The 144,179-nt window shown below is 43.3% G+C and overlaps 2 protein-coding genes and 1 long non-coding RNA gene across 3 annotated transcripts; all 3 read right to left on the minus strand.

Annotated features, from left to right (window-relative positions):
- Positions 1 to 21,465: 21,465 nt before the first annotated feature.
- EPGN (epithelial mitogen) lies at positions 21,466 to 25,371 on the minus strand. The gene is made up of 3 exons (XM_048847074.2): positions 24,903 to 25,371; positions 24,032 to 24,184; positions 21,466 to 23,605 (listed from the first exon to the last, which is right to left on the minus strand). Exons 1-3 carry the CDS (start codon positions 25,133 to 25,135, stop codon positions 23,572 to 23,574), a joined length of 420 nt encoding a protein of 139 aa, XP_048703031.1. The 5' UTR covers positions 25,136 to 25,371; the 3' UTR covers positions 21,466 to 23,571.
- Positions 25,372 to 36,286: 10,915 nt separating this feature from the next.
- MTHFD2L (methylenetetrahydrofolate dehydrogenase (NADP+ dependent) 2 like) lies at positions 36,287 to 97,004 on the minus strand. Its single transcript, XM_048847572.2, has 8 exons — positions 96,813 to 97,004; positions 80,662 to 80,846; positions 77,778 to 77,900; positions 66,069 to 66,221; positions 64,212 to 64,319; positions 50,550 to 50,642; positions 45,806 to 45,931; positions 36,287 to 37,924 (listed from the first exon to the last, which is right to left on the minus strand). The coding sequence occupies exons 1-8, from the start codon at positions 96,923 to 96,925 to the stop codon at positions 37,812 to 37,814; spliced, it is 1,014 nt and encodes a 337-aa protein (XP_048703529.1). The 5' UTR covers positions 96,926 to 97,004; the 3' UTR covers positions 36,287 to 37,811.
- A 20,597-nt stretch (positions 97,005 to 117,601) lies between these two features.
- LOC142071735 (uncharacterized) lies at positions 117,602 to 118,781 on the minus strand. The gene is made up of 3 exons (XR_012667925.1): positions 118,704 to 118,781; positions 117,816 to 117,932; positions 117,602 to 117,705 (listed from the first exon to the last, which is right to left on the minus strand). It is a non-coding gene; the product is annotated as an uncharacterized LOC142071735 (long non-coding RNA).
- Positions 118,782 to 144,179: the final 25,398 nt, after the last annotated feature.

Genomic DNA, 144,179 nt, shown 5'->3' on the forward strand with positions numbered 1-144,179 from the left:
GCCCTAGGCCCTCATAATCCTGTGGTGATGATGGGGCCATGTAAGTGCCTAGATAGACATAGGCTTCTCCCTGGACACTGGTTGTTCTGGGCCCTATGGCACATGCCTCTGATCCTAGATAAGATGGGAATGGCGAACTGATCCTGCCTGACACCTGTTTCTGCACCCAAGAAGGATGGCTTTCCTTGGAACTAGCAACTTAGGGTATGTCTACACTGCATTGTAAACCCAGGTTTACGGGACACTTGTTTCCAAGCCCACGTTTAAGCGTCTGCACTGCATTGTAAAACCAGGTTTAGACTTCCTGGACCTGCTAATGCATCCTTACTGCTACTACTAATGCATCCTTACTGACTTGGGTCTGTGGCTTGAGCTGTGTCCACACTGCAAAAAGACAGGGCTTGGACCAGAGTCACAGCAGGACTCGGACTCAAGCCCCTCCCCCAGTGGGGGTTCTAGAACCCGGGTCCTAAGGTCCTAACCTGAATCAGACTAATTTGTGTGTGGATGGAAGGGGGCTTAGAGTGCAGTGCAGCCCTACCTGTAAGGCCTTTGGAGGCGTCCGCCACCCACCTACTCCTCTACTGGCTTGGATCATCGACCTCTACATCTCTGCCCCGGAATGAAGTATGCTCTTTCAGGGGATTCAGCAGTGACCCTGGCCATTCTCTGCGTGCAAGGAAATGCCTGGTAGTGCTCCATAAGGTAAAGCCCTCCAGACACACAGCCAGCCATAGGCAAAGGTGGGAATTTTAGGAACAGCCCTTTTCTTTGGTGATATTTTTGCTCCAGAGCTGCTAACATGCAGCAGCAGACCCCAAGCATGTTGAGCTGCGTTGGATACCAGAGCTGGGTGAAAAACGAAAGGATCGGTTTGGCAAAATATTGGAGCTTTCAAAATCGGGTGCATTTTGAAGTGTTCAAAATAGACCTGTTTCTGGCTTTTTGCCACATTTTTAGGGTTTGCTTTTTTTTTTTAAGATTGAAAATATTATCGAAACGGTTACGGACCTTTTTGTTTGCTGAAAGTTTTCACGCGCTAACTTTTTCCCTGATGGTTTCGCTCAAAACATCAAAAGGCACATTTTGTGAAAAGATGGTTGTTGACAGCCTTTCCCCCAAAAGAATCCCTACAAAAGAAGGCCATTTTTTGAAGAAAATAAAACCAGTTTGAAACATTTCAGACAGTTCTAGTCTAGACCAGCACAGTGATATCAACTTTGAGTGGCTGGAGAGCCCAGCCAATAGACCTGTCCATAAGAGCCAGGAAGTCATCAGGACATTTTTCTGCATTCTGCTGTGAAACATCAGTGGTGACATTGCATCACCAAGGTACCTCATCACCAGAGCTCCTTCGAGTCTCCATCATTCCTTTCAGTGCCAGCTCTGTCTTGCTTTCCTTTCAACTCCCCGCCGATGGGAGCAGGGCTGTTTCTCCTCTTCCTTTCCTTTCTCTTTCCCCCAGCTCTGCTTGCAGAAAGGATCGCCACGGCTCCTTTTCACTGCACCACCAGGCCAGTTTTCTGGTGCTCCCAGCACTACCGTGGATGTAGCAGACCAGTGTGGGGATTGTGCTTACGAGCAGCACTCTTCTCAGCCCGGGCAAGATCCAGACAGAGCAAGACAAATGCTGTTCAGATCCAGGGCCTGAGAAAGTGCGACCCGGAAGGCCCAGGCTTGGTGCAAGAGCTGTCGGCTGAGTACCGTTCCATCCTGAAGGAAAACAGGAATGCATACCACATTTTAAGCTTGTTTCCCAGTGCAACCCCCACAGCGGAGTTGTTACCATAACACTGGCCCCGCTGTTCCTTTTCTCCATTCTGACATCGGTCACATGGAAGGAGAGGAAAGATAGCTCCCCATATTCTCAGAGCCACTGGTGCTGAGTTTTTATTCTTCCTAGTGGGTGCTCCACCTCTGCTCTGCCTTGAGGCCCCGCCCCCATTCCACTCCTCCCCAAGGCCCTGCCCTCACTCCACCTCTTCCTGCCCCTCCCCCTCCTCGGGGGCCCCACCCTTGCTCCTCTCCTGCTCTGCCCAGCCCTCGCTGCTCTCTGCCCTCCCGCGAGCACCTCTTGCCAGCCGTCAAAGAGCTGATTGGCAGCCCCGCTGAACAGCTGTGGCTGGTGGGTGCTGAGCACCCTCTATTGTTTTCCATGGTGCTTGAGCCCTGGAGCACCACGGAGTTGGCGCCTATGCTCAGAACAACTGTGGATACGTTTGACTCCTCATGTAAGTTAGAGCAGCCTTGGGGGGACCCTAATTTACAATCTAGCTGTCTATAGGCCCTGTGGGCATCTGAGACTGTGGCCATACCCTCTCCGCACTTCCTATGCTGGAGGATGGGAATGGGGGTTGGTGTAGAGTCATGCCAGCAGTCCCGTACTGCCTGAGGGGCTACCATAGGCAGGAGATATATCCATGCTCTTGACCCTGCTGCAGCGCAACTGAAATGCACAGTCCACTGCATCCGACGGTGATTCACTTTTAAAGGGAATAATTGTATCTTTTTCTTTCTCAGAACTGTGGTGAAAACACTGGTCAGACCCAAAGCATTATGCTGGCACTAGTTTTGCTCAGGAAAACTCATTGCATATTGTCCTTCTACGCTGCACACGGCTTCACAGGGTATATTTCCAGCTTCCTTCTCAGGTGCAGCAGGAGGAAACTGTACCATCGCACCCACGATTGAGCGAGAGCCAAGGAATAACATAACCAAACACCCTCAGGGAGCTATGTGAGGTATTTAAGACATAAAGGTTGCTTGCTTTTCCCTCACAAGGCAAAGGGACAGATAAACAAAGCTCTCTGTTCAAATAATGCTCACAGGACTGACGCAAGCCCGCAAAAGAAAGGAAATCAAGGCTTAAACTGCATTCTTAATTAAGCACACTGCAGGGATGCGCAACCCGGACGAAGGAATGCGTCCCACCAACTCAAAATGCTCAGCTCTGTTTGAGACTTGCAGTAGCCCGGCCTGTCAATGGAAACATTGGGTCTGTGCATGCTGCTTGGACTTTGGCAGGAGGACTCCAGAGTTTCACCCCAGCCTTCCAGCCAAGCAGGAGTTGCTGGATTTAGCCTCTCCAGCACATGACCCGGGGGGCAGACACTGCTCACTGTACATTGTGTGCTGACGGAGAGCGGGAGCAATTTGTTTTACTGCTTACACCAAAAGCCTCTGTTAGTGAGTGTTGTGAAAGTTCCCCAGGCAAACATTAACCTAAAACCACCCAATGACATTCCTACCACTCGGAAACGCCCCCTGTTGTTTGGTGATGGTGGCGGTGGTGAGTGATGTAGTATGACCAGACAGCAAGTGTGAAAAATCGGGACGGGGTTGGGAGGCGATAGAGCCTATATAAGAAAAAGACCCCAAAATCGGGACTGTCCCTATAAAATCGGGACATCTGGTCACCCTAGAGTGATGTGAGTTGCAAAGGGAGTGAGCCAGGTACTGCCCATCTCTGCAGTTGCCTGCAACACCAAGGGAGAAGGGTAACAGCAGTATGGTTTCAAAGGGAACATTGACTGCTTACAGATCGTGTGCACTCAGCACTGAGGGAGGTGTGACAGGCAGGTCAGGGAGATTGTAGAGCCACTAACCAGGGGTTTTCAAATTGGATGTCTGCAATGCCAGGCTGTTTCACACATAAGTCTTTTACTGGCAATTTCGTGTATGTGATTGCCGTGGGGCGTAGTTAGAGGACAGCAGCCTGTCCTCGCGCTAGAAGTTACATGACGTAGGCTCTGATCCTGCAACTGGTTTTTTTCCCCACGTCGGGTTATTTTAAATGTGAAATTTCCAGGATCTCTTTTATTTGGGGTGGGGTCTAAGAAAACAGTAAGGTTCTCTGCAGGGTTTTCTCCCACACAATTGAGTTGAACCACCTTAATTCCACATTAACAAAGTTTTCCCTTAGGAATTCAGGGTAAAGTTGCAGACCTATTCTTACATTTTCCTATTTTTTGATATCTAAGTCAGAGCCCGAAGTGGACACAGTTTTGAAGTTTACCATCGCTCAGTCTCTCTCTCCTGCTACGGATGACAAAAAGGAGACAAAAGTGTACAACTGATATACAACGATATTATTCAGATTATATGAATTTCAGTAGTACATGGAGACCCCATGATCAGGGTTCTACCCTGCTAGGTGTTGTACACACACACACAAAGAAGAGATGATCCCGGTCCCACTTACAATAGCATAGTGTCCTAACTTGACTCCTTTGGACACCCGTACTGGATCCATTTTGTGTTAGCTGAGCTTTGTGTTGCGAATATGCATCCACAGCATTCTCCCCTAGAAACAAGCAGCCAATTTAGCATAGGCTGTGGAATGCACACTAAAATTAGACATTTTTATATGGCTCTGGAATGCATGTATCACATTTTATTATGTATTTGCATGCCAATAACCCATAACACTTAGAGTCATTGGGCATAGCAGAAATTATGCCTGGGTGGCAGCAGACGTTTCAATTGCCTTTTTATTATCCGTCTCGATTGTTTTCCCTTTTCTCAATTACTATAACATACGGTGTATTGCTGCAGAGCGTGGTTTGATACACGAGTATGATAGCATGGTGGTTTTTTAGGCTTACTGCAACAAGTTAATGTTTAATGGATGAACAAATCATTTTCTACTCCTATATGATAAGAAGACTTAGCAAGAGCTGATGGGTTGATGTCATTTTAAAATTATTTATTATTTATTAAATGCTAGGGATACATATGGACTTTGGTCCATATTTTATTATTGTTCCACCTTCTTCTAAATGAAAACTGCGAGCACTTTGATAGACGGGTTGAAATACAGTTTAGTTTCATGGTAGATACTGGTGTATGAGGTCACTTGTTGAGTTTCATTGGAGGGACTGACATGAAGAAAGGGTAAGGGCCACATTCTCAGCGGGTGTAAATAGGCATAGCTCCATCCAAGTCAATGGGCCAGATCCTCAGAAGGTGTCAATGGAGCTATGCCAGCTGAAGACCTGGCTATAAAATAACGGAATATGGAGAGATATCTTTACAGAGACAACAATATTCCCAGGATGACGATAACCCCTTTGCTAAATTTCAAGTCTCTGCTCCAAAGCATGAAGGGGCTAGAGCGTTTCAATGTTACAACTGTAAGAATATTTTTAACCATGGACAAAATAACGTATCTTCCCTAATCTCATTTTCAGAAACAGTTGAACTGTTTTTGCTGAACTTTCCAAAACAATTCAGCCAGAGTCAGACACCCGGCATGGAAAATTTTGGCCCAAGTGGTTCAAGTTTGGCAAAGTTATAAGAACTGACACCAGGGTGATGGAATGGAAAGCGTTAGGCAACCTTACCTATAGGCATCACTATCCGCTCTGCTTACAATGACAACTAGGTGGCATGACGAAGAGTGCACACATATCTGAAAGGTGTAAACACCAAGGAGGCATAGTCATTATTTAGGGTGGTATGTGGGGTGACAGGACAGAAGTAAGGAAGGGAGAATGTAAAGGCTGATTAGCAGTAATACCACCCTGCCCATTTCTCCCAACGGGAGGGGATGCTGAATGGACCGGCAGTGGGATAAACAGCCACGCAGAAGGGTGGGAGAGAGGGAGCACGCATGCCTGAGGATGCTGGGTCCTGGCCCTTCCTTCTACTTGTGTGGCAAGAGACCATGCGGACTTAACCAGGAGATCTTCAGTGATCTGAAACTCAAAACAGAGTTCTACAAAAAGTGGAAGCTAGGTCAAATTACAAAGGATGAATATAAACAAATAACACAAGTATGTAGGGACAAAATAAAAAAGGCCGAGGCATAAAATGAGATTAAACTAGCTAGTGACATAAAGGGTAACAAGAAAACTTTCTACAAATACATTCGAAGCAAGAGGAAGACCAAGGACAGGGTAGGCTGTAGTAGCAGGAGTGTTGTAAGCAAGACATGAGAAGTAATTCTTCCGCTCTACTCAATGAGGGGGGAAAAACCATCACAGAAAATATGGAAATAGCAGAAGGGCTAAATGACTTTTTTGTTTCAGTTTTCACCAAAAAGGTTAATAGCAACTGAATGTCTAACATAGTGAATGCCAGTGAAAATGAGGTAGGATCAGAGACTAAAATAGGGAAGGAACAAGTTAAAAATTACTTAGACAAGTTAGATATCTTCAAGCCACCAGGGCCTGATCAAATGCATGCTAGAATACTGCAGAAGCTGTCTGAGGAGATATCTAAGCCATTAGTGATTATTTTGAAAAGTTATAGAAGATGGGAAAGATTCCAGAGGACTGAAAAGGGGCAAATATAGTGCCAATATATAACAAGGGAAATAAGGACAACCTGGGGAATTACAGACCAGTCAGCTTAACTTCAATACCCGGAAAGATAATGGAGCAAATAATTAAGCAATCAATTTGAAAACACCTAGAAGATAATGAGGTGATAAGTAACAGTCTGCATAGATTTATCAAGAACAAATTGTATCAAACCAACCTAATAGCTTTCTTTGACAGGGTAACAAGCCTTGTGAATGGGGGGAAGAGGTAGATGTGGTATATCTTGACATTAGTAAAGCTTTTGATACTGTCTTGCATGACCTTCTCATAAACAAGCTAGGGAAATACAACCTAGATGGAGCTACTATAAGGTGTGTGCATAACTGGTTGAAAAAACATTTCCAGAGAGTAGTTATCAGTGATTCACAGTCAAGCTGGAAGGGCATATTAAGTGGGGTCCCACAGGGATTGGTTCTGGGTTTGGGTCTGTTCAATGTCTTCATCAATGATTTAGATAATGGTATAGAGAGTACACTTATAAAGTTTGTGGACAATATCAAGCTGGGAGGGGTTGCAAGTGCTTTGGAGGATAGGATTAAAATTCAAAATGATCTGGACAAACTGGAGAAAGGGTCTAAAGTAAATAGGATGAAATTTAATAAGGACAAATGTAAAGTACTCCACGTAGGAAGAACAATCAGCTGCACACATACAAAATGGGAAATGACTGTCTAGGAAGGAGTACTGCGGAAAGGGATCTGGGTGTTATAGTGGATCACAAGCTAAATATGAGTCAGCAGTGTAACACTGTTGCAAAAAAAGCAAACATCATTCTGGGATGTATTAGCAGGATTGTTGGAAGAATTACTTCTCGTGTCTTGCTTACACTCTTCTCTGCGCTGATTAGGCCTCAACTGGAGTATCGTGTCCCGTATCCTAAGTGCCACATTTCAGGAAAGATGTGGACAAATAGGAGAAAGTCCAGAGCAGAGCTACAAAAATGATTAATGGTCTAGAAAACATGACCTATGAGGGAAGATTGAAAAAAATTGGTTTGTTTAGTCTGCAGAAGAGAAGACTGATGGGGGCATGATAATAGTTTCAAATACATAAAAGGTTGTTACAAGGAGGAGGGAGTTTGATTGTTCTTGTTTGCCTCTGAGGATAGCACAAGAAGCAATGGGCTTAAATTGCAGCATGGGCGATTTAGGTTGGACATTAGGAAAAACTTCCTAACTTTCAGGGTGGTTAAGCACTGAAATAAATTGTCCAGGGAAGTGGTGGAATCTCTGTCATTGGAGATTTTTCAGAGCAGATTAGAAAAACACCTGTCAGGGATGGTCTAGATAATACTCAGTCCTGCCAGGAGTGCAGGGGACTGGACTAGGGGACCTCTTGATGTCCCTTCCAGTCCTACGGTTCCATGATTGTATTTACTGAAAGTCAGGCTGGGGTTTCACAAAGCATTTCATGCTGGCCCATCCCTGTTCCCATTGAAGTCAACAGGAGTTTTATTACTGCCTTCAGCAGGGCAAAGTTAGGCCAGGGTTGAGTGCTTATGAAAATCTCAGCCTCATGTACAGTTTATTTAAAAAAAAAAAATCCTCAGTAAAGATAGATTTTTAACTGGCCAAATTCCACAAATACTTGGTTTTAAAAAAAGAAAAGCTCAGAATAAAGCCTTACAGAATGCCTGATCCAGGGCCTTCCATGCTGCAGCTCACCGGGGCTGAATACAAACCCTGAAGCATTAAAGAGTGATAGCATCAGAGCAACTGCCATATCACTTAGCGCGAGGACATATGCTTCCCTCTGCTACGGTGAGCAGAGGGGTGTCACAGCCGGTGGAAAATGGCCAAGGGGCCACTGAAGGGTGAAGCAGTAACAATATGGCATGTTCTGTCCTTCCTCCCAACCCTGCAGAAGACTCTCTGCTCTTCATTCCTCAGGGGTATGGCTCTGCTTTTTAGAAGGGCATGCAGGGTTCAGGGTCAGGGCAAGGCTCCGTATCCATGGAGATTTCCTCATTAGAGACAAAGTGGACCAAGTAAATTTCCCTGTGCAGACAGACCTTTGCACTTGGGGGGGATGCTTTGGAGCAGCCATAGAAGGATGGCTCTGGAAGTAGCCGTGTTTCCACAGGGGATGGCAGCGCTGGAGCAGCTGGGGCTCTGCCCTGATTCTCACTGCCATCCTGAGAGATCCATAGGATTTCTTTGAAGATCTCAGGACAGCGCCGTATTTGGAGAGTCGCGCCCCTGACCTGTCACCTTCTGAAATGATTACAAGGAAGTTGATGGAATTTGCTGGCTCCTGCACAGGTTTTCATGCCTATGGAAGCATCTGGCCCACAGCCTCAATGGAGAACATTTTTGTAGCTCTAATCTTGATGGAAAAGCAGATAGAGATGGAGGAAAGAATTTAGGGGGTTTTATTGAAGAGCCTGAGGGAAAAGAACCGTTCGGCTTACGTACTTTCAGAAATGCCTGTGTGTGAAAGTATTGAGTGTGTGACTAGGAAAAAAATCAAGAAAGGTACTAATGAGGCAGGAGGAGGGGGCCAGGTGAGCAACAGAATTTCCCGTTTTCAGCATCTTTAGACATCCTGCTTTCATTGTGGCTGTATTTTCTGTATGCTGGTCCATTCCAGCAATCCAAGACAACTGTATGGGGCATTGTGATGAAGGCTCAGTAGACTACTCAGCTGTGACTCATGTGCAAGTGTATTCACAGTTTGTGGGGTTGTTGTAGCTGGATACTGGGGAGACAAAGTTGATAAGATCATATGTTTTATTGGACCAACTTCTGCTGGTGAAAGAGACGAGCTCTCGAGCTACACAGAGCTCTTCGTCAGTAACAGCTTTGACTGGAAGACAGGGATCGATCACATTTTAGCCTGTGTTTATCTATGATATATGCACAGTACATGGCCCACGTAATATCCTAAGTGTGAGTGGAAGAAGCAAGCGACAAGCAGTGCCTTAAAATGGGTAATTCCTGGTGTGAGTGGGAACTGGAACCAAATCCAGCTTGTCTTTCTCCAGCCAGCTCTTTGATGATGACATGAGCACACCACCAGAAACAAACCCCAAAGCGAGGGGTGCAGGCAACTGTTTCTCCTTTTATAACCCAGAAACCATAAGCACTGCTGGATCGTTTAGATACCTGCGTAGTAGAGGCTAGCTCTGCAGAGGATGGAAATCTGCCCACATCTCATTGACTTCAATGGCGCTACGTCAATTGACACCAAGTGAGGATCTGTCTCTTGAATTTTTATTCTGTCCCTAAGTACTCAGTGTTGCTCCCATTGACTTCAGTGGTACCAGATCAATCCTTGAGTATGTGGAAGACTCATTAAGAACAGCGCACTTCAGCCAGCGGGCCAGTCACAGCTAATCACAGTCAACTGGATACTTAGTATGTTCAGTGGTTAGAACATAAGAACGGCCATACTGGGTCTGACCAAAGGCCCATCTAGCCCAGTGTCCTGTCTTCCGACAGTGGCCAATGCCAGCTGCCTCAGAGGGAATGAACAGAACAGGTAATCATCAAGTGATCCATCCCCTGTCACCCATTCCCAGCTTCTGGGAAACAGAGGTTAGGGACACCATCCCTGCCCATCCTGGCTAACAGCCATCGATGGACCTATCCTCCATGAACTTATGTAGTTCCTTTTTGAACACTGTTCTACTCTTGGCCTTCACAACATCCTCTGGCAAGGAGTTCCACAGGTTGACCGTGTGTTGTGTAAAGAAATACTTATTTTTGTTTGTTTTAAAATTGCTGCCTAGTTCTTGTGTTATGAGGAGTAAATAACACTTCCTTATTTACTTTCTGCACACCTGTCGTGATTTTATAGACCAATATCATAACCCCCCTTAGTCGTCTCTTTTCCAAGCTGAAAAGTCCCAGTGTTTTTAATCTCTCCTCATATCTTTCAAATCTTTAAAATTTTGCCTTTTTGCCTAAGAACCATGACTGCAAATACGATGGTAACATTTATTAATGGAAACCAATTATAAAGATTTTAACAGCCACCCCTAAAACAGTGACAGCCATTACACATCCCAGACTTTGCTCTTATTTCTGCATAAGGATCTGACCCTGATTTCAATGGAAGGATCAAGCCCATGGTAAACAAATACCATCCTGCCTGCCAAGCAGTCAGATAAGAAGCTGGGACTTTAGACTCAGTTATTTTCCTTGTTGGGAGCGAAATGAGTGGACAGAAACCTGGATATTTGTCAGATCCTCCGCTGGTGTAAATAAGCATAGCTCTGCTGACTGTAATGGAACTACACCTACGTACAACACATCAGGGGATCTGGACCAATATGTACCCCAGTCCTGTTCACCTAGACAAAGCCAGTGAAAAGACCTCAAAACTTCACAGAGCCAATTCCCCTTTCAGAGCTCCAGTTAGAACAGCTGCATGGCTGCCTTTACCAGTAGTCTCTCTCTCTCTCTCTCCCCCTCTGCCTGGCTGTGTCTACACTAAAAGTTGTCAGTGATTCTCCCACTGGTGCAGCTAGAGTAGACAGGGCATAGATGTTTTTAACTACTGAGTCACATGAGCCTGCTCAGAGCGGGTCTAGATGTCTGGGTTGTGAAAACGCATTGTACCCTAATCCTCCATCAGCGAACACCATAAGCAGGGCCCTACCAGTGACAGACAAGAGTGGAGAATTTATGAAGGACACACAAACGCAGACAAGGCCTTGGCATCCTGCTTCCTGCACTATGTCCCTGGGTGTCCAGATAGCCGCCCTCAAACACATACGCAGACCCCAGAAATTCACAAAGCCGTCAGTAAAATGCGTATCCCGTTGTCCAGCTCTCTGGGCTCGTGATTCAGGGATAACAGTCCCTCACATCCTCCACTGAATGGTCAGCTTGCCTCAGCTCACCCAGCCCCACATGAACTTTGGCTGGTGCCAGTTCTGCCTTGCTTACAAAGTGGGGACCCATTCACGCAAGTGGATCCTCCCTGCTACATAAAGCTGCAGTAGCTTTGTGATTAGTCCTCTCTCCCATCTATTTGTTGCCTAGCTACCATTAAGCTTTGCACTATTAACCCCTGGGAGGTGCCCTGGAAGGTGTGTCATATCCAAATCTTCTGCTGCCCATATTAGGTAGCTCAAGAATTCAATAAAATGCAGCTCATTATTGTCTTGCCATAACAATAGGAGACAAATACACTTTCTTATCTCTAGGTAGTTCAGTTTAAATACTTCATCATAACGTAATTAACTTTGTCTGGGTTAGTCATAAACATCTAGGAAGCAGAGTCATTCCTCTTCTTAATTATTGCAGCTCTGGCTGCTATATTTTTCTACATTTCCTAGCTAGATTAGTCTTTCCACAGCATCCTAGCATATGAATTATTTGGACAGATTTTGGTTTCTTGTAAAAACGGTGCTAAACATTGCTTCTGCAACATGGCGCACTACAAAGGAGAAAGGTCCAGAACGCCCTATCCAGAGGCCAGCAGTAATCTGGCTCCAGTCCTGGGGAGTGGAAGGGCTGGCACCTAACACAGCCAGCAGTGATAGCTGCTCCAGAAGGGGAATTTCTAGGCAGATCTGCGGCCCTACCTGCACTGCACACTGGATGGCTGTGCTTGTGTGTTGGACACAGGTGTAGCAAGGCAGCCTTCCCTGCATTCTCCCTGCCTCTACATATACCTGTCAAAGGCATAATACTTACAGGCACTGCAGCCTCCCTATCCCCAGCATTGGTCAGCTTTGCAAGAGCCATATCTGAGCCCTTCATCTCTCGATATTGATAGTAACTGCCAGTACTAATATCTAGTGAGCTTTGCTGAGTAGTGACAAATTATTTCAGTCTTTAAGCACTAAATTCTGCCCTCTGATACTGCATCATGGCCCAATCCAACATCCATTAAACTTAATGGAAAGACTCCCATTGGTTTTAAATGGTTGTTGGGCAGGGCTGCTAACCCCCAATGCAGTGAAGCACTTAGGCACATGCTTAAGTTTAAGCACATCCTGAAATCCAACTGAATTCAATAGGATTTAAACATGTGCTTAACTCTAAGCATGTACTTAAGGGTTTCCATTAATCAGGGTTGAAATATGTACGACATTTGAACTCCAAAAGTTGAGCTATTTTTGAGTGGTATGTATCACCAAGCAAAGGTGGACATTTCTTTGTAAAAGGAAGAAGGCACTGGAAGGGGAACAGGTTTCTTAAAAGCATGTGCTTGATTTCCTTTGAACTTAAAGAAAGAAAAAGAAAAAAAGAAAAGGAAAAGAAACCCACCCGTGAGAGACAGACATTTCTGGCCAAAAGAAGGAGGTTGTGAGTGTATCAAAGTTATGGGAAGTCAAAAATCACATTTGATAATAGGTTGCAAGTTTAACTGTTCATAGATTATGAAGCCAAAGCTGATAATTGTGAACATCTAGTCTGATCTCTTGTATAATACAAGGAATAGGAGTTCCCTGAATTAATTTCTATTTGAACTAGAACATGTAGAAAAACATCCAATACAGAGATGTTTGCTCTATAATATCACTGCCTATCTTAGCATCTACCACAAAAGACTAAAGATCCATTACAAACCACTGTGACACTAAAGTAGAAATTCAGATTTGCTTTAAAAACACAGGATGAAATAATCCCCCTGTTTTGTGACCCTTTTGTGTTTGCTGCCCATGAACCTCTGAGTTTTGCTGGAATCAATGTTTGCAGAAATCAAATGTCAACATCACATGTGTCAGTATTTCTGTTATATGCTCATTTAAGCAGGGAACAGAAAATACTATTTGACTTCTCTGACCAGTCATGTCTAAGACACACGGCTTGACCTTTAAATATCAAGTATTAAATGTGCACAGTGAACTATTTGCAATTCATCCATTGAGCAAAAGAAGGGGGAAAAAAGATGAATAGATATGAATAATGAACAAATATGAGGAAATCACAATCTGTTTGAGGACATTCATCAGATAAATTTATCACAAAGTCTTCATTGCAAAAAAATTCGTGAACCTCAACTTTTAAGTATTGGCCTGAAGCAAAACCTCAGATCTGGACATCTCTGAACTTTGTGTGGGTTAGGAATTCAACTCTGAATCCACATGTGAATTCCACAGATGGCCCAATCTCTATACTGGGGCAAACGAAAACCTCAAATTGAACCTCCCCTGGAATCTGGAGCAGTAAGACATGTCTAAACCCACGCTCTAAGCCCATCTCTAATTCTTATGAAGGATGGTCATTTAAAATAGTCCTTATTCTAATTTGTGTTTGAGATTCTTATCCAACAAAAGCAATGAATGAGTCTCACAAGCTAAACCGCCAGGGCCCCAGTCTTGCAATGAGAACTATGGTGTCCACATGGAATTGACTGCAGGCTTGGGACCATAATGCTTTGGGAGAAACCAGGAAGGGGTAGAGTGAAATGAACTAGAAGGACAAGAGAGGGATAAAACACAGGTATCTTGAAGCCTTTCATACTCTAAATACCTGCCATCTGATGTCCTTTCTGTGACTTTGTTTATCAACTTGCAGTCCCAAGAAGGCAGCAACTACCACAAGAATGCTGAGAATTTTGTTTTCTCCTATTTTAAGAAAATGCCCTCACTGGATACTGCAAATTCCTGTTTGTCCTGCCAAGACCTCCACAATTCTTATGGGGGTGAGCTGCAACATTGGGGACCAGAGGGTGCTGCTCCAGATTCATTTCTCCTCTCTTTTCAAGCCCTTACACTACCCTGATCTCTCCTGCAGTGGCTAATAAAAGAGCAAAGCTTTAACGCTGCAGCATGCCCTGGACTGGGTGGCAGGAAGCCTGGATTCTGTTCCTAACTCTGCCATTGTGCAATCCAGGTCACATTACTTCCCCTCTCTGTGCGTCTGTTTCCCCTCCTATCCTTCGTCCATCTTGTCTACTGAGACTGTAAGTGCTTTGGGGCAGGACTGGTCTCTCTTTATGTGGGCATACAGCACCTAGCATGAGGGGACGTCAGTCGTGACTGGGGCGTCTAGGGGCTGCTATAATCATCATTCTGTTGTGTGTGTGTCTCTTCTGCAGAATGCACTCAGCATTCAACCACGCTGACAACCCGGAGATGGCAGCCTCCTCCCTGTGACTCAGGGAGCATTCCAGCTCCTCCAGGCTAATAAGGGTTGATTCTAATAGGCCTTGCTCCCATTGAATTCAGAGAGAGTAGAATCAGGTCCAGAAAGTAGTCATAGGACAAGATTTTATTGCTGCCATGGTAATTAAAGACTGTTTACACTGAACTCTTAATGAGCAATCCCTTTTTAAACCTGAGCTGTGAAGGAGTCCCAAATGATTTACCTAGTACAATAGGGACCTCTACAGGTGTCTTCCACTTGATATCAACAAGGACAATAACATGCTTGGAGTGGGATGTGACCAAACAGACAAACGCAACTGCCAAAAAGAGATGCTGGGAAAACAGGGGACAGATGAAATTCAGAGCTCTCAGATCTGTATCAGCCTTGCAGAGTATAGTACTGTATGTGTACTGCGTACTGGTAACGTTACTAACCTGTGCATAAACAACAAGGAGTCAGGTGGCACCTTAAAGACTAACAGATTTATTTGGGCATAAGCTTTCGTAGGTAAAAAAAACCCACTTCTTCAGATGCATGGAGTGCAAATTACAGATACAGGCATAGATATACTGGCACATGAAGAGAAGGGAGTTACCTCACAAGTGGAGAACCAGTGCTGACAGGGCCAATTCAGTCAGGGTGGATGTGGTCCACTCCCAATAATTGATGGGGAGGTGTCAATACCAAGAGAGGGAAAATTGCTTTTGTAATGAGCCAGCCACTCCCAGTCCCTATTCAAGCCCAAATTGATGGTGTTAAGTTTGCAAATGAATTGTAGCTCTGCAGTTTCTCTTTGAAGTTTGTTTTTGAAGTTTTTTTGTTGAAGGATGGTTACTTTTAAATCTGTTATTGAATGTCCAGGGAGACTGAAGTGTTCTCCTACTGGCTTTTGTATGTTACCATTTCTGATGTCTGATTTGTGTCCATTTATCCTTTTACATAGAGACTGTCTGGTTTGGCCAATGTACATGGCAGAGGGGCATTGCTGGGACATGATGGCATATATCACAGTGGTAGATGTGCAGGTGAATGAGCCCCTGATGATGTGGCTGGTGTGGTTGGGTCCTATGATGGTGTTGCTAGAGTAAATATGGGGACAGAGAAAGCAACGGGGTTTGTTACAGGGATTGGTTCCTGGGTTAGTGTTTCTGTGGTGTGGTGTGGCATGTAGTTGCTGGTGAGTATTTGCGTCAGGTTGGGGCGGCTGTCTGTAAGCAAGGATTGGCTTGCCTCCCAAGGCCTGTGAGAGTGGGGGATCGTTTTCCAGGATGGGTTGTAGATTGCTGATGATGCGCTGGAGAGGTTTTAGCTGGGGGCTGTAAGTGATGGCCAGTGGTGTTCTGTTATTTTCCTTGTTGGGCCTGTCCTGACTTCAAAGAGTAACTGCAGAGTTATAATTCATTTGCAAATTTAACACCATCAATTTGGGCTTGAATAGGGACCCTCTCTTGGTATTGACACCTCCCCATCAGTTATTGGGAGTGGACCACATCCACCCTGATTGAATTGGCCTTCAGAATTGGTTCTCCACTTGTAAGGTAACTCCCTTCTCTTCATTTGCCAATATATATTTATGCGTGCATCTGAAGAAGTGGGTTTTTTACCCACGAAAGCTTATGCCCAAATAAAACTGTTAGTCTTTAAGGTGCCACCGGACTCCTTGTTGTTTTTGTGGATACAGACTAACACGGCTAACCCTCTGATACTTCTAATCTGTGCATGTTACTTGGCCAAAACCAGGATTAGTGAAACATAACAGATTACTTCTCTGTTTTTTCCCCCCTTCACTACTTTTTCATGCTTACTTATTAGGGGCCAACCCAGCCACCCTAACTCACTTCATATAGCTCCGTTCTGTGGGAGTGGCCCTTGAAATCAATTAAACTACTTGAGGAGGAGGGTTCTAATTCAAGGGGACTAAGGGTGGCACAATCTAGCCATCAGCTTATTTAGCTAGACTCTCAAATGATAATTTTTACATATCCTTCCAGTTTGTCATGACATTTCTCTGGGAACGGATACACAGACAAATACCAAGTTTTAATGTGATGATGCAGACTTCATATGTATAGTCAAAAAAAGGGTATTTGCTCGTGGTCTTCCAACGCTGCTTGACCTTGAGAGTGATAGCTTGTTTCCTTCTTACCCCTTCTCTTCTGATTTTTGTGAACTACTGTAGTGCACAATACAAATATTTTACTGTAATTTCATTGAGAAACTCACTATCAGTGGAAAAGAAGGAGGTTCCAGTAGTTAGGGCACCAGCCAAGGACTCAGGAGATCTGGGTTCAGTTCTTGGCTCTGCTAGAGACTCCTTCCTTGTTGGACCTTGGCCAAATTTCTCTGTGCCTCTCCTCCCCATCTGTACAATACAGATAATTGCTTGAGAGGCTTTGTGGACATGGTTCAAAGGAGAAGGAGAATTATTTTTATTCTGTGCCCTTTGCCTTGCAGGACAGAGCCCTAGGTGGTGTCTAGTGGGTGGGACCAGGGAATGGAAAAGGAGGGCTCCTTTTGGTCTTGCTGGTAACTGTTTCCTCCCTTGCTGCTTGAGAGCAATGCCTAGATATAAATTGCTTTGCACTAGAGCAATAGAAACAGCTGGACATTAGAGACCAGCAGAAGCAGGGAAGGAGAGAACATAAGAATGGCCATACTGGGTCAAACCAAAGGTCCATCTAGCCCAGTATCCTGTCTGCTGACAGTGCCCAATGTCAGGTGCTTCAGAGGGAATGAACAGAACAGGTAATTATCAAGTGTCCATCCCCTGTCGCCCAATCCCAGTTTCTGGCAAAGAGAGGCTAAGGACACCATCCCTGCCCATCCTGGCTAATAGCCTTTGATGGACCTATCCTCCATGAACTTATCTAGTTCTTTTTTGATCCCTGTTACAGTCTTGGCCTTCACAACGTCCCCTGGCAAAAAGTTCCACAGGTTGACTGTGCGCTGTATGAAGAAATACTTCCCTTTGTCTTTTTTAAACTTGCTGCCTATTAATTTCATTTGGTGACCCCCTAGTTCTTGTGTTATGAGGAGTAAATAACACTTCCTTATTTACTTTATCAACACCAGTCATGATTTTATAGACCTGTATCATATCCCCCATTAGTCATCTCTTTTACAAGATGAAAAGTCCCAATCTTACTAATCTCTCCTCATACGGAAGCTGTTCCATACCCCTGATCATTTTTGTTGCTCTTTTCTGAACCTTTTCCTTTTAAATATATTATATCTTTTTTTTTTGAGACAGGGCGACCACATCTGCAAGCAGTATTCAAGATGTGGCCGTACCATGGATTTATATAGAGATAATAGGATATTTTCTGTCTTATTATTTCTTCCTTTCTTAATGGTTCTCAACATTCTGTTTGCTTTTTTGACTGCCACTGCACACTGAGTGGATGTTTTCAGAGAACTATCCATAATGATTCCAAGATCTCTCGTTTGAGTGGTAATAACTAATTTAGACCCCATCATTTTCTATGTCTAGTTGGGATTATGGTTTCCAATGTGCACTACTTTGCATTTATCAACATTGAATTTCATCTGCCATTTTGTTGCCCAGTCACCCAGTTTTGTGAGATCTCTTTGTAGCTCTTTGCAGTCTGCTTTTGGACTTAACTATCTTGAGTAGTTTTGTATCATCTGCAGATTTTGCCACCTCACTGTTTACCCCTTTTTCCAGATCATTTATGAATATGTTGAATAGGACTGGGCCCAGTACAGACCCCTGGGGGACACCACTATTTACCGCTCTCCATTCTGAAAACTGACCATTTCTTCCTACCCTTTGTTTCCTATCTTTTAACCAGTTACCCATCCATGAGAGAACCTTCCCTCTTATCCCAGGACCGCTTACTTTGCTTAAGAGCCTTTGGTGAGGGACCTTGTCAAAGGCTTTCTGAAAATCTAAGCACACCATATCCACTGGGTCCCCCTTGTCCACATGCTTGTTGACCCCCTCAAAGAATTCTAGTAGATTGGTGAGGCATGATTTCCCTTTACAAAACCCATGTTGACTCTCCCCCAACAAATTATGTTCATCTAAGTGTCTGACAATTCTGTTCTTTATTATAGTTTCAACCAGTTTGCCCGGTACTGAAGTCAGCCTTACTGGCCTGTAGTTGCTGGGATCACCTCTGGAGCCCTTTTAAAAACTTGGCATCATGTTAGCTATCCTCCAGTCATTTGGCACAGAAGCTGATTTAAATGATAGGTTACAAAGCACAGTTAGTAGTTCTGCAATTTCACATTTGAGTTCCTTCAGAACTCTTGGGAGAATACCATCTGGTCCTGGTGTTTTATTACTGTTTAGTTTATCAATTTGTTCCAAAACCTCCTCTAATGACACATCAATCTGCGACTTTCCAAGGAAACAAAGGAACGTGGAGTGACCATCGCCAACAGTGATGGCCACCCAGCAAGGGATGCAGTGTTAGAAGCCCAGTGAGCCAGACATGCCTTTCCAAGAAAGACAAACTTCCCCAGAGGGAGGCTAGAGGAACAAAGCTAATCCTCTTGATTCCTAAACTAAGCTAATTTAACTAACAAGCAAACTATCTAAAACTAAACTATCAATGAAGCGAAAAAACTTTTAGCCAAGGCATGCTCAAGGCGGACACTCTTAAGCGCCATCTCAAGCCAACGTGGTTGAGAAGGAACTGAGGGTGTTTCACTTGAGCAGCCCGACATAACCTCAGTGCTGGGCACAAGGCTGAATAGGGAGCATGAGAGGGCTGAATGGACACTGCTAATGGAAATCTGAGATCGAAGGCATCAGGGGCACATGTGCACCTAAAGTGGAGTATCCAGAGGGAGACACATCTCGGAGTAGAACCTGGGGAAGCTCTGCAGGAAGTTAGGCAAATTAGGCAGCAACATAGACCATGAGCCCCAAAGCAGCTGGCATTCCCCAAAGAACTCAAAGACTCAGCATGACTGACTCCATGAAGGAATCTCTCGCAGCGTGGACTTCCTTAGTGGGGTCACTGAGTCAGCTGCTCACCCAGTACCCAGTGTGACACATTTGTCTCCACTGCCTCAGAGGCACAGGAGGCCTGGTGCGATACCTTGGGTTAGCAGTGACAACACCCTTTCTCCCCCATTGGCTGCATCCCGGGAGCAATCTGTACACCGTCCCCTCCATCAATCACCTTTACCTGTGTCACTGACACCAGATGTGGGCCAGGTCAATGTCCCTGCCCAGTCGCTTGGTTGGCAAGGGTGCAATCTCTGGAAGCCTCAAAGTCACTCACTGAAAAGGCAGTGGAGAAATAAAGCAGGCACTGCCTTTCTCCTTCTCTGCTCTGTCCCATTTCATTTCCCTTTTCTTTCTGTCCCAGATTCACTTATACGATCAATGTCTAACCTGCAGCACTCACTTGTCTGGTGTTTCTTTTACTGAGCTTTTCCTCCATCAGCAGAAGCCTCAGATGTTCTCCCTAGGCAGCGTCTCCTGTGCTGCCCTGGCACCAGAGAGGAATCTGGAAGAGAGCCTAACAATGTAGGTGTTCTCTGATCATGCCTCCATTTCAGGCCACACAATCTGCTCAGCCATCTCCCAGACCAGTTTGCTCATACACTACGCCATACTCACAAAACACAGGAATGAGGCGTGCACATCTTTAGGCACCCTATGTGCCTTGACACCCCTTTGACAATTAATTATGCACCCTGTTAAGTACTTATGTGGCCACTTAGCCAAGTCAGCTGCTCACCCTAATGGGCTTCAAAAATTGCAGCCAGGATGTTAAAACAAACAAAACCACGTCTCTCTGTGTAAACCTTTTAAGGTTATAAGTTGCTTATGTTCATACCCACAAAATATGTGCCCTTCAAACAACTCATTAATGTATGTCTATATTCCGGCATGCAGCAATTCTGTGCACAGACAGAATCGCATGCAATCTGCATAATCTGTGTGTACATACAGATCATTGCTGGGTAAAGAGACACACAAAAACCCTGAAGTCTTCCTCCTTTGACCCACCAGTCCATTGCCAGTTTCACAGGAGAAATCAGGATTGGTGAGAAAATGTACAACCCACTGTCTCCAGGCTGTGCATAAGTTTCTAACAGGTGCCTAAGTGAAGTACCTGCCCAAATGATTTAATCATTCTGGGCCAGATTTTGCTCTCGTTACAAACGCAAGAAGCCAAAATAAATTGATTCAAGCTGATGAATTTACTCTAAGCAGAACAATCGAGAGAGCAGAAATTATAAAAGTGTAGAAGAAAGAAGTAAAGATAATGTAAGGGAACTGGGCTTATTTAGTCTGCAGAAGAGAAGAGAGGGGGGATTTGATAGCAGCCTTCAACTACCTGAAGTGGGGTTCCAAAGAAGATGGAGTTAGGCTGTTCTCAGTGGTGGCAGATGACAGAACAAAGAGCAATGGTCTCAAGTTGCAGTGGGGGAGGTCTAGATTGGATATTAGGAAAAATTATTTCACTAGGAGGGTGGTGAAGCACTGGAATGCGTTACCTAGGGAGGTGGTGGAATCTCCATCCTTAGAAGTTTTTAAGGCTTGACAAAGCCGTGGCTGGGATGATTTAGTTGGGGTTGGTCCTGCTTTGAGCAGGGGGTTGGACTAGATGACCTTCTGAGGTCTCTTCCAACCCTAATCTTCTATGATTCTATGATTAACTGGACAACTAATGAGTTTAATAAGGCTGACCTTGAGAAAAAGGGGACTGGCAAGTCAGGGATATGGAAAACCAAAACAACATACCTTAAGGAATGCTTGCTTCAGAACCTAGAGGAAATGGATGGCACTGCACCTGAGGTCAACTCCTTGCCAATACATCCTTGCTATTGTATTCATTGTACATTGGCACTTCTAATCAAGCAGGGCATGTCATACTAGAGGACTTAGGTCAACATGCACATTTCCCCTTTTAAACTGGACTCTATCTTACATATTTTGTTGTGAGCATTTCAATTCTTACTAATGACATTATGTTAAAAAAAAAAAACCCCGACATGCATCACTTGGAAAAAGTGAATACCCCACATAACAAGGGAGCCTGATTTTCAAAAGACAAATGATGTCTCCAAACTAGCCCTTACACAGTTAGGCACTGTTAGCGCCCCGGGTGTCTAAATGCAGCTGAAATCTGGATCCACAATGTGCAGCACCTGACACAAAAAACCTTCTGAGCAATGCTGAAAATGATCAGCGCCAGTATTCCAAAACTCACAGTTAGAAGCTGCAAAGTCTTTCAAGAGTCATTGTCCTCTGAATCTATTTTATTTCACTATCTCAAGAACAAATCTCCCCATCTGAAGCATCTTGTGGGTGAGAAGAAAAAGAAAGCACATAATATTAATCTGGCAGGTTGGAGCTGGGCATATTTCCTTTATCCATTTCATTCTTGTTTAAATGGTGATACACTACACGTTCCATGAGAGCGAAGTCAGCTGGGTAGAACTGTATTAGTGAGTCCTGTGACAGGGTCAGGCCAGATGGCTACAGGAGAGTGTTAGAAGGCAGATATATTAGTTCCAGATTAAGCAGGTCCATTTTCTTTGGTTAAGGTAACAGGGGCAGTTCCAGAAGAAGAAGAAGGAACTTGCTGGAACAAATTCAGCCAGGCAGGCTAATTAGGACACCTGGAGCCAATTAAGAAGCTGCTAGAATCAATTAGGGCAGGCTGGCTAATCAGGTCACCTGAGTCTAAAAAGGACCTCACTTCAGTTTGTGGCATGCGTGTGAGGAGCTGGGAGCAAGAGGCACTAAGAGCTGAGAGTGAGAATGCATACTGTTGGAGGACTGAGGAGTACAAGCATTATCAGACACCAGGAGGAAGGTCCTGTGGTGAGGATAAAGAAGGTGTTGGGAGGAGGCCATGGGGAAGTAGCCCAGGGAGTTGTAGCGGTCACACAGCTGTTCCAGGAGGCACTCTAGACAGCTGCAGTCCATAGGGCCCTAGGCTGGAACCCGGAGTAGAGGGCGGGCCCGGCTTCCCCCCAAACCTCCCAACTCCTGATCAGACACAGGAGGAGTTGACGTGGACTGTGGGTTCCACCAGAGGGGAAGGTCTCTGGGCTGTTCCCCGATGCACATGGTGGATCAGCAGAGACTGCGGGGATTGTTCTCCTTCCTTTTTCCCCAGGCTGGCCAGTGATGAGGTTAGCTGAGTGAACGGCAGGTTTGAGCCACCAGCAAAAGTGGCCAAAGTGAGGGCTGCCGTGAATCTCTGAGGCAAGCAAATCTGCAAATAAGCGCAGGAACTACCAAGGCAGAATAGGAACTTTGTCACAGTCCTTATAACAAAATTGCAACTTCCATAGCAACTAGAATCTTGTTTCTCTTGTCTAGCAGTGCACATCACTAGGCAAGAAGATGCCTGACTGACAAGTCTGGGAGTGTGGGGAGCTGCTGTGTGATGTACTGGAAGATCAAAGCTGTCCCGATGAACACTTTCATAGTCCATTTGAAAAAAGATGTCATTTGAGCTCTATTCTTCTCAAAACGTCAGGAGCCCTTTGTCCTCTAAGATCTCTGGGACTGCTCTCATTCTCCTTATTATTTTTCCAAAATCATCTGATCTTTATTCTTCTTAGTTTTAATTATATCTTTTTTCACTCACCCATTTCCCAGTGCAAAGCCTTTGCTGCCTTTGTCCATTGTGGCAATAGAAGCATATATTGCATTTAACCCACTTGAGAGATCTGCAGTATTCATGTCAGCCCAGACCCATACTATAGGCCATTGGGAAACCAGAAGTTGGCTAGATGGACTTCTTGCCTTTGGCAGTGTGTGAACTCCATTCTTTGCCTCAGAGCACTGAGAGACATATTGTTGTCTTCCTCCACACAGAATGCCCTTCCCTGTTGAACAATCAAGGCTTGAAGTTTCCAAAAGCAGCTAAAAGAAGTCAGATCTCCTCCCAAAAACAAGTGAACTGTAGTCGAACAGGGGAAGGATCCTCAGCCATTTCAATGCACCCAGATAAGTCCCCCAACAACCTTTATTAAAGCAACGAAGGCTTTCATCAAAATGAGTGAAGCCAGCCAGTTCTACAGGCGTGCCAGTTGGGTACCAGCTATTTGATTTCCATTGTCTCAGGTTATCAGTCAAGCTGTGGCACCTGCTAGTATTTTGTTGGCACTGGTAGTTTTTTCAACTCGGAACCTCCTGTAATTTACAGGCAAATTGGTAAGTGTCCTATGTCAGATCTTCACAATGCTGTCTCCCCGGTTCAGACTTTGTACGGTGATTTCAACTTCCCGCATCTAAAGTGGACAACAGATTTGTGAATTTCATCACACAATGATAGAACTGTAATGATGTAAATTGAGCCAAATCCTACTTGCCTAAGTCACGTGAGCAGTCCCCATGAAATCAGTGCTGGTTGGCAGTTTCAGAATAATTTTACACATTACTGATGCAGAAATAGAGGCACAGAGCTGTTCAGTGACTTGTCTAAGATCACATAATACGTGAGTGACAGACCCAGGAACAGAGTCCTGAGCCCTCTGTTCTATCCACTAGACAACATTCCCCAAAATCTGTCAAATTATTCAGACTAATATAATGCAAAAGGAACCATATTTAACTTAAATCCTTAGCATAGGAATACTCATACTTCCAGGTATTCTGAACCGTTTAGAAAGTCACATAACAATTTTTTGTGCCCCAGATAATACCATTTTCCATACCTCTTTCTTACATAGCAATAGATTAGAGCAATTATCCCACTCAGTAACATTCCAGCACCAATTCCCACTGCAATATAGCGTTCATAAGAATTAAGCGCGTAAGAATTTAACGTCAAGTGTTCACATCTTTCTCCACTGTAACCTGTCAGGCACCTAAAAGAAAAAGAAATCCACAAGAGTATTCAGAAAATCTTAACTTGAGACTGTAAGATGCCTATTACATTTGATTAATTTTAAACAATTTGCAATTAAAATGTGGAAGGGAACTAAACTGGGGTGGGCAGATTCTATTTTGCAGTCGGAACCCTGTATGTCAAAAAGCTGCTGGATCCCTCGCGCTGAAAATTCCCCTTGATAGAGGGTGTCGTGAGAGAACACTGTGCTCTGGTGATACCTAGCTGTTGTAATGACCATTGGGCCCACAGGCAACCAAGAATAGCTCTAGAAAGCTCCTTTGTGGCCCCTGCCCTGAGTCCAGCAGTCAAACAATGGACACAGCTGTAAATTTAACCCTTCAGCTTCCGATTTTAGCTCGATGCTGCAGTTCTGATATCAGAATGTGTCAAAAGCAGCTTCCAAGCACTTCATCTTCTGCTTTCGCTTTCTCCAGCAAGCTTTAATTCCCAAGAGTATGATGTTGTCACAGCTCTAGTGTCTTGTTAATAGAGAACCTGAATTTGCACAGTGCCTAACTTGAAGCATGTGCGTAGGTCCCACTGGCTTCAGTGGAACTACTCAGACATTAAACTTATGCCCGCATACAGATCAGAGTGCAGGTCAGGATAACAGTTATGTGTAACATACACAGGAAAACAAATATAAACTTGTTTACTTCTCCAAGAGCATTTATTTAAACAATCAATGTATTTACCTGCATATGGGTTTCTTGAGTTCATTATGAAAAGCACAGAGGCCATTAATACAATAACTGTCGTGTTCTTCAAGACAGGATTGTATAAGCTTCAGCGCAATAGGTTCCTCGGTGGAGTCTATTGGGAAAGACGTTGGGGAGGAGGGAAAGTTACATCTGAAGAAATAAAATGGTCTGAAAACAGTAATCGCGTCATTTTTAAACATACAGTCATTTACAAGAGAAAACCCCATTGCACGCAGGTTTAAGGTGATGTAAATATTGCTGACTAATATCGACACTGCCAACTAAAACAGAACAGAGATGCTGGACACCTTAGCATGGAGTTTTTCAAACACTAGTTTTAAAGAAATGATTTCCTCTTCATAAATGTGCAGAAGTTTAATGAATATGCTGGATTCATTCCAAGTTAATGTCAGCATAACACAGCCTGAAACCCAGCAGGATAGGGGCACAGGGGATCAGCAGGTTCAGGGAGCTGTAACTTACCTTGCTGTTAGCCAGTGCTTCTGAATCTGGCCGACTGTGATTAATTTTAAATCAAAAGGACAGAACACCATGGCTGTAAGGCAGCTTGCCCATAGTTTGTTCCCAACCCTAGCAGCTGTTTTTGTTATGTAAATGACACATATCAGGACCATTCTTCAGGACTGTGGATAGATCACTATTTGTTGATAGAACGAGCCAGAGGACAACAGTAACAGGTCGCAGGATGGGGGTGTGTGGTGGGGCAAAGGAACGGAAGGTCTCAAAGGCTTGCCGTCGGAGGAAGTATTTGTTTGAACAGGCCTCCTGACTGCCGGAGTTATTGATTGGGAGGAGCGGCCAATCAATGCCTCTTATTTCAGGGAATTGTTTTAAACATAGCCGAGTGAGTTCTTACCTGAATATTTCACAACACTTGCTTTCAGTTGTGACCGCAAGAAAAGCAAAACCATGCAGGATGAGAACACCACCACCTCCAAGTAACTGAAGTCTGGTATTGGTCTTTTGTCAAGCGGAAAGCTTCCCTCCTAGTACATGCTGAAACAATGCTCCAAAAGGGTGCACATGTACTGTATGTTGTTGGAGGTGCCGTCAGAGATGTAAGTCCAACGTCCTGTCCTGACCACTTGTGGTCACTGACGATCCCATGACACATTTCTCAAGGGTAACATTATTAATCCCCCATTTCCTGACCAAATTCCAATCGGAGTCATTCCATTCTGCCTTGCTACGTTCCCCCATGCGTTCAGCTGGGTGAGCTCTTCCTCTTCTCATGCTAGTCTAAACAGCTCTAGATGGCTCTTGCGTGCCAATGTATTGTAAACCATGTCTGTCTGCACTTTGGTGACGAGTCAAGTGATTCTGACATATAGAGGGCCTGATTCTGTCACCACTACTCAGGCTGAGTGGCAGCTCCCTAAGTGAGTAGCCCCACTGCCATTCAAGATACTGTTATGCTGAGCGGGACTGGAGACTGCATCAATCACGTACCTCTTTTGAGACTGGATGCGAACTCACCCTTCAATTAACAGGATGAGTTAATCAGAAGCCCTTCCACCATCACGCCTGCACCGAAGACAAAAGGGGTTGTGAACCCGCCCAGGAGTTTGGACTGAGTGGGCGGGGGAGAGCTTTGCTGAGAGAGAGAGAGGACCTGATGGAACACAGAGGGGCCTGCCATTGGCAAAAAGCAAGCAAGCCAAGCAGTAGCCGGAGAGTACAGTAGTGTTGCCAGCCATCTGGGTTCTACCTGGAGAACCCGGTTTTTGGCTTCTGTGTCCAGGTGCCATTTAGGATTGTCAGGTGCCCAGTTTTTGACCGGAAAGTCCGGTTGAAAAGGTGACCTGGCAGTGCACAGTCAGATGTACTGACTGGACACCAAGAGTCCAGTTACCACAGGGAAGGAGGCGGTGCCAGGTCATTAACCCACACCAGCCCCTGCTCAGCTGGGGCTGCCTCCTACCTGCAGGCAGGCTTGTTGTCAGGCTGCAGGAGCTCCTGTGCCAGCCCTGGAGCAAGAGGGGCCCAGCTGGGGAGGGAGTAAGGTGGAGATGATCCAGCAAGTGACAGAGGGAGGGAGGGAGGGAGAGGAGTAAGGGATGGGGGCGGGGCCTTGGGGGGAAGAGGAAAAGAAGGGGGAGGGGCCTTAGGACTCCTGTTACCAGCAATTAGAAAGGTGACAACCCTAGAAAACAGTGTGACCCTTGAAAAAGCTACAGAGAGTATTTTGGGGTCCATTGGCTAAAGAGGCTTGCAGCTGTAAGCTAAGAAGCGGTTTCCTGCTATTTAACATTTTCTGCACTCACTCAGAGACATAGGACTTCGTACATTCTTTGTAAACAAAACTGCATCAGATAAATACCTGATATCACCAATTGCATCCCCCAGCTGAACATCCCCAGAGCTCCAAACTGCTGCTCAGGGTCAAAAAGAGGCAAAGAGTACAACTCAACATGTGTATTGGTAGGAGCATCAAGCCTCAGGTTTATTAAGTGCTTTGGTATTTTAGAGAATGAAAGGGCCTATACACATTTATTCTTGAAGTAAGTGGATGGTTTATTCCTCCCTTTCAGGAAATGCTACTGGAGTGGGAAGAACCCACCTTCATTTAAAATGAACTTTTTTAGGTAGTGAAGCAAAATTCTCTGCTGCTGTAACCACTGAAGTCAATGACTCTTGCTAGCAGAGAATTAGACCCTGTATCTAATAATCAGAGTAAAATGTCACACACTCTAAAGCATACCCATGTTAACAGAGGCTGGCCTAGCAATCAAGTAACAGTACAACAAAGCAGAGGCCTGGCAATAGTCTTGCAGGTCAGCTGAGGATGGCCGGGCTGTGCAGACAACGCACCCAGACCCTGGATTGCAGGAGCACGTTGGGTAGGTCCACACTGCAAGTAGACACCTGCAACTGACCCAGCCCACAAGCCCCAGTCAGCTGGCAGGGGCCCGCTGCGGGTGTCTAATTGCAGTGTAGACATACCCTTTATGTCACTCTGTAGCAACTCTTGCGGCTGACTCAGAGGGTAGTGCTGACAGACTCTGGAACCACAACGAGAGCATAAGCGCAAACCCACAGTGTCACAAGAGAGTTAAGCTCTGCCTTTTGTTTTAAATTTCATGTACCGCAGCGATACTGGGTGTTGGGATGGTGCCGAATTGGCGTGGCCGTACTGAATGAATGGTGTGAGAACATGGCTTGACATGACTGAACTGCGAAAGAGGATTCTGGGAGCAGAATCCTTCTCTTAGCATCAGGCAGATGCCAGAGGTGAAACTGACTGGCTCCATGCTGCGTGTAGGATCAATACTGATCTTTGGGTCAGCAAATAAGTCCACCTGAAAGCAAAGAACATGTGTAGAACATCCTAAATGGAGCATGGGCTGATGGGGGCATATTGATCCTGTTGAAGGACATCACGCAGGGGGCTGAAGTGAATGATTGATAAGGGAGTGAATGTGGGGTAATGTTCAGTTGGCATCACTCTGCAGTCTTCTCCAAAAGTAATAACCACGTAAAAATTAGTAGCCACATGCCCACTGGGCACGCTTTTAAGACATGTGACTCCTTTGAGGAAAGAGTATAAAAATCAAGCAAATTAAATTACTGTTGGGATTCCTTAATTAACACTTAAAGAAGCAATGCTGCTAGACAGAGTAGCCAAAACTCTGCTCTGTGGGCTCAAGTAGGACTGTGACAGGAGGGGTTTCCAGGCAGCCGAGGCCTTGCCTCGGGGGAATTCGAGACAGACCAGAGGGCTGAGAAGACCAGACCTGGAAGGAAGAAGCTGTCTATAAAATTGGTAACCACCTTCTCTGTCTGCCAAGCAGGAACTGTGTGAGGCTAGCACAGGGCCTGTTTGTGAAAGAGAGACTCGTTAAGGAGAATGTATAGCTTTTAATGTCTAACATAGGAGTCATGTGTTTGATATAACCCTTTACTGCTTGTGTAATTCCTTCTCAATAAACTGCTGTGCATTGAAAATAATTACTGTGGATCTTTCTCACTGGTATGACAGTAATCTGCTCCACCAGGAGCCAGTAAAGATCCATTTCAGGGGTAGTAGCACCCCCTGTTGTCAACACCGGGGAGGTAGGATTATTCTGCTAAATATTTCACTTAAAACCATGGTATAATGGTTTAAATAAATTAAAAAAAATATCATTAACATTTGCTAACCTACATAGAAAAAAGCTCAAAATCTCCAGCTGTCAGAATAAAACTGTAATATTTTCAATCTGCATAAAAAAACCCTTCCTGGTTTTGTTTGGAAGTACCATTGCAAGTTGCCAAAAGGTGGCAGCATTCCATTTTTATACGATGAAAGTACAAAATAGCTGTATCAGACCTCATATTGTTATTCTAAATACATTTAAAACAGGAATGAAAACAGGCCTAGAAAATGTTTTGAGACAAAGCTTGGAGAGAATAATCTTGTAATTCTGAGGCCCAGTCCTACAGTAATTCTTCACACACACACAAAGCCCCCGCTGACATTGGAGGGAGTTTTGTCTAACTAAGGGGTGCAAGCTCAGATCTCAAATCTAGACCCCAAAATTAAAAGTGTTAAATACTGTAAGACTACAATTTCAAAGTAATTACTTTCAAATGAATTACAAAATTTGAAACAAAAAGAAAAACTTTTTTTCTAGTCACTGTTGGAGACAATTCTACTAATTTAAATATCATATTATCCACCTAGGCACTGGATAAGCTGTTTAAAGAGCACATAGTGATACTGACCTTTGCAAAGCATTTTGTGATCTATCAATGAAAAGCATCATATAAGAGCCAGGTATTAGTTCCCATTTGCCCTTTAAGTCCACGTGAAGAAAATATGCAGTATAAGCATGCCTGTGGATGGATGTTTGCCACATGAGAGTCATACAAAGAGTGAATTTGACCTGATCTGACATGAAATCAAAATAATGGATAACTGAAGGGTTGATCATGACAAAACTGACAAACGTTATGGTTTGACACAGAATGACAGAGCTGCTATAAAAGAAAAACTAAGTGTATATGCTATATAGTTACCATATATACCAACACACACACAGAGAGAGAGAGAGAGAGAGTCCGATCATCCACATGCACACACACACATGCAAAATATCCAAAAACCATCGTGAGTGCCAGAGGTAGATTTGTATAAAGTACAAATGCCCAGCCTTAGCTCTAGACGACAATGCACTTAATAGAAATTGCATCAGACAGAGATCCATCATTTCTTCTGCATTAACTTTGATGCATACTGCCCCATTTCTGAACTAATCATCCCCAGGGATGCAGGTAAATGCATCAAAGAACTTATCTGACCGCAGTATGACAGCTGATCCATCAGGGTGCTATTTGGAGTAGGCTGTGCAAAACAGACCAGGCGCTGGCTGGCGGGCGGGCCTGCACAGGTTCTTTTCCCTGCATTTTGACACCGAGGATGAGAGTAGTATACCCACCCTCGCTTGTTGGCACTGAGCTAATGACAATGAGTATGTAGATTTTCATCCATGACCCAGCTCTTCTAACTGTCACCCAGTTCTGTCCCCCTCATCCCACTCTGAGTAAAACAAGACCCTTCCTAGCTCCCTGATTCCTTCCTGACGAACATTGGAAGATGTCCCCCTCAGGCAGGAAGAAATTCTCATATTCCCTATCAACTTCCAGGCAGCTGCCAGCCCAGCCTCCTGTCTCTCCATCTTGTTTCTTTCCTCTCGCTGACCTTGCCACTCAAGGTGACCCACCAACCCCTAATTTTTGCAGTTGAGGATGACTGTATATGACATGCAGACTAGGGAAAGGAGGAAGGTTCCTGGCTGATGGGTGTGGGACTCAGCTCCCTCTTGCCTGGATCCACAATCCCACAGGATAGTGCCATTTCCAACCTGGCATTCACTTGGGAGTTAATTAATTTCCTAAGGGTTTGTTATTAACATGCTTTAATTATGAGCTTCCTTTCTTCAGTATTTAATGACTGTTCCACCTGCCTAGAAATGGAAGCTGCAAGAATGGAGTGAAGGGATGTGACCAGTTTCACACAAGAGTCTTTAAACACTTCCTTCCACCCCAAAGTCCAGTCTTCTAACTCTTAAAGGGTTACAGTTTTTAAAAGCAGACGACTACTTATATCTGCAAGCCCAAGTGTGCAATTGCATGCCTGTTTCTGTGCGCAATTGTTAAAGCCACCGTCTCGCTGACTGCAAATATCCATTTTATATCCGTAATGACAGCAAGTGCACATTGAGGTGACACTGCTGCCCACGTGGCTTTGTTCATGCAAGTGAACCTCTCATTTGTAAAAATCTGGCCCATAATAAATTCTCTCGCTCTAGTACAACCAGTATTTCAGACAGCGAAGCTCGTCAGTGAATCAGAACATAAATGTCTACAGTGATGTGACACCAAAGAGGACCCTTTTTTCTTCTTTATCCAATCCTGGAAGAACACCCATGTCTCAGAGAAACATAAACGCCAAGCCACATCATGGGCTCCATCTACAACAGGGGTGGGCAAAGTACGGCCCGCCAGCTATTTTAATCTGGGAGCTGCCTGGCCACGCCTCCACTTGGAGGGACATGCTGCTGCTTCTGGGAGCCGCTTGAGGTAAGCGCCGCCCGGAGCCTGCATCCCTGAGCCTCCCCCTGTGCCCCAACCCCCTGCCCCAGCCCTGATGCCCCTCCCGCCCTCCAAACCCCTCAAGCTGAGCCCAGAGCACCGTCCCGCACCCCTCATCCCCAGCCCCACCCCAGAGCCTGCACCCCCAGCCAGAGCCCTCACCACCCCCAGTGCCCCAACCCCTGGCCCCAGCCCTGATCCCTCTCCCGCCCTCCAAACCCCTCGGTCCCAGCCCTGAGCACCCTCCTACACGCCAAACTCCTCATCCCCAGCCCTACCCCAGAGCCCGCACCCACAGCCGGAGCCCTCAGCCTCCTCCCCGCCCCTGCCCATACCCCACCCCCTGCCCCAGCCCGGAGCCCCCTCCCACACTCTGAACTCCTCATTTCTGGCCCCACCCCAGAGCCTGCACCCCCAACCAGAGCCCCCTCCCCCTCCCACATCCCAACCCCAATTTTGTGAACATTGGTGGCCCGCTGTACAATTTCTATTCACAGCCGTGTCCCCCGGGACACTACAAAAATAATTTTCCCTGTATTGATACTCACACCTTCTGCTGGGAATTGGCCTCGTTAGCACTGATTCCCCCCACTTGATATGGCAACTCCCATCTTTTCATGTGCTGTATATTTATACCTGCCTATTGTATTTTCCACTTTATGCATCTGATGAAGTGGGTTATTTCCCACGAAAGCTTATGCCCAACTAAATTTGTTAGTTAGTCTCCAAGGCAGGGGCGGGCAAAGTTTTTGGCCTGAGGGCCACATCGGGTTTCCAAAATTGTATGGAGGGCCGGTTAGGGGAGGCTGTCTCCCCCCAAACAGCCAGGTGTGGCCCAGCCCTGCCTCCTATTCGATGCCCCCGCTTCTCGCCTCCTGATGGACCCCCACCCCTGACTGCCCCATCCACCCACCCCGACCCCCACCCCTGACCACCCCCGGCACCCCATCCAACCCCCCTTCCCATTCCAGACTGCCCCCCGGGGACCCCTGCCCCATCCAACCCCCCCATTCCCCGCCCTCTGACCGCCCTGACCCCTATCCACACCCCCGAGCCCTGACCACACCCCTGAACTCCCCGGCCCTCTAGCCAACCCCCCCTTACCGTGCTGCCTGGAGCACCGGTGGCTGGCAGCTCTACAGCCACATTGCCCAGAGCACCGGGTCAGGCCGTGACTCTGCAACTGCGCTACCTGGCCTCCCAGAGCATGGCGCAGTTGCAGCGGGAAGAGGGGGCAACGGGGGAGGGGCTGGGGGTGAGCCTCCTGGGCCAGGAGTTCAGGGGCCAGGCAGGAGGGTCCTGCGGGCCGGATGTGGCCCATGGGTGGTAGTTTACCCACCTCTTTTCTAAGGTGCCACAAGGACTCCTAATAGTTTTTACTGATACAGAGTAACACAGCTACCCCTCTGAAACTAGTAGAGATCACTCTCCTTACAATGTGTATGGTAAACATCCATTTTTGCATGGTCTGTGTGTATATAAATCTCCCCACTGTATTTTCCACTTTATGCATCCGATGAAGTGAGCTGTAGCTCATGAAAGCTTATGCTCAAATAAATTGGTTAGTCTCTAAGGTGCCACAAGTCCTCCTTTTCTTTTTGCGAATACAGACTAACACGGCTGCTACTCTGAAACTAGTCGAGAAATGTTCTCATTACAATAAACACTACCATTTGACTAAATGACAGTCACATTAAGAGTAGCTATCAATTCAGCTACACTCAGTAGATAGGATTTTTTTTTTCAGTCTACAAATGCTTATTTGAGACAATACAGAGCAGAGAAGAAATACCTTCTGTGTTGTTTTTTGCCCAGCTATTCCACAGGCCTGTGGTTAGCGACGAAACAGTAATAGCTGCCTCTTCACCAAGTGCTACCATTGCTGTATAATGCAAACACATATTGGCTTTAGCAGGAAAACACTTTTGCATGAAGCTTATTTCATCTGTACAAATGTGTCCGTTAAATGGACTTCTGAATTAATAAACTTAAATAATGAGGATTTCTTTTTATTAAGTTCTTGCCTCTTTGAATTCCTTTTGTCACAGCTTAGTTATAGGACTGTGGGGAACAGAAAATGAGCTACTGTTTGTACAGTCTCCAAATACATATCCATGCTGTTATAAATCCCATTGTAGTTACTTTATATTGCATACAATATAGTTCACTAGAACATGCTACACAAGACATATCTACTGATAGATAGATTCTCTTTAAAATGATTCTAAATGAAATCATATCTATCCAAAAATTCAGTGAAGTCAGAAACTATTGAAACTAATTTTGTTTCTGAATTCCTTTGAACTTTTTGGATTTTTTCCCCCACTGCTTATTACAGAAAGTATGAGTGAACTTTTCTTAAACAAATGTAACAATACAAAACCCTATGTCTATAGGACACCAATAAAAACCCCAATAAACCTACCTCGTAGCAAAATATATATTAGCATTCCAAATGCCATATCTAGCAGCAGATTAACAGCGGTTTCTTCTCTTCTTTCCAGAGAGATGAGTTGTTCTGCTTACCTGTGCTCATGTGTCTTTCTTGCACTTATACCATGAAGCGTCACCTCGTGTTCTTACCAATCAAAAAAAAAAAAAAAAGTGCATCTGGCAACAACCTAAAGCCTCAGGGCAACCACACATTCATTTAGGAAACTACCATTATCTAGCAATCTGTTTGGGTTTTCTTTTGAAACACCCGTTTCCTATTACCTGTAGGCATAATTGTGCATGCAAAGACACTATTTTATGGAGAAACCTGGTATCTGTCAAAGATGCAGTGAAGCAAAAGTCAGTGAAACTAAACCTATGTACTACTTACAAATGAGAGAGATTTTCTGTGTGGCTTGTATTTTGGGGGCCTTATATTATTCCTAGAGAGGAAGGATTGGCCAATGGTTAAGGCACTAGCTGAGAACTTAGAAGACACAGACCTCACTGAAGATGATGAGAGTGCTAGCTACCTCTCATTCAGGCTAAGTAAGGGAGCAATGAAATGTCCCTTTGTTTAGTGATAGCTGAAACAATGGGAGACCACTACCCAAAGTACTGGCTGCATAAGGCCGGGGCAGAGCCTTAGCCATGCATGCCAAGGGGTTTCCTTGGAACTGACTGAAAATGCAGGAGCAGGGGCATTCTTTGGTTGGAGCTACGTGGGTGAGAAGCAGAAAGCCTTGGGAAAGCCAGAGAAGAACTGGTAGCATGACTGTGAAAGGAAGCCAAGAGCTTCTCTCTGGGGAGACTACTGGCCAGGAAGGTAGACTTGGAAATTGTGAGGAAGAAAACTGACTCTTCCTGTTTGTTTCTATTGTGTGCAGGGAAACAGGACTCTGTTTACATTCTTGTAAATAAACAGGGTTGCACTGACAAATATACCTCACTCATATCACTCGTTGCTTTTCCTAATGGAAACAATCCTGCAAGGCCCTGCATATTGGCTAACAGCTCAGGCCAAAGGGCCTGATATAAGGAGCCATATAAGAACCTAAAATGGATAAGATACCTGGAATATGGTACAGCATCAGTTACATTTCTATTAGCGTTTACAATTAGGACTGGTCCCTCCCAGGGTCACTAATTTAATCAGACATAATAAAATATAGCGGGGCCTGGCCCAGTAAAGTACTTGTACATGCAAGTAGTCCCATTGCTCCTAACTCTCGCACATTGTTATGCTCACAGAACATTAGCAGCCACTTCCACTTTCTCAAGAGAGAGCTAGAGGGAGGGACGAACATTTCACAATGTAAGGATACTGTGGTACATCTCTAACGTGTCTCACTGTGTCAGGTTATTCTTCTGTGTTGTGTTCCTCTCAGTGACCCATGGAATTAGATCCAGGAGCTTCACTTGTCAGGAGGGAAATGGCGTGTTAGCCTTGCCCATTCTAATTCACTCTTCTGGTAATGCATTACAGCCAGTAGGTTTTGATCTTCTTCAGGTGTGGGGTGCAGCTTGTGTATTATGCCTAGGTGGGTAACCCTTGCTAATAAGTCACAATTCAGGAGGATAGCTGGATCAAGCGAGCTTTATTTTCTATATCTATCCATCCATCCACCTACCCACACAATAGAACTTAATTTATAGTACCCACAAGGTGGCTTCTTCATTATCAATAGGTTCAACAGGACTGTATCCTTATACCCTGATCCTGCAAACACTTATGCGTGTGTTTAAATTTAAGCACATACCTAAGGCTATGTCTGCACTACTGACTTTACAGCGGCACAGCTGTGCTGCTGTAAGGTCTTCTGTGTAGCCACTCTCCTGCCGGCATAATTAAACCACCCCCAATGAGCAGCAGGAGCTATGTTGGCAGGAGAGCATCTCCTGCCGACATAACACTGTCCACACCGGTGCTATTGTCGGTGAAACCTGTGTTGATCCAGGGTATATTTTTTCACAGCCCTGACTGACAAAAGTTTGGCCGACAAAAGTGTTAGTGTAGACAAAGCCTAAATGTATGCAGAATTGGGACATTGTTTGTACATGTTTGTTGACACTGTTTATGCCTCAGGCTTCAAATGTTCTTCCTGTAAAAAACACATTACAGAAATTATAATTTTATTCTGTTCATTTGGCACAACCGTTTTATTTCTTTCCTCGGTTTATACTATTTGGGCCACCATTAATTTTTCTAAATATGTAGAAAAATGTTAGCAGAAATATAAATACTTTTACTTTTCATTTTTGTATTTTATGTACATTTAAAGAAAATAGCAGGTATTTGGTGTTTAAAAGCTAAACAGAAAAAACTGTCATAAGAAAAATCAGTACAAATGTAACTTTCCAACATTTTTTTATTGTAGAAAGTACATTTTTGTATTTGAAGAAATATTCAGCATTATATTTGGGCTTTTTTCATTCAGGCAATCTACAAACTACAGGCAAGCATCAATGGCTCTTGATTAGAGTAAATAATCAAAACCCTCTCTACTGAGATTCAGAGATGTAAACAATGGCCCAATCTGACTCTGACTGACGTCAGTCGGAGCTGGAGTGGGCCCTCAGTGTTAATAATATATGCAATCATCATCAGAATGGCTTATTATTGGTATTTACTGGCATTCCCATTTTAATTTTACATCGCATTTGATTACTCTAATCCAGTTTTTTAACTGACCCTCTCTCTCATTGAATGAATAAGTGAGCATCAACATTTTTATTTCTTCTTTAAATGCAGATAAATATTCCCTATTCTCCCAAGTTTACCTCTTATTTTTATAGCAGTAGTGTCCTCTTCCCAATGTCACTCTTCTGTGGTCATTGAAGTTAATAGCAAAACTCCCATGGGACCAGGATTGGGCCTTATGGCAGAGACTAAGAACATAAGCTGATCACAGGAGGCAAGAGGGAATGCAGTTCATAGTTTTAACACAACTATTTCATTCTGGATGATCTTTTTCTCCCCTTTTATGTTACCAATGACACATTTCTATAGTAGGTTTTACTATAGACTTATTAATCCCAGTCCTGATCCTACTAAGTGATCCATGCATGGTCACATTGTAGGATCATCGCATATCAAACATGAGCATGCTTAAAATGAAACACAACACGCTGCATGTGTATCAACATATTTGGCTAACAAAGCCTGGATTTTGAAGGAGACAAATTCTGGTTTCCATTCTAGTGCACATCGCTCCCACTGACTTCTGGGTGGGAAAATAAAGTCAGAATTTGGCCTTTTGTGTGTAAGCTTATTTTAGTTAAAAAAAAATGTACATGCTGAATGTGAGCCCTTTATGATTTCAGCATTACTGGAGTGCAGTTGAATCTTAGGTTTGAATCTTGCATTACTTGGGCATGCAAAATTCCCACTGACATCAACAGAAGTTTTGGATTTGCAAGGAATTTAAGATTTAGAATAAAATTTTCAAAAGTGTATAAGTGACTTGGGAGCCTAAGTTCAATATTCAAAAAAGTGATCTAGCATTTAGGAGCTTAAGCTTCATTAACTTTCAACAAAGTTTAGGGTCCTAACTGACTAAGTCACTTTTGAAAATAGGACTTAGAGTAAAATATTCAAAAGCATCTTAGTCCTTATTTTTTTTTATAAACAAGATTGACCTACAGAACAACAATACACATGTGAAAGCTGTAACTGCACTTTGTTTTACTCACAATTCAGCTGCAGGAGGTAACATAAGGTATTGCAACATTTTGTAAATCATCATCGGATTCATAATATTTTACATGAAAAAATAAATACAATGTAGAAATAAATATATTTGTAGTAAAAAATAAATGTTTTATGTATCAATAAATAGAATGACTTGGATTCATTTTTCAGTGTAGAGTAGCTCTCTAGTAAATGAGCTTTTTAGCAGTAATGAGCGTGTTCTTCAAGAGCATGGCAACAGTCATAGGTCCTACTCCTCCGGGGACTGGAGTGATAAAGCCAGCTTTCTTCTTTACCTCTAATATAAAGAGAAAAAATATACTACTGTAAGAATATTTCCAAACAATCTATTTTCAAAAGCTCTGATATTTCAAAAGTGCGCATGAATTTACTGTGTCATCAGCTGGAAATCAGCGGCGCATCTCAGAAAAGTTTGGGAATCTCACTTTGAAAATAAAAATGGAAGTCCAAGTCACCTATGCGTCTGGTGGATGGGATTACAGATGGACTTCCACCACCACTGTTCTAAAAATGTACAAACAGCAGGGCTGCAATTGAGGTTTGAGCCCTCTATCTCCAACCCCTCTCCTCAACCTGGCCTACTGCCTGTGGCCAGAATACAAAGGAAAGGGAGGAATAAAGAGAGAGAGGAATTTACTGGCTAACATGGCTTAGAGATCTGGGCTAAGACCAAAAGACAAAGTTGGGGCTGAATGGATTCAATGCCTCAAGTAATAAATTCTCACGGGGGTCAGTTTTACATAATCAGTTTCCCCAGGAAGCTGCTGAAAAATACACCAGCAACTCAGTCACAAACCTTGAAACATTACCGAGGGTTAGGACATTCTTTCATTACTCATGAGAAATATTAATGGCAGGATCCCAGACATTTAAAAAACAGCCTTTAAGGACACAGGAAAAATGGAAAACAGTGTCATGTTAACCTGTTGACATGGGAGATGGAATTTCTTGACCCAATGTGCTACTTATATATTTTGCATAAGGTTAACAATTGGAACTCCAGGCTCACCACTTGCAAGGGAATCATTTAACTTTCAGAAAACCCAACAAATGATGGAATGCAATCAATAAATTACGGGCTAGTTGTGGTTCCTCTACATGGCAAGTCTATTTCTGCACTCAACTGCTGCAGAACATGTGATTTTTTCAGGTTGTACATCTTCACCTCCCCACTACCAGCTTCAGAATTGGCAGTGCTAGCTCTTAAGGAATTGCCAGAAAAATCAAACCCTGTTGTTCTTGCCAAATGCATGAAACAGAATAGAGGAGTGAACTGGAATTGCTAAACAGTATTTGCCACCGAGTTGGACTCTGCATAGCATATGGACACTGCTCGAGAATAGTGTGGGAAAGGCACGTACTCAGAGCATATATACGTGGATTAAGAAGGAAACATCTTTTTTTCCCCTAAGTGGACCATGTTCACCTCTGATGTAAGTGGGACTATCCCACCAAAGTCAATAATGGGCTGAAATTGCACCATTATTTTCAAATTAAGCATTAGATGAGATCCATGGAGATTGAGGGGTAGAAAATTAGGCACCTAAAATATGAGGAATAAAGTTACTTGCCAATACTACAGAATAATTAAATTTACATGTATCTGGTGCTCGATTGGTGAGTAAAATGAAAGATCTTAGAAAGAACTACTGAGAAGAGGAAATGAAGGGTTGCTATAAGTTTAATAGACAGGATATTAATTAATTTTCTAGTTTTTTTTTGGTAACAAACAATTGATTACGAATGACGATACCTCTCCATACTATTTTTTCAGTTAGGGCCTGATGCTGCATCCACCGAGGTAATTGACAAAGTTCCCATTGAGTTCATTAGCGCCAAATCAAGCCCTTACTGAGGCAAAATCTAGTAGTGGTAATTGAAGTTGATAGGGTTTTAATAACTCGATTGATGCCACCAGACACGTTGAAAGCTTTTTGAAAGGTGAACATAAATTGCAATGTGGTTTTTTGCTTACATTATACAATAAGAATGAATTTGATGAAATAGGACACTCACTCTTAAAATTCTCAGATACATTATTTGCCTTTTCTTTTATTAGTTTTATAATTTTGAAGTACTTACTACTCATTTTTTGATTGAATTTGATGTGTTAGTTTAGTAAAGTTATCACTGCACTGTCCCAATCAATTTCATAATCATTGAATGGAACTATACCCATGCCTGAACGAATATTAACACATATCAAGACTGTTATCCTGTTTTGGGGAATAACATAATACTAATTAAAACAGAATGTACCTCAAATGGAAACAAATTTGTTTCCAAGTGGAAATATTTCATGGTTTTCTTTGGGGTACTATTCAGAATGCAATTTATACCATCTTATTTACAAAGACATGCAATATACAACCTGAAGATGTTTTTCCTGTAGAAAGCTTAGCAATGAAAATCATGCATAGTATTAATTACCTGACATGTTGGTGACCCTGTTAGGACTAAAAGCATAGGGTGCTGTTTTTCTCAGATGCTGGGCAGTTTCTATTCCTGCACTGTATGTTATGTACTGTACTGTATCATTATCCTGCAAAGGTTTAATTTTATACTGGCTTACATAACTACCTGCCTAGGGTCAATTTGCAAACGACAGTTCAAGGGCCACATTTTTAAAATGAACAATAGGTGACTAAGTAAAGCCATCTAAAAATGAGTTTGCCCTTGCAAAAGGGTGATTGCAGTCTGGTAAATCCCTATCTAGAGGAGTAAATGTGGATGTGTTGAATGCATTTTTTGCAGACAAACTTCGGTGCCCAGATCTGAAAATTTGGCCCTGAAAGTTCTAAGTAGATTTGGTTTGACTGTGCAGCATGATAAATCAATGTGCGGTTTCTGAGATGGTGTTTGGATAGGACAGACCAATCAGCAGCAAATGATGTGTTGCATTACCAATGACTTTGTCTCACCTTCACTTTTAGGTGATGTAAAAGCTCTAGCCTCTGAATCTGCTTTAACTGCATGGAGACTCTTGAAACATACAGTGCCCTAAGCATTTATTTGGCAGTCAGGAAAATGCCAGTATTCTAATTAAGCGCTTAAGGGGAACGAGGTGTCATTTTGCAGCTTATTTAGAACTTTAAAATATTTCTTTGATTCTTAACAAGAAATGAAAAGCAGATTGTTTCCTTGACAAACAGGATCCTCTACTTTGGAAACAGTCTTCATTTGCTAGGTTCCTTTAAAGTTAAGAACTTCAGACATCTAAGAGGATTAATCACAGAAGAAAAGGAGTTCTTGTGGCACCTTAGAGACTAACCAATTTATTTGAGCATGAGCTTTCGTGAGCTACAGCTCACTTCATATGAAGTGAGCTGTAGCTCACGAAAGCTCATGCTCAAATAAATTGGTTAGTCTCTAAGGTGCCACAAGAACTCCTTTTCTTTTTGCGAATACAGACTAACACGGCTGTTCCTCTGAAACCAATCACAGAAGAGTAGATGACAGTGCTCTTATGCCAACCAACTAGACTCACTCTTGTCAACAACAACCAGATACAAACATAACTTCACTCTTTGAACTAAACGTTTGTGGGTAACAGTCTCAAGGAGCAGTCTGTAACTTTTGCAGATCAAAAGTTGAGCTGTGTACAACACTCACGAGAGCATTTTGGCACAAACATTACATTTAGCACGTTATTTACTCCAAATTGTCATTAATTTAAAATGTAACTTTTTCATTATATATTTCACACAAAGTACTATTTTTTCCCTATGTGAATATCTAGGCTGTGATTTTCCACTTTGTACAGTAGTTGTACACCAGTATAACTCCATTGTTTCTAATGGGGATGGGGAATGGGGGGTGGGGGTGGGGTTGGATAGGCTTGGGAGTCCTGGGGGGCCTGTCAAGGGGTGGGGGTGTGGATATGGGTTGGGGCAGTCAGGGGACAGGGAGTAGGGGGGGTTGGATAGGGGGTGGAGTCCCGGGGGGGTGGTTAGGAGCGGGAAGGTCTCAGGAGGGGATGGTCAGGGAACAAGGAGCAGGGGGGGTTGGATGGGTGGGGGGTTATGAGGGGGGCAGTCAGGGATAGGAAGTGGGAGGGGGCGGATGGGGCCAGGCTGTTTGGGGAGGCACAGCCTTCCCTACCTGGCCCTCCATACAATTTTGGAACCCTGATGTGGCCCTCAGGCCAAAAAGTTCGCCCACCCCTGGCCAAGAGCCTCAATCCACATGGTAGAGATGCTTGCAGATATTGGCCAATTTTTCAAAACATCCCACTCATGTTGGATGCCCTACCTCAGACCCTTAGGGTATGTCTACACAAGGAGTGCTTTGCTGGTATAGCTATACTTGTATACTAGCCTGGCAAATCGCACCTAGTATGAATGCAGCTTATACTGGCAAAACTGAGCTTTTGCCAATATAACTTAGTTTGTTTGGGAGTGAAGGGGTGGGGGTGGGGGGCTGGAATAAGCTATAATGGCAGAAGCTCAGTTTTGCCAATATAGGGCTTTTGCCAACATAGCTCCGTCAGGGGTCACACCTCATCATAATCCTGACCAACATAGCTAGGCCAGCAGAAGTTTGTTGTGTGGAGCTAAATTCTGATTTTCAGAAGTGCTGAGTACTCCCAGCTATCATTGCCTTCAACAGGAGCTGTCCCCTTTGGTCCAAAAGAGAAGATCCAAACACACCAGGACTACCTGAGTGAGAAAGCGTGCGAGTTTGAGCAACGTCTGGATATAACAATGTATTTAATAGGTTTGGGATGTAGTAAGCACAGAGAGACAAATTAAGCAATGAACTGACAGCTCTTTACACCAGGAGTGAATTTGATTCAGAGACCAACAGCAGTAAGAGACAATCTGGATGGAAAAAGTCAGGCCTGATCCTGCTTGGAAGTCCATAGCTAATTTCACATTGTCTCTGTACTTGGACCAACTCAGAACATCTGAGAACAGATATGGTGTGCGTCTCTGCGTGGTCAGAAACTCTGGATGTTTTGTGTAGAAAATATGCTATGGGTACTTCAAAAAACTGTTGCAGCCATCAAATTTACTATCTGCTGCAAAATCATTATTGACATATGGAGGCTCTGCTGCAGCCTTCCTGCCAAATCTATGAAACCCCGGACTCTGGAAGAAGGAAGGAAAAAGAAGGGTTTTAGTTAGCCATATGAGAAACTCCAGGCAGTTATCAGCAAATGCCAGGTTATCCTGGGCACATCAGAAGTCGCTGTTGAGAAAAGACCCAACCTGAACTCTGGGGACAGAGTTCACCTGCAAATCAGAGACAAGAGGGGAGGTTTTCAATAGCACCTAAGGGAATTAGGAGCACAAGTCTCACTGACAGTCAGTGGAACTTGTGCTCTTAAGCCCCTTGGGTGGTTTTGAAAATCTCCCCTAGGACTAATAGGGGGAAATACTTACAAATTCAAACATGGTGATTAGGCTCTTTGACATCAATTCATGTACATGGAATAGCTGGTACATGATAAAGTGCTGCATAAAGCCCATTGTGTCGGGCCTGCACCAAAATACTTATTCCTCTTTTGAAACTTACTAAAGCTATTTACTTTAATGATACTCTGTGGAAGTGAGTGCCACAGGCTAATTATATAATGTTTTGTATGTTGCACAACTATTCCCTATTACAATTTTTATGTTTATTTCCTTTGAGTCCCATCAGATGTCTGTTTTATCCTTATATTCTGGGGAAGAGTAAGCATGGACACCCACATGATTTTGATCCTCATCTCTGCTCAAATGTGAAGCTTGAAAACTTCGTTTTATTATAGTTTCTTTGAGTATAAAGAGAAATTTTATAAATACCATAAAGTAAAACTTTGTAAGATCTTCAAAAACAGGTGTAGAGAGCCATCCTGAACTCCCTCCAGCAGAGGTGGGAATTCACCCCATTGTCCACTTTTAAAGCATTTAAAGCTTGCTTTAGTTTTAAATAGCATCTTTCAGTATTTATAAAGCAGGGAATCCAAGATGTTAGTTGTGATGTGGCAACTGAAGATCCCACCCTGCTGTTAAAGGTGATCTCAAATCATATGGCTTTGATTAATCCAAGCCATATTTATACATGTTTCTTATAAAGGAAATTTAAATTTGGATTGCCCATGTGAGAATTAATGCCCCGCTTTCTATTCCAGTGCACATTTTTCTATGTCAAGGATGGTTTAATAGTACAGAACAGCTGAGATTAGGGAGGGTGGCAGGATGGAGACAGGTGACACTTTAAACTGTTACTGCATATTACTGCTGGCCATTTAAAGCATCTTATACTCAACCTTAAAAAAAAAAATCAGATGTGTATAAATATGAATTCAGCCAAATGGTCAGATTTGTATACTAACCGATTATAATTCAGAGAATCATTAAATTAATTCTCAGTACAATACTTTGCTCAATTTAAGATACTGTTGGTGAAAACAAACACATTAAACAAAAATGCAAATATCTAATAACTCAGATTGTGATTACCATATCATTTTCACTCGATATAATGGCTTGCTCCACTTCTTAACTGCTAAGTCGAATAATTTGCATGTAAATGTTTTACTTTACAGCCTATATGCATCAGATTGTTGCTGGTTCATTAGTATCGGTGAAAGTTTCACTAAATCATTAATCAAAACAAAACAATCTCCCTATGGCAATGTGCAGCTAAGTACTACCTATAACTTCAGTGGCATAACACAAGTTAAAGTTCCTCCCTCCTTCTGGGATCTTCCCTCACCCCAGGTAAAATCCTGAGGAACAAGCCACAGCAGAACTTGTCAAGACATACACAGCACAGTACTATATCTGCATGTACAGAAACTTTGAATCATGACCTGGCCATCCGGATATAGCTTTATGTTATATTCAGAGTGTCAGATAAACTTTTTAAAGAAATAAAGAGAAATGTGGCACACATATTTAAGATGTGTTTATGCAAATTATGTTCCCTTGTATATACTAGTAGTTTGTGGAACTTCTGTTTACTATATTTTGTTGCAGTTCTGAACAGCATCTGCTATGTAACATTTCTTGTACCATTTTACCATCTTTTACTTACTACTGTACAAAGCAGCAAATGAAGAGAGCATTTTGTTACAACTATATTTTCATAATAACTTCCTGTATATCTCTACTTTAAACATGCAATTATACATACGCACATACATGTCTAAAATATATCTAGGATCAAGCCTGTTGCTCTACTCATGAGAGTAATTTCATTGACTTTAACAGATCTTTATGTGTGAGTAAAGCAAGCAGGGTTTTGTCTAGTTTGTGTGTGTGAAGCTCTAGTAGTCTTTTAAAAAACATTTTGAATACAATTGCGCTGTTGGACTGAGAGCCTGTATGCCAAGACTTGAAAGATTATTTTTAAAAAATGTGAATGAATTTAATGCATATCAAAATGAGGGGCCAATAGCTAGAATGTGGATAGGTGTAAGCTTCCCACACACAGCTCTGCCAATAAACTTTAATTTTGAACTGTAACCATCCTGCTATTCCAGTCTAGAACTTCTTTTGAGCAGACATTGTCAATCAAGACGTATTGTGCAGTTGTTTGGTAATACATTGCACAAAAACAGGATACTAAAATGAGATCAATGTGCACATTGTCATTTGTGATCTAAGATAGGATAATTTCACCAAGATTTTCAGGATCAAAAGATTTATATATAGCAAGTCTTAGCATGGAGAAAATTACTTAAGCAAAATTAATATTTTAAAATACGAGTTTCCAGTGGAAGTGCAGAAAGATCCTTGATAACAGCAGCTTGACCAGTGATGCTGTAATACATACTATATGCAATTGGAGTCCCTAAACTTGTTGCGGTCTGGGGATTGCTTTCTCTTAGTTGTCATGGACACAAGATGCCTAAAGGGAGCAGGGAAACTTGGGGAGGAAGTGGCACCACAGCCCTTTGCCATTGCTTCCCCTGCACCTGTCATCAGTGCTGGCATGCATTTTATAATTATACGTCCCAGTTTCTTTTAAAAACAGTCATACTTGGGCTCTTTAATAGAGTATGTATTAAGTTTAGATACAACTTCTTGCTTTGTCAATACACTTCTTCAGGTGAGGAGAAAAGATCCGATTTGACAAATTAATTTAACCATCTCATTTTTAAAAATAATCAAATACCTTAAACCCAACTTATCCAGTACTTTTATATCAGAAGGGGTATTTTTCTTACCTTCAAAGTCCACATCCCCTACTAATTTGGTTTTCCCTGTCAGAGGGTCATGGATATGGTTGATGCCTACATCAATCACAGCTGCACCTTCTTTAACCATATCAGCTGTAATCAACTTTGGAATACCTGAAATCACCAAGAAATATTTGATTAACACAGCCAGATACAGAACTAAGTAATCTGCTCTTAATTATAGAAAATTTTATATAATTGGTTTATTTTTTCAGTATCTTTGTCATAGTTTTGATACACAGAAAACACCATGGTTTTAATTAGATTTTGAGGGTCAGAAACAAGGTTGATGTCAAGAGGTTGTGTCTACAGTGAGCAAATAATTTCAGTGAGGCTATGTAAGATCCTATTTCTACAGCACATCCTTGGATTCTTTGATTTCCCATATATTTAATTGTTAAATACTTGACATTCCAACCATTTACCTGAACAGCGTACAATATTGTTTACGTAACATTGCTGACACAAATTTTACTATTCTAGAAGCAGATGAAATATTGCAACTGTTCGACATATACATGCAGCCACTAGGAGATCTAGCAAGACATTGGGGACTCAAGATATGCCGGTGACACACAACTCTATCTTTCACTACATATGAAAACACCACTGTCACCAAGCTAACCCAGTAATTGACTGAGATCAGTTCATGGATGAAGAATAACTGCTTGAGGTTGAACCTGGGCAAGTGGAGATTACGTTACTGGCAGAAGTAAATGCAGAGAAGTTTGTAGCTATGAAACAGTCTCCTTTGGTTGAAGATACACACCCAAAATCGGTTAGTCAGTCCACATTTTAGGAGTGCTCTTGGATTCCTTGCTGATGCTAAGCAAGTGCAGAGCAACCTCCATAATAACACAAATAAATAATTCTACTACCTATAGCTAGTTAGGAGATTGCATCCCATCCTGATGGATGATGACCTGGCCTCAGTAAAACACACCTTCATTAACTTCTAACTGGACTACAGAAGTGCAGTCTACCTGAGCGTGAAGCCCTCAGCAACTAAGAAATTCCAACTGAACTCAAGTGCACAGTGCATGTCTTCAACCAGCCATCACGAATAAAAACAACTTAATACACATAAAAAGAAAAACTCACATAATTCCCTTCAGCACAGAGAGAAGATGGGAGAAAGAGAAAACCACAGATGATAGTTACGTCACTTAAAACACTATACAGGAAGATACCATGGTGATGAACGTGGTATAAGAACCAGAATAGAATGGAAGGTTATCTCAATATTTGCAGTTTTAGCTAAACTTCCTTATAATCATTAGAGGAAATAACTAGAATTCTACAAATGCCAAGGTTGTTATCCAAGGTAATTGGTAAGCATAAGGGTGACCTCTTTGTAGACACACATGCAGCCTGATCTTACTCCCATTGAAGACAACAGCAAAACTCTTTTGATGTCAATGGAAGCAGGAATGGTCCACAAAGACTCTCTTCTTTGCAAGGATCCTCATCGGAAGGAGCTTGATTTTAACACCCAGGCTTGTGCAGAGAGATGACTGCTCTAATCTGGCTTCCAGGCTCTGCTAAAATCCAGCATAAGCTCTTTGAACCATTTCAACAATTCTCTTTGACGCAGAGAAAAGCCCTACCTGTCAAGAACAGAATTTTAGTGCCATTTTTTTGAACTGTGTTCCAATATTTAAATAAACTTATAGTGTTTTATATTTTTAATGTGACTTATTGCTATGGCTTTAGAGACAACAACAATAGATCTGACTAGACATCAGACAGATCTGCCTGGCTAGGCAGCTAGTTAACTAACAGTTCCCTCAAATGTTAAGACAAATACTATATGACACCTAAATCATTATGTGTTATTGAGGAATAAAGTATAGAAATACTTGTACATTACCTCCATATTATATTTTATATGATCTAAAAGGAATGACATGTTATTCTGATAAGTGCAACCACTCAAAGCCCTTTCCAAATTTTCTTACCTATTACAGAACCCCCCGCTTTTTAAATGAGAAGACATTCCATCTTTAAAATAAAATACAGCCTTGCTTCATGTGTTATAAGGACACCTTCATTCTCTTGACTCTGCCACTCTTTAGTAATATGGGCATTCTAATACTCTAAAACAGAACATCTGCAGCGCCCCTCAGAGATATATGTTGCAATAGGTTTCCCTTCTCCCACTAGCTGGGTCAAAGGCAGGAATGGTTTGAGAGAGCTGTGGGGGGCAGGAGAATAGAAAGCAAAAGTGAGTGTTTCTGGATGCAAGCTGTTTTAGGGAGAAAGGGACTGCTGTATGAGAGAGAGGTGATACAACAACATTTCTCTCTATATATTGTATATAGATGAGCTTGAAAAGTGTTGAAAGAGGCAAATTTTCTAATATACGTTCCAATAATGTTGAGAGGTGTTGGCCTATGTCTATTTCATCAAACTGTTACACAATAAACTGGAAGTTGTACTGGTAATAGGACCACTCCACAATTTTATGGGGGGAAATTATCTGAGCGGCATAGAGTCATACTCTACAACTCTTATTAAAGCTAGCAGGAGTTGCACAGCTAAATCCTTTGTAACGATTTGAGAACATGCCCCATTAACACAGTAATACTTAAACTAAACAAAAAAAATTGCTTGCTCCTCCCCCCCAAGCACCCCCCCAAAAAATTAACACAGTTATTTAATTCTGCCTCAGCACAGAGGGCTGGACTAGATGACCTCTTGAGATCCCTTCCAACCCCACATTTCTAGGATTCTGTGATTTACCAAAGTCTCCTTTGCATACCAACTGCTACGAGATCACTGACTCCTAACATGCTTTACGTCTAATATGTGGGAAATCCTTAAATGCGTAGGTTTTGCAGAAAAAGCTAATTATCTATTTTTTCAAAATCACAATTTAGGCAGAGCTGTTTTCTGCAAGAAATGTGAAATAAGAACACTTGAGGAAATGAATAAACCATTGGCTTGATAAAATGCAGACTTCAAAAACTAACAACTAAATGGAAGATAGAGTATTGCATCATGAATAGCATTTATTGCAGAAAAGGAGTCAAACTGAGAGCCAGCCTGCAAGTGGGCCTGCTATAGATGTGTTAGGGAACACACAAGGGCCTCCTCCTGCTGGCACTTCCCACATACAGCCCTGTCACAACTGTGGTCCCACCACAAATGGGGTGGGGAGGAAATAGGTTCATGCCCTGAACTCCCTTCATCCTAGCAGCAGAGCAAGCCAGGCACATCGGTGAGAATATTGCACCATCCCAGAGAAAGATGCAGTCTGCACAGTTCCTGTGAACTCAGGGAAACTTAAAGGGATTATGCCTTCCTGAGGCGCGATCTCTCCCGGAGCTTCCACTGGGGCTATGCAACTCCATGCCACACCCAATGCAGGGCTGTGTATACTTTGCCCAATCTAGCCCAGATATATCTCGTATTGTGTAATGAGTGTTGTATCATGTTCCTCTAACGAGTGACATGAAGAAAAAGTGTAAGCAACAGGTATTGCTGAATTGGTACTGAACGCAGTTTAACTGCAAGCACAGCCAACAACAAACTCTGTTCAGAAGCTGTGATTAAACCCTGACAGTAAGTTCTGATGAACTAATAAGCAGCATTTATCTACACAGACACGCTAAAGAAAATGATTCCACATCCATTATTATTTTCTACTTATAATTTGTGAATTCTGGTTAAGTGCACAGTCTAGTAATCACCATATGGGAGATCTGAGCTCAAGACCTGAGCTTGATTTCCTTGCTCCTAAGCTGGCATGTGAAGAAGTGCATTTAGCCTGTCAGGGAAAGCAGCACCTCACTTCACATTTGAACAGAAATGATAAGCCTCAGAGTAAGCCATATCCATATTCATCTGGAAGGCAGTTAGCAAGGCTTGGGGTTTGGAGTGTGGAGGAGTGATCGGGGAGGTGAAATGACACAAATCCTGTGTACAGCAAGAGGGGCTTGAATGACCACTGTGAAAAAAAAAATAGAAGAACTACATAGACATTGGCCAAACTTGTTTCTAATGTTGTTAAGATATTAAAAATACCATTAAAGCAACATTTGCCATCCAAAGTTGGAACTCTGATCACTTCTTTATTTAGTAAAGAAAAGCCCAATCAAAACACAAGTATTTCTGTCTACATATCTCCAGTAATATCAAACCACTGAACTTTCCAGTTACTAATTATAGAAAATCCATTCTTTCAACAGCCCATTCTTCCGTTTACCTCTTTATACTGCAATTGTACAAAACAAGGATGAATAATACATACATAATACCAAAACACCACATTTAATTTGCCAAGACTGCCCTTAATTCTAATAGCAAAAGAAAGACACTTACCTGAACATGGCCTCCAGCTGATTTACGGAAACCCTACTGTCAGAAGCTTAATGACTCACCATTTTTGTACAGTACAGAAAATGTTTTAGTTTATATAATTATACCTGTATTAGCTGTGCACTGACTGGTTTCCATTCCTGAGTTCATCCTTAAGCTTCCCTAAAGGGAAGGTGTCATACGTGATGAGAAACTAGTTTATGAATCTGCAAATTTGAAGGGCAAAAACTGAGGGCCAAATCTCTTCCCTTACTCAAAACAAGTGGACCCACTGAAGCACCCTCAGCAAGCATGATCACAACCCACTTAGATAACACATTTAAAACAGATAGTGGCACCACAGTTGTAGAAACGGAGCACCTGGTGAGTTTTTAACATTTGCCATTGTAGTATTAAGGACACTTAGTATTACCTGCAGCTACTATTATAATGTCAGCTAGTTGGGTATGGATCTTCAGCTGCTCTTTTGGAGTATATCTGTGAGTAATTGTCACTGTAGCATCACCTGTAATGTAAAATATTCACAATTAATTGTCATTGATAAAACTCCCACGAAGTATTTATTAACATGTGGAAATGATTCATTAGATTTTGGCATAGTAAGAACACACACTTGATCAAATAAATTCCTGTCTTATGATCTGATACATCATCAGATATATTTCTTTTTTATGACTGGACACCTTTTTTTCAGCATATGCAGAATGCCATTGCTTGCCTTCCCACAGGTACAAAGAAGTGCAACCATATCAGTCTCATCCTTCAAAAGCATAACCCAGTGCAGCTGTTTAACAGTGTGGACTAAATTCTTTTCTGGGTTAACGTCACTGAGGTTCATGGAATTACATGAGAATGAATTTAGCCTCATGAATCTATTTTACTAAATGTGATGTGAGTATAGCATTATAAGACACCTTCACTTATCACAACCTAAAACACTGGATATAAGGAGACTATGTTTATAACTTTCTCCTCATATGCCCTTGGTCATTCATCTCTCTCTGTGCCTACTATACACCTCTCTTGCCATTCTGTGGCACGAATTCTGGGGGAGACTATGGACTTCTCTGTGTCTACAACCAGAGATAACAGCAGAGTTACCTTCACATCTCTGCATTTCCCGCAGGTCAGATTTTAGTTTTCAATGTATGTTTTGGAGAGGTTTGAATGTGCAACAAGTGGTAATGAATGTTAACAGGAGCAGCATTCATTCTTGTTGATATTTCCCTTTGGATTTGAAAATGGTTCATTGTGCAGGAAGGAGACATGCATGGCTCTGCCTCCGTTCTATCCACTACAGAGCTTGGATTGCATGGGGATTCCTGGGAGCTACAACACCAATATGGAAGTCTACCACCAAGGATTTTCTGCTTACAAAGCTCTGCCCCTGGCTACCATTAGTTTCACATTGGCGGCCAGCACATGGAATATCCCTGTTGATTGCAGTGTCCCTAGCAGATTTCAGAGAGGAGAGGATTTCTTTAAGAAACATTCATGCCCAAAACAATTAACAACACTGTCACTATTTGTTATCTGATAAAATTCCTATTAGACAGACTTGAGAATGCCTGTCACTATGCCCACTTAGGGGAAGAAATTATCCAGACCAAATCCTATGGTATTATCAAGTGAGGTACCTTGGCTGTCCTATGCCTTCTTCTCCTAAACCCCAGGAGAAGCACAATGATAGCTCATCTCACACTGCTCAGACACTTATTATTCCATTAATATGGATACCAAAAAAAGTAGAAAGGAAAATGTCTCCCAAATATCCATTTCTGCTTTTCTCTCATTGCAGATGCAGAAAAGTCTTGTTCCACCATCTCCTGTTACTTGCTGTTAAACAAAGAGCTGATCACTCATCTGTGCCAGAGACCACAGGAAGAGTTTGCATGCATGGCAAATGGAGGCCTACAGTCTTTTGGGCTAACTCAGAAGCTTTGGAGACCTGCATGGGTGTATGTAGCTGGGCAAGGACAGTTCTTCTGTGGCTCCTAACACTAGACATGAAAAATCGTACAATTGTGGGGAACCTGACAGAGAACCTGAGAGAAGCCCATCATGCAAATCAAGGAGGTTTGTGAGCATGGGGACCATGCTTCCTGGTTGTCTTCCAAAAGCAAGGAGGAGATAATTGGGAAAGCAATGAAGGTAACAATCAGCAAAGGAGACTCTTCCTAGGCCCTGAGCCTGACTCCCCCTCTCTTTCTCTTTGCTATCTTCCCTGTGTATGCTGAACCTGTTCTACCCCATCCTGTTCACCCTCCATCCATTTCAGGTCCCCTGGCACATTGTCTCCTCTTAAAATTTTACATTACAATTTTCACTATTTCAGTCCCTGCCATCTGCTCCGACACCTCAGGAACATCTATTATTGATCAAATCTGCACCTCATCTCATTGATACACTTTTTCCTTGTTCTTCTTCCCTATCCATCCTTCATGTATCCACCCTACTGTGAAGGTCACTCCCTCTTCCAGCATATGCCTGTACTTTATGTGCTCTCCCACAAGAGAAATGAATCATGAATACTACAGTAATTGGCAGCAGGGAGACACCCAGAGTGTGGGAACAGATTCACTGAATCAGTGGACCAGAGGAGGTTACACTGAGAGAATTTAAAAAGCTGTTGCAAAACCCACCTATCTGTTAAAGCTTATCCATAGCCAAAGTTAAAAACAAACAAGGGGAAAAAAAAACAAATAAGCCAAAAGGAAACCAACAAGCATAGACTCATAGAAACTGGAAAGGGTGAATCCCCTACAAAGTACCCTCTGGACATCAGCATACTGTACAGATCTGATCTAACTGTTCAGCACTTAAGTTCTTTGTTGATGGGGTCCCTGGAAAAAAAAACCTGGATGGTTGGCTGGCTGAAACACAATTCTAAGTGACAGGAGATAGACAGAAAAAGTGATTAGGGATCAAAGGAAGGGCAGCAACTTTCCGTACTCAAATTCAGGCTCCAAGGATGAAGAGCCTGGCTGCAGCTGACTTTGAGTGTAAGATGGACCATTCTTCTAGAATCTCTTAGCTGAAAGGTCTGCTGTGATAACAACACCCCCAATCATTCTTGTCAAGAATCCTATAGATGAAGCTTAGACCTTGAGGTTACTTAAAGCTACATTTTCCTCCCTTAGCATCTTAGGGATCAATAAATGAAAGGAAATGCACAAAACAGATATTGTGGAAACAGAAAGGAGATATTATTTTTTCTGGAAATCCGCTGTCATATCTTTCGACCTACTGATTATCATTGGCACAAAAAGATTTAATGAGGGAGCAATTCCACTGGCAAAAGTTTTTCTTCTCCAAGGATCTCGCTCTCACATAAGTGAATTGATACGTTAGCCAACCTGCTTGCGTATTGAGATGCTTATATTAGATGAACCACTTTTATAGTTAATTTATTTTTTCCACCCAAATTGCAGAAGAACCAGATCTCCTCTTAGGAAATTAGCTAGATGGGTTTCCATGTTCATTGATATAAATAATAGATTCCAGATTGTCTGCACTGATCCATAATTGCTGAGATTTCAGAAAAGCACACTAAATGCCTCACATTGCCAGGACAATCTAGATTCTGGAAAACAGCCTGAGGTGTAGCTGCTATCCTGAATGGAAGAGCTTTATGCTGGTACTAATAATTCTGCATTACCACGTGCAGGAATTGATAATGTTGTTGAGCTACTGGAATGTGTAACTCAACTCCTCCAAGCATAAGTAATGCCCCAGCTGAGCTGCTGCTGCCAGTGATCTCAAATTTCTTGTAAAGAACAAAAGAATTCAGCTATTTTACATCATTGCTTGGTATCCTTAAGCTTCAAATGAACGGTGAAGAAAAGGGTAGCATGCCTACTTCCTGTTCCATGCTAAAACAGCAACACCAGAGATGAAGTGCTGTAGACCTGCCCTCTCTTCTGGACTGATGGGGAGATCAAAAGGGATGAAGCCACAGAGGAGAAATGTCCATGAGGCAGCAATTAGAAACTGATGTTATCAGTTCCCATTCCCTTAGGGAAAAAAGTCGAGGGAGGGGAAATACAGACCCTGACATTATGGAATCCAGAGACAAGAAACATAGCTGTGTATCTAATAGGGGATCTCTGAAAGAAGAGCCACCTTTGCAACAGTAAATATGGGTTCAGTTCTCATTAAGATTTTAGAAAGGAAGACTTTTATAAAGCTGAAAAGTCCTTCCACACCAACTTTCATCAAAGAAACTTCCTCTGAAGAGAAGAAATGCCAGCTTGTTTAGAAAAAAAATACCTTTCCTTCATTCACATAATCACACAGCCTTTTGAGCTACTATATTACAGGCCAGAGAGTCTGCAGTCAAGAGTAGGCTGGAAACTTAATCAGCTTCTAAGGCTGAACATTACAGGCTTTCCCTAGAACTTCTGAGGAAGGATTTGTCCTTAGGCAATCCCTAAAGCCAAACAATTAGCAGCTGCATTGAAGAATGGGCTTCACATCCACAGCAGTTATCATGGGACTTGTATGAACCTCAAAGTAGGGAACTTGTCTGTTTATTTTGTGGTTAGGTTAAAATAGTGTAAATATATTTTTTCTATACACCATTACCTAAGAATTTCAAGAATAAACTTGGAGGAAAAGATTTTGCTGACTAAGGATTTTTGTGTGCTCCTGCTGAAATCACTCCACCAGCCTGCAAATATAGTTAGGATTGCAGCCTGGTTTCTAGAGCAACGGTTCTCAAACTGTGGGTCGGGACCACAAAGTGGGTGGGACCCCATTTTAATGGGGTCGCCAGGGCTGGCTCAGACTTGTTGGGGCTTGGGCCAAAGCCCGAGCCCCACTGTCCAGAACCGAAGCCAAAGCCCAAAGGCTTCAGTCCTGGGTGGTGGGACTCAGGTTACAGGCCCCCTGCTTGGGCCTGAAGCCCCTGGGCTTCGGCTTTGGCCCCCGCACCCAGGATGGTGGGGCTCAGGCTTTGGACCTGCCACTTGGGACAGCTGGGCTCAGGCTTTGGTTCCCCCTCCTGGGGGCATGTAATAATTTTTGTTGTCAGAAGGGGGTCGCAGTGCAATGGAGTTTGAGAACCCCTGTTCTAGAGAAGAATACAATTTCCTTTCTGAGGCCAGCATCAACTTTCCTGCCAGAGGGATCAGCTAGGGAGGTGTTGCCATCTGCAGGACAGAAGGACTTCTAGAAACATATCAGTATAGTTGAACCCAGCACAGGAGAAGAGCCCCATAATTGAGATGTCTGTAAAAAAATTGTATCAATTTATCAAAATTTTTAGATATGGGGGATTCCTCACCAGGAACACCTGTGACCTTTGATACAACCTAATCCTGATCAGATAAAGCTAGACAAGTTCTGTATCTTCTCTCAGCATCCAGAAAGGTCCCCCTGTGACCCTAACTTTTTCAGCTTTAAGAGAAGCCTGTAAATCCATGGAAAATAATTTAATCAGATTATTGATGCCATCCAATTTAACCTTCCTCAAAGAGTCATTGTTTGAGGATTTGTATTTATTGTTCTAACTGGGTTCTTAGGAGGAAGAGGAAAACCTTTTAAAGTTTCTTTTAAAGGTGTGTGGGTTTGTTTGGGGGTAGATGTCTTAGTCTTAGAAGAAACTGGGGGTGACTATTTTTACTTACTTTTCACCTTTGCCCCTATTGGTGAAGGAGGAATAATTATTGTCAGGGAAAGAACCACTCAGAAGAAATACAGAATGGGACTTGGTTTAGTGAGATTTGACAAGGAACAGGTGAATGTTCGATCAAGAGGTCATAAATGTTTAAAGTGTGGTTCTACTCTAAGCAGTGGCTGGAAAAATGACACTGTGGGGCTAGATGCTTATTGTCCTTCACTGATTTCAGATAAAATTCTTAATTTTATAATTAAAAATATGCATTTTTAAAAATGTTAGACCTTCAAGCTCTCCATGAGATCTGAAAGTCAAGCTTTTTTTCTTTTCTGCTCACTCATCATCATCAATTACCCTGACCCAGAATGATGTGCAAGTGGATTCCAGATGCTCCTTAACAACAGGTCGCTGTATGCTAGGTGGGGCTTCGTTGGTGGGATGGTCTTGGGAAATCACTGTGAGGTTTTTGATTTAACAGGGAAGTAGGGTCAGAATGAGGGAAGAATTCTGACTAGTATTTTACTTTTTAGAAGTCAGATGGTAAGAGGTAGCTGGTTTATGGGGGTAGGTTCAAACACGGCATGATGCAAATTATAACCCTTAATGTAACCAGGAAACATACACGCTTTTAAAAAAGATTTATACCATTAGATCATTTCACCACAATTAGTATATTCACTCTCATTTATAGATTAAAACAAGGAAAAGGTATGTAAAATGTATGCCAAAATGCTAAATTTGAGATTTCAAATTAATAATAGAAAATTCAATGAAGATTCCCTTAGCAACTATCTCCTTGCTCTCAGGGATTACAAGAATGTTGTCTACTATCTGAGCATTGGGTAATTTGACAACAATGCAGTAAAGAATACAAATATTATACACAAAAGAACTTCACTTTGTTTTATAACCAAAGATGTGAATACTGTTGCAGATTACAAATATCTATTATACTTGCATGATGTGTAAACTGAGTGTTTTGAGGAAACCAACAAAACGCTTCCCTTGTTTTATCATTTCCCTCTCACCTGGGCCCTGATTCTGGGCTTTGGCTGAGCTGAGGATGTGGGAGCCTCTTAAGTACAAAGGTGGCTGTACACTACTTTTGCACCTCCCAGATTAGGCTACAGCAGGGGCCACTCTAAATATGCTACACTGCAATGACTCCCCACAGAGCCACCTACCGTTTCAGTGTGCCTGAAGTGCATAGCTCCGTACCAGTATGACAGGGGCTGTATAAGAAAGGGAGCCAGTTCTGCTGGCTATATGCCTCTAGGGAATCCCCTCTAAGACTGGGAGCTTTCCATAGAGCCAGCATACAGGGGTCACAGCACAGGGCAGAATCTAGCCCCTTGTGTCTGTAATTCAACCATTTTATAAAGACTGATTAAATAGGGACGGAAATCATGCCTACAAAGTCAACTTTTGGATCTCCTACAAAGCTCCTATCAAGCCAAATAAGGGTTAAACTGATAGAAGCATCTTTAATTAATTCATCCTCTAATAAGAAGTCACCCAAGTCCCAAGTAACGGCCAGCTTTTGGGTTGGCAAAAGCCCTGTTACACACCTACACATCCATCTTCCTTTCATTCCCACACTTGTTTTGTTATGGATGCTTTGATTAGAAGAATAGATAATTTAACCTATAAAACACAAAGACACCTCCCCAGAAGTACAATACATTTGACAGGGAGGAAAGCAGCACATTGTATCTTTGCCAGCCAGGAACACATTGGGAGTCTCAACATGGTGGTGGGGGTGGAGGGGAGGGCTGGGGGAGAGTAGGCTGGAGGCACGACCTGGGAGCAGATACTGTGGTTGAGTGTTATGGGGGAAATGTGACGAGCCAAAGGCATGATGATGATCTCCTTTATCAAGCTATACAAAAAAAATTGGATTCTATTAAGTGGTTGGGTGAAGCTTTTGGCCGAGTCCCCTGCCTTGTTTCCCTGCTTCATTTCTCCAGTGTTCATAAATATAAAATCCTGCCTCAAAGCAGAGCCAATGAAAAAGCCACTTATATGTTGAATGGTACCTTATGCACCAGGAGGAAAAGGACCTATTAGTAACAATAGTCAGAAAGTAGAGGCTTCATCCTTGACAAATAAAACAAGCAAATAAAGTCCTACAAAGTATATGCAGGATAGGCATTTAAAGGCCATGTAAGATAATGCTATCGTTTTAGAAGGCAATGTTAGATGACAGTGTATTGTGTACAATACAGAAATGAATATTGAGTCTACAGAGATATTCAAATTCTGGAAAGAGTACAGAACTTGACAAATTAGCTCAAGAGGCATGAAAAAGATTTCCTAATGAAGCAAGGATCATTGTATTTGAAGATATGTTTTGAGAAAAGGTGACGGCACAGAAAGTGTTTTTATAGCTTTTAAGAACCTTTGGCGTGAAACAATGAAACAGGAAATATTTCCAGGAGGAGGGCTTTCAGAAAGCTGAGTGAATATTGCAAAACAGTATTGCAAACATTTTCTGGAATGAAAAAACAATGATGTATTTCAGTGGTAATTCATAACCCTTTCATTTGTTCTCACAAATATTCATACAAATAACTTTCATGTGCAAGAACGTTCATAGAAAACAAAAGTCTTACAAATACCTGTGCAAATATATAGTTGCAAAGTTTTGTGACAGAAGTATTTGCATGGTCATCTAGAAACTGACTTAAACAGCTCCAGTGACTTATTCAAGCCCTCCCCCTGTATACAAAATTTTCAGACATCCAATCATGGAACAGAAACAATAGCCCTGGGACTCAGATGTCCAGTCACACAGCATAAAAAATGAATTATGGATGGTGAATAGGAGTTGCTTATAATTTGTGAGAAATCCCATAGACTGAAAGATGTTTGCATAAAACATTAGTCAAATAAGCTTGAAAAAGAAGTTCATACAAGTTTAAGTCTGTTGATATAAGTAAATCTGCAAACAGACAAAGAACTAATTTACTCAAACAAACTATTTGCTACAAATAGTTTACATAGTTCTAGATATCAAATGTATACGGAGGAGTCATGCAATCATAGAATCATAGAATATTAGGGTTGGAAGAGACCTCAGGAGGTCATCTAGTCCAATCCCCGGACCAAAGCAGGACCAACACCAACTAAATCATCCCAGCCAAGGCTTTGTCAAGCCTGACCTTAAAAACCTCTAAGGATGGAGATTCCACCACCTCCATAGGTAACCCATTCCAGTGCTTCACCACCCTCCTAGTGAAATAGTGTTTCCTAATATCCAATCTAGATCTCCCCACCCACACTGTAATTGAGACCGTTGCTTCTTGTTCTGTCATCTGCCACCACTGAGAACAGCCTAGCTCCATCCTCCTTGGAACCCTCCTTCAGGTAGTTGAAGGCTGCTATCAAATCCCCCCTCCCCTTCTCTTCTGCAGACTAAATTATGAGGAGAGGCTGAGGGAACTGGGGTTAGTTATGTGCCCCAGCCCCCTAATAATTTTCGTTGCCCTCCGCTGAACTGTCTCCAATTTGTCCACATCCCTTCTGTAGTGGGGGGCTCAAAACCGAACGCAATACTCCAGGTGTGGCCTCACCAGTGCCAAGTAGAGGGGAATAATCACTTCCCTCGATCTGCTGGCAATGCTCCTACTAATATAGCCCAATATGCCGTTGGCCTTATTGGCAACAAGGGCACACTGCTGACTCATATCCAGCTTTTCATCCACTGTAATCCCCAGGTCCTATTCTGCAGAACTGCTGCTTAGCCAGTCAGTCCCCAGCCTGTAGCGGAGCACAGGATTCTTCCTTCCTAAGTGCAGGACTCTGCACTTGTCCTTGTTGAACCTCATCAGATTTCTTTTGGCTCAATCCTCCAATTTGTCTAGGCCACTCTGGACCCCATCCCTACCCTCCAGCATATCTACCTCTCTGCACAGCTTAGTGTCATCTGCAAACTTGCTGAGGGTGAAATTCATCCCATCATCCAGATCATTAATAAAGATGTTAAACAAAATCGGCCCCAGGACTGACCCCTGGGACACTCCGCTTGATACTGGCTGCCAACTAGACATCAAACCATTGATCACTACCCGTTCAGCCCGTCATTCCAGCCAGCTTTCTATCCACCTTATAGTCCATTCACCCAATCCATACTTCTTTAATTTGCTGGCAATAATACTGTGGAAGACCGTGTCAAAAGCTTTGCTGAAGTCAAGATATATCACATCCACCCCTTTCCCGATATCCACAGAGCCAGTTATCTCATCATAGAAGGCAATCAGGTTAGGCATGACTTGCCCTTGGTGAATCCATGTTGGCTGTTCCTGATCACCTTCCTCTCCTCCAAGTGCTTCAAAATGAATTCCTTGAGGACCTGCTCCATGATTTTTCCAGGGACTGAAGTTTGGCTCACTGGTCTGAAGTTCTCTGGGTTCTCTTTCTTCACTTTTTTAAATATGGGCACTGTATTTCCCTTTTTCCAGTCGTCCGGGACCTCCCCCGATCGCCACGAATTTTCAAAGATAATAGCCAATGGCTCTGCAATCACATCCGCCAACTCCCTCAGCACCCTTGGATGCATTAGATCTGGATCCATGGACTTGTGCATGTCCAGCTTTTCTAAATAATCCTTAACCTGTTCTTTCACCACTGAGGGCTGCTCACCTCCTCCCCATACTGTGTTGTCCAGTGTAGCAGTCTGGGACCTGATCTTGTCTGTGAAGACCAAGGCAAAAAAGCATTGAGTACTTCAGCTTTTTCCACATCATGTGTCACTAGGTTGCCTCCCCTATTCAGTAAGGGTCCCACACTTTCCCTGACCTTTTTCTTATTGCTAACATACCTGTAGAAACCCTTCTTGTTACTCTTCGCATCCCTTTCTAGCTGCAACTCCAATCGTGCCTTGGCCTTCCTGATTATACCCCGCATGCTCGAGCAATATTTTTATACTCCTTCCTAGTCATCTGTCCAAATTTCCACTTTTTGTAAGCTTCCTTTCTGAGTTTAAGCTCACTGAAGATTTCGCTGTTAAGCCAAGCTGGTGGCTTGCCATATTTGCTATTTTTTCTGCACATTCTGCTATTCTTTCTGATTTAAGAAAAAGGTTTAACATTAGTTATGGATGTAGCTGTGCAGATTTTTAATTACATTTTCATGTAATTTAGGCCACATGTTAGGGGCCTAAATGACAACAGCAGTAAGTAACAGAATGATCAGGAAGCAGGCCGAACTTTCATTGGAGCAAATAAATTCAGATGGCAGTCGTTACAAAGAAAACATTGCGAGAACTGGTTCATTTAAATACTGTATCAACAATTCTAAGCATGGGAGAACAGAGGCAGATCCTGAATACAAGTGAAGGAAACTGAGGTATTTAACTGGCCCGAATATCTAAGCTGTGAAACAGGCCATTACTAACTAATTCCATAGCAATTTCTCTTTCTGATTATAAAACAAAAAGTGTCTCAGATCACTAATTCTTCTGAGTCTTGGCTGGTAGAAGCCAGAAAACTGTACAGTATTTTTGCCTATCAAACTTCACTCATCTAATTAGATCAGCATTGCAGACAGGAACTTGGAAAGTTAGTCCTTCTTCCTTAAACCTCATAACTAACAATATAAGAGAACTAATTCTTCTTCTTCCAGGGCAATGAATGGCAAAACTCCCATTGATTTTCATGAGAGCAGGATTGAGCCCAAAGCTTTTCACTGACTATAATTACTACACAAACATACAGAGAAGTTCCAAACACTAACTTTCCCACAGAGTCTTCATGGAAAAAACAACTATATGATTAGTAACAAGCTTTCAACATTTCATTATATTAATAATACATTTCACTACACTCCTACTAAACATGACTGAAATTAAGCAACACCCATGTTTACTTCATTTATGAATGATACTTCTGCAGTTCTAACATCAAAACAATGTTGCAAGAGGGTAATATCTTATTTAAAATTAAATAGCATTTGTTATTCTTTTTACACTGCAATTATAGCGGCATATCAGTGCCGCTATAATGAAGGAAGCATCAGTAATCCCATTATAAACACTTATTTTTCCTTATTTTCAGGGGGGACATAAATTGAACCATAACTACATTCCTCCAGGCTAAGAGTTAACATTATAGGTCTCAGGTTGAAAAGATACTTTGTTTTTCATTTATAAACGTTGATAAGCAGTATACTACAAAAGTGGTCAGATATATATACCAATAATTTAAAAGAACATCAAAAAAATTAAAAGTAATATATAAAGTTTGGAGAATGAGGGATGTATCTGTATTATTTTTATATAAATATCATGTGTACCTCAGTTTACCTCTGTGATATCATCCTGCCTGGCTCCACAGAATTAAATCAAAGGATGCTGTTGGGGGAAATCATCGGGAAATGAAACTATGGCAAAAATAATGTACAGTTCAGAGAACACACCCTGGGGAAACAATGAGGCAGCTATCAATTGGGAAATACCCCTGGGCCAGATTCCAACTAGGTTGGCAAAGTTTACTCTTTCCCAGCCGTACCCATGAACATAGGGGGTGCTAAAACTTTAAAGATGCTGGTTTAGGGAAGAAGGAGGTAGAGTCAGTTGTCAGCAGCTGCCTGGAGGGCTGAGGGGAGAAGACTCTGACAGAGACACACTAAGAAAGCAACACAGAAACTGCAGCAAACCTGCTCTCTCTCTCAACCTAGAGATGGAGGTAGCCAGGCAGAAGGGAACTTACAAAAGCTTGCAAGGAAAGATTAAGATGTAGGTAAAGACCTATGCATATAAATGTTTTTGTTGTTATCCTTTGTTGTGTGAATTATGTATATTTTGCTGAATAAACAATGCTTTCTTTTGAATAAAATATTTTGAGTCACTTTAATCAGCAGCTGTTTCGGGCACCCAAAGAAAACAGTTTACAGATGCCAAACACAGTTGGATCTTTTGGGTTAACATGGTTAGTAAACAGGAGACTGAAGACCAGAAATCAAGTCTAAGAGTGGTAGGACCACATGGTTTCACCCAGAGAGGGGTGAAGGTAGCTAAACTTCTCCACAAAGGGGTGCAAGTTGAGAGAGATTAAAAGGGGTCTAAAGTGCATCTCGCCCTGTAACCGTGACAACATGCCTGACAGAAGATACTATTTTAATACGATAAACAATTAATCATTATCAACAGTTTTAAGCTATATTGGAGCAAACAGTTTAGTTGTTTTGGATGCATTTTCTCATTAATATAACTTAAAACCCCATCCTTATTTGAAGTCAATGGAACTATTTATGTGCTTAAAGTTAAGAACGTGTAAATACTTTGCTGAATCAGAGCCATAGGTATATGGAGGCAAAAAGGGAGGGCCTGATCCAAAGGCCAATGGTAGCAGCAGGAATTCAGCAGATGCTCAGCACCTTTCAGGATTTGATCCTAATCAGTTGTGTAAATTAATACTTATCACTCAGTAAGATGAAATCCAAATTAAGGGCCTTACATGAATAGTCCCATTTAAGTCAATGTAATTATTTGGGAGAGAAAGACAAACTGCATTTGTTGCATGGCTTTGAAATCAAGATGAAACAGTTGTTGCTGAGACTATTCTCAGTGATGAAATTGTGATTGGCCCAGAAAAAACAAGGGACAAGGAAGACAGGAAGATAAGGAGAATTTGGATTATGGATAGTTTGTCATACTAACGCTGTGAGCTAGAAACAAACGACCATTTCTGCTTTGAGATTTGTGTTTCTTAGCAAGCTTTCAGTAAAGTCCTAAGGATGGACATGTATAAAAAATTAAGTCACTGCATATCATTTTTAACGTTTCTATGGTCAACATTTCTTATAGAAAATTTAATTTCGTTTTAATCAACCCCTTCCTCAATACATTGTTCGAGACCACTGTCTAACTGCTTCAGTTGCGCTTATCATCAGATTCAGCGCAGAGGAATATCTATCTTGGGAGACTGTTTCTGCGTTTGTGTGGAATAGATTTGTTGGTGAGTAGAGAGATTTCAAATAGCAAGCTATGCACCTAAACAAGGTAAATGTAGGAACTATACACTAACAAGATTGCTAGGATGTGTTCCAAAAATGACAATTGGCCAAATTGAACATGTTCATTTTAAGTAGGGATTGATGAATCTCAGAAGTGCAGAGTTTGGGCTGAATTTGGATAAGTATTCAAAAGTTCAAATTCTTATCCAAACAATCTGAAACTCTTGAATTTAAACAATTAAGCTGGAAATTTTGCAAGAATAAATATTTTCATGAGATTACGAGCATGGTGTCTTCTGCATGGAAACTTGAAGGAAACATTATTAATCCAAACATATTCAGAACACAGAAAAGATTGTCAAGTATGATTCTAAAAAAATTAAGTGATGGTACTAGGGATGAACTGTTACATTTTCTCTGTCCCCCTCCCCTTTGCATATCTCTCATTTTGCGCATTTTCACTGATCAGGTTATTAAAGTAAATCATAATATTCTTGGACATACCTCCAGGCCTTTCATGCTCTCCATCTGTATGTAAAAGCATTGAAATAGGCATTCCTACATTCTTAGATCGTCCAGCGACAACAACATTTTTTCCAAATGTTTGTATTCCTTACAGGGAAAAACAAAATAAAAAATAATTCAGTTAGTCTAAAAGATCCAAAAAACCTCACCACTTGAACTTGACATGTCAGCCATCTGAAACAGTAAAGGAACAATTTTATCACCTATTCAAATTTCCTCTCAAAGTTAAATTTAGTATATGTACAGTTGATCTACACCATCATTTTACTATTTCTTTTAGAAACATATTTTTCCCCCCTATTTTAGTGTTAAAAGAGGTGTTTTAATAATAGGGAATTTTTGCCCTCTATTTTATATTTTTCTGCAGAACTCATCCAATTTATCACTTAAATTATCTTTCATTATTGAAAACTGAGGTTTAGACAAACTCTAGTACAGGTACTTGCATATGATATTACAAAAATATGCAAAATATATTGGTGACCATAAAATTACATCATGAAAGATCAACGCATTGTTTTGACTATTCTCTCTGTGCTCAATTTATTGTACATCTACTGGCTTTAAATATCTTATTCTATCTGCAGAATACTGCTCCATCCATCTTACTAGTCTTTAAATATTCTTTTAATCCTTTCTTTTCCATTCAGACCAGTACAGTAACATAAAAATATAATACGAAAAAGTACGTTTGCTGCCAAGTTTTGAAATGCCAAACCAACTTTTGACAGCAGTAATCTCTTCTGCAGTGCAGAGAGAACACTTATTTCATTTCAATGTATTCAACTAGTTAAATTCAATGACGAGTTCACTGAAAGTTAAGACATCAATTGGGAGTTGAAAAAGAAGGAAAACTTCTTTTCCTCTTCTGATCTATGAATAAAAACTTGGTGAAAGCGCATGGGATCTACTAGTTCAAAAATGTAGAAGCACATGGTGACCAGAAATAATCTGTTCAATTCACTAACTACAGATAATATTTACTTTGTTTAATACATCAGTTAGTTTATCACACGTTTTGAAAAACTTTATTTTACATTTAAAACTTTTCTTCTTATGCACCCAGCACATTTAAGGTAGCTTTATTTTAAAAAAATAAAAATAAAATTCTGTTTTTGTTCATTTTTAATTTAAGTTGAATTTCCATCCAAATAGAATTTGGCACAAATCACAAAAATCACAAAAAGTTAATCTAATAAATAAAGGCATAATCCTTAATTTTTAATATAATAAAATATTTAAAAGTTAAGAATCTCAATAAATAGAAATTAAGTTCAACTAATCGCTTAAATAAATGCATATAATACATCCTCCTGGTTAGCAAAAAGAAGCACCAAATTTATGAAAGGCTATATTTAGTAGCAATTCAACATGTTTTAAAGTATCAGAGGGGTAGCCGTGTTTGCCGCTTTTACAGATCCAGACTAAGAGTCCTGTGGCAGCTTATAGACTAACAGACGTATTGGAGCATAAGCTTTCGTGGGTGAATAACCACTTTGTCGAATGCATGTATTCACCCACAAAAGCTTATGCTCCAATATGTTTGTTAGTCTATAAGGTGCCACAGGACTCTTTGCCATGTTTTAAAGTTTACCAACTGATGAGAATCAGACTTTCGTTAGGAAATAACTAAAAAGAACAAATGCAAAACATAATTCAAATAGTTTATTTAAATCAAGCTTTCCTACTTGCTGATTAAAATTGATTATTTAAATCACTTTGATTTAAATTAATCCATTCTGCTGTATTCTATCATGTAAATTTCCTTGTATATGCCTTCTTGCCAGCATTAATTTTTCTTCTCCAGAACATTTCAATAGACATTTAGTTTCCTACCTGTTCGTTTTATAATTTCCCAAACAGCAGCAGCTGTGGCAGGTATAACAGAAGGTTGATCAAGACACAGTCGTCCAATGTTGATAATATGGAATCCATCCACATCCTTTTCAGGTGCAACAATATTGCAGACTGTTCGTTCATCTATATGATCTGGAAAATTGTTATTTAAAAATTATATTTTTTCTCAACTGCCCACAGAAGTGAGTGCTCCCAGCCCAACTATTTTATTTTTAAGGAAAACCACATGTATTTTATTCAGTTCAACAGTCTGTCAGGTCACCATTATTATTCACCATGAGTAAACTGCCAATCTGATCTGGGGGAAAAATCCTTCCTAACCCAGCATATGGCAATCAGTAGTTTAACGGAGATCGATTTCAAACAGATTTAGTTAAACTACCACAACTTTTGTAACATAGACAAGCCCAGATACCTCATGAGTAAAAATTTAAATCAGTTGTTAAAATATAGCTGTTCATTGTTCTGTGTGAAAACAACATAGTGGTCTCAGTCCAGGTTCCAGTGGATTGATGTCTGTATCACTCAGAAACCACCACCATAAATGACAGTCTAAATGGAGTAGCCAAGGACCAAATGAGAAAGGAGGGTGAATTATCCTCTCACTTTTAGGCTATGTACACTACAGCTTATGTTGGCAGATGTTGCTCAGGTGTATGAAGAAAACACCTCCCTGAGCAGCGTAAGTTAAATTGACATAAGCGCTGGTGTGGACAGTGCTATGCCAGTGGGAGACAGTCTCCTGCCAAAACAGCTACCATCGCTCGTTGGGGGTGGTTTAATTATGTCAATAGGAGAGCACAGAGCAGCATTGGTGCAGCGGTGCTGCTGTAAGCTGCCTAGTGTAGACACAGCCTTAGAGGTGGCCCCTCTGGATCAGTGCAGAGGCCTAAAGGCAGGGCTCTGCAAGAAAGAGGGGTTTACAAAGCCACTACTATAACTGTTCTGAGGTTATAGAGAGGACTTCAATCCCCAGGCTTTGATGTGGTACCTTTCACCAGTTCTAAATTCACAAGAAATACTTAATGAACAGCTCTCACCTCCACCCTTGAATCTGTTAATATCGCTGCTGCTTTTCAGACAAAAACAATGACTCCAGAGCTAAAAGTCAGCACACTCCAATCTATTCCCAGAGTCAATCATTATTCAGTAAATCAGACTTTGTCCTACTTACTTATGTTACACCGCCATCATGTGGCTAATTCATTTCACTGATTGAAAACTGTTGAAATTAATACTAGATAACAATAAAGTTTTGCACTTAAAAAAATAAAAAATACTTTCCAGCCACAGATCTCAAGACAGCTTATATGTCTACACTACAAAATTAGGTCGATTTTACAGAAGTCAATTTTTCAGAACAGATTTTATGCGGTCGAGTGCGTGCGTCCCCACTAAGTGCAGTAAGTTGGCGGAGTGCATCCACAGTACTGTGGCTAGTATCGACCTTTGGAGCGGTGTACCGTGGGTAGCTATCCCACAGTTCCTGAAGTCTCCGCTACCCATTGGAATTCTGGGTTGAGCTCCCAGTGCCTGATAGGGCATATACATTGTCTCGGGTGGTTTTGGGTACATGTTGTCAGTCGCCCCTCCCTCCCATCGTGAAAGCAACGGCAGACAATCGTTTTGCGGCTTTTTTCCTGGATTAACCATGCAGACGCCATAGCACTGCAAGCGGGAGCCCGCTCAGCTCACCGTCACCACTGCTGTTGCGGGCAAGTCTACTGTGGGGGCTGCTGTGATCCAAGTAGCCAATGCAATCACTGACGTTCTGTTATCAAGGGTAGTGACTCTGGGAAACGTGCGGGCCTTTTTAGATTTTCGGTCCATCATATTCCTGTCCTTTGTCGCTGGTGAAGAAGTCTTGCAGCCATACATTCCACATGTAACAGCTCCAGGGCTCTTGATCTTTTGCCTTGGCCACACAGCAGCAGGTGCCTTCGCATCAATGGTGAACGGCTCCACCGCTTCCGCTGCAACTCTGCTATCCTGATCTCCTGCGAGCTGGAGGCTTCTGCCTCAGGCTGCTCTCCCAACTTGCAGCACCGCGTGGTCACACCTACCCCAGCCAACCCCGTGTTCCCATGGCTCATGAAGCCTGGACAGTAGTAAGGAGCAGTTCAACTATAGGCTGAGTAAGTGCAGAATGGTGGTAGAATGTGCCTTTGGACGTTTAAAAGCTCACTGGCGCTGTTGGTCAGACCTCAGTGCAACCAACATTCCCATTTTTATTGCTGCTTGCTGTGTTCCATAATATCTGTGAGAGTAAAAAGGGGGAGATGTTTATGGAGGGCGTGGGAGGTTGAGGGAAATCGCCTGGTGGCTGATTTTGAGCAACCAGACACCGATTAGAAGAGCACAGCAAGGAGCGCTGCGCATCACAGACACTTTGAAAACCAGTTTCATGACTGGCCAGGCTATGGTGTGACAGTTGTGTGTGTTTCTTCTTGATACAAACCTGCCCCTTTGTTGATTTTAATTCCCTGTAAGTCAAGCACCCTCCCCCCTTCGAAATAAAGTAACTATTGTTTTGAAACCATGCATTCTTTCTTTATTTATTTTAAAAAATTGAGATAATGGACAAGGTAGCTGTGGGTGGTTTTGAGTACATGTCGTCAGTGACCTCTCCCTCCCTCCCTCCCTCCATGAAAGCAATGGTGGACAATCATTTTTCCTGGATTGCCCATGCATACGCCACAGCACAGCAAGCGGGAGCCCGCTCTGATCACCGCTGCAGTTGTGAGCATTATAAACACCTCACATTTGCCCTTGGAGATTTTGGCATATATATTGGCATTACATCTTTTGGAACAGAGTTCTGATAGCACGGATTTGTCTCCCCATACAGCGATCAGATCCAGTTCCTCCCGTTCGGTCCGTGCTGGAGCTCTTTTACAATTCTGGGACTGCATGGTCATGGCTGATGAGCTCGCCACGCTGGCCAAACAGGAAATGAAATTCAAAAGCTCCCGGGGATTTTCTGTGTACCTGACTAGTGCATCTGAGTTGAAAGGGCTGTAAAGAATGGTCACAATGGAGCATTCAGGGATAGCTCCCGGAGGCCAATACCATCGAATTGCCTCCACACTACCCCAAATTCGACCCAGCGATGTTGATTTTAGCGCTAATCCCTCATCGGGGAGGAGTACAAAAATCGATTTTAAGAGCCCTTTAGGTCGACAAAAATGGCTTCACTGTGTGGACGGGTGCAGGGTTAAATTGACCTAATGCTGCTAAATTTGACCTAAACTCATAGTGTAGACCAGGGTCAAGAGATAGTAAACCTTAAAACCTTTTGTGAAGTATAGATTATTTACTCCCATTTTACAGATGGGGAAACTAAGGCACAGAGAGGTGTCCAAGGTCAAAGAGCAAGACTGGCAGTAAAGGTGGAAACTTGATCTGATTCACAGTCCTGTACTTTATTAATTATTATTATTATTTGTATTACAGCAGACCTTAGAAACCCCAGTCAGGAGTCAGGGCCCAATTCTGCTAGGCACTGTACACATGTGTACCAAAAAGACAGTTCCTGCCCTTAAGAGCTCACAATCCAAGTGCATGATGAGACAGCAAGTGGACACAACAGAGGAGAACACAAGGCAACGGACTATGATTAGCTCAGTAAGCAGTAGTCACAGCACACCAACTGCCTAGCCATTGCTGAGTCTTTTGTAGGCATCACAGCATGGGTGGGCTTTTAGGAGAGACTTAAAGGAGGATAACAAAGTCTTAGAATGAGCTTTGTGTAAAAATTCACAAAGCATAAGAGATAACATGAGAGAAAGCATGAAGCTGTTTGAAGGAAAACTGGACTAATGGGTGATAAAGGTTAGCATCGCCGGCGGAACAGAGGTGAGGTTGATCACTTGATAGCATACAAGACGAAAAGGTAGCATTGAAATATGCCATAAAAAGGCCTTAAAAGCGAAGACAAATCGTTTGTTTTATGCGGTAGAGAAGGGGGAACCAATGGAGGAATGCAAAAGGAAGTGACAAAGCAACAAGTCAAGAAAATTATCTTTGCAGTAGTGTTTTCAGTATATTTAACGGGTGGCGGGCAAGATGACTTTTATCAAGACTTGAAAGAAAGAGGTTGCAGTAGTCAAGTTGGGAGATAATGAGAGCCTGCAGGAGAGTTTTAGCTGTGTTGACAGAGAGGAGAAGTTGAATCTTAGGGTGTGTCTACATTGTGAGCTAGCCGTGTGTTACCCACCTCATGTACGTATACTTGCACTAGCTCGCTTCAAGCTAGCATGCTAAAACCAGTAGAATAGCCATGGTAACATGGACAGAGGCAAGTGGTGGCACAGGCTAGTGGTTTAGCTCAAAAAGAGCTAGCACAAGTACGTGTACAGAAGCTACATATCGCACCCCTAGCTCGTAGTGTAGACGTATCTTTAGAGACATTGTCCAGAAAGAAGCAGCAAGATTTAAATGTGGCCTGGGATGTGTGGATTTAGAAAGAGGGCAGAGTCAAAAGAAGATGCCAGGATAAAGTGACAAGGAGGACCAGAGTGTTGTCCTTGATGACAGAGAGATGTAGGGATGTAGAAGGGTAGTTTGGGAGGAGGTCTACACTGTGGACCTTACAGCCACTGAAAGGTCTCCTGTGTAGTCGCTCTATGCCGGCGGGAGAGAGCTCTCCTGTTGGCATAATTAAATCACCCCCTAACGAGGGCAGTAGCTATGTCGGCGGAAGAGTGTCGGTCAGGGTGTGTTTTTTTCATACCCCTCATCAACAAAAGTTTTGTTGACAAAAGTACTAGTGTAGACATAGCCCTAAGAAGCTTGCTTTAACCATGATACCATATTTCCTCTGGGAAAAAAAATAAATCTCTCACTTCTATTCTAGCTACTATTTTATCAAATGATGTATTTCTTTGGAAATTAATTAGTTGGATATTGGTTTGTTTTCACATAGGGAAAAAACATGCAGAAAATGCTGACCAAAGGCTATGATTAGCAGGAATGAAGGGGTCATCTTTAATGAAAAACTTTGTGAGCAGAACAAGTAATCTAAAAACAGAACAAAACGTTCGTATCCCATGAAAATGATAAAGTTGGCCATGGTCAAGTACAAAACAGAAAGATGTTTGACTCAATGCAAACAAAATTTTCTGTGATGCTAATTAAGAGCAAGCACTTTATTTAAAATGTTTGTGCTTCTTTGCCCTGATCTACACTACGGGGTTAGGTCGAATTTAGCCACGTCGACCTAAAGGGCTCTTAAAATCGACTTCTGTACTCCTCCCTGGCGAGGCGAGTAGCACTAAAATCGACCTTGCTGGGTTGAATTTGGGGTAGTGTGGATGCAATTCGATGGTATTGGCCTCCGGGAGCTATCCCAGAGTGCTCCATTGTGACCGCTCTGGACAGCACTTTGAACTTCGATGCACTAGCCAGGTACACAGGAAAAGCCCCGGGAAATTTTGAATTTCATTTCCTGTTTGGTCAGCGTGGTGAGCTCAGTAGCACAGGTGATCATACAGTCCCCAAAGAATCGCAAATGAGCTCCAGCATAGACCAAAAGGGAGACACTGGATCTGATTGCAGGCCGAACTCCAATCAAAAAGAAGAAATGCTAATATATTTGCCAAAATCGCACAAGGCATGGTGGAGAGAGGCTTCAACAGGAACACACAGCAGTGCTGCATGAAAGTTAAGGAGCTCAGCAAGTCTACCAAAAGACAAAGGAGGCAAACAGTCGCTCCGGGTCAGAGCCCCATACATGCTGCTTCTATGATCAGCTGCATGGCATTCTGTGGGGGACCCTACCACTACCCCACCATTGTCTGTGGACACCTGCAAGGGGGGAGTCTCACACAACAGGAAGGAGGATTTTGTGCATGAGGAAGAGGAGAATGCGCAGCAGGCAAATGGTGAATCCGTTCTCCCTGGCAGCCAGGGCCCTTTCATCACCTTAGAGCCAATACCCTCCCAAGGAGGGATCCCCGACCCTGAAGCCGGAAAAGTCACCTCTGGTGAGTGCACATTTGTAATTACACTACAGGGGTTAAAAGCAATTGTGTTTAATGTTTGATTTGCCCTGAACAATTGGGATGCATTCGTGGCCACTACAGATCCTGGAAAAGTCTGTTAACATGTCTGGGGATGGAGCGGGAATCCTCCAGGGACATCTCTATGAAGCTCTCCTGGAAATACTCTGAAAGCCTTTGCAGAAGGTTTCTGGGGAGGGCTGCCTTATTTCGTCCTCCACCGTAGGACACTTTACCACGCCAAGCCAGTAGCAAGTCGTCTGGAATCACTGCAGCACAAAGCATGGCAGCGAATGGTCCTGGGTTTTGATCGCATTCAAGCAACACTTGATCTATATCTTTCTGTGTTAGCCTCAGGAGAGTGATATCCTTCATGATCACCTGGTTGAAATAGGGGAATTTTTGTAAGGGAACAGTAAAAGGACCCCATTCATGCTGGGCTGTTTGCGTTTGGGTAAAAGGGATCATTCTGGAGAATAGCCATGTGGCGGAGGGGAGGGGTGAAGGGATCATCCCAGAGAATAGCCATATGGTGGGGTCAGGGGAGGTGTGTGCTGTACATCCACCCGAAAACCGCAGCCCCTCCTTTTAAATGAGAAACCCAACCGGCATTGCTTGCTATGGGAAAAGAGGGCGCTGCAGTCTGAAACCATTCCCACATGTTATGAAGGTGTAAGAAGCCAACCCCGCATACCCTTTGGCTTACCATGGCTTCCTGGAAACCGAATTCTGTTGCCCAGCCGTGTGTGATGTGTCACCATACCGGTAGGTGCTCAATATAGAAGGCAAAATGCTACCTTGTACCTAAAGCACATGTGCTGTCTGCTGTTAAATTTATTAAATTTTACTCTCCCCTTTTCTCCCCCTGCAGGTGCAAATGTTTCTGTGCTCCCCATATCATCTCCGTCCCTGAGGTTATTGCAGATTAGAAGGTGAAAAAAAAAGCACTTGAGATGACATGTTTTCCAAGCTCATGCAGTCCTCCCACACTGATAGAGCACAGCTTAATGCATGGAGGCATTCAGTGGCAGAGGCCAGGAAAGCATTAAGTGACCATGATGAGCAGAGGCAGGAGGCAATGCTGAGGTTAATAGGGGAGCAAACGGACATGATGAGGCGTCTGGTGGAGCTGCGCGAAAGCCAACAAGAGCACAGAACCCCACTGCATCCATTGTATAACAGCCTGCCCTCCTCCCTAAGTTCCATATCCTCCTCACCCAGATGCCCAAAAACACGGTGGGGGAGGCTCCAGGCACCCAGCCACTCCACTCCAGAGGATGGCCCAAGCCACAGAAGACTGTCATTCAAACAGTTTTGATTTGTAGTGTGGCTACAATAAGCAATGTGGCCTTGTACTTCCCTCCTCCCCCACTCCACCCCACCCCACCCAGGCTACCTTGTCAGTTATCTCACTTTTTTTTTTAATTAATAAAGAAAGAACTCATGGTTTCAAAACAATAGTTACTTTATTTCCTTTGCCAGCTGTGATCAAAGCGGGAAGGGTGGTTGGCTTACAGGGAATTAAAATCAACAAAGGGGGTGGGTTTGCAGCAAGGAGAAACACATACAACTGTCACATCGTAGCCTGGCCAGTCATGAAACTGGTTTTCAAAGCCTCTCTGATGTGCAGCATGCCTAGCTGTGCTCTTCTAATCCCCCTGATGTCTGGCTGATGTCTGATGTCTGGCTGCTCAAAATCAGCCCCCAGGCGATTTGCCTAAACCTCCCACCCCACCATAAACGTCTCCCCCATACTCTCACAGATATTATGGAGCACACAGCAAGCAGCAATAACAATGGGAATGTTGGTTGTGCTGAGGTCTAACCTAGTCAGCAAACAGCGCCAGCGAGCTTTTAAACATCCAAAGACAGATTCCACCACCATTCTGCACTTGCTCAGCCTATAGTTGAACTGCTCCTTACTACTGTCCAGGCTGCCTGTGTATGGCTTCATGAGCCAAGGGACCAAGGAGTAGGCTGGGTCCTCAAGGATAACTATTGGCATTTCAACATCCCCAGTGGTAATTTTCTGGTCTGCAGCTTCTTGCAGCTGCTCGAACATCCCGGAGTTCCTAAAGATGCGAGCGTCATCCACCTTTCCCGGCCATCCCACGTTGAAATGTCCCTTGGGATCCAACAGTGCTTGCAGCACCATTGAGAAGTACCCCTTGCAGTTTACGTACTGGTTGGCAAGGTGGTCCAGTGCCAAGATGGGGATATGCGTTCCGTCTATAGCCCCACCACAGTTAGGGAACCTCATTGCAGCAAAGCCATCCACTATGACCTGCACATTTCCCAAAGTCACCACCCTTGATAACAGAACATCAGTGATTGCATTGGCTACTTGGATCACAGCAGTCCCCACAGTAGATTTGCCCACTCCAAATTGATTCCCAACTGACCGGTAGCAGTTAGGCATTGCAAGCTTCCACAGGGCTATTGCCACTTGCTTCTCAACTGTCAGGGCAGCTCTCAACTTTGTATTTTGTGCTTCAGGGTGGGGGAAAGCAACTCACAAAGTTCAAGGGAAGTGGCCTTACGCATCCGAAAGTTTCGCAGCCACTGGGAATCATCTCATACCTGCAACACTATGTGGTCCCACTGGCCTGTGCCTGTTTGCTGGGCCCAGAATTGGTGTTCCACTGTATCAACCAGCCCCACTGCTCCCCTGATGTCCCAATTGCCACAATCCAAGCTTTCAGGAATGTCTGTGTCCATGTCCTCCTCACAACCATCCTCATGCTGGCGTCTCTTAGCCAGGTTCTGCACATATTTCAGGATAACGCGCGAGGTGTTTACAATGCTCACAACAGCAGCGGTGAGCGGAGCGGGCTCCATGCTTGCCGTGCTATGGCGTCTGCATGGGTAACACACGAAAAAAGGCGCGAAATGATTGTCAGCTGTTGCTTTCACAGAGGGAGGGAGAGAGGGGAGACTGACAACATGTACCCAAAACCATCCGCGACAATGTTTTTGCCCCATCAGGCATTGGGAGCTTCACCAAGAATTCCAATGGGCAGCGGAGACTGCGGAAACTGTGGGATAGCTACCCACAGTGCACCACTCTGTGAGTTGATGCTAGCCATGGTATTGAGGATACACTTCGCCAACTTAATGCACTGAGTGGGGACGTACACTGTATAAACTCGATTTCTAAAGATCGACTTCTATAAAATCGACCAAATTTCATAGTGTAGACATACCCTTTGAGATGGAGGGGAATACATAGCAGCTGCCAAATGCCAGTATGACACACAGCACCTCAAAATGAATATGGGGAACCAGGACCCTATCTCTCCCTCAAACCACCCCAAGGAGTGTGTTGGGCTCATCAGGAGAAATATATATGGCCTGCACACTGGGACTCAAGCAAAGGATTGTGTCTAAAAGGTAAAGGCCTAAAATGGTTAAATCTCTTGACATTTGCACTACCAGACTGCATCTGCCATAGTATCCATGGGTGCGCACTGAGTTATGTAAACATGAACATCTCATATGCTTGTCCCATGCTGCACACACGTCCATCTGAGTGCCACCTGTGAAGGGACACCTCCATGTACACCTATACAGGGGTCACATTAACTAGTGATTTCTGGAGCTCCACTTCTGTGAATTAACAAGTAATTGGAGCAAATCATTAAGTAGTTCAAAGTACTTCTATCAACAAAGGTTTAACTCACTTGTAAAATTAGGACTTCCTTGCAGTCAGTAACAGTGAAGCAGTTAGCAAAGCAATCAGATCTTATATTTCTAATGGCCCATTTTTATAATTACTGTTGCTCATATATTTGTGTGTGTTACCTAATCAGTTTTTATTATAACAATTATATTTTAATATGATAAATTATTTTCCTTGACACACATTTAAATACTATATTGTGTCTGTGCAGTGTTCCTATTCTATCCCATCTCACAGAACTGGAAAGGACATTGAAAGGTCATTGAGTTCAGTCCCCTGCCTTCACTGCAGGACCAAGTACCATCCCTTATTTTTGCCTCAGATCCCTAAATGGCCCCCTCAGGGATTGAACTCACAACCCTGGGCTTAGCAAGCCAATGCTCAAACCACTGAGCTATCCTGGGCAGCTGGAGAGTGGTGGCTGCTGGCCAGGAGCCCAGCTCTGAAGGCAGAGCTGCTGCTAGCAGCAGCAGAGAAGTAAGGTTTGCATGGTATGGTATTGCCACCCTTACTTCTGCATGGCTGCCTGCAGAGCCGACCCCTTAGTCAGCAGTCGCCACTCTCCGGCCGCCCAGGTTTGAAGGCAGCAGCACAGAAGTAAGGGTGACATGGTACGGTATTGTCATCCTTACCTCTGTGCTGCTGCTGGCGGGGCATTACCTTCAGACCTGGGTGCCCAGCCAACAGCCACCGCTCTCCAGCTCTGAAGGCAGCGTAGAAGTAAGGATGGCAATACCGCAATCCTCCTAAAATAACCTTGTGATCCCCTTGCAACTCCCTTTTGGGTCAGGACCCCCAATTTGAGAAACTCTGGTCTCCCCTGTGAAATCTGTATAGTATAGGGTAAAAGCACACAAAAGACCAGATTTCATGGTCCATGACGCGTTTTTCATGGCCGCAAATTTGGTAGGGCCCTACCTATGAACAAAGGCTAAAGGAACTGGAAATGTTTACTTTGGAAAAGAGGAGACTGAGGGGGAACATGATAGTGGTCTTCAAATACTTGAAAGCCTGCCATAAAATAGATGGAGAAAAATTGTTCTCTCTTGCCACAGGGGGCAGGACAAGAGGCAATGTGTTCAAACTACAGCATGGCAGATTTAGATTAAATCTCAGGAAAAACTTTCTAACTGTAAGAACAGTAGGACAATGGAACAGACTGCCTAGGGAGGTTGTGAAAGCTCCTTCACTGGAGGTTTTCAAAAGGAGGCTGGCTAGCCATCTGTCTTGGATGGTTTAGGAACAACAAATCCTGCATCTTGGCAGGTGGTTAGACTAGATGACTCTTGTGGTCCCTTCTAACCCTAGGATTCTATTCTGGGGAAAAATCTGGAACTGGGAATGTGTTGGGATCACCCTGTGGGGATTTTTAAGACTGGTAAGAGACAAGGTGTGGCTGCAGTACACAGAGACACAGAGCAGGGAGTGACTTACATGCTGGAGGCTGTTTGTGAGCAGTCCAAGCTGGTGGCTTCAGCAGCAAAGCATTGGAAAGGGCACCCCAGGTTACAGGGCGGAGTGACACAGCTACTCATTAGTCTGGACTGTACCCAGGTATGTCACAGCTTCCCCATTCAGTGAGAATAACCCCACCCCCTCTCACACACAGCACAAGGGAGTGGGAGAAAGTCTGCACAATTTATAAAGAGACTGACTTATAGAATAATTCCTGTCCACCTTCCAGAAGATACATGAGATGCACAATATTCCGGGGCATGAACAGATACCTATCCTCTTAATCAGATTAACAGGGAAATTTGTGCATTTGATAAGAAACCTCAGATTCAATAAGAATAATCTCCACTGTTTCATTCATGAGATATAGGACAAAATAAGGAATCAATATTAAATATCAGGTGTAAGCATCACACAGCAGACTCATTATAATCAGCAGTTTCCTCTAAAGAGCTTTTTATACCAATGGGGTGCAGCTTGTATACACAAGTTGTTTACAGTTTTTCCCTTACCATTGCCCAAATTTAAAGCATATAATAAAACTGCATTACTTACCTGGAAGAGGTAGCTGGATTAATATACCATTAACTCTTGAATCATGGTTTAATTTGGCAGTTAGATCTAAAAGTTCTTCCTGAGAAATGTCTTTAGGCTTCAGTATTATCTCACTACAAATGCCTGATAAAAAAGCAAAACAAAAGACATTTGCATAGTGAAAGCTTTTTCTAAGGTGAGCGGTGACATTTTGGGTGAGATTTTCAGAAGTGCCCAGCACTCGCTCAACTCTGCTCCTATTGACTGTCTTCAATGAGCACTTATGAAAATGTCACCTTTTCTGTTTAATTTTAATAGTATGCATATATAATTCATGTGTAACCTTATAAAGAAATTCATAGGAAGTTAAATGTCTTAATTCAGTTAGTCTAACAATATTAAAACAGATTTATATATGTTTGGAAAATCCTAATAAAATAATTTGTCAAGCAACATCATAGAATTGTAGTTGTATTGATATCAAAGTGATTCAGATTTCCATTTACACTGTGGTGTTAATTCAGGAGGTCTGCTTATTCTTCCAATGTAGTCATCATTAAATGTATTTTTCTGCAGGATCTTAGAGGAAACATTTATAATAATGAAAGTAATTCTTCTATTGATAAGACAATATAACACAATTCTCATTTTGTCTTATATACCAAGTTCTCCATCTTCCCTATGAACTGAAATAATAAAACGATAGGGGAAAAATAAAGATTTTTGTAACATCATATGACATTCCTGAGCAGTTCAATTTTTTTGTTTTGTTTTTAACTTAATACAAAACCTAGTGCATGAAAACGATACAATTTAATCTAAAAATATATAAAGCCAACTGACTATTAGTGGGCCAATTCATTCTTTTCACTACTACAGGTAATAATGTACAAGACAAGTATTTTTGTTTAAAGCCGGTATTCTTAAGGACACCTATCTGTTTTATATTCTTATACCACACTCATCAACATGGTGTCAGAGCATCCTGTCCCATAGTATAATCTACAACCCTTTCCAAGCAAGGTGAAGATGTCAAAATCGAAGAAGATGAAAATAGGGGTAAAAAGCAAAACTGTAACAGGATGGTCTGCCTCCTTTAAGGTAGTGGGGACACAGAACCAGCTAGCACTGTTAAAATTAATTATATAATCAGTATATCTCCTGTTATTCCTTTCTTCACTGCTACTGAATTTTCACTGTGATCAAAAGACTGATGTAAGGTAGGAGGTGAAATTCTGCCTCTATTGAAGTAATGTGTCTATTAGGTAGAATGAAAATAATATTGTAGCTGAGCAACTGGCTGCACTACATATATTTGCTAGGAATGACAGTTTTCTTTATGCCGAGATGTAGATGTACTTCTTGTAGTTACACCATAACTGAAGGGTACAAAAACTGATTTTAACCTATTTTTTAAATTTTGTTAGGGAAGACCTGGATCCTTTTTCTCCCTCTCATTTTTCAGGAAGATGGCCTAGATGACCTTATATGCTTTATTTTTGCTTGAGGAGGATAAAAGATGTGATTTTTTTGTGAGGTTCTTTGTGGTTTCACATAATTTTCTTATTGTTTTAATGATGATATCTGAACCAAAGAAAGAACGTGCTTTGTCTTATGAAAATAGGTACCCTCTTTAAGCAAGAATCCTGAGCCCGCTCTAAGGAATACTGAAAGACGTGTTCGTCCGAAAGTTTGGGCAACTTAATCCTAGCCAGCGATATTATTGCTATAAATGATACTTGGTAGAAGCTATTAAAGGGGACTGATTTCAGAAAGATATCCATAGCTAAAGGCATGCATTTTTAAAATAGTATCTAAAGTTAGGCAACTAAATCCTTATTTAATCATACAAATAAGTGGCCTGGCTTTCAGAAGTGAATGAGAACTGAGCATGCTTAGAACTTACATTTGAAGAAATGAAGCCAGGCCTTTAGCATGGAGAAATAATCAGCCTCTGAGATGGAATTGTAAGCAGAAGCTTTTCAGAATTTTGATAGTGCAAAAGAGGTAGACGAGTTATGCGGAGTAGCTGTGAGGCAGTGTGGTCTACCGGACTGGGCCCTCAACTGCAGAATCTATGAGCTATTTACACTATTCTTAATGCTGAGACTGCTGCTTTTTGGATTTAGAGGTGTGACGCTGTTGCTTTTATTTATGAATCCAGAAAGAAGGTATTCAATGGCAAAAGGAATTCCACAAGGTACTGTGGCTATAATTTTATATAATGCCTTGCAATCATGATATTATGATATGAAATTTTCCTACAAAATGTAGCTACTTCTTTTGAGATGTGTCAATTCACAAGCTCAGTTCCCTCAAATTCTAGGATATTAGAACTTGTTTCTAGGGATTCAGGTGGCTGTACTAGTTATAGAGAAAGATTAATTCAGATTGGAAAGGTAATCTCTTAAATTTATCTAAAAGTTTAAAATAAATTATCCTGGGGTAGCTTTTGGGGAGGACCAGAAACTGGAGTGACTTCCACTTGATTACCTTTCATCATCTGTCTTTCCAGGGCAGGCAAATACAGGGTATTGCCAAAAAGCACCATACAAAGAGTTGAATAGCCATAAGCATTTCCCCCCCTGTGGTTTCCCTTAGTTTCTGATCTCTGAGGAAAGCATGCAAATAATTTATTCAAAAACATTTAAAGTGTAGAAAATTACTTCATTGTAGGCCAACACCACTCTCATGCCTAATATTAACATAATATGAACATAGTTTTCTTTGTTTGCCTTTTGACTATATTCCTGCAGTATGACAATACAATATTGTCCACAGTATGTAAATCATTGGTATTCAGAAAGGGAAATGATGCAAAATGAATCCAAAGATATTGGTCATTTTGAACAAGAACAAAATCTCTTTCTTAATATGCAGACATTTGTTCTTATTCATCACATACCTACAGCAGCAGCTGCCTTCATCTTATTTCTTACATATGTATGACTGGCTGGGTTGTCCCCTACTAAAATGACAGTGAGATGAGGTCTCTTGTTCCCGAGGGACATCCATGATTCTACATCCCTCTGGACTTCTTTATAGACTTCTTTAGCAAGCTGAGTCCCTGAGATAATGATTGCTTCATCACTATAAAGACAACGATACAAATTCAAGCATTAAAAACCTACAATCTTAAGTCAAAAATTTCACAATCAAAATTCCTAAAATACTCAGATCTACTGTATTATATATTTACAAATGTTGGGACCAATGGAGATAGATCTGCTGTTTGAATGATGTATAAATGATAGTATAAAGCTCAAGTATGGCATGCCAGTTGCTTTCTAAGCCATAAAGAAGTGGAAGGTCCTGCGTCCAGAGAACCCCCACACATACAAAAGGGCAGCTCAGCCACCTGTGTGGCACTGTTGCTTCACTTTCCTCAGACACACAGCTGGCTGCATCATGTTAATCCCCAGAAGTCCATGGGATTGGGAATGGAGTCTGGGGATAAAGTCCAAGGGAATCTGATTAGAGATATCCTTCCTTAAACCCTTCCTGTGGCTCCCCTCCTCCCCCCGCCCCACACCCACAAAGTAGGAGATACTCCTGCCCCATACTTAGTTCAAGGCTATAATTGTCCTGTTATTTACAATATAATCCCTTTTATCAGATCTAGATGGTGCCATTTCCTTGCTTTCCCAGGGTCTTCTTGAGATAAGGCGGTGGGTGAGAACTAGCTGGTGGAAGCTCAATCTAGATAAAAGAGGGGATATTATTTCATAGGATGAAGGAACTGAAATCCAACAGGGGTTGGGAATGCTCCATTTATGAGAACAATTAGTTCACCAGAGTTTCTCCAAATTTATAAAGGTAAACATTGTTGATGCAAAATAAGAAGAATTAAAAAAATATAAATAAAGCTAGGTCACAGAGCAGTTGGATTAGATAGTTCTAAAGTCTCTCCTAAATAGGTAAGGCCTTGTCTACACTACAAAAGTTTTGTCGACAAAAGTGATGTCGACACTCAAAAATCGACATAATAAAATCCGAAAGTCATGTTCAGACTCACACCCTCTGAGCAGAGCGCATCCACAGTGGGGGCACTATCATCGACAGTGTGAGCAATGCACTGTGGGTACCTATCCTACAGTCCAGCTCGACACTTTCTGTTGCTAGGTATTGTGGGAAGGCAGAGCGGATCGCAGTGCAGCTTAGGACCGGGCTCAATGTCCCATGATGCATTGCTTTCTGTCCCAGCATTCCATGAGCTTCTGGCTTTCTTTTGCAGCATTTTTGCAACGGTCCTCCTTTGCTGTGCACCCTAGCATCTTTGTGAGAAGGGATGGATCCCGCCCTGCTCTCCTATGTTCCGTTACCTCTCATGAAGACACAGCAGATGGCAGTGCAGTTAATTGTGAAGTTCCTAACTGAAGACGACTCACAGACGCCTGACATGCTACATGATATGGATAGGAGCAACTTTAGATTGCTTTTGGCACTCACAGAACAGCTGCATAGGGTAGACCATTGCTTTTGGGCTCTAGAAACAAGCACTGAATGATAAAATTGTATCGTCATGCAGTGTGGGATCATAAGCAGTGGCTACAGAACTTCCGGATGCGGAAAGCCACCTTCCTGGAACTGTGTGCAGAGCTTGTCCCAGCAATCCGGTGCAAAGACACCAGGATGAGAGCTGCCCTATTGGTAGAAAAGCAAGTGGCAATCGCTGTGTGGAAGCTACCAGTCAGTTGCAAATCAATTTGGAGTGGGGAAGTCAACCTTTGGGGCTGCGTTAATGCAAACGTGCAGGACATTAAATCACATCTTGCTACGAAGGACCGTGACTCTGGGAAATGTGCATGAAATAGTGGACGGCTTTGCAGAAATGGGTTTCCCTAACTGTGGAGGGGCGATAGATGGCACACATATTCCAAATTTGGCACCAGACCACCTTGCGATGGAGTACATCAAAAGGAAGGGGTACTTCTCCATGGTGTTGCAGACGCTTGTGGATCACCATGGGCATTTCACTGACATCAACACAGGGTGGTCCGGGAAGGTGCATGACGTACACATCTTCAGGAACACCAGCCTGTACAGAAAGCTACAAGCGGGGACTTTCTTTCCAAACCAGAAGATTCCAGTGGGGGTTGTTGATCCTGGGAGACCCAGCGTACCCCTTACAGCCATGGCTCATGAAACCTTACACAGGACACCTGGACAGCAGTAAGGAGCGGTTCAACAACAGGCTGAGTAGGTGCCGGATGACAGTTGAATGTGCCTTTGGCAGATTAAAGGCACACTGGCGATGCCTTTATGCCAGGTTAGACCTTAATGAGGATAATATTCCCATGGTCATAGCCGCATGCTGTCCTTGCATAATCTCTGTGAAGCTAAGGGTGCAAGGTTTTCTTACGGGTAGAGTGTTGAGGCAGACTGCTTGGCTGCTGATTTTGAGCAGCCAGATACCACAACTATCAGAGGATCCCAGAGGGGGGCAATTCGAATCAGGGAGGCTTTGAGACAACAATTTGAAAATGGGAACCAGTGACGTATATCATTGTGATTGGTGCTTCGATGTTACATTACAAGTAGTTTTCCTAGAAAACAATGGTGACATTTGGGGCCTTACGTTCCAGTAAGCACATGATTAACATGCCTGTGCATGTATTGGTAGCGCCTGCAATCTCAATTTGCAGGAAACAAAGATGAGTTATCATGTGAAAACTTTGCTTTTATTGCACAAGAAATAGCACACACAAAAGATGCTTGGTGGGAAAGGAGGTACCAGGGAAGGGCAGACTTTCACAGCTGTGTGTAAATCCAGCTATCATTGTGAAAGTTGTCTGAGGGGGTGGAGTGAGGGGGAAACTGAGAAGTCCCGGACAGTGGAAAGGACTGTGCGGGTGGAGTTTGGGTGGGGAGGGGCATGGAAAAGAGTTCTGAATATGCTGCAGGGGAGGGCAGGCTCAGATCGCCTCAGTCTGCAGCATTATTAAGGACTTCAGCATCTGCGTTTGCTCCTCCATTACTTTAATCATCCACTCAGTTGCATCCTTAAACTCCTGATTCTCTTTCCTGTCCTGCTGTTTGGCTTCCCAGCTCTCCTTCCATTCCCTTTTCTCTGCATTGGAGCAGTGCAGTACCTCCCGGAATGTGTCTTCTTTGCTGTGTCTTGGGCGCTTTCTTATCTGGCAGAGATGCTCCGCCAGGGTGCAGGGGGTGCTCCTGAAGTCCACATCTACCAAAGCACAAGGGACAATGCATAGAAGCGGGATTGTTAAATTCACACACAGCATTGAAACATCTCAGTTAAATACACTTTTTGCAACATAATCACTTTCTCACTGTCCCTTGGTAGGCACACATCTCTGCGAACACCCAAAGCATGGTGAGTGTTGGTGGGGGTGGGTGCTCCACATGGGGAAAAGAGCACACACTCTGCAAGCGTTGTGGTGTAGCCGACTAGGGAAAACATTCTAAAATTCTCCCACACTTTTCCACAGGCGGGGGTAATTCTAGCAGACATCTCACTACTAAGGGTAAGCAGGGAAACGAGGGTACATCTACTCCATGCTTGCAGCTTCCGCCCTGCTCCCTATGCTGCTCTCCTGTGTGCTGCTTTCGTCCCTGCACAAGAGGTTGCTGAATGGCATGAGAAAATTTCCTACAATGGGAGAAGGAACAAAGCTGCTCTGTTACGGAACCTTTGGCAGAGGATTGCCGAGTACCTCCAGGAAACTTTCCTGGAGATCTCTCTGGAGGATTCCCTTGAGATCTCACCGTGCATCAACACCCTGTTCCACTGTACCGATTAGCTACACAGGGAAATGTCCAGCTGACAGAAACATAGCCATCCATCCACATTTCTATACACCCAACCCACCTCCACACTATGCAAATCACAGCCATCTCCTCTACTGCTTTGCTCGCCAGAGAGCAACTGCTGAGACTGGCTAGACACCTCTGGAGTGGAGAACAGTTCCTGGCTGCCTGCCCCCCCCAGGCAACCCCCTCGAGAGCTCCACATCGTCATCTAATTCCACCTCTTCATCAATAACTTTGTCTTCCAGGTTAGGTCCTCCTTCCGCCACCTCCAGGCCCACTGAAGTATCCACGAGGCTCTCGGCGGTGGAGGTGGGGTTGCCTCCGAGGATAGCGTCCAGCTCCTTATAGAACCAGCAGGTCTTAGGTGAAGCACTGGAGTGACGGTTTGCCTCCCTCGCATTATGGTACGCCGGCCTCAGCTCCTTTATCTTCGCTCTGCACTGCAGCGGTCCCAATCATAGCCCTTTTCGCACAGGCCTCGAGAAATGTGCCCGAAGGTATCCCAATTCCTACGGCTCAAGCGCAGCTGTGACTGCACAGCCTCCGTTCCCCATATCCTGATTAGATCCAACAGCTCCACAATGGTCCAAGCGAGAGAGAGTGTTTGGTGCGATAACCTGCCATGGTCACCTGGGAAGAAGCAATGAGACCTCTCCATGCTGATCTAGCAGGAAATGGAATTTCAAGAATTCCCAGGGCTTCCAAGCGGGAGGGACGGATGGTTGTTTACCTGGCTGCAGGGCAGTGGAGTTCAAATTGCTGACCACAGCAGTCACGATGGGCATTGTGGGACACCTCCTGGAGGCCAATTAAAGTGATGAAATCAAGTGTGGTGTCTACACTGGCACTTTGTCGAGAAAAAATTAGAGGAAATAGACATATGTCTCTCATCGGAGTGGTAGTATTTTGTCTCCAAAACCGGGCATTTTTCCCGACAAAAGTCACATTGCAGTGTGTATGCATTCACTGTTTTGATGACAAAAGGCAGTTTTTGTTGATAAAACTTGGTAGTGTAGACAAGGCCTAAGAATCAGAGGCAGAGTAAGTGGGTTCTAAACACTGTCTTATTAGTAGTCAGCATGCTATATGTTGTTCGGGATACAGACCGAAGAAACATTGAGGATTTTTGTACCATTTCACAGCTTCACTCTCTCTCTTTCACACATCCAACAACTAGAGGTCAGACAACTTCTATAACTACAAATAACATTTTAAAAAATAAAATCTCTCTCTCTTAGAAGGGGGTTAGCACTTTACAAGCTGAAGTAAAGTATTGCAGTTCATAAAGATAGCAACTCCCCAAACTTTAAGGCTCAATCCTATACATTTTACATAGCCAGAATTCTCACTGATTTCAAGAGGTGCATGAAGAAAATAGGATCTGCATTTTATAAGCAGGAGCAACATTAAAAACTTGTCCATCATGACATTCAATTGTCCCTGATTGTAATATGGTCTTTAAGTAGTAAGTACACCTTGAACTGTACTTGAAAATAGGATCATGGACTATGGAGTACAGCTTAATAGGTGGCCTGCTAGAAGCACTGCTAAGCAAGTGAGCGACTGAATTCCTCACTAGCTGCAGTTTTTTAGTAAACTTTAGCCTTCTCTCTCGGTCTTATTATAACAACATTTAACCTTAACTGCCACTCTTATGCTGCTGATACTTAACTGAACTTATATTTCAGCCCCTTTACCAACTCTTTTCTGTTGACTTTGTCTCAAATTGAGTTTGCAGCTTTCTCTCAACATCCCTCAGTTAACTCTTTGAAAATGGAAGTCATTCACTTGGACAAGAGCGTCCTCAGGAGCAATTCCATCTTCTCCATCCAGATCTCCCATTTGACTCTCCTGTCTATACCCCCACTGTTTTCCAGTCTCACCTGTCTGATATATGTAAATGTGCATATTAGCTCTGTGCCAACACTGCCGGCATTTAATATGACCCTGCTTTGACTCCCTCTCCTCTGAAGTAATTATGTGTTTGTTTCCTCGAATATTTCAACTCCTTATCTTTTCACACATTCCAAGGAAAACCAAGGAAGCCAAGCATGATATATATATATTTATTAAATATTGTTTCTAGACAGGAATAGTATATCTTTCTATATTAAGATATGTCTATTATATCTGACTTCATTTTATAGATAACATTTAAACTTCTGAAAGTAAGATTTACAAGATATATATGAAGTGCCAAGTACCAGTGGACATGTCTACTCTTCCTCCGAAACATAGAACTGCACATAGGAGAGTACCAGTGTTCTATTCTTACACACAACATCAGGATAACTGCTGGTGGTCCACATATCCATGATACAAGGATCAGAATCCTATAGGAAGCTTGCTCCCACTTTTCTAGATAGGAAGCAGGATTATGAGCAAGACACCTCCCACTCACACATCTTGTTTCCTTCTTCTGAAAGAGAAATATGGTTTTCTGTCTGTACATACGCACATGCACACACTATGCAAGGGACCAAGCCCTAAATTGAACTCAGTTCAGAGCAGAATAAGTGAATTATATGTGAGTAACAAGAATAACTTTGTTTAGAAAGTATTTTTTAAGAAAAGGTGTAATACTACCAACCCAGGCGGCATCCTTGAAAGTTCGGTGGTTGATATAAACAACCTAGTGAGAACAAACTCCATTTATTCCACAGCAAAGCCAATAAAAACATAAATCTGTATCAGCTCAAGTGGAACCACTAATATACAGTTGATGTTCTTTTCTTTTCATTCAAAAGCTGGATTTAGCCATTTTCTCCCCCCAATACTTTGTATTGGGAAACACTATCCTTCCTTAACTATGATACTAGAGATAGGAGACAGGTGTAATTTCATGCTTCTCAGTTATATACATGCCCTTATTTACCCTTCATGTGGTTCTCTCTCATCTTGCATGCTACATGCTTTGGCTATTACAATACTTTGGCACTGATCTCTCCTTTTCTGCACTTGTTATGCCACTTAAATATTGATAGTCACCTGTGTTGAGCAATGCTACATGTATATAATCTGCTCTTTAAAAACATAAAAAGAACAGGAGTACTTGTGGCACCTTAGAGACTAAAATTTATTTGAGCATAAGCTTTCGTGGGCTACAGCCCACTTCATCGGATGCATAGAATGGAACATACAGTAAGAAGATTTTATATATCTTCTTTATATTTATATATATATATATATATACACACACACACACACACACACACACAGAGAGAGAGAGAGAACATGAAAAGGTGGAGTAAGAGGCTAATTAATTAAGTTATATCTCTTCTTGCTATATGTTCCATTCTATGCATCCAATGAAGTGGGCTGTAGCCCACGAAAGCTTATGCTCAAATAAATTTGTTAGTCTAAGGTGCCACAAGTACTCCTGTTCTTTTTGCGGATACAGACTAACATGGCTGCTACTCTGAAGCCGGTCTTCAAAACATATCATACAGTATATAAGTGAAATCATGTTATTCTCATTTAGCCTCCTAGTTTTCACTGTAATTGTATTATCAAGGGACTAATTTTCTTAATTCTACATATACAGTCTAACCTTCTAAAACATCTAAGTGCAAGCTTGTATCCTTAAAGAGTAACGCCAGCTCCATGGCATAGGTCTAAAAGAGCTGTCATCACTCAAGGCTTACAGACAACAAAATATTTAGGACTCTAACATCCATCAAGCTGAAATTGGTGGTATAAACTAATATGGTTTAGAGCATGAAGTGCCAAATAAAAAATGCAACAGATCAATATAGTGCATTAACCTTGGTCAAGAACAAACTTTATGCCAATGTATTATGCCAATGTATTGAGAGGTAACAAATTTCTTAGACAATATGATATACCTGTACCTACTTAGTGTTCCTTCTAAATATAATATAAAGCAAATCAGACGAGCATAAGCAAGAGCTAATTGTAAATGGTAACAGCTCACAGGAGAATGTAGCTTTTTCAATTTATTTTAACAACCTAATGGAGGGTTGTTCCTGCCTAGTGGTGCATTTTGCTGAAATCACTGACATTCAAATCATCATCAATGCTTTAAGCAACAGAGATCATCTTCAAGAAGACCTGAACACATTAAGGGAGCAAACTATTAAACAGATGTTGGATTTTAATATGAGCAAATTTAAGAGCTGAGATGGATTGTTTAAAAACTATAATACAAAAACTATAACATGCAGGGTAGAGTACTGCAATATACTGGCAATGAAAGGAAGGTTTCAAGTTAGCACTAATATGAAAATGGACACAATGTGTTCAGCTAAAGCACAGAAGGTCAAAAGGATTCCAGGCTACATCAAAAGATGTAAATAAACGTAAGCGAAACAAGAAAAATTATACCATTGTAGAAGGCCATGGCAAAGCCCACCTGGAATGCCATGCCCAGTTTCAGGCATATTACTTCTGCTGGATAAAAGTCCAAAGAAGATGAAAACTCAAACAGTAGTGATGGCCTTATCTATGATAGGCCTCTATAAATTGAAGATAAGACTAGTGAGGGAGGGAGGCATTAAAGGCACACTTTGTCTGTAAAAAGAGCCTGTTAAAATGTAAAAAGAAAAGGAGTACTTGTGGCACCTTAGAGACTACTTGGTTAGTCTCTAAGGTGCCAGAAGTCCTCCTTTTCTTTTTGCGAATACAGACTAACACGGCTGTTACTCTGAAACCTGTTAAAATGTAGTTATCACCTCCCTTCAAAAACAAACCCAATCTTGCTAAATCTTCCCAAAATCCTTAGGCTGGTCCCTTTGTAAATGGATACCTTTTGGAGGGGTAGGAAAATAAACAGTTTTGCCAGTCTATCCAAAATTGCTAACGCTGGATGGGTCTGCTTAAACTCAGCAACCAAAATAAAAAGACACATGGACATGTGTAGAAAACAAACAAAAGCATGCACTAAAGCAGTCTTGCACATTTTTTAAAGAAAATGTAACACCCATACACTGAATCTTCTCTCTCACCTTTACCAAGATGGTAAGGCTAATATAGAATATATTGTGGTCAGGCGTGTAAAATAAGTCCTAAGTGAGCTGACACACCAAATTTTTCTGCCTGGGTTAAATACATAGAGAACATTTTCCATTTTAGAGGTTATTCAAGTGTTTTGAATTTTTAACCCCCCAATGTAATTGCAGAAAGCCCCTTAATCAAGTTTGAAAAAAAAATAAAATAAAAGGATTACCGGAAAACCAGTGTCTTACTGGGGTATAAAGAGCATTATATGCTAGGATGATTATTTATATGTAGGGGATTAAATTTTTAAAATGATCAAAAATTCCTGTTTGTCCCCAAATTGGTTCTTCCATGTATTCTTTAATTTATAAATTAAAATTACTTTAAGGATGCTGGAATTATTTTATTAGCAGTTTTAGAGATGAAACTCATCTTTATCAGAAAAGATATGTGACTTTGTAAATTGCACTTTGTAAACTAGGTAACTGTTAGCTAATAACAATATTTTATTTAAAATATTATTTGTACCAAGGAAAATGCAAGTGAACTATAACACTACACACAGCTCACTTAAGTACTTCTCACTGAGTACTTCTGCAGAAACAGATCATAGCTGTTTGGTATGCAACTCTATTTTAAAGGAAACTCTCAGTTTGAAACTGGCTACATAAAAGGAATAAGAGTTTTATTTTGTCAAGTATCAGAGGGGTAGCCATGTTAGTCTGGATCTGTAAAAGTGGCAAAGAGTCCTGTGGCACCTTATAGACGAACAGACGTATTGGAGCATAAGCTTTCGTGGGTGAATACCCAATTTGTTGGATAATTTTGCTAATTATTAATCTTTGCCACTAAGGACACTAAGCTTTAGTTATCTGTGTATTACTTAGGATGACAGAACTCTGAATTGCCAATGAAGCTATTATTGATTACTCCCTCTGGATCTGATTGTGAACCCTTTCCTCACTCAAGACTCATTGAAGTAACGAATCAAACCCATCATGTGAAATCTTGGCCCCTTTTGAAGGCAATGGGAGTTTTACCATTGATTTCAAAGTGGCCAGGATTTCACCTCTTGTCTTTAGCATGATCCATGGGATCCAACCATCTTATTTTTACTGTATTATTTATGTATGTCCATCTATGCCAAGGAGAACTCTGGGAGTTATCGTACCACACAATAGCGTACCTTTGAGATCATAGCTACACTCTCCAGCCTTGAAAATGTTTGCTTGCCTGGCTTTAACATTAGAGTTTTAACACTACCTTAATATATTGCATTTTTTATGTTCTTTAGCCTTAGCCATATTATAGTTTACAAAACCTTAGCACAACTGTCATCAATACAAATTCTCTGAAGAGCAAAGATTAACAACATTTTACTCATTCAGCAATCTAACATCACAACTACCATATTATTCCCAGACTATTAAAAATGCCTCCCTAATCCACTGGGCCAGTTATAAAATGAAAAAGATACACGAGGTGACACACCAGGAGCCAAAATGTAGATAGTTCTGTGGCACAAATCAGTGTTTGGTGCAGAAGTTCACTGCTTGCTGTGCCTATAGTTGTTCTCTGGAAATACAACAACATGAAGAAACCTCTTTCCAGAAGGAGAAAAGATAAATAAAATAGATTTGGGGGCTTGCCTCCTCTTCATATATACTAAGTGTACAGTCTTGTCAAAATAATCACAGGCTGCCTCTTTTTTCTTGCAGACTACTTCATCTTCTTCCTTTACTGGCCAAACAGCCCGCAAAAATTTTGCCCAATTTCCACTTGTGTTTAAATTATTTCAAGTCAAGGTAAGGACAAAGAAAGAATAGTTATGCGTAGGCTATCATATTGATTTTTAACATTATTATATTCATTCTTCAAGAAGTACAGATATTAAATGCTTTGGGGCTATTCATAAACACTTATTCTTTTTATCATGTTTTATTAAAAAAAAACCATTGACAGCATATATTAATATATTTTCACAATTAGCCATATTTGCCACGTGTGTTGAAACATCTCAGTTACACAAATAAGAACTCCTGAGACTACTATAGTAGATATACAATGGAGGTTTTTTTTTTTTAGGTATAACATCAACAAAATTTATTTATTTCAACATTTAAAAAAGGACTAAACTTGTGCATGTCAAGTATTAGTGCAGTAGAATAATAAATTATTCTTCATTTGTAGGATAACTTTATAAAGCACAATACCAATAATAAATGGTTATTATAATTAGATTTTCTACTTAAGTAAAATAAATTGCCCACGTTTTGTTGTGACAGTGATCAGTATGATTTTTTTTTGGAGAGGGAGAGGCTAACCACTCTATATATTCAATACAAAACCATCACCCAATTTCTTGTGCAATTACACCTACAAAGGTTAAAAATTACCAATGCAAAATGTAATCTGATATTTTCAATTACAAAGACATTTATAACGAGTTTTAAAAAGGGACACCGTCAAGGTTTTTAGATTCAAACTTTTGACCAATTTTAAATTGATGTATGATGAGTACTGTCCTTTGAATTAATTTTTAAGCTGATTATTTGATCAAACAATAAATGTACTTAGAGGAAGTAATATTTCTTCAAGTCTCCTAAAACCAGTATTGTGCACCTTCTCTACTAGAGCAACACTTAAATTACTTCCCCAAAGTAACGTCAATCAAGTACATGTCTACAGACAGGAAGATGTTTTGGCACGACAATAAGACACTAAAATAACATGAAAATTGTTGATGATTCAAGATATAAGAAAAATATAGCTACAGATGTTTAGACTTCTAAGAAGATTAAGAAGATTAAGATTAAGTGCAATTAAACACAATTTAGGGTAAAATTAATATTAAGGATTATTTTAAAATATTACTTGGCAGTGTCCCTTTAATGATAAAAAAAAAAACAGGTCTAGGGGGCATATGGGGGAAAGCAGACAGTGGTGAATTCTGGAAGATGGAATCTCTTCTCTCTGCTGGTCCTAGAAGAGAAAAGAGAAACCAATAAGAATAAACACACTGCCTTGTATCCACCCCAGCCTTGTCCCACAACTCAACATCACGCCATTCACAACCTGATTCTACTTCTTCATGGCACTGTTTTGCATGAATTATGTTATATTAAGAAATATATCACTTATCAGTAGAACATTCTGGAAATTCTAATTATGAGATTTTTTTTTCACCATACCTAAACTGCAAATTTTTACTATCGCTTCAAAGCCTCCTGCTAATATCTACCAACTTGCTGAAAATTATTATTTGGAACTACAGTTGTATGTGCAGAAATTGAAAACCAGTTCCCGGGAGTCCATGTGGATATAAAAATCAGAAGATAATGCCAAAGCAAAAATATACTCCTTCCAAAGTAAATGTTTTCTATCTTGTGCATTTCTCTCTTTAAGATTAATCTATATTCTTTCACATCTGCAGCAAACATTCTAAAGAAGTGTAAAATACCAGTTACATTGAAAGCAAAGATCATGTAATGTAAATTCTATTTTTCACCTTAAATATGAGGGTTTTAACTATTTATTTGCTCACTAGCTATCCACAGAAGCTTAGAGTACATTCTCTTAAATTCTGTAACTGCTATTAATGCTAAAACGAGTTTTAACATACTTTAAAGGAGGTGGTGACAAATACACTACAAAAGATATATAGAAGTAGTAACACACACACGGTTGCTCTGTCTTGTATTCGTGGGCCTAATACAAAAACATTCCAAATAAGTTCATTTCCTAATTCAAGAGACCATCAGGGACACAAATTCTCTAAAGTAAAACAAGCATAGACTGCTACTAAAAAAAATTGAGATTTTCTGAATTCAAATAGGATGATTGTTTTGCATGAGACATCTCTAACTTATGCTTCTGAAGAAAGCCAACGATCCAGGGATTCCCTATGTAACTGAGTCAACTATTTGAACTCTCTTTTATAACAGCAGGCAAATACTTGCACGTTTGGCATGTGGACTGGCAAACTCCTGTAAATTATTTCAATTGTCCATTTAATCATAATTGATTCTGTCTAGAAGGTATTGTTGAAAGAGAAAAACAAACTGAAAATTCTAATATTTTGCCATCTCTCCCTCTGGCACCGCAATACTCTCAAACTACTTTCCTTCTATTGTGAATTATGATATTGGTGAGAAAAGTTTATGCAACTTTTCATCAAGGAATGGAATTTCAACAATTTTTAAGCATAAAAAAGCCTAGCTTAAACCTTTCCCCCTCTCCCCCCTCCCCCACTTGCCTACTCAGGTCAAAATCTAGACAACTTACTCCAAATAAAGCAAAATTTATATATGTATTAAACTACTAAGTCAGAAAACAAAATATCAGTACTTCAGAAAATTCCTCTGAAACATGAGATTGCACTTCTGTTCACTGAACAAGTCGATGAGAGTAACAGTTGAAGAAAAACCTTTTTGCTCAGACCTTGTTTACACGGGCAAGTTCAGCCAGCTATATTTAACATAGTTTTATCAGTGTAACCTCCCTATGTGGATGTTCTTATTCCAGTATAAGAGTGGTTTTTTTCCAGTTTAGCATAAACTCCTTCCCAAGCAACATAAATTAAACCAAAAAAGATACTCTTATGCCAGAATAAGAATGTCTACACAGGGCAATTATACTCGTTTAACTATCAGTTTAAACCCTCACCTTAGGTTACACCACATGTTTTTTCCCTATATAGACAAAACCCCAGTAACTGAGCTCTGAGAAAGCCCAGCAGGGAAATAATCTGGTTTTATATTTCTAAAGCTTGTATAAATTTACTATAGTACACAGAGAGAATAATTCTTCTTAATAAATGCAGTAACTGATAAAATATAACAAAGATAAAGTTGCCTAGCATCAATTTTAGAAATACTACAAACCCAGGAGATCACATAGTCCATTACATCCTGTCCCTTTCAATCTCTGACATCCCAATGCCCCTAAGATCAATACACTCAAAACCATGTGATTTGCTGAATTCATTATCATAGAAGCAATTATTTTTGGCGGATCTGGAAAACGATAACAGCAAAAAGCACCACATATCCAAAAAACTAGTCATACAAAAAGGCAATGTTTTTCAACATCCATCTCAGGAACAATGTGATCAGTTCTCTCCACTATTTTCTAGAACAATGAAAGAAGAGCTATTCGGGTGGACATTTACTTAATGTTGTCACAGTAGTGCTGGCAGATTGTTTCCTTTTAGAATTAGTGAAGAGAAAATAGCATTGCATCCATGTAGGATATTTTTCATATGATGTACTTAAAGTCCAGTGTTACTAATATTTATCTCGGAACAGACTCTAGATAAAAAAGGGTCTCTGTTAAGGGCCTCTTCCATATCCAACAAGAGCAAAGAATTGTCATACCATGGTACCAAGAGTACTTATGCATTAAGTTAGCAAACCAGCAGGCGAGCACATTAAATTATATGTTACACGGTTGAGGTGGGAGACTTCACAAGGCTTCTGTGATATATTGAACAAACTTCCCACAAAAAATATTTAGTCCTTTTTTGTATGAAGTTCTTGAACAAACGATACTAAAACACAATGTATCCATCTACAATATCTTTCATTTCTTTTTTTCGTAATACATACAAAAGGACAAACAAGTGCCACAATATTATATTGTCTTTGTATAAAGAAGAATACTCTTTAACAAAGTGAAAATATTAGATTGTGGGCTATTAACACAGAAGCAATTCTGGACCCAGAACAAATGGTAGCAAAAAGGGGCTCTTGGTCAAATAAAAGCTTTTAAAAATACAAATAAATTTCCAAGTACCCCTCCCGGGGGCAATTAAGGTTCAAAACATGTTTACGGTGTTTGTTTCTGGGCATTAAGGATTTTCTTAGGTTTCAATAAATCCATTAACAAGTCCATTTTCAGAATAAATATTTTGCAATTCTATCTCCCTCATTCAATCTGTCTGAATGGCTTGTGACGCTGGTCTACATTTAAAATTTAGATCAACATAGCTACTTCTGTGAGGGCTATGAAAAATCCACACTGGATAGCTATGCCAATAGAATTCCCAATGTGGACACAGCCTGCTCAAGAGAAAAATGCATCTGTTGACCTAGCTACCGCCATTTGGGAAGGTGCTGTTGCTACACCAATGGAAAAACTCTTCTGTCACTGTAGGCTGTGTCTACACAATTGGGTTATGCCAGCACAGCTACTGTGATGTGGCTATGCCAATACAGTCCCTGTAGTATAGGCCTATCCAGAGACTGTATGGAGAGATTAATCAGGGAGCCCAACTGCCAAATGTAGGTGCTTACATAGGTGCCCAGACACTACATTTTAGCTCTCAGTCGGGCACACTGGCAACTCTTACGATTTCATTGCATGCCTGACAATGTTTGTGGTTTCGTTTAAAGCTCCACCTGCTGGAGTCAGGGGAGTGCATGCAAATCTCAGCTTTTAGTGCAGGGGTTCTCAGACTTTTGTACTGGTGACCCCTTTCACCTATCAAACCTCTGAGTGCGGACCCTCCACTCTTATAAATTAAAACCACTTTTTTATATATTTAACACCATTATAAATGCTGAAGGCAAAGCGGGGTTTGGGGGTGGAGGCTGACAGCTGACGACCCACCATGTAATAACCTCCCGACCTCCTGCGAGGTCCCGACCCCCAGTCTGAGAACCCCTATTTTAGTGGATAAAAGAAAAACAAGCGGCCCCCCCGGTTGCAGAGCAAGGCTAGAGAAGGAGGCGCGAGGGAATCCTCGAGGCCCAGAAGGCAACGAGACAGACCTGCATTATTTCAGAAAGAAAAAATCTCATGATTTTCAGGCAGAATCTCAGGATTTCCCAGGCCTGGCTAAGGATTTTTGCACACCTGGGCTTGGCCACCGGCTCCAACCCAGGGCGCAGTCAGAGCCCTGCTGGCTGGTATTAGGGGCTGTCTGGCAGGGCAGGCACCCATTTCGACACCCAAACATGGGAGCTGGGCATCTCACTGGGGTGCTCAACGTCACAACTGGGGTCACGTGGTCTTAAAGCCCCCACCGCCGCCGCCCAGGAGGGGCTGAATGGGCATAGTGGAGCCGGGGAAGAACGGCTCCCTGACGGGGGGCCGAGCCCCGCCGCGCGCGCTGCCGGCCCCCGCCCCGAACGTTCGCGGAGGAGCCGTTAGCATCGAATTCCAGCCGTTAACCGCCGCCCCCAGCCGCTGGCGGGAAGGGCAGCCAAGGGGCTCGCGCATCCAGCCCCAGCTCCCCGCCCGGGAGGCGGCTCCCGCGGGGCCGAGCTCCACGCCGGCTGAAGCGGAAGGGAAATGACCTTCCCCCACCCCCGGAGGGGCTCGTACCTGGCGGCTCTGCGCGGGGAGCAGCTGCTGCTGTAGCCGGCGGGCCGGGGTCGCCCTCTCCCCAGGCGCAGCAGGCAGGAGCGCAGCGAGGAGACGCCACCGACCGCCGCCATGTCCGCTCTTCATCCCCGCCGCACCCGGAGAGCCCGGGCCCCGCCTCCCTTCCACACCCCGAGGCGCCGCGCCCCAGTCCCACGGGCGCAACGGCGGAGGAGCCGCAGAGGTGTCAGTGAAAGGCGGGAGCCCAGGGTCGGTGGTCACGGCTCTGGGAGCTGTAGGCCCCGCAGGTGGGCGAGTGCCCCGGCCCCAGGTGTGCCTGTGGGCAGGTCGGGTTGGCTCCAGTCCTCAAAGGTACTTAGGCCCCTAACTCCCATTGACAGCAGTAGGAGATGGGCATCTCTGGGCCTCAGCTCCGGACCTCCGATGGCCTAACCTCACCTCCGCGCCCTGGGGTGCCGTGAGAACAAAGGCCTTAAAGACTGTGAGGTGTCCTGGGGCCATGGGCAGCCCTCGCCTGGCCTCACTAGCCCATGCCCCGGCTAGCTGAGCTCAGAGAGTATGTTTACGCTGCAATTAAACACCTGTGCCTGGCCCCTCTAGGCTGGTTCCAGCTCCAGGGGCTACACAATTGCAGTGCAGAGAGGTTCAGGCTCTGCTCTGGGTCTTCCCAGAGGCCAGGCTCCAGCCCAAGTGCAGACATCCACATTGTAATGTTATAGCCTCGCAGCCCGAGTCAGACAGGGGTCTGCTGCAGCGGTTTTATTGACCTATGCTAAGTGACAGGAGGATCAGAGAGAGGTGTAAAATTACCATTCAAATCCCCCCTCCTCAGACATATGCTACAAAACCTTCCATCTCCACCAGGAAAACATCCCTCCAAAGCCAGGGCATCTTCCTCTGAACTGGTCAGACTCTGCTGGCCTGCAATCGTAGAAATGTATGGCTGAAAAGGGCATTGAGATCCCAGATGTCATCTAGTCCAGCCCCCTGCATTATTTTAACAGGATGAAATACACAGGCAGGGTCAGGATAAAAGCAGAGGATATGTCTGTATCACAGATGTGACTAAACAAGTGCTAGCTGGGTAGTAGCCTCCAGCACACCATGGCCCCGCTGTGCTTAGTGATGTCATACATGTTGCCAGCTATTAATAAAACACTGTATGTTAGCAAACTTGTAAGTCATACAAGCTTATACATACTCCTACAGTAGTTAATAGTGGCAGCAAGCCAAGGATATTAAAAAAAAAAATGGGAAGAAAATTTAAAATTGTGGTATAAAGAACAAATTCCAGGATCTTGTGAAAAAAGGGGGGCCTTACAAAAGAGGCAGGGATCACCACTGCTAAAATGTTATGAGAAATAACCTTAAAAATTATAAAACAAGGAAGGGGTTTGATTTCCTTATTGAAAGAAGAGGCAGCAGCATATTCCCACATCGTGATCTCTAATAATACATGTTTATGTACAATGCACAGATACTCAAGGATGTCTAATAACAATTTATATATTGAGACTGTGTTTACGTAGGTCCTTAGAAATTACACTTGGCTGCATCTCAGTACATAGTGCCTCACTCACTTATTATTTAAATGTATCTGCATTATACACAAACCTGGTATTTTTATTTCTGCATTTCTTATTGTTCTAAGATAACAAATTCTTACTTTTAAAATTGGAGACTATTTGTTGATGTATTCCTGATTTGTGATCCTTGCCATTTGTTGTAGTATCCAGTTTTGCAAAGTATAGGTGTCATAAAAATAAAGGGAAGGGTAAACCCCTTTGAAATCCCTCCTGGCCAGGGGAAAGCTCCTCTCACCTGTAAAGGGTTAAGAAGCTAAAGGTAACCTCGCTGGCACCTGACCAAAATGACCAATGAGGAGACAAGATACTTTCAAAAGCTGGGAGGAAGGAGAGGAAAAAAGGGTCTGTGTGCTGCTCTTGCCAGGGACAGAACAGGAATGGAGTCTTAGAACTTTTAGTAAGTAATCTAGCTAGGTATGTGTTAGATTATGATTTCTTTAAATGGCTGAGAAAAGAATTGTGCTGAATAGAATAACTATTTCTGTCTGTGTACTTTTTTTGTAACTTAAGGTTTTGCCTAGAGGGGTTCTCTATGTTTTGAATCTAATTACCCTGTAAGATATCTACCATCCTGATTTTACAGGGGGGATTTCTTTATTTCTATTTACTGCTATTTTTTATTAAAAGTCTTCTTGTAAAACACTGAATGCTTTTTCATTGTTCTCAGATCCAAGGGTTTGGGTCTGTGGTCACCTATGCAAATTGGTGAGGCTTTTTACCAAACCTTGTCCAGGAAGTGGGGTGCAAGGTTTTGGGAAGTATTTTGGGGGGAAGGACGCGTCCAAACAGCTCTTCCCCAGTAACCAGTATTAGTTTGGTGGTGGTAGCGGCCATTCCAAGGATAACGGGTGTAATATTTTGTACCTTGGGGAAGTTTTGACCTAAGCTGGTAAAGATAAGCTTAGGGGTTTTTTTCATGCAGGTCCCCACATCTGTACCCTAGAGTTCAGAGTGGGGGAGGAACCTTGACAATAGGGCTTATTAATGTGGGTAGAGAGCAGCACTAGATGTAACGTCAGCTGGTATACATGATATTACACACTCAAAGGCCATACCAGTTCTATAGTACACCACTGATTTGAATGGAACTATGTTGGTAGGGTGCTGCTTTTAATATACTGTACATCCTTTGTCCATAAAGCACTGAAATTTTGATTATAAACATTTGAATATGACTGTGAGACTGTTAATCTTAAAGTCAGAATCATAGAACCACAGGGTTAGAAGGGACCACTAGGGTCATCTAGTGTAACCCCCGCCAAGACAGAAAATCTACCATCTAGCCCTTGTAACTTCAAATGATGTTTTATGGCTTATTCTCCTGCCTTCACCCAAGCGGATGTTCAGTACACTTCACTTAGCGCTCCTCATCAGATTCATCTTTCAGAGGAACATTTCCATCTATTGTCATTCCTTCCTGTTCTGTTTGTATTGTCTTCCCAGTGCAAGCCTATTCTGATGACTGCTCTCTTTTGTTGCCTCTCTCAAATATTATTGCTCCTTTTTGTCTTGAAAGGAGCTTTTAAATCTTACTCCTGATTTGTGTGTGTAGGAGTGGGGCTTCCTTAAGAAACCAATGACGAGATCCTAAAATAATAGCCGCACAGCAGGCAGCCAGTCCAAATAATGATGGCAGCATCAGCTGCAGTATGCTTCTAATCACAGTTCGCTAATTTTGTTGCTAGCTGGTGGATTTTGCTGCATTGTGAAAGATTCAAATGTGACAGTGAGTTTGCAATTTCTGCTTCTTGAGACTGACAAATTAGCTTATGGATACGAGCATTGTATCACAAACTGAATAACCGTGAAGCACTGATACAGAAAATTTACATCCACTTTTTAACAATGATATTGTAATTTTCTCTAATATTGTATATATTACATACATCTTCTCTTTTGCCCTGCCAACTTCTCAGATAAAAAAAACAAACAGCAATCACAAACTTCACACACAGTCTAATATGTCTTATATTATTTTATTTAGGTTTATTTAAAGAAAGGAACACTTAGCCAAGGCGCCTAGATTCACTTATAACCATTGTCCCACCCACCTCTGACTCTTCCTGTGTTATTTCTGGTTTGTCTAAAACTGATCACTTTGGGGGCATGTAATGTGTCATCTGCTTTGGAAATTTATGGTACCAAATGATGATTATAGAACAAAATTATCTCTCTAACTCCTTGAGCTTATTCAGCACATGAAGGATTGAAGGTTAGAGAGAGAGAGAGAGCACACATATACAAGAGGTTATCAGCATATAAAATAATCTCCTGTCCATGGAATATCTAGAAATAGCTGTACGTGTGTGTGTAGTCAGTTGGTTCGACAATGATGTTTTCATGTTATCTCTTTTTGTGGATTCTTGAGTGACTCTGATGTCCAAAGCATGATGCGCATGCTCGTGAGCAGATCAGGCAAACAAAATCAGTGGTTTGCATCTTGGTAGCTATAGCAGTGGTATGATGCTTTTTTCCCTTGCAGCTAACAAGAGATTATTTCTGTACTTTTCAAAGGCTTGAAAAGCTCTGAGTGCTGTGTGTTGCCATGCTGATCTATTTAATGCAGCCTTCTCAAGATCATCTGGGTTTATTGCACCAAGGTGTATGCAGTTCTTGATGCTGTCTCTGTAATGCATTCTGGGGCAGCCTTAATTCCAGTGTCCTTGTGTCAATTCCCCACAGAAAATGTTTCTGGAGAGTTGATATTCAGGCATCCTAATGATGTGTCCAACCCAGCGTAGTTGGGTTTTTAATCAGCATGGCCTCGATGCTTATGTCATTTGACTTTTGGAGAACTTTCAGGTTGGTAATTTTGTCCTGCGGATCCCCATACTGGTGTGCAGAGATCGCATATGGAAGGCCTCCTAGCTGTTTGATATGCCATTTGTATGGTGTCCAGGTCTCACAGCTGTAGAGGAGGGATATAAGCACAAAAGCATTATAAAGTTTTATTTTTGTTGAGAGGGTTATGTTGCGGGATTTCAGGACTTAGTTACGTAGCTTTTCTAATGATTGAGAAGCTTTCTCTATCCTGTTCATGATCTCTTTGTCAAGAGATCCATTATTGGAGATGTTGCTGCCGAGATAGGCAAAACTGTCAAGTTGTTTTAGCTGGATTCCACTAATGGATATGCTAGGGGATATGGCACGGAGCAGTGAAGATGATTGGTGCAACACCACAGTTTTCTCCAGGCTGATTTTGAGGCCACACAATTGTGATGCTTCAGCGAAGCGATCTACGATGCATTGGAGATCTCTCTCTGTGTGCACTAGAGGGCACAATCATCCTCAAAGAGTGCTTCTCTTATTAGTAGTTCTGTTACTTTTGTTTTTGCTTTAAGCCTTGTAAGATTGAAGGCTGAGCTGTTGTGTCTGTATCTGATGTATATGCCTCTGTTGAGCCCATTTGTAGCATGGTTGAGAACTTGCGTGAAGAAGAGATTGAACAGTACAGGGGCAAGGACACAGCCTTGTTTGATTCCGTTTGAAATGGGAAATGAGTCAGTGAGCTCTCCATAAAAAAAGTACCTGACCTTGCATCCTTTATGAAATAAACAAATGATCTTTACCAGTTTTGGTGGCAACCAAGTTTGCTGAGGATCATCCATAATCCTTCTCTATTGACTGTGTCAAATGCTTTTGTCGGATCAGTGAAAACACTAAACACATTCATGTTTTATTTGATGCATTTTTCTTGTATTTGCCTGATACTGAAATTCATGTCTATGGTGCTACGACCAGGTCCGAATCTGCACTGAGTCTCAGGTAGATTGGCTTCTGAGACAGATGAAATCAGTCGGTTCAGGAGGACACGAGCAAAGATTTTTCCAGCAACAGATAGGAGAGATATCCCACAGTAGTTATCACAGACCAATTTGCTGCCTTCATTTTTAAATAAAGGAACAATTGTGGCATCTTTGAAGTCTTGTGGCATTTCTTTGTTGAAGTCATCTGGCATTTCCCAGATGTCAGTAAGGATCTTCTGGAATGTTAGTTACCACCTTTGGACCCGCAGATTTATATATTTCTGCCAGTATTCCATGTCTGCCCAAGGACTTTCCTGAGCTGATCAAACTGATTGGCTTTTCTATTTGTTCAAGAGAGGGTGGTGAGTCAAGGTGGTGCTGAATAGGCTTTTGAGGTATCTGATTAATAGCACTTGTTTCAATTGACGATGGTCTGTTCAGTAGTTGGCTGAAATGTTCAACCCATCTCTGTTCCATACCATGTTTGTCTTTGAAGACTGTCCTGCCATCAGCCATCATGAGCGAACCTGTGCCCACTTTTGAAAGTCCATGTAGTAGCTTCAAGGAATCCAAGAATTTCTTTTTCATTTGTTTCTGCATACATTTGAGTGTCTTCTGCTACCTTCTCCCACCATTTATCTTGTATCAAGTGTAGTTGTCTTTGTGCCGTGCTTTGCAGGTGTTTAAATCTGTCTCTCTTTGAGGTGAACTGAATATCATTTTGCCAGATTTGGAAAGCCTCATTTTTTTCTTTCAGGGGTACTGTGATTTCCTCATCATTTTAATCAAACTAGTCACGGTGACCAAGGACATCAGTTGCAGTTTGTTTTTTTGTACTGTGTCTCTGAATTCCTCCCATGAGACAGGGTTATCACCAAGGTTGGTTTCTAGTGCACTTTGTAGCTTGTCTCGATAGGATGCATGGTTTAGTTTAACAATTATCAGGGGACATCTTGATTGTTTTGGGGTGTTTCAGGCATGTGGGTACAACGTGTAGATTCAGTATTTGACCTAATCATTCGTCCAACATTCTGCTCCATGCATGGCTCTGATGACCCTGGTATCCCTATGTCACATTGTCGGACAACGATGTAATCTATTAGATGCCATTGTTTGGATCTGGGGTTCATCCATGTAGTTTTATATTTGTCTGCCTGTCTGAAGACGGTATTTGTAATTGTCAGGCTATGTTCTGCACACTTGCTTGGGAGTAGGAGACCATTTTCGTTCATTTTTCCAATGCCATTTTTCCCAGTGACACCTTGCCAGTTATCTTTAGGTACTCTTGCACTGAAATCTCCTAGGATGATTAGTTTGTCACTTTGTGGTATTGATTTGATGAGAAAGTCGACATCAGAATAGAACCATTCCTTAGCATCGTCAGGGCTTGTAAAGGTGGGCGCAAATGCACTGATGATGGTAGCAAATCGCAACTTATTTAGTGGCAACCAGAGTTTCATGAGTATTTTGTTAATGCCTATTGGAAAGTCTTCAAGACATTGCAAGAGTTTGGTCTTGATGGCAATTCCCACTCCATGGAGTCTATCTTTGTGTGGTTCTTTTCCCTTCCAAAAGAAGGTGTAACCCTGTGATGTTATTGATATGAACTGTGACCATATAGATCATTGTTGCAACCAAGGTCATATGGTGGCACCAGATCTTGTACAAAGGAGGTCAGGTGGGGTGTCCATGAAAAGGTGATGATTTGCTGGTTGTGATTATGCTTTCTGTATGCATGTATTATTTTTGTATTTATGGTTATAAGTATTGGCTCTATACTGTGTGTATTTCAAACTTGTGCTGTGCTTCTGGGTGATATCCCACATGGTTTGGCGTCAGCACTGCCTAGCCTGCTTGATGGCTCATTAAGGACCATCAGCTATACAACTGACCCATTGAGAGAAGGCAGATACCCCTTGTGACCCAGCAAGGCATGCAGGGACATGCCTATGGACAGAACTCTACGGTTTTTCCATGCTATATGCTGGTTAGCTTGTGTTTGGAACAAAGGAAGCACAAGCCACATGGCAAAAGGACTTTAAAAGGCAGCTGAATCATCTCCATTTTGTCTTCAATCCTGCTTCTTACCTCTGTAGGAACTTTGCTACAAACTGAAGCTCTGAACAAAGGACTGAATGGCCCATCCAAGCTATGGATGTACTCCAGAGACTTGATTTGAGCCTGCAGTTTATTCCATCACTGCTACAAGCCTGAACCAATAACTTTGCCATTACTGTATGTAATTGATTCCGTTCAACCAATTTTAACTCTCATCTATATTTCTTTCTTTTTATGAATAAACTTTAGATTTTAGATTCTAAAGGATTGGCAACAGCGTGATTTGTGGGTAAGATCTGACTGGTATATTGACCTGGGTCTGGGTCTTGCTCCTTTGGGATTGGGAGAACCTTTTTTCTTTTACTGGGGTATTGGTTTTCATAACCATTCATCCCCATAAGGAGCGGTGCTGGTGGCGATACTGGGAAACTGGAGTGTCTAAAGGAATTGCTTGTATGACTTCTGGTAAGCCAGTGAGGTAAAACCGAAGTCCTCTCTGTTTGGCTGGTTTGGTGTGCCTGAGCAATAAAGGACACCCAGCTTTGGGCTGGGACTGCCCTGCTCTAAGCAATTTGTCCTGAATTGATACTCTCAGTTGTGTCCCGCCAGAGGCCGTATCGTTACAAACCCACAGCCGGTTCTGTAACAATGCCCTCGTCTGCCAATCTAGTTTCACTGCGCGCTGCAATGTCAATGTCATACCGGGCTAGCTCTTTTGAAAGGAGAGCTGTTCTTCTTTCAAATCGAGAGGTGTTGTTTTTGTCTATCATAGGCTTGATGTTCCAAGCAACAATCTTTAGTGCTTTTTTAGTTATCTTTGGTTTTTGACCATGTTGAGGATGATCCACCAGTCGCGGTAAACTGGTCAGATTTAATTTGGGCAGGCAATGTTTGAGGCACCTTTTTTAGCCCCTTCCCTTACAAAGGGAGAACAGTACAATCCTAAAAAGGGCTGCTCTGTCACCTGAGGTGTTGCCAAGCTTCCCTGTTGCCCTTTGATCAGGGATGGGCGGCCAATGTCCACTCTCAAAAGGGCAAAGATAGAGAGACGTCTGTTAGCAGAAGAGGTTCTCAGGACTCCTCATCTGACTCAGGTTCCCAATCTCCAACTCCTCTAAGGAGTAATATTTAAACAAGTTTTAAAATGTTCAGGAAATTACCTCCAAAATGTAGGAGAAAACTGGCATGTTCTGGGTATAGCCGCAGTACCTCTGACATCACCAGAGAGCCCCAGAGCTAAAGGTTCTGCTCACAAAGTTTTCATACATGGAAAGAAAAACATAATAAAAAGGAATTAAATAGAATTGCGATGTGTCTTTTCTTCACCATCATCATTTAATTCAGTTTCATCCTCATCTTCATGGGCATCACCAAAGAAAAAGAAGACTAGGAAACCCATTCAGTCTAAGTCCAAGAGAGGAAAAAAAGAAGTCAAGAGGAAAGTCAGGATGTTCTTCACAGGAGGACTAAGTGAAGCAAGAGGATCTTTTTCCAACTGAATAATTTGAGACAATATTATGAAAGGTGATGAGGATGAGCCCATTAGAAAAGATTCTAAGGAATAAGAATAGAGGATTTGTACAGAAATTACAACAAAGTATTTTCAAAGTCTGAACCACACATTCCCCTTCATGCCTGTTTGGAAAAAGTAATTGTGGTCAACTGGGAAACACCAGCGAAGTCTATGAGATTGTCCAAGCATGCCAAAAAATTCTACAATGTGCACAGCGAAGCAGATTTTGTCTCTCTTCCCAAAGTGGACAGGGTAGTTTCAGCACGAATCAAAGACACTGCTGTCCCAATGGAAGGGGACTTTTTCCCTGAAAGAACCCAATGACTGCAGAATGGAAATATCACTGTACTATATGTTTGAGGATGCATCTTCCTGTCTGATGGTTCTGTTATGGAAACATGTTTTGCAAGAGCAGTACTAGCTTGGACTGACAGTTTGGCAGCCACACTGCCAAAAAAGGCTAAGAAATCGTTACAGTAAGGTTCAGACTTAAAGAAAATCTCAGTGGCTTCTGTATCCATAGCCAGTGCAGCCAGGGATGCTTTGATGTTTTCAGCACATGCCATGGCCTTCTTTTTGTCCACAAACTTCTCACTCAAAGGAGAATGACTGGTATTTGCTGGATGTAAGGTGAGCCTTAATGTTTTATCTTGAAAGAACTGAGAGCATAAGAAAAACAACAGCCTTCGTGGTCTCATTTCATCCAAGAATAAGAGGTGCTAAGAAATCTGAATCATCAGTCTCATGGTGGATATGCTGGTGCATTGCTGAGGAGTATAAACAAAAGGACTCAGTCCTCCGATGGGCATCAGAGCTATGAGTGGTAGTGGTACCATGGGCTGAGAAAGGGTAAGACCCTTACAATTAAATCTGCATACATTTACCAAATTTTACAAGATAGATAGTCAGTCTTCAGCCGTTGCTTCGGCAGGCAGGTCCTGCATGCTGTGGTGATTTCTCTCAGTGACTTTATTTTGTTCTCTCTCTAGGAATTTTGTCATTTCTAAGACAATCCCACACTAAGGATCTGTAGACCTAGCCCTAAGAGAGAACAGGACAATTTGTGGTTGCTTACCTGAAAAATGTTCCCTTCTTTGAAGGAATAGGTCCATAGATCCAGCCCTACCTGGAAAAGGGAGATCTGTAACTTATGGTTAAAGTTCTCTGCAGTAGTTAAATTTTTCTTAATATTCATAATATTCTCTTGTTGAATATCAGTATTGAAAGCGGCTGATGCAGCATAAGAGATTTGTGTTTTGTTTTACAGTCTGGAGGAACTAGTTTTAGATGTATCTCCAAAGTCAGGGGTCTTCCAGAAGTTGGGGACTAGTCCCTCGTCAGCTGTCCAATCGGCTTTGATTCTGCCCACTTCAGCTACAGACACAGGATCTGTGGACCTATCCTTCAGAGAGAGGAAATTTTTCAGGTAGACAACCACAAATTTTCCTATTTTTTCATTCCCCTAGACTTAGTTCAGTGGAGTCAATCCCCTGCTCTGTTTGATGTAATTATGTGACCTGCATGGGATACTCAGATTCTGGAGAATTTAAACTTTTATTTAAAACAAAATGTTTCTGTCCCTCTTACTTGCAAAGTTAACCTTCCAAGTTTGAAGCAAGTATAAATCATTGCAACAATGGCTCTGGGAGGTATGAACTCCCTCATATCTTATTCATCTCATGGGGATGCTGACCCTAAAGCTTAATGATGACACTTTAAATGTCAGCATTAACTAGTTCAGTGAATATTAACTGTTTCATTGCTGATCATTTTAGCAGATAGAATGGGAAAGGGAGTGAGAGAAACATATAGAGGAAACTGGGAGTTGTTGAAGGGAGAGAAATTCAGAGAAGAGAAAGTAGGAGAGACACAAAGACAGGAAAAGCAGAGAGAAAGAAAGCAGGACGGAGAAAGAAGAGAGCCAATGAGCAGAAAAAGGCAGTGGTCTTAAAGATGAGCATTAGAAATGGTTGAAATTTTTCAAAGGAAAAGTTTTTTCATCAAAAAACCTTTTTCTTTTTTAATGAAAATTTTGTGAAAACCTTTTATTTTAATTGTCAACGTTTTTATATACATTTTATCAAGTGTTATCAAAGTGATTACAAGAAGATTTCGTTCATTAAAAACTCTTGTAAATTGGCAAACAAATAAATTGGTAACCGTTGTCTCATGGTTTCTATAACATTTGCAACCAATTTTATTATTAAAAAATGAAAATTTGTAAGAAAATAAAAAATGGGTAATTTCAAAGCTTGTGAAATGGAAACAACTGACATTTTTCATGATTTCCCCCCTCTCCCAGTTTTCAAGCTGCTCTAGTGAACATAAGAATGGCCATACTGGGTCAGACCAAAGATCCATCCAGCCCAGTATCCTGTCTACCGACAGTGGCCAATGCCAGGTGCCCCAGAGGGAGTGAACCTAACATGTAATGATCAAGTGATCTCTCTCCTGCCATCCATCTCCACCCTCTGACAAACAGAGGCTAGGGACACCATTCCTTACCCACCTGGCTAATAGCCATTAATGGACTTAACCTCCATGAATTTATCGAGTTCTCTTTTAAACCCTGTTATAGTCCTAGCCTTCACAACCTCCTCAGGCAAGGAGTTCCACAGGTTAACTGTGCGCTGAGTGAAGAAGAACTTCCTTTTATTTGTTTTAAACCTGCTGCCCATTAATTTCATTTGGTGGCCCCTAGTTCTTGTATTATGGGCACAAGTAAATAACTTTTCCTTATTCACTTTCTCCACACCACTCATGATTTTATATACCTTTATCACATCCCCCCTTAGTCTCCCCTTTTCCAAGCTGAAAAGTCCTAGCCTCTTTAATCTCTCCTCATATGGGACCCATTCCAAACCCCTAATCATTTTAGTTGCCCTTTTCTGAACCTTTTTTAATGCCAGTATATCTTTTTTGAGATGAGGGGACCACATCTGTATGCAGTATTCAAGATGTGGGCGTACCATGGATTTATATAAGGGCAATAAGATATTCTCCGTATTATTCTCTTTCCCTTTTTTAATGATTCCTAATATCCCGTTTGATTTTTTGACTGCCAGTGCACACTGCGTGGACGTCTTCAGAGAACTATCGACGATGACTCCAAGATCTTTCTCCTGATTAGTTGTAGCTAAATTAGCCCCCATCATATTGTATGTATAGCTGGGGTTATTTTTTCCAATGTGCATTACTTTACATTTATCCATATTAAATTTCATTTGCCATTTTGTTGCCCAATCACATAGTTTTGTGAGATCTTTGTGAAGTTCTTCACTGTCTGTTTTGGTTTTAACTATCTTGAGCAGTTTAGTATCATCTGCAAACTTTGCCACCTCACTGTTTACCCCTTTCTCCAGATCATTTATGGATAAGTTGAATAGGATTGGTCCTAGGACTGACCCTTGGGGAACACCACTAGTTACCCCTCTACATACTGAAAATTTACCATTTATTCCTACCCTTTGTTCCCTGTCTTTTAACCAGTTCTCGATCCATGAAAGGATCTTCCCTCTTGTCCCATGAAAACTTAATTTACATAAGAGCCTTTGGTAAGGGACCTTGTCAAAGGCTTTCTGGAAACATAAGTACACTATGTCCACTGGATTCCCCTTGTCCACATGTTTGTTGACCCCCTCAAAGAACTCTAATAGATTAGTAAGACATGATCTCGCTTTACAGAAACCATGTTGACTTTTGCGCAACAATCTATGTTCTTCTATGTGTCTGGCAATTTTATTCTTTACTATTGTTTCAACTAATTTGCCCTGTACTGATGTTAGACTTACTGATCTGTAATTGCCAGGATCACCTCTAGAGCTCTTCTTAAATATTGGCGTTACATTAGCTGTCTTTCAGTCATTGGGTATAGTAGCTGATTTAAAGGACAGGTTACAAACCATAGTTAATAGTTCCGCAATTTCACATTTGATTTCTTTCAGAACTCTTGGGTGAATGCCATCTGGTCACAGTGACTTGTTACTGTTAAGTTTCCAGGTTAATTCCAAAACCTCCTCTAGTGATACTTCAGTCTGTGACAATTCCTCAGATTTGTCACCTACAAAAGACGGCTCAGGTTTGGGAATCTCCCTAACATCCTCAGCCATGAAGACTGAAGCAAAGAATTCATTTAGTTTCTCTGCAATGACTTTATCGTCTTTAAGTGCTCCTTTTGTATCTCAATCATCCAGGGGCCCCACTGGTTGTTTAGCAGGCTTCCTGCTTCTGATGTACTTAAAAAACATTTTGTTACTACCTTTTGAGGTTTTGGCTAGCTGTTCTTCAAACTCCTTTTTGGCTTTTCTGATTACATTTTTACATTTAATTTGGAAATGTTTATGCTCCTTTCTATTTACCTCACTAGGATTTGACTTCCACTTTTTAAAAGATGCCTTTTTATCTCTCACTGCTTCTTTTACATGGTTGTTAAGCCACGGTGGCTCTTTTTTAGTTCTTTTACTGTGTTTTTTAATTTGGGGTATACATTTAAGTTGAGCCTCTATTATGGTGTCTTTGAAAGTGTCCATGCAGCTTGCAGGGATGTCACTTTAATTTCTTTTTAACTTACCTCCTCATTTTTGCATAGTTCCCCTTTCTGAAATTAAATGCCACAGTGTTGGGCTGTTGAGGTGTTCTTCCCACCACAGGAATGTTAAATTTTATTGTATTATGGTCACTATTTCCAAGTAGTCCTGTTATAGTTACCTCTTGGACCAGATCCTGCGCTCCACTCAGGACTAGATAGAGAGTTGCCTCTCCCCTTGTGGATTCCTGTACCAGCTGCTCCAAGAGGCAGTCATTTAAAGTATCGAGAAATTTTGTCTCTGCGTTTCGTCCTGAGGTGACATGTACCCAGTCAATATGGGAATAATTGAAATCCCCCACTATTATTGAGTTCTTTATTTGGATAGCCTCTCTAATCTCCCTTAGCATTTCTTTGTCACTATCATTGTCCTGGTCAGGTGGTCAATAATAGATCCCTACTGTTATATTTTTATTAGAGCTTGGAATTACTATCCATAGAGACTCTATGGAACATGTGGATTCATTAAAGAATTTTATTTAATTTGATTCTACATTTTCTTTCACATATAGTGCCACTCACACCCTCCCCCCCCGCACAACCTGTTCTGTCCTTCCAATATATTTTGTACCCCAGAATGATTGTGTCCCATTGATCTCACTCCACCAGGTTTCTGTGATGCCTATTATATCAATAATGGATACAGTTACCAATTTTTTTGTTTAACATGAGGCACTCTAGTTCACTCATCTTATTATTTAGACTTCTAGCATTTGTGTACAAGCACTTTAAAAACTTGTCACTGTTTATTTGTCTGCCCTTTTCTGATGTGTCAGATTCTTTATGTGAATGTTTCTCGTCTGATCTGGCCCATATTTTATCCTCTTCCATCCTCTCCTCCTGACTAAAACCTAGAGAATCTCTCTATAGACTTTCCAAGAGAAGTCTCTGCCGATCCACATGTGCCTCTGCAGCAATCGGCTTTCCCCCCTCTCTTAGTTTAAAAACTGCTCTGCAACCTTTTTAATGTTAAGTGCCAGCAGTCTGGATCCACTTTGGTTTAGTTAGAGCCTATCCTTCCTGTATAGGCTCCCCCATCCCAAAAGTTTCTCCAGTTCCTAATAAATCTAAACCCCTCCTCTCTACACCATCATCTCATCCACGCATTGAGACTCTGAAGCTCTGCCTGCCTACCTGGCCCTGCGTGTGGAAGTGGAAGCATTTCTGAGAATGCCACCATGGAGGTCCTGGATTTCAATCTCTTTCCTCGCAGGCTAAATTTGGCCTCCAGGACGTCTCTCCTACCCTTCCCTATGTCATTGGTACCTACATGTACCACAACCACCGGCTCCTCCCCAGCACTACACATAAGTCTATCTAGATGCCTCGAGAGATCCGCAACCTTCGCACCAGGCAGGCAAGTCACCATACAGTTCTCCTGGTCATCACAAACCCAGCTATCTATGTTTCTAATGATCGAATCTCCCATTACTAACACCTGCCTTTTCCTAATGACTGGAGTTCCTTCCTCCGAAGAGGTAACTTCAGTGTGAAAGGATACCCCAACATCATCTGGAAGGAGGGTCCCAACTATGGGAAGGTTTCCCTCTGCTCCTGTTGACTGCTCTCCTTCTCTGGGCCTTTCATCCTCCTTAACAGCTCAGGGGCTGTCTGACCGGAGGTGGGACAAATCTACAGTGTCCCGGAAGGCCTCATCAACATACCTCTCTGCCTCCCTTAGCTCCTTCAGTTCTGCCACGCTGGCCTCCAAAGCCCATACACAGTCTCTGAGGGCCAGGAGCTCCTTGCACCGAATGCACACATACGCCACCCACCCACAGGGCAGGTAATCATACATGCTACACTGAGTGCAATAAACAGAATAGCCCCCACTCTGCTGCTGGGCTTCTGCCTGCATTCTCTCCTACAGCTACCTAGGTTAATGATAGGGTTTTTGTTTAAATCAAGAAGTTTTGATTATAGTTTAAAGAATGGCACCTTTCGCCAGCTTTCCACGCTCCCTCTCGAAACTCCCTGTTAACAGTCGCTTGCTCACTGCTTTATAAAGCCCTGGCCTTCTTGATAGCCCCGCCCCCGACTAAGGCTCAGCTAATGAACAGAGGTTTCTAGATTTCAAACCTTGTTTAGAAGCTCACAGCTTCCAGATGCCGGCCACAGCACACAGTCCTTCAAACAAACAGACAGACAGACAAACACAAGCTCACCACACAGCAAGTAACCCCCAAACACAAACACACGCTACAGACAGCCACTTACCCCAAGGGTCCTGTATTTGTAGTGAGCATATTTTCCCATGAAGTGTTGCTCAATACAAATATAAGGTACATAAAACATATCAATTCACTTTTGTGCAAGCTTCTCTTTGACATCAGCTGTGAATATCCCACCCCACAGGCCATGAATAAAAATGGAATTATGCCCTTTCCACCATATGAGCTTGAAACCCTTGTCCTTGATTATTGTCTCCCCTGCTCCCTCCTGGCTCTGCTACAGACTTCCTGTGTGACCTTGGGCAAGTCATTTAATCTACCCTATGCCTCACTTCCCCATCTACAAAATGGGAATAATATGTTACCTCACAGGGAGGTTGTGAAGATAAAATCCATTAACGATTGTGAGGCACTGAGATACTATCGTGCTGAGACCATATAAATACATAGATAGATAATTGCATGCTGTATCCTTGAACACACCAATTTTGTCTGCTCCTACAAACATCTCTGATATACTATGTGAACTTGAAATAAAGGCTGATCTCCAAGTAATATAGAAAAGATATTTATTTAAGTTAAACTACTATTGTAAATCGGGGAAATACTTTGCCAAGCACAAAGAAAATGGAGGTGTTTATGGTGAATGCTTGTTATTTATGGCTTCTCCAGGTCCATGTCCCTGGATGCTCAGAAGCTGTCTGTAGTGATTTTGCAAAGAATAGTGGAGTGTACAACTGTCCTGGTAGCAGATTTCTGGTAGTGGTTAGCAGAGCCACACAGCTATTAGCCTCCCACTATGCTGGGTCCCATAACCCAGTCCATTATAGACCTGAAAGAGATGTCATTATTAAAAAGGTTTGTGCCCTGTGTAAGATGGGAACATGCATGTCAGTCATTAATTCAAAACACATGGAAAAAACTAACAAGTATGAATTCTTTGGATTAATATCTGAGACATTTGTTATGTTAAAACATTTAAATAGTGAGGCATTAAAAAGGATGGTTAAACAATATATCTCTGCTATCTTGCATGCCTGCAACACCACAGATAAGTGGTTCATCAACAGAGCTGCACTTGACTCATCTGGAGGAGAAAATTCAAGCTATCCTTCTAAAAGAACAAATTCACCATGTTAAAAGATAGTGTGTGTGCCAAAACATACATGAAAATAGTTTGTGATTACTTATTCATTTTCCAGCTCATTATTGCTTTCAGTGGTCACATAATTCACACCAATAACTTGCAATTTGCATCCAATTCCATATGGAGGAGTGCATTCTGTCTCCTGCTAATATGTTGTTTGTTTATGCCTGACAGAAAGTGGGGATGAGTGAATGAGCAGAATTACCAAACGATGATTTGGCCAGGATGCCTGGGTTCACACTTATCATAGAATCATAGAATATCAGGCTTGGAAGGGACCTCAGGAGGTCATCTAGTCCAACCCCCTGCTCAAAGCAGGACCGATCCCCAATTAAATCATCCCAGCCAGGGCTTTGTCAAGCCTGACCTTAAAAACTTCTAAGGAAGGAGATTCCACCACCTCCCTAGGTAACGCATTCCAGTGTTTCACCAGCCTCCTAGTGAAAAAATTTTTCCTAATATCAGACCTAAATCTCCCCCACTGCAACTTGAGACCATTACACCTTGTTCTGTCATCTGCTACCACTGAGAACAGTCTAGAGCCATCCTCTTTGGAATCCCCTTTCAGGTAGTGGAACCCCCTTTCAGGTAGTTGAAAGCAGCTATCAAATCCCCCCTCATACTTCTCTTCCATAGACTAAACATCCCCAGTTCCCTCAGCTTCTCCTCATAATTCATGTGTTCCAGTCCCCTAATCATTTTTGTTGCCCTCCGCTGGACTCTTTCCAATTTTTCCACATCCTTCTTGTAGCGTGGGGCCCAAAACTGGACACAGTACTCCAGATGAGGCCTCACCAGTGTCGAATAGAGGGGAACGATCACGTCCCTCGATCTGCTGGCAATGCCCCTACTTGCCGAGCCATTCGGTCCCTAGTCTGTAGCAGTGCATTGGATTCTTCTGTCCTAAGTGCAGGATTCTGCACTTGTCCTTGTTGAACCTCATCAGATTTATTTTGGCCCAATCCTCCAATTTGTCTAGGTCCCTCTGTATCCTATCCCTACCCTCCAGCGTATCTACCTCTCCCCCCAGTTTAGTGTCATCTGCAAATTTGCAGAGGGTGCAATCCACACCATCCTTTAGATCATTAATGAAGATATTGAACAAAACCGGCCCCAGGACCGACCCTTGGGGCACTCCACTTGATACTGGCTGCCAACTAGACTTGGAGCCATTGATCACTACCCATTGAGCCCGACAATCTAGCCAACTTTCTATCCACCTTATAGTCCATTCATCCAGCCCATACTACTTTAACTTGCTGGCAAGAATACTGTGGAAGACCGTGTCAAAAGCTTTGCTAAAGTCAAGGAACAACACGTCCATTGCTTTCCCTTCATCCACAGAACCAGTTATCTCGTCATAGAAGGCAATTCGATCAGTCAGGCATGACTTGCCCTTTGTGAATCCATGCTGACTGTTCCTGATCACTTTCCTCTCCTCTAAGTGCTACAGAATTGATTCCTTGAGGATCTGCTCCATGATTTTTCCAGGGACTGAGGTGAGGCTGACTGGTCTGTAGTTCCCAGGATCCTCCTTCTTCCCTTTTTTAAAGATGGGCACTACATTAGCCTTTTTCCAGTTGTCTGGGACTTCCCCCGATCACCATGAGTTTTCAAAGATAATGGCCAATGGCTCTGCAATCACATCCGCCAACTCCTTTAGCACTCTTGGATGCAACGCATCCGGCCCCATGGACTTGTGCACGTCCAGCTTTTCTAAATAGTCCCGAACCACTTCTTTCTCCACAGAGGGCTGGTCACGTCCTCCCCATGCTGTGCTGCCCAGTGCAGCAGTCTGGGAGCTGACCTTGTTCGTGAAGACAGAGGCAAAAAAAGCATTGAGTACATTAGCTTTTTCCACATCCTCTGACACTAGGTTGCCTCCCTCAGTCAGTAAGGGTAAGGGGCCCACACTTTCCTTGACTTTCTTCTTGTTGCTAACATACCTGAAGAAACCCATCTTGTTACTCTTAACGTCTCTTGCTAGCTGCACCTCCAGGTGTGATTTGGCCTTCCTGATTTCACTCCTGCATGCCCGAGCAATATTTTTGTACTCTTCCCTGGTCATTTGTCCAATCTTCCACTTCTTAAACACAAAAAAGAAGCTTACAAGATCAGCAAGGATTTCACTGGTAAGCCAAGCTGGTCGTCTGCCATATTTACTATTCTTTCTACACATCGGAATGGTTTGTCCCTGTAACCTCAGTAAGGATTCTTTAAAATACAGCCAGCTCTCCTGGACTCCTTTCCCCCCTCATGTTATTCTCCTAGGGGACCTTGCCCGTCAGTTCCCTGAGGGAGTCAAAGTCTGCTTTTCAGAAGTCTAGGGTCCGTATTCTGCTGCTTTCCTTTCTTCCTTGTGTCAGGATCCTGAACTCGACCATCTCATGGTCACTGCCTCCCAGGTTCCCATCCACTTTTGTTTCCCCTACTAATTCTTCCCGGTTTGTGAGCAGCAGGTCAAGAAGAGCTCTGCTCCTAGTTGGTTCCTCCAGCACTTGCACCAGGAAATTGTCCCCTACATTTTCCAAAAACTTCCTGGATTGTCTGTGCACCACTGTATTGCTCTCCCAGCAGATATCAGGGTGATTGAAGTCTCCCATGAGAACCAGGGTGTGCGATCTAGTAACTTCTGCGAGTTGCCGGAAGAAAGCCTTGTCCACCTCATCCCCCTGGTCCGGTAGTCTGTAGTAGACTCCCACCACGACATCACCCTTGTTGCTCACACTTCTAAACTTAATCCAGAGACTCTCAGGTTTTTCTGCAGTTTCATACTTGAGCTCTGAACAGTCATACTGATCTCTTACATGCAGTGCAACTCCCCCATCTTTTCTGCCCTGCCTGTCCTTCCTGAACAGCTTATATCCATCCATGACAGTACTCCAGTCATGTGAGTTATCCCACCAAGTCTCTGTTATTCCAATCGCATCAAAATTCTTTGACTGTGCAGGACTTCCACTTCTCCCTGCTTGTTTCCCAGGCGTCGTGCATTCGTGTATAGGCACTTGAGAGAACCCGCTGATTGCCCTTCTTTCTCAGTATAAAGCAGGAGCCTTCCCTTCTCACGTGCTCCTGCTCGTGCTTCCTCCTGGTATCCCACTTCCCCACTTACCTCAGGGCTTTGGTCTCCTTCCCCCGGTGAACCTAGTTTAAAGCCCTCCTCACTAGGTTAGCCAGCCTGCTTGCGAAGATGCTCTTCCGTCTCTTCATTAGGTGGAGCCAGTCTCTGCCTAGCACTCCTCCTTCTTGGAACACCATCCCATGGTCAAAGAATCCAAAGCCTTCTCTCCGACACCACCTGCGTAGCCATTTGTTGACTTCCACGATTCAACGGTCTCTACCCAGGCCTTTTCCTTCCACGGGGAGGATGGACAAGACCACCACTTGCGCCTCAAACTCCTTTATCCTTCTTCCCAGAGCCACGTAGTCTGCAGTGATCCGCTCAAGGTCATTCTTGGCAGTATCATTGGTGCCCACATGGAGAAGCAGGAAGGGGTAGCGATCCGAGGGCTTGATGAGTCTCGGCAGTCTCTCCGTCACATCGCGAATCTTAGCTTCTGGCAAGCAGCAGACTTCTCGATTTTCCCGGTTGGGGCGGCAGATAGATGACTCAGTACCCCAGAGGAGACAGTTCCCAACCACCACCACCCGCCTCCTTCTCTTGGGAGCAGTGGTCGTGGAACCACCAACCCTAGGACAGTGCATCTCATGCCTTCTGGTCGGCGGAGTCTCCTTCTGCTCCCTTCCCTCAGACGTATCGTCTGGTCCACTCTCCGCATTAGTACCTGTGGAGAGAACATGAAAACGGTTACTTACCTGTTTCTGCGTTGCTGGTACATGGACGTTCCCCTTTTTCTTCTGGAGGTCACATGCTGCCAAATTTCTTCACCATCCTCCTGTCCCCGATGTGCAGCCTGCTCTGAATCTTCAGAACCTTGTGCCCGTAGAAGCATATCCTTACGTCTGTCCAGGAAATCTTCAGTTTCTCTTATGCAACGCAGGGTCGATACCTGTTGCTCCAGACCTTGAACCTTCTCTTCCAATATGGAGACCAGCTTGCACTTTGTACAGACAAAGTCGTTTTGTCCTGTGGAAGAAAGACAAGCATAGCACATCCAGTGCAGGTCACAACATCTGAACACCCCCCATCCATATTACCTTCCTTCTACGAGCTTCCTCAGGAGTTGTAGTACTTACTCAGAGAATCCGGCAAGATGTAAGCCTCAGTGGGCTCTCCCCAGGCGCACTCCCAGGCAAACTCCTTCTGTTCGCTGCTTACTGGCTTTTATACAGTCAGGCCCACTTAAGGCTCACCTGGAACAAAGCACTCCCAGTTTCCACCCTTTTCAAACAACCAATCAAGCACATGGTCAAACTGTCCTCACAACAAACACTTCAATCCTTGTGTGGGGGGGGGAGGTGTCAAAACCCATATAAGATATTTAAAACTCTATACCAGTGGTCCCCAACCTTTTTAAGTTGTGCCCTCCCTTACCCATAATGTAATCTATTCGCAACCTCCCAGGAGCCAGGGATGGGAGCGGGACTGGAAGCTGAGGCTGGAGCTGCAGCCGGGGCCAAGGCCAGGAGCGGAGCTGCGGGGAGCAGGGTGGGGTCAGAAGCCAGGAGCGGGAGCTGTGGTCAGGAGCCAGGCTGTGATCAGGGTCCAGGTCTGTAGCCAAATCTGGGGCATCAGCTAGGGGCAGGGCTGGGGCTGGAGCTGGAGCGGAGCTGGGGGCAGAATGGGACCGGAGTTGGGCTGCAGTCAGAGGCTGGGGCTGAGAGCTAAAGCCGGGAGCCCAGGCCTCAGCTGAGGATGGGGCTGGGGCAGGTTTGGAGTGGAGCTGGGGGCAGAGCAGGGCTAGGTGGAACTCCCTCTGGACCCCCCTACAAGGGCGCACTCCACAGTTTGGGGACCACTGCTCTATACATATACAAATGCTGCATAGCAGATATCCCATCAAACAGCACTGATTTTATGCATTTTAATGTGTACAGTTTTAATCCAGATTCATTATATTTTGTATAAGTCATGATTATCACATGTGAGAGGGTCACGTGCAATAGAGAACATGGTCTGAGCACCTGTTGGAAAACCAGCCGTCTCTTCAGAGCTTTCAAGTAACTCCAGTGGTCTCTTCTTGATGGGAAAAATCATAAAGTACTTACTACTTAGAGAGAAGAGGGAAGATAAATAGATAGTGAGTAGTGTATTCTGAATGCTGGTGTGTTACAATCCAGTTACTTTTTGTGTTATGTAAATGAAAAAAATGCATCTTACTCAAAAAATCTCCAGGTTTTTGGACCTTCAGTCTTGAGATTTATGTCAAAGCAAGGTCTAAAAGGTTCCCATTCTGCACAGTCATTGTGATCTCATTTACCTGTAGGCAAGATTTTATATCACAAGATGACTCCCCCATCCCTCGCACTCCCATAAAATCAACTTCTATTATGGGACAATTACGGAAATCAAAGTACTTGTCAGGTATGTTTAGAAAACAATGCATGGTATAGAACTAAACACTAGATGGCAGCAACTACATGAGTTCAGAGGCTATGTTAGTTAAATGTTACTGATCCACACTATTGCATATTTCCAGTTCTGTGCAACTTCCTATGTGAACATCAATACAGTACTTTGGGGGGGAAACACGTGAAATGCACAAACTAATCTTTAAAAATGTCACACATGCTACAGTAACAGTGGATTTAGCTAAGACCATCATGATGTAAAATAGAGAAAATTAATCACAAGAAATAAGATCCTCAAATATTTCTGCTAACGTTAGCATTATAATCTCTATAAGGATCTTTCTGATAGATAATGGCAGTGTAATATATCTAAATGCAAGAACAACTGGAGACCACACAGCATGTGCATAGCTGATGACATCTGAAGTGGCAAATACACAAATTCCTCTGCAAATTCATGAGAGAGCGACTGTCTTCAGTGGGAGCTGTGGGGACTCAGCATCAGGCCACTTATTTAGGAGCTTAAATAAAGATATAGGCAGCAAACTTTAGGCATGCCTTCTCAAAAATCTTTGTCTCTGTAACCATGTAACCGCTAGGTGTCATTAGAGTTTACACCAATGAGAATTCATATGGGAATTAGACTGTCCTGTGGGAATAATACTCATGAGAATTAAACTGTCTTGTAAAAATATATATGATTTTCCCTAGAATCAGAAACAAAAGAATTCTTGGACTAAAGGAGAAACTGGAGTCATCTGCACATGTTAGAGATTAGCAAATAATAAAATATCTTCTGCCTCAACTACTTACTGATGCCTTTCTTTAGTCACAGAACTACCAATGCTGAAACGTCATTTGCTGCCCTCAAAGAGGCAATGCTTCCGGGAATGATGGTTTAGCGATTACTAAATCAGCATTGTTTGGCACAGAAATGTCATTCTGGGGAAGAGAACATTGGAAGCGATGACATGAATGAAGTAGATTGAGCCCTTGACTGACCGCATGCTCTGCCTGTGTTGTATTATCATCTGTATGTTCATCCAGGAAATAGATGAGCTGTTTTCCCATTTAGTTTTATGTCTATTCGAAGTTATTACTGTAGCACTTGATATATGAAGTGATACACTTGATCATCACACTTTTAAAAAAGATATTAATGACACACAGCATTGACATATAAAGGGGTTTAACATGTATGGGCCATTAATACTACCCTATCTAAAACACTTGGTTCAAACTGTGCTTGCATGTTGTCTTTCAGGTAGTATCTAGTGTGCTTTGTTTTAAATTGATATAATAGTTATTCTTGCATATCAGTAGCATATAAACTGATGTGTTGAAATATACAGAAATGGGGCATTATGTACAGTAAGCAAGGAGGGAGAGGGGGAAACCAGAGCACTCTCCAAAAGTTCAGAAAAATTAAAAATTTGCAATCTTGAACATTTTCCTTATAGAATCATAAACACTAGAGGTGTTAGACATATTCAGTCATCTAATCTGTCCGACAGCCTGTGCAGAATGGTCCCTACAATATATTTCCTTGAGTTCTCTCATTTTTAAAACTCTCAAATAGTGAAGTTTCTACCATTTTTATTGCCAGCCTAATAGATTGCAGTGCAGTACATTTCTTCATTTTTCATTATTCATTCCGAGTTTTTCTTTTTAATTTCATACCATTACTCCCTTTGTACCACCATAAATGTTACCTCTCCACCTTAGCTTTCACTTACTTCCAGTATTTATAGGTGTCCTGTCTCCTTCCCCACTCTTAGCCATTGCTTAACCAAGATATTGTTAATCTTTTTTACCAAGATGTTGTATCCATTTTTAATCTTATAAATTAAAATCAAATGTTCCCTTGTCACCTAAAGTGATCCTGCCTACTAAATTAAAGCTTCTCCTTCTCCTACCATGTTTCTCAATACAGGAGTTACAGGAGTCCCTTTAAAATAACAGAAAATAAAATATTCTATGTGAAATGTAAAATGTTTTGCCCATACTTTGGGGACCCAGATAGGCCCTTAGCTCAGAATGAGTTGGCTTGAACATTGCTCATAGAAAAAAAAATAGTGAGTCTCTAATGATAACATATATTTATACAGTGTTCTTAACAAAAAAAAAAAAAACACTGGATGCTTAACAATAAACAAAAGCAGCAGCAAACATATATTCCTTCAACTGGATTTTAAGCGGCATCATGGTTTGGGTATTATGAATGGTAAGAGGACCTGAGTACCATAATCTATGGGCACAATGATATAAAGCTTAAGAGAGGTAGCCTTGCTAGTCTGTATCAGCAAAAACAATGAGGAGTACTTGTGGCACCTTCTAAACTAACAAATGTATTTGGGCATAAGCTTCCATGGGGTAAAACCCACTTCATCAGAGGTTTTAGCCCATGAAAGCTTATGCCCAAATAAATTTGTTAGTCTATAAGGTGCCACAAGTACTCCTCGTTGTTTTTAATGACATAAAGCTGTGATTTCCATTGTCATGATGTTATTACCAGAACAAACCAAGTAACATACCAATTCAGTTAATAATGAACTGTTAGAAATGTATAATAGGAAAACATAGTTCAAATATGCTGGACCAGTATAGGGAGACAGGTATAGCTGGAACAACATAAATGTAACAGGTTTCAGAGTAACAGCCGTGTTAGTCTGTATTCGCAAATTGGTTAGTCTCTAAGGTGCCACAAGTACTCCTTTTCTTTTTATAAATGTAACAGGTTTAGCATCTAAGTGGCGATGGAAGTATTCAAAGGTTTGAGAAAGACCATGGGCATACACAGTCTCTGTTACCAATGATAGCCACAATAACCCCAAGTAGAACTGAAGATTGTTTCAAATTGGAGAGAGTTGTATGCCTAAATCTCAATGTGAAGGTCAGGGCTCAGGAACAAAAGATTGTGGAGTGATAAAATAAATTTAAATCTCTGGTATTGGCTGAACATAATTTGATGAGCTGGTTTGGTTGGTTGGTTGGAGTTTTTTAGATTAGATTGGCTGGGATCAGAGAGCTATAGACACAGAAGTGACATTGGAGCCATGATCAAGCCCTTGGCCCGCTACCCCTTCCTACTTCTCCACGTGGGCACCAATGATACTGCCAAGAGTGATCTTGAGTGTGTCACTGTAGACTATGTGGCTCTGGGAAGAAGGATAAAGGAGTTTGAGGTGCAAGTCCTGTTCTCGTCCATCCTCCCTGGTGACGGAAAAGGCCCAGGCAAGGACTATCGAATTGAGGAAGTAAATGCATGGTTATACAGATAGTGTCAGAGAGCAGGCTTTGGATTCTTCAACCATGGGATATTGTTCCAGAAAGAAGGATTGCTAGGACCTGATGGGATCCACCTAACGAAGAGAAGGAAGAGCATCTTTGCAGGCAGGCTTGCTAACCTAGTGAGAAGGGCTTTAAACTTGGTTCGCTGGGGGATGGAGACCTAAGCCCAGAGATAAGTGCGGAAGTGGGATACTGAGAGGAAACACAAGTAGGAGGTTGCAGCAGGGGAGGCTGTGAGAGCAATACAGCAGTGCACAGACAATCCAGGAAGTTTTTGGAGAGTGTTGGTGACAACTTCCTGGTGCAAGTGCTGGAGGAACCAACTAGGGGCCAGGCTCCTCTTGACCTGCTGCTCACAAATAGAGAAGAAGTGGGTGGCAACCTGGGCAGCAGTGATCATGAGATGGTCGCGTTCAGGATCCTGACATAAGGAAGAAAAGAGCAGCAGAATACGGACCCTGCACTTCAGAAAAGCAGACTTTGACTCCCTCAGGGAACTGATGGGCAGGATCCCTTGGGAAGCTAATATGAGGGGGAAAGGAGTCCAGGAGAGCTGACTGTATTTTAAAGAAGCCTTATTGAGGGTGCAGGAACAAACCATCCCAATGTGCAGAAAGAATAACAAATATGGCAGGCAACCAGCTTGGCTTACCAGAGAAATCTTCAGGGAGCTTAAACACAACAAGTTGCAGTGGGGGAGGTCTAGGTTGGATATTAGGAAAAACTATGTCACTAGGAGGGTGGTGAAGCACTGGAATGGGTTACCTAGGGAGGTGGTGGAATCTCCATTCTTAGAGGTTTTTAAGGCCTAGCTTGACAAAGCCGTGGCTAGGATGATTTAGTTGGCGTTGGTCCTGTTTTGAGCAGGGGGTTGGACTAGATGACCTCCTGAGGTCTCTTCCAACTATAATCTTCTATGATTCTGTGATTCTATGTTGGGATATTAATAAGGGTAGTAGGATCTGATAAGTTCCAACCCCTAGCACCTCAGTGTAACATAGAAGCTACCTATGCATGTATTTTTGTTCACTACCACCTGTATGCACAGGTGATGGCTGTCATGCCCAAAACCCATTTGTCCAGATGAATCACACTGATGCACAAAAGATGTACTCACAGAGTTGTCCCTGGGAAGTAGATTGACTTTCAAGTATTAAGGCCTGGATTTTCCAATGTATTTGGGCACCTAAACATACAGATAGGTGCCTAAATCCTCAGTGTTTTGGTCAACACTGGGTTAGTCAAATTTACAATAGTCAAATAGGTTCAAATATTTTCCCCCAAACTCTTTGCTCTTCTGAATACATTTACTTTTGTTGTGCAGAACCATAGGAAATAAGCACGAGATTGTTATTGGGTGCTTTTGCTCTTTGATATTAGTAGAAAGATAAGATGTTATGTGCTCACAGCTGCCTAAGGGCTTCAGTTAAAGCACAATGCAGTCTCCACATGGTTGACTTTCCAATTTTATTTTGTAAGCTCTTTTTCATAATTTTTCTGAATTTAACAAATGTAAATATTTATATTATTTTAAGTACTTGGTTAAATTATAGGGTAAAAATTATGCAAGACTTTCATCAGGACTCACAGGTTACGTGATGTGTGCGTTATAGTACAGAATTTATTCTCTCAATTCTAAATTCCAGAGAAAAGGCGTGCTGGAAGTTGTTTTCCTGTTAGCAGATGTCAGTGAAACCACAGTTTACTTTTCTGATACGTTAATGCAATCAGCATTATTAATGACATAAGAGGAAGGTGTCATTACAAATTTAAGACAAAGAAAAACTCTTGAAGTCAAACTCACATCAGATTTCCCAACCAGCTCATGTTCTAATAAGACCTTTTTTTGTTACATCCAATTAGTTTTTGTTTCCTGCAAAGCATTCAGTAGATTTCCACTAGAACTGATTTATTGTGATAAATCTAAGCATGGAATGCCTGTAACTTTTGCCAAAACATTCATTTCCAAAGAAATTACTTGGAATGAAGAACTCAACATGCTCTCACTAAGAAAGTTATCTCCAACTCATTTATAAAGAGGTCAGCTCTAATACACTCCATATTAAAAACAATTACAAGGTCAGGTTTTCAGACAGCTTCCATGTATGATACACTCATCAAAAACTGCTTGTGTATAAGAAATTGTCATCTTAACCTTTGGGCACTAGACATTTTTACATTAAAAATATGTTCATTGTCCCAAGGATCTCTGAAAATTCTATACATTTTTCAGTGCAGTTCACATTTTATATGCTACCATCTTGTTCCCATGCTTAGGTGTCTGCATGATCTAATCACCATAAAGTGCCCACCTCCTTAGCATACAGACATTGTTACTGTGCATGAGCAAGAATCTCAGGGACTTCTGTCCAATGCAGTACCAAAATCCTCCACTTTTCCTAGCCATCATGGATTGTTTTTCATACAAAAGCTGCTGGGCTTTTCCTCAGTTCTGTTACTTAGGGAATGCCTTTATGAAGAGATTGACAAGGTGGATGAGGTAATACCTTTAATTGGATCAACTTTGCTGCTGAGAAGGACAAGCTTTTGAGCTTCACAGAGCTCTTCTTTAGATCTGGAAAAGGTAACTAGAGTGTCACAACTAAATACAAGATGGGATAGGTTGTTAAGCATAAACATAACACGGTGCAAAAAACACAATTATTGTAATGAGCCATAAAACCAGTGTCTCTGTTCAGACCAGGACTTTTAGTGTCTAGTAGAATCATGAATTCAAGTTCCCATGCTCATCTTTTGAACGTGCTTTTCAGGTTTCCTTTGAGGACTAAGACTGAGAGGTCATATATGGAGTGATTGCTTTGTGAAAAGTGTTCCCCCATAAACAAAAGTGTTACCCACTTATGTTTAACAATCTGTCCTGCCTTGTATTTAGCTATAACTACTCTGGTTATGTTTTCCAGACCTGAGGAAGAGTGCTGTGAAACTCAAAAGCTTGTCTCTTCCACCAACATAAATTGGTCAAATAAAAGGTATTACCACACCCACTTTATCTCTCTCGTATCTTGGGCCCATGAGGGCCACAACACTGCAAACATTCAGGAAGAGATGTTTTGTTCTGTGCTATCTCTGCTCGTATGAAATTTCAGTGTTTGGGACCCTACACCAAGAAGACCCTGCCAATAGTCTGAACCTGGGCTTCATCAACTACAGTGTGCCAACAATCAAAACTTCCATGGAGCAGCATGGAAGGAGAAAGGGTTCCTGAGAGAACAGGCCTAGTTCATTAATATGGGTTACTGAGATTGATTTAATAATAAATATAAGCTAATGCCGGTTGCAGAGCACTAGTATTATATGATCCCTTTGGGCTGTTGTGCTCAAGAAGTGAGATACCATGTGAAAGTGTTTGTAAGCTGCTGGGGCCTGGGCAGCCTATCTAGTGGGTGAACCAGGCCCTTGCCTGATGGCTGCAGTGGCAGTTTCATGACAAGCTAAGATCCAGGGATAAGGCACTGGTCCAAGGGTGTAGCCAGAGTCAGGGTCAAGGGGCTAAGCTGAAGGTCAGAACCAGAGTCAGAGGCCAAAGCCTAAGCCAACAGGTAAGTCAGAGTCATGGTTAGAGAAGTAGCCAGGGGATGAGAGACGGAAGTCAGAAGTCAAAGTCTGAGCCAAAGGGAAAGCTGTAATCATAGGTACATAGCTGAGAGTCAGAGCCAGGAGTCAGAAATCCAAACAGACAGAAAGGCTGGGGCTGGAGCTGGAGCAGGGCTTGACCAAGGATTGGAGTAGAAAGTAGAAGTGAGAGGTAGGTAAGCACAGCCACAGGCATAGTATATATTGAGCAGCCACTGTGCTGCAAGACTCAAGCATCAGACTGTTGGCTCCCCTGCCCAATCAGGAAGTGCAACCATCTGGAGGGAGCTCATTGGGCACAGCTGATCTTTCTGGGTTGCCTCATGACCAGCTGGGAGCCACCAGTGCCCCTGAGAGTCATGGACTAGTTTACTCCTGAGGGAATTCTGCACAAAAAATTAAAAATTCTGCTCACAATATTTTAAAATTCTGCTTATTTTATTTGTCAAAATAACACAATGATAATCACACCAGTTTCAATTATTTTTGGTCATTTATTTCAAAATACCTGTCGACAAGTATGTCTGTAACAATACAGACAACAAAAAAGATTCAGGAAATGTTTTTTGACAAATAGATTCCTTACTGGGCATATTAATACAGAACTCTGAGTAATAATTCATTTAAACTACAATACAGAACCGTATTTCCCAAATCCCTCAGAAGCAGTGCAAAGGCTTGAGGGAGTCAGGGGTAAGTCAGCTGAGGGAGAGGGAAGTAAATTGCTGGGAAGCAGCCTGAATGTGAATTTGGAAGGTTGTTGGGTATGGGTGGCAAAAGTATGGAACAGGTTTTTTAGGGGGTGGGGGGGGATTTTTAGGGAGCTTCCCCAATGCAGACCCTGGCTGACCCCTAGCCTCCCATTCAGTTTGGCACACCTGCCCCCTGTCCCCATGTGTTCCTGCATCCCCATGTGTCCAGGCACCCCTAGCCACATGTGTCCTGCCACCCCCACTCAGACACCCACTCCCCCCATCCCCGTGTGGCCCTTCACCCCTCCCCCATTCCCAGGTGGCTCTGTTCTCCTTCCCCCATCTCCAGATGTCTCTGTCCCCCACCCAGACACCCCCTTGTCCCTATGTGTCCCTGTACCCCCTCCCCTTGTCCCTATAAGTCTCTGTGCCCCCATTCAGCCACCCTCTGTCCCTATGTAGCTCTGCATCCCCTCCCCCATCACCACATGCCCCTGCACCTCCCTCCCCCCGTGGCACTATGCCTCCACTCCCATTTGGCCCCTGCCCCAGTCTGTCCTTCCGCACTAGCCCTTATGAGCCCCTGTCTGACCCCCACCCCCAGTACCCCACACTGTCTGTCTCCCCATAGCTCCTGTCTCCGGGCCTGGCCTGGCAGGCACTGTGAAGAAGGCAGAGGCTCTCTTCCCTAGCTGCAGGGAGCTGCTACTTTGTCCTAGCGCCACAGCGCCCTCTGGTGGGCAAAGGGAGGAACTGCAGCAACATTTTGGCAGAAGCTTTTTTCTGGGTAAGAAAAATAAAGATATGCACAGCTCATTAATTATGCACATGCACAGTAGCACAGAATCCTCCCAGGAGTACTAGTTGCAGTTTCTGTATAGTCTTCCTCTTCAGCTCCAGGCAGACAGAATTGACATAGTCCAACCTGGAGGTGGCAAATTCACAGATCACTGTGGCTGTCTTCAGGAGGACAGGACAAAGTCTCTTTACTAATAGAAAATGGCAGAAGTTTGTTTTGTTTTTTGTTTGTTTGTTTTTTTGCAATTTTGGGTGTTCAGGAGCAACAATGAGTCCAAGAGGACCACAAAGCAGCATACCACTTTGACAACTGGTGGCAGGTATTCTCAATTGAAGATGTGATTGAAGTAGTTCCCAGTTCTTCAAAGTGCTCTTTTCTCCCTATCACAATCACCTCAGTCCTTCTTCAGAACCATGTTTCTGCTCAGAAGAACTTTCACAGCAAGCAGGTAAGAGATTGAAGGGGTAAAGATGTTGAACTTAATTTAGCTCCAGAAAGAAAAACCTTAGAGCAAGTGCAAATTAGCCCTGTGAGAGAGGTCCCCTGCAATTTTAATTCTTGTTGAGAGAGTTTTCAGAGAAGAGCAGGGGATCAAAAAGTAATGGTGGTTGGATACTCATTGGAAGAGAGATTCATGGTGGCTTGGCACTTCGTTACCTTTTGCAGATACAGTCTGCTATGATCAGCTGGAGAATTTCGGAAAATATAATTGATTTGGGTATAGGAAAACACACAGCTGATTTAGAATACTGTCTCTTTTGGAAAAATAATTTTCAGAAGAATTCTTTTTGAAAGCTATATTTTCAAATATGTAACAAAGAACAAACAGATTATTTATATGACTTGGGGTGGGGATAGGGAAAAGGAAGTGTAATAACTTAGATGTTGGTGACCAGAGTTTTCTTGGACAGCCAAGCTTCCCTGGACATAATGAAACATCAAGTGATTGCAGATTCAGATTATAACAAAAAGGGCATTTGAAAGTAAGTTCTGTTTATGTCTGTATTTGAAATATGCTCATCATCATTTGCATTTGGTTGTTGTAAAGATTTATTTATTTTTTGTCTTGTCAGCATCATAAGAACATAAGAATGGCCATACTGGGTCAGACCAAAGGTCCATCCAGCTCAGTATCCTGTCTGTCAACAGTGGCCAATGCCAGGTGCCCCAGAGGGAGTGAACCTAACAGGTAATGATCAAGTGATCTCTCTCCTGCCATCCATCTCCACCCTCTGACAAACAGAGGCTAGGGGCACCATTCCTTACCCATCCTTGCTAATAGCCATTAATAGCCATCCTGGCTAATAGCCGGCATGATTAAACCATGTACCCTTTCTAAACTGGAGAGTTTAATACCCTAACATGAACTTATAGAGATAACAATTCAATTAATATTTAGGGGAAACAGCCAATTCACTAGTTTATAAGAACACATAACACTTGATATAATAGTGTGTTGTATAATACTGCTATTGTATGCTAATTAGATAAATTTACATTTTGTTAGGTAAATAAGGAAATTCGCTTCTTTTTTCAAAAAGCCACTGATCCTACACTTATCAAATACAGAAGAATCTGTTCAGGACAGGCAGGAAATGAAAAACGCAAAAATCAATAAACCACAGGCGGATTTACAGCTAATGAGAAGGAACTTTGAAAGTGCCAAACAGATTAAATTAGCCGGAATCATCTATCCTGGGGTGCATGGGAACTGGCAAGGGACTAGAGCAGAGAGCCATGCCATTGGCAGGAAGGGGAACCTGAAGGAAGCTGCTGAAAGGGTGAGGCCCCCTTCTCTTATAAATATAATTCATCTCTCTCATTACTATGTGAAATGCAAGGCCAGAAAACATAAGGCTAGATTCCTCCCTAGTATAGTTCCATTCCCAGAATAGCTCCATTGAAAACAGTAGATGAATTTCACCCACGGTAACTATGTTCTACACAGAAAACCTGCATTTTTTCCTCTATGCATATTGAGCACAACTGTCTGTAAATGAAGGGAATAAGAAACAGTCTGATACGCCTCCTTATTTAACCCACCCAGGCCAAGAACTCGAGACTTTGTCAGGGCCTTCCTGGGAACACTTCAAACTTTTTCTTCATTTAAAATGGTGACAAAAAATTAACATTCAATGATAATTCAATTTAAAAAAATGAATCAAATATTTTTTTTCCTGGAGAGATTTTCATAAGCATCAGGTATGCCTCCGTTTTTACTTTTCAATTGAGTTTCAAGAAATTCAACTTTTTTTCTGCAAAGAAATATTCGCTCAGATAATTGCAACAAAAATGTACTCAGCATTATTGGTATGCACCCTCAAAACATCCCTTGTAGAGGTCATAATTAATAGTTTGTCATTTATAGACAATTCTTCAGCTTCCAGTGTTGGCAACTGAATCCAGTGCTTTTTTCAGTTATTCCTCCATATCTTTGTATGTTATAAACAGCCTTTTTATAAACAGGGGTATTATTAATCATATTTATTACCATAGTGCCTAGGGACCAACCAAGAATGGCCCCTATTGTATCAGTAATTCTACAAACCAGAACTCTGACCAGAAACGCACTTTCCAGTTACACCAAATTTAGGCCAACAAAAATGGCCATAAGTGTTAAGTGACCTGCAACAAAATGATTTCTGGTCAAAAGCCCTGTGATCCCTGCGTTTGGCCTAGCCTAGGTTAATATCTTCGGATGACACAAATGGCTTTACAAGCTACTGAGTATGTTTTCTATATATTTCAAATGTATGTCCTATATATTTTTGCTTAACACTTTCCCCATATATTATACAGATATGCACCTTGAAAAAGGAAACTAAAACTTTTGGGAACTAACAACATTTACCAGTTAGAGACAATTACTTAATAAATGGGATAATTTGTTAATATTTCTAGTGCCATTAGCTGTTTTTGTTCTTGGGTCATGAACGCCTATTCCAGCAACAACAATACATAACTGCCGAAAAAGAGGTGACAAATCCAGACTTGCTCAATAATATACTCCCCGACCCCAAACTAATTTGTTAAACAAACTGCAATAATGAACATCCGACCAAGATGGGGGAGGGAAGAAATAGGTCTAAGAATGATCATTGAGCCACAATTTTAAAGTATAACAAAAATAACTGGAAAGTAGCCTCAGAGAAGCAAAATGAGTGTTTCAGAACCAAGAAAGGACTGATTTTGTCAACCTTTTGGCTCAGATGTTTGGCTCAAACTATTGCCAGTACATGCACTTTAAAGATTATCCCTTGGACAGGTTGGGTTTGCACATATACATCCTGTCACCTACATGCGCAAGTGATAATGCTCAAAAGCATACCTGTTCAAAGATGGGCATGCACACACCGGGCTTCTGCTGCAAATGTGTCAATTTGGGTCTCCTCCAGTAGCTCTGTTTTCCTGTCTTGTTCTCTTTGTTTGCTGTTCTTTGATGCTTATTTTTAAAAAAATCTGTGCTCTGTTTTGCCTTTATTTTGGAATAACACTGGCACTTTGCTGCTTATTATGTGAAGATGACATCATCATTGAAAAGGGTAGCATCTTTCTCTTTGTCCACCCACGCTCAGACCCCTGAGATTTGCTACTTATCACTTCTCTGATCAAGTAAGGCTAATCATAGCTCCCTGGAATCCATCAATGCCGCTCCTGTCCTGAGACACAGAGAGAGATTTCTACATAACTGGGTGAGGCACTTCCCCAAGGAGTGAATGCTGTCTACTCAGCACATCCCAGCATTTGTGGGTATACCTGTAGTATCCTTTTTCCACTTGGATCTTCTGTGTAAGCAGCCAGAGGCTTATTGCTTCGAAAAGAAAATCTTCTAGCCTGCAAGAGGTAGCAATTAAATTATGAACCTTTCTTTTAATTGAAAATAGGAAGTGATACAAAGAGGAATGATTTGTTACTTTGAGATTAAAGAGTTACATGGGCTTTATGCTGGTTTAGCATATATTGAAGTGGGAGCTGCAAAGGAAAACAAACCAAAAATATAACAACCTTACAACAGTAACAAGTCCACACTGCCAATATTTTTAAAAATATTTATAGTTTGTTGGTTTTTCCTTTGTTCACATGAGTAAGGAGCATTCAGCACCATTGGGATTCAGAAGAGGCACCGTTAATTGGTGTTCTCCAGGGTTATACAGCTTACCCGTGCCTAGAGACTAATGGCATATTTCACAAAGATTCACTAACATTTTACTCACAGTACAATCTAAGTGAGCCATGATACCAAGGACATTGACGTTCTTTCAAGGGATGTGGAGTCTTGGTTCACATCTAACGCTAACTACTCTAACATCAGTAAGGAAAAAAAAAACCTATGTGAAAAAATAAAATCAGATTCACAGCTGCAAAATTTAAATCTCACTGCACACCAAGAAGACAGGTGTAGTGCATATTAGGATTAGAAAAATGTGTTTTGGCAACCACTAAGGCAAATGAAATGCTTTTAAGATGCCTTGCCTTGAAAGTATTTATGTGTCTTGTGACAGGGTCGGGCCAGATGGCTACAGGAGAGTAACAGAAGGCAGATATATTAGCCCAAGGTTAAGTAGGTCCCTTTTCCCTGGGTAAGGTAACAGGGAAGGTTTTTTTTTTTTTTTTTTTTTTTATTGAAACAGAAAAAAAAATTGTTTGTAACAGTTACAGAGAGTACAAAAGGATAAAGAAAAACTTAGCAACAAAACAACGCAATCAGAAGGTATAACACAACAGCTTTCAGGAGGGAGAGGTGTTCAGGTTAGCCCAGGCCCAGAGCGGGGGGGCTTCCTCGACACTCGTGGTCTTCCACCCTCCTGAGTTACCTGGTGGCCTAGAGCGGGGGGGCTTCCTCGACACTCGTGGTCTTCCACCCTCTCGAGTTACCTAGTGCCACACCCAGGGTCACCGACCCTCCCTCTCCTGAGAGTGCCCGACAAGATGGGCACGGCTGCGGGGTGGGTGGTTGGGAGGGAGGGGGGTACACCCATGTATTATAGGACCCCTCCTAGAAGACAGTAATGATGGTATTCACAGCAACTAACGGCTGTGGCTGGCGGCTCTCGCTCTCTCTCTCAATCAGAGGGTCAGACGGAGGGAACCGGACGGGGTCACCGAGCAGAGAACCCCGGACAGCGCCCACCGCTCCTCAAAGGTGTCAAGGGAGTCGGTGGACGCTGCCCAGAGGAACTCCGCCCGGATACGTGAATGTACTGAGAGTCGGAAAACGGCCTCACAATCGCAGGACGCCTCATGAGCCAACCTCCGCTCTCTGGTCTTATAAATGGCTGTTTTAGCCAAGGCTAGGAGGAGGTTAACCAGGAGATCCCGCGACTTGGTGGGGCCACGGATGGGGAGTGTATAGATAAAGAGGTGGGGGGAGAAATGAAGCCAAAAGCGCAAAAGAATATTTGTGAGGAGCCGAAAAAGAGGCTGCAATCTGGCACACTCTAAATAGACGTGCGCCAGGGTTTCCCTCACGTTGCAGAAAGGGCAAGTCTCCGGTAGGGAGGTAAAACGTGTCAAAAACACGCCCGTGCTCACAGCCCCGTGAAGGAGCCGCCAACTGATGTCCCCGACGGGCCTCGGGACCAAGGTGGAGTACAGGCTGGCCCACCGAGGTTGCTCACCCTCCAAAGGTGGTAAGAGATCTCGCCACTTTGTATCGGGGCGGGACACCAGGGTGCGGGCATGAAGGGTATGAAGCGTGAGTGTATATAAATATTGCCGTGATGCAACTTGAAAACCGACCGGTTGCAGTTCATGCAGCCGGCTCGCAGTGAAAGGATGAGGGGTGTGTTGGGATCGGCAGGGTAGGGGCCCGATGAAAAGGTCTGGCGGGCCTGGGGTAAGGGATGGGCGGGGCGCGCCCTCGCGCAAGGCTCGGCTAACATAAGCCCGAGCGGCGGGGGTCAGAGCGGCCTCCACCTCCTGAAGCACGCGCCGGGGGGTGCGAAGGCTGGAGAGCCCCATGCGTCGAGCGAGCGTCAGGGGATCCAGCCAGTCCCCCCGGTCGTAGTCCAGGAGGTCCCCGACCCTCGTAACTCCCGCCAGGACCAACCTCTGGCGCACCGTGCGGGACTCCGCCGCCTGCACACAAAGTTGGGGGTTGTGTAGCAGGGGCTCCGTGAGGAGATCTGCCCCCATGATGGCCGCCACGGACCTGGTCGTTGAAAACAATTTCCAGGCCCGGAGGAGGTCCTGGTAGAAATCCGGCAGCCCGGAGAGGTCTCGCGGAAAACCTCTCGGACAAAGATAAAAGAGCTGTCGGTCATATCGGAGCCCATGGAAGCGGCGTAAAAAGGCATGCGCCAATATACTCCACGTCGAACTACCTGCACTATAAAGGAGCCTCTGCAGGGCCTGGAGGCGGAAAACGCGGACCTGAGTGTACAGACACTTCAGGCCCTGCCCTCCTTCCTTCAGGGGCAAGTGGAGAACTCCAACAGGGGCCCAGTGCAATCCCGACCAAAAGAACTCCAGAATCAATCTCCGGAGGTGGGACAGGAAACCCGGGGCCGGGGCTAGGGTGTTGAGCGTGGACAGGACTAGTTGGTTAAGCACCAGTGCTCTCCCCCGAAGGGAGAGACATCGGAGTAGCCTCGTCCATTTCCTGATCCGCTCAATCACGCCGCCTTCCAAATTTTGCCAGTTCTCCGGCGGAGAAGGGTGCGTGGCAGAAAGGTAAACGCCGAGATAGAGCAGAGGGCCGGCACTCCACCGGATGGTCTGAAGCGCGGGTGGGAGGGAGCTTACCTGCCGCCAGCCCCCCACCGCCAAGCCAGAGCTCTTGACCCAGTTGACTCGGGCAGAGGAGGCTGCCGAAAAGATGGTTTGGCATGCCTCCACTCGCGCCAAGTCGCCCGGGTCCTGGACCACGAGGAGGACGTCATCGGCGTACGCCGACAGGACCAGCCGCAGCTCCGGCTCCCGCAGCACCAACCCCGTCAACCTCCTGCGGAGGAGACAGAGGAAAGGCTCGATCGCCAGAGCGTACAGCTGGCCTGAGAGGGGGCACCCCTGCCGCACCCCTCGCCCGAAGCTGACCGGTTCGGTCAGGGTCCAGTTGAGCCTAACCAGACACTCTGCGGAGGCGTACAGCACCCGGAGAAAACTCACGAACTGAGGTCCGAATCCAAACGCTCGCAGGGTGCTCAGGAGGTACCCATGATCTACCCTATCGAACGCCTTCTCCTGATCGAGAGACAGGAGGGCGAACGACAGACCGTCTCTCCGCCCGAGTTCCAAAAGGTCTCGGACTAAAAAGAGGTTGTCAAAAATGCTGCGACCCGGGACAGTATAGGTCTGGTCTGGGTGAATCACGTCCGCCATCACGGACCCTAGCCGCAGCGAGATTGCTTTCGCTACGATTTTGTAATCCGTGCTGAGGAGTGAGAGGGGACGCCAGTTTCGTAAGTCGCGGAGGTCCCCCTTCTTCGGCAGCAAGGCGAGCACCGCTCGTCTGCACGAGAGGGGGAGGACCCCGCCCTGCAAGGACTCAGCCCAGACAGTGACTAGGTCTGGGCCAAGGATGTCCCAGAACGCGCGGTAAAACTCCACGGTCAGCCCGTCCATGCCCGGAGATTTATTGGTGGGCATGCGACGGAGGGCTTCCGAGAACTCGGCCAGGGTGAGAGGCAGCTCTAGCCGGTCTCGGTCGCCCACGCTGACCGTGGGGAGTTCCTCCCAGAGCACCCCGCAAGCGCCAGGATCGGTCGGATCCGGGGAGAAAAGGTTTGCGTAGAAGTCACGGGCCCTCCCACACATCTCCTCCGGATCCGTGAGGGGGGTGCCGTCTTCCGCTAGAAGGCAGGTGACGTGTTTTTTGGCCCCCCTCGTTTTCTCCAGGGCGTAGAAGAAGCGGGAGCCGCGATCCATCTCCTGAAGGAGGCGGATGCGGGACCGGACAAAGGCACCTCGGGCCCGGTGGTCCTCGAGGGCTCGAAGTTCCTCCCGCTTCTCCCGGCACGCTCCGCAGAGGGACGGGTCCCCGGGGCTGGCGGCCAGGCGCCTCTCCAGCTCTAAGACCTCCCGTTCCAACTGCTCTATCGCCGCATTTCTCCGTCGGCTGGTGCCCCGAGTGTAGTTGCGGCAGAAGAGCTTGGCGCGTACCTTCCCTAAATCCCACCAGCGCCGCACCGAGGGAAAGGCACACCACTGCTCCCGCCAGGCCAGCCAAAACTCCCGGAAGGACATCACAAAGCTCTCGTCCTCCAACAGGCTGTTGTTAAAATGCCAGTAAGCCGGCCCCGGTCCCTCTGCACGGAGGGAGACCGTGACGGCAACCAAATGATGGTCGGAAAAAGGGGCCGGCCGAATGGTGGAGGAGTGGGCCTGTGAAAGATGGAGACGGGATAAATAAATACGGTCTAACCGAGAGCGGTGTGACCGACGGGCCTCCACCCGAACGAAGGTAAACGTGGAAGTATCATCTGGGTGATGGTCACGCCAGACGTCCACTAGGGAGTGATAGTCGACTATGTCTCGGAGAATGGTCGCGGCGGCCGGGCTCGGCTCGGCCCCCGAGCGGTCCCGTTCCTCGAGGGTGGTGTTAAAGTCCCCTCCCAGGATCAGGCACTCGTGTGAATCTAGGGTGTCGAGAAATTCGGACACCTGCTGGTAAAATTGTGGCCGCTGTGAACTCACTTGCGGGGCATAGATATTAACAAAATTGACCACGAGCCCCTCCAGACGAACTCGGAGGTGCAACAAGTGGCCCGGCACGGCCTCAGTGACTCCTAGCACCTCGGGCCGCAGGGTGGGGGAGAACAGGGTCACCACTCCAGCTTGCCAAGCCGTGCAGTGGCTGAAGTATACCCCGTCCCCCCACTCCAGCCGCCACCTATCCTCGGCGGTCGGGTCAGTGTGGGTCTCCTGCAGGAAAACCACAGAGTACCCCCCCTCCCGAAGGTAGGAGAGCACCTGGGACCTGCGGAGAGCCATCCTACAGCCCCTGGTGTTCAGGGTTACAATAATGAGAGGTGTCATACGGAGGGCTGGGGGGGTGGGGAGTTCTCATTGGTGGGGGTATTCAAGGCCCCCGGCGGGTCGCGTAGCAACCCGTGTCCCATCCCGTGAGTAAGTAAATCTTTCCGGAAGCTGCGGGCCCGCTCGTAGGCCGCGGCACCGCCCTTCCCTTGCCCTCTACCCTCCCTCATAAGGGCTCTCGCGGCCCGAAGGAGTCGGTCAAAGTCCCCCCACTGCTGGAGAGCCAGCTGTGCCCTATCGCGGGCACCACGGCATTGTTTTAAGAACTCCCGTAGTGCATGCTGCAACTCATGGGGGGGTAGGGTTACAATTCCCAGAGCAGTCCCTGGTGGGGCTTTTGATACAGCCTCGTGGTCCGCTAAGGCGGGTAGGCAGGGTGCGGACCGCCGACGGGGTGTCTGACAGGCTGGGGTTATTAACTCCATCTCATGCCTTGGGGTGGACGGGGATGGCAGGGGGAAAGGTGCAACTCCTGGGGAGTCGCAACTAGAAAACGTAAAGACTGCTCCCTGGGGGGAATCTGCAAAAGGCGGAAAAGAAATAACCCCAGGGGCGGCGGTAGCCTTGCAGGAGGAGGGATACTGAACCGGAATAGGGGTGGGGGCAGGGGCAGAGGTAAGGCCCTGGGCTTCAGGAGGCGAGCAACAAAAAGAAGGTGCCTCCCGAGCAGGGTCAGGGGTTAAGGGGCAAGGGAGGGGGCTCCGAGGAATGCTAGGTACTGGCTCCGGGGTGGTCGTGGCAGCCATGGCCTCAGGTGGTAAACCACTTTCCGTGGGGTGCTCACCCGGAAAGGCAGTCAGGGGGAAAGAACATGGGGAGAGGGGGCCTGGGGTGAGATTGCCCAAATCGAGGCCGGCCGGCAGTAAATCATCCCCTCCCTGGGTGACCGGGGTCAAATCTAGGGCTTCAATCTCTGCGTACACAGAGGAGAGGCCAACTCCCACCACCCCAGGGGCCTCTCCGCTAGGGCCCGCCTCGACGGTCACGTCGGGGTTCGTTGGGAGTTCAGGTGGTATCCGGTTGGAAGGGGCTTCCCCCGGGGCTTCGGAGGGGAGGGTCCCCCGCGGAGGGGGGATTCCACCCTCCAATGCTGGTCTATCTTCACCTCCCGACACCAGCGAATGGATCTCACTCGTGGCCGAGGCGGGAGGCTCAAGGTCGGTACCTCCCTTCCTGGTCTTCCGGGGGGCTTCCGCGTCAGATGAATGCAGCGGAGCTCGAGCCCTCCGCTTGCCTCGCTTCCCCTGGACTACAGTCCAGCCCTCCATGGCGTCGTCCGGGGGTTGAGTAGCAGGGGACGGAGCGGGGCACGGAGGCAGAGGTTCAGGGGTTTGGGGGGGTAGCGGTAAGGCAGCATTAGGGGCGGGGGGTTCTCCTCGGGGCGAGCCCTCTCCTGCACCCGGTAAAAGCTTTGCCACACCCCCCTCCATAGGCTCTGCCGAGGTGGTTACGGCAAGAGTGGGACTCCCGTGGTCGCCCGGGCGTTGTTGGAGGGGTGCCTCTTGGGCCCGGACGGGGGCAGCGGTGGATCGGGTGGGAGGGGGGGTGGTGTCGGGTGCCGGGTGGCCAGGGGTGTCGGCAACAACAGGGCCGATATCCCGCCGGGTCTCGGGGGTCTCAGGTGCCCCTCTCCCCCGGGCCAAAGGGCAGTCCCTGCGGACATGCCCTGCCGAGCGGCAGAGGTAGCACCGGGCCTCTCCGGTGGAATAAAAGACCCTATAGCGGGCTCCCTGGTAGGGAACTTGGAAGGACCCCTCGAGCGCCTCTCCGTCACGCACCCCCGCCGGCAGTAAAATCTGCACTTGCCGGCGGAACGAAAGGACGTGACGGAGGGCGGGGTCCTTGCAGCCTAACGGGAGAGGGCTAATAACAGAGACAAGCTTCCCCAGGGCAGAGAGAGCAGGTAACAGGGCAACATTAGGCAAAAAGGGAGGAACGGAGGTGAGGACGAAGCGAACGCCCAGATCTTCTAGCGGTTCTAGGGGGAGAAACACCCCCCCCACCACTAGGCCCTTCTCCACCGCCTCCTGGGCGGCAGTCTCCGAGGCCAGAAAGAGAACGACCTTCCCATACATCTTGGAGGCCGCCACAATGGCCATGGGTCCTACCACTTTCGCCAACGCCTGCACGTATGCCTCCACGTGGGGCGAGGCGGGCACTAGGAGGCAACGGACACCGTGCTTCCTGGTCAGGGCGGGAAGAGGGCCCCGATTGCTAGTGATGGCAGCGGAGGCAGTGGGTGGGCGAGATGAGGAGGCGGCAGGTGAGGGGGGGCCTGTCGCCACCCGGGCATACGTCCTGGGGGCCGGGGGAGGGATGGTCGCAGAGCTGGTGGAGGGAACAGCTGGAAGGGGTGCCGCGATCGATGACGAGGCCACTGTGGTGGGGGCGGCCTCTGCCACGGAGGGTCCAGCGGCATTAGCGGGGCCCTTCCCTTTTGGCCCGCTTCGATTTTTCCGTCTAACTGGGGGGGGGGGGGGTTCCTAGAATCTAATGGGGCAAGAACCAGAGCAGCAGTAGTAAGCGCCCCGGTACCTCCCACTGCCGATGCCCCAGCGGGGGCGGTGGCAGGGGTTCTAACAATGGAGGCGGTGGGGAAATCTTGAGGGGTGGGCAGGAGGGTAGATGGGGAAGGGGCAACCAATTTCGGTGGAGGGGCCTTGCGTCCCTCCTTCTCTGCCATTGTAAGCAGGGAGAGACAGGGAGACACTGGGAGGGGGAGGGGGGGCAAAATCGGGGTCCGGTAGTAGGGGTAGGCTATGGGGTAAACAATCCGGGGGGGGGGGGTGGAGGGAGGACAACCCACCACAAGTGTCCAAAGAGTCTCGCTTGGTTGGTTATTATGCCGGTCCAAAAGGCAAAGTCCAAAGCAAACAGCTGGATCCGAAGGCAGATGGCAGATTGCCAGCAGGGACGAAGCAGCGGGGGCCGTGATAGTCGTAGTAGTGGTGGGGGGGTTGGGGGCACCGATGGATCTGGGGGTAGCTCCCTGCTACACCCCTGTGCCGCCGCAGACGCAGCTGAAATGCAGTCAACTCCCCCCCCCCGAGGGTAGAAATTCAAAAGAAATCCCTCAGTCTTACGGCCTCTCTCCACGATGATTCATAGCTGCCCGGGCGAATTCTCCGGCCTCTGGCGTCTGCTACAGCTGTTGGCTCTATCCCAAGGCTCTCGGCAGCTAGGAATGTTGTAATGATAGGAAAAAAGTCCAGGCAAAAAACAAAACAGCTGGGTCTGGGGGGGTCCACTCCCCTCTCCGGACAGCAGGTCGGCAGTCCTCCCCCCCTCCTCCGGGGGTTTCAAGTTAGCAAAGAGCAAAGTCCAAAAGCAGGCATCGGAGGGGGGGGTGCTGGCGACCGGCCAGCACACTAACGCAGCTCAGAAAAACGGGAAAAAACGAAACCAAAAAAAACAAAGCGTCCGGCCCAAACGCGGGGGGGGGGGAACTAAGCAAAAGGAAAAGTGTGAAAAATCCGGGCCGGGGGGCTTTAGGAAAGAAAGGAAAGCAGATAGCTCAGGAGCAAGTGAAGAACGATTCCGTCTCCTTAACAGGGAAGGTTCCAGAGCAATCAGGAACCTTCTGGAGACAATCAAGACAGACAGGCTGATTAGAACAGCTGCAGCCAATCAAGAAGCTGTTAGAATCAATTAAGGCAGGCTAATCAGGGCACCTGGGTTTAAAAAGGAGCTCACTTCAGTTTGTGGTGCGTGTGTAAGGAGCTGGGAGCAAGAGGCGCTAGGAGCTGAGAGTGAGAATGCAGACAGAGGCGTATAAGCATTATCTGACACCAGGAGGAAGGTCCTATGGTGAGGATAAAGAAGGTGTTGGGAGGAGGCCATGGGGAAGTAGCCCAGGGAGTTGTAGCTGTCACACAGCTGTTCCAGGAGGCACTCTAAACAGCTGCATTCCACAGGGCCCTGGGCTGGAACCCGGAGTAGAGGGCAGGCCCGGGTTCCCCCCAAACCTCCCAACTCCTGGTCAGACACAGGAGGAGTTGACCTGGACTGTGGGTTCACGAAAACAGCCAAACTGAGGGCTGCCGTGAAGCTCCAAGGTGAGCAAATCCGCCAATAAGCACAAGACCCATCAAGGTAGAGGAGGAACTTTGTCACAGGCTAGAAAACTAGATTGAATATATTGATACAATGCAGTATTCGATGTGAATGGAGAAGGAGAGGAAGAGCTTTAGGAGAACCACACATCCTCCCACAGTACATTTTTCAAAAAACGCCTGTTGCAATCCTTGCAATCTGACCCATGCCAAAGATAAAACATCAGAAGTATTTTTTATCATCTCTAGTGGGAATGGTTTGGCAGTATCCAGAGAGAGGGTGACTCCGAAGTCAGAAAAATCAACCTCGCTTTCCCTTTGATCTGAGTGTCCCCTCCAGCATGTCTCTAATCAGCGCATTGCCAACAAGATCCCTGTTTTATGTACAGGCATCTTTTTGAAGTACCAAGTCATGTATAAATGTGTTATGCTGAAAGCCACATAATTAGTACTGCTGCTCAGGCCAGTCCACACAAAGTTGCCAATCTTGCAGCCTCAATCCCCGAGGTTGTTATAATTCTATACGATCTTTGTTAAGACCTGCCTTAGGAAGCAGTTTGTAGCGCATATCAACAACTTTATTGAACCTACATACCAATGAACAATGCTACAGATTTTCATTTGCTAGTAGATGGTGTTCTTTATATAAGCGATCTACAAGTCCAGAGATGTGTCTCTTTTATATAAATAATTCATATTTTGCTGTTCATGCTTCAGAGCTGAGTGTTATTGAATGGGAGCTGAGTCATGCTGAGAGCTTTGCGGTGATCACTTGAACTCATGGCGGAATTAGATGCATCTCCTTAGGGCTTGTCTGCATGGGGAAATTGACTGGAATAGCTATTCCGCAATAGCTATTCTGCAATAGCCATTCCAGTCAATTTCCCTATGTAGGCAAGCCCTAATCTAGCCTTGGCTGGCACCTCTGCATGAAAATTTTTAGTCACTACTCCCCATGGCTCAGTGCCCTAGTTCTAAACGTTATCATTTAATGAGAGGAATGATGTTCGTGTGGTGAAGGCACTGCACCGGGACTCAGAAGATCTGAGCTTTCAAAAGAAAGTGTTGCCAACTTCAATGACCGTATCATTAGCCTTGTGATATTTGGTGGTTTTTTCCTGAAGCCCCAGCTCCTGGAATCAAGTGATTATGTGAGAGTCTTAGTTTTCACTATAAAAAGGTAAGTTTCTGGCCTTCATGGCTGCAGAGAAAAACTTGATGCCTAAAGGCTAAATCCTATAGTTATTTTTGTTTAAATAATATTTTAAGCGAATCTCATTTGGAACCTTGACTTGTGAATTTGGAAATCTTGGGGCTGGCATGACTACCAGAATAAGCAATGAGGTCATGTTGAGTTATTTTGAAAATCTGGTCACGAGTGTCTCAGTGGGAGTTTCTGGGTACTGAGCACCACTGAAAACCTGTCCCTTATTTAGATACCTAAACAGGAGCAGAGCTCTTTTGAAAATATAGCTACAATTGGATGTGCAGAGTATTTGAAAATCTGGACCTAATGTCTTTGGAATATTTGGCCCATACTCTGTCCCTGTTTGTAAGACAGAGAGAATATTTCACAAGAGTGACAGAAGGATACATTCATTAACAGTTGTGGAGCACAGATACTGCAGTGATGAATAGCTTACAAATAAATGTCACCGTAGCCGTGAACCTTCCCCAATTCTCTTAGCTGGCATAGCAGAGTTCTGAACCCTAGGCTTTGCAGCCGGAGAGGCTGAGCAAATGGCCTTTGCAGGATAGCCCCAGAAGACAGGCCATCTTTGATAGCTGCATAATATCCCAAGGATAACCCCTGGTGTCAAGGTTCCGTCCCCACTCTGAACTCTGGGGTACAGATGTGGGGACCTGCATGAAAACCTCATAAGCTTACTTTTACCAGCTTAGGTTAAAACTTCCCCAAGGTACAAACTATTTTACCTTTCGCCCTTGGACTTTCGCTGCCACCACCAAACGTCTAACACCGGTTACTGGGAATGAGTCCGTTTGAAAATGTCTTTCCCCAAAAAATCCTCCCAAATCTTACACCCCCTTTCCTAGGGAAGGTTTGATAAAAATCCTCACCAATTTGCATAGGTGACCACAGACCCAAACCCTTGGATCTTAAGAACAATGAAAAAGCATTCAGTTTCTTAAAAGAAGAATTTTAGTAGAAGTAAAAAGAATCACCTCTGTAAAATCAGGATGGTAAATACCTTAGATTCAAATTATATTCAAAACATAGAGAACCCCTCTAGGCAAAACCTTAAGTTACAAAAAGACACAAAAACAGGAATATCCATTCCATTCAGGACAGCTTATTTTCTCAGCCATTTAAAGAAATCAGAATCTAACGCATATCTAGCTAGATTACTTACTAAGTTCTAAGACTCCATTCCTGTTCTGTCCCCGGCAAAAGCATCACACAGACAGAGAGAGAGAGAGGCTTTGTTTCTCCCTCCCCCCAGTTTTTGAAAGTATCTTGTCTCCTCATTGGTCATTTTGGTCAGGTGCCAGCGAGGTTATCCTAGCTTCTTAACCCTTTACAGGTGAAAGGGTTTTTCCTCTGGCCAGGAGGGATTTTAAAGGTGTTTACCCTTCCCTTTATATTTATGACACCTGCTCAGGAGTTGGAATCATCAAAGAAGAGCCTGCCCTTGGAACACAGTCAAAAGTCACTTCTCTAAGACTTCTAAGCCAGGTGAGGGCTTAGCGAGGCCCTGTGTGGTGAAGTAAGGCATTACAGACTGTTGGGTAAATCTGTGAACTAGGGACGCAGGTAGAAGTGGGGTCAGTCTGTGTCCTACCTTCTAAATAAAAAAATCACATTTCTGTTCACCATATTTTAAACTGGAAATTAGTCACACATTTTTAAACTGTGAGGGTAGATTTTCCATCTCTTGACATTTTTAAATCACAGTGAGTTGTCTTTCTAAAAGATATGCCGTAGTCAACCACAAGTTATTAGGCTAGCTACAGGAATTGCTGGGTGACATTCCATGGCCTGTGTAATGCAGGAAGACAGACTAGCCACTCATAATAGTCCTTTCTGGTCTTTGAATCTATACTTTGAGTCTGTTCTCTGTTATAAAGCTTTGCCAAACCCCAAATCTTTCTCAGTTTTTTAAATGAACCTAGGACAGGAATTATTCCTCCGCTTCTCTTTGACATTGTGCTCCCTATCATTCAGTTAGCTGCAAACTCATTTTAATTTTTTCCCCTTTTTCCCAGTTCGTGCACCATTGAAATCACCAAGTTTAGCCATTAACTTCAATCAGAGCTGGATCAGGCCCTGAGATGGAGCCTATAGTCTGCGGATCTACCTGCTATAGGCTGCAAATTCCAGAGGGTCCCAAAATCACACATACATGAGCAGATAGGATAGTTCATTCACTAATGGCCCACAGTACACATATACAATATGTTCCCACAAATGCAGCTTCTTAAAGGACTGATATCAGTGTAATCATATGGCAATAGGGAATCAAAAAAGTGAACATGGACCATTTGTTGCAATGGCCACTCAGTACAAATATCTTCTGTACCATTGTTTTGCGCTCTGTGAATCTTACTTAAAACGCTACCCTCCTCACTCAGCATAACATTATTTGTCATTTCAACCCAACTAGTGTTGGATTTCAGGCTCACTAGCACTGGAAACAAGAGAGGCCATTCATCCCACTGGCATGCA

The sequence above is a fragment of the Caretta caretta genome, chromosome 4, assembly GCF_965140235.1.
Source record: "Caretta caretta isolate rCarCar2 chromosome 4, rCarCar1.hap1, whole genome shotgun sequence".
NCBI classification, from domain to species: domain Eukaryota; kingdom Metazoa; phylum Chordata; order Testudines; family Cheloniidae; genus Caretta; species Caretta caretta.

What these genes read in the sequence shown, in the direction of transcription:
- EPGN (XM_048847074.2), bottom strand. Translation starts at nt 25,135, where the DNA reads ATGGGGTTTTCTCTTGTAAATGACTGTATGTTTAAAAATGACGCGATT. An exon ending in CTCAAGAAACCCATATGCAG is followed by an intron (nt 24,185 to 24,902) that starts GTAAATACATTG and finishes TTTTTCTTTTAG; the next exon opens with GTGCCTGACAGGTTACAGTG. An exon ending in TATTGCTATGTAAGAAAGAG is followed by an intron (nt 23,606 to 24,031) that starts GTATGGAAAATG and finishes TGTCCACTTTAG; the next exon opens with ATGCGGGAAGTTGAAATCAC.
- MTHFD2L (XM_048847572.2), bottom strand. Translation starts at nt 96,925, where the DNA reads ATGGCGGCGGTCGGTGGCGTCTCCTCGCTGCGCTCCTGCCTGCTGCGC. An exon ending in AGAGCATGAAAGGCCTGGAG is followed by an intron (nt 50,643 to 64,211) that starts GTATGTCCAAGA and finishes TTTACATTACAG; the next exon opens with GTGATGCTACAGTGACAATT. An exon ending in AGGGGATGTGGACTTTGAAG is followed by an intron (nt 37,925 to 45,805) that starts GTAAGAAAAATA and finishes TCTTTATATTAG; the next exon opens with AGGTAAAGAAGAAAGCTGGC.